The 144179-nt window shown below is 45.5% G+C and overlaps 1 protein-coding gene and 1 pseudogene across 1 annotated transcript; one reads left to right on the forward strand and one right to left on the reverse strand.

Annotated features, from left to right (window-relative positions):
- Window positions 1-19191: 19191 nt before the first annotated feature.
- On the reverse strand, window positions 19192-97157 carry Tjp2 (tight junction protein 2). The gene is given in 24 exon segments (XM_028894046.2): window positions 19192-20144; window positions 21084-21169; window positions 23677-23991; window positions 25475-25585; window positions 26735-26947; window positions 28096-28196; window positions 33416-33626; window positions 34823-34902; window positions 36157-36252; window positions 36714-36901; window positions 37716-37926; window positions 39166-39274; window positions 42239-42389; window positions 43302-43368; window positions 44641-44774; window positions 45642-45750; window positions 47694-47847; window positions 48553-48656; window positions 53262-53558; window positions 53561-53873; window positions 54879-54981; window positions 57241-57365; window positions 60454-60507; window positions 97008-97157. Coding segments are annotated over 24 exon segments (3552 nt in total). The 5' UTR covers window positions 97068-97157; the 3' UTR covers window positions 19192-19984.
- LOC114710021 lies at window positions 77881-78439 on the forward strand (annotated as a pseudogene).
- Window positions 97158-144179: the final 47022 nt, after the last annotated feature.

Consider the following 144179-nt stretch of genomic DNA (forward strand, 5'->3'; position numbering starts at 1 on the left):
AATACTGCATGTTTCTTCTCATATGTGGAATCTGGCTTAAACATTTGTGAATGAAGGCAGAAGAGGGAGGCTGTTAGGGGAGAGGAGGACCATGGGAGGAGAAGAAGGAGAGAAGATGACAATGGGGAGATGAGGATGTGATCAAAGTTCAGTGACACACGTTTAAAAATGAAACCCACCTTTCTATATGCTACCCAAAAAGATACCAATTGAAAATATTTAGAAGGTATGTTATTTGCTTCTTTGTCTGTCTGCCATGGTGGTATACACGATCCCCAAGAGAAATTACTCCATCACCCTGAGTTGCAGAAAGAAGATGAGGAAAACTCAGCAATGGCCTGCTGAAGGATGAGCGGTGTGAGAGAGAGAGAAGCAATTCCCAGTGTCAGCTAGAAATCTGGGGGCTGATCACTACTGTAGCAACCTGTAAGTCACGACCCCTTTGACAAACCTCTAGCTCCCAAAACACTTACATTACGATTCATAATAGTAGCATAATTATAGTTATGAAGTAGCAGTGAAAATAACTTTATGGTTGGGGGTCAGCACCACACGAGGAACTATGTTAAAGGGTCACAGCATCAGGAAGGTTGAGAACCACTGCTAGAACACATTCTAGTGTATTCTAATTCAGCCTCTTCCTTCTTACTCCTTAAAATTTGAAGTTGAGGGGCTGGAGAGATGGCTTAGTGGTTAAGAACATTGGCTTTTCTTCCAGAAGTCCTGGGTTTGATTCCTAGCATCCACATGGAGACTGACAACCATCTGTAACTCCAGTTCCAGGGGACCCAACACCCTCTTCTGGTCTCTGGGCACCAGGCACACACATGGTACACAGACAAACACAGAGGCAAAAAAATCCATACCCATAAAACAAAAACATAAATTTTCTTAAAAAATGGAGGATGGCAGGCATAGTGACACATGCCTTTAATCCCAGCACTTGGGAGGCAGAGCAGGAGGATCCTTGTGAGTTCCAGGACAGCCAAAGCAATGTAATGAGACCCTGTCTCAAAAAACCAAACAAATAAGTAAAAATAAAAAAAGCCAAAGCTATACTGAGTGAGACAACCTCCTTCAAGATGTATATGTAGCCACCAACTCCCAACTTCTTTTATGCAAGAAAGAAGAAAATTCTATTTAAACTTCTGCTATTTTGAATGTGAAATGGGCAACATAATTGTCTTAGAGTTTTATTGTTGTGAAGAGACACCATGACCATGCAACTCTTATAAAGGAAAATATTTAATTGGGGCTGGCTTACAGTTTCAGAGGGTTAGTCCATTGTCATGGCAGGACATGGTGGCGTGCAAGTAGCCATGGTGCTAGAGAAGGAGCTGAGAGTTCTACATCTTGATCCACAGGAAACAGGAAGTGAACTGTCACACTGGACATGACTTGAGCATATAAGACCTCCTCCTCCCATCACCACAGTGATACACTTCCACCAACAAGGCCACACCTCCTAATAGTGCCAGTCTCTATGGGCCAAGTATTCAAACACATGAGTCTATGGGGCCATTCCTATTCAAACCACCACAATAATCTTTACCGTTAAAATAACTGCTGCGTATTTTAGACAATCCAGTGGTATTTGCTAGGGAGATAGTAAAACCAGCTGAACCAAGCTCACATTGAAAGAATGTTGGCAGGGAAGGCAGAGAAAGAGTGGATATGAACAAGAAGGTTTGAGCCAAGGATGACATCTGCCTAAGGGGATACTTGGAAGAAGTGGGAAAAGTTCCCCAAACAGTGCCAAGAGTCTTGAGCAACCAGGGACTCCTCCCCAGCTGAACCATACTATGCCTCCCACTTTTGGGGCTTGTGGCAGCAGGAGGAAGACGTGCACGCTGAAGGAAGAGTAAGAAGGGTCTGTAAGGGTTGGGATTGAGGAGAGAAGCAGCTTCTCTCTAACCGGCCACTCTGTCTGCTTTGGGGCTCTGTATGTGTCTGAGTTCTTTGCAAAAAAGAAGACCAGCATTTCAGGATAACGCTAAGGCAAAACCTCCACTTATCCTTGGCTACTTTCTCTGTAGATGCCTGCCCCAGGCCTTGCTGCTTTCAGGCATTGTTTCCTTTCCTTAACATTTTCTCATACGATTTTGGTGGACTGCCTGAGCTATGGGGTCAGCCCACACAATCTTACACCTGTAGAACACCAGATGCTCACTCATCATTCAATAAGTACGTACAGATCCCACATTTGAGTTAACAGTTGGACCAATGAGTGTATGCAAGTCTCCAGGGTCCACAGAGGTGTGCAGTTTGTGTGTTACTCATGGGACGTCTGTATGTTGACAGCATAAGCTCTCACTTGGGACATTAGGAATGCGTGCCTACTAGTCAAGTGAGGGATACAATCTTCATTCTCAGATCTTTGTCAACACCCAGCCCTGTCTGCGAGGCTCTTGTCCCCACACGTTGCCGGGGCTGGATATGTGAGGCTTGTGAAACTTAACTTTGATGGAGGCAGCCTGGATCTGACCCCTTACAGGACTAGATTCTTCAAGTTTGTCAAATGATTCACAAATTAAAAGTAAGGACTCGAAGGTAGATGTGGCAGTGTGCCTATAGTTCCAGCTACTTGGGAGGCTGAGGCAGGAAGATTACTTGAGTCTAGGAGTTCAAGGCCAGCCTAGGCCACATAGTGAGATCCACTATCAAACAGACATAATAAAGGATTGTCATGAGCAGCATGTGCCACAAGTGACCTTTATTTGTTTGTTTGACTCACCTGTGGTTGCTTCTTTTTTTTTTTTTAACAAACATTTATTTATTTATTATATATACAGTATTCTGCAGGCCAGAAGAGGGCACCAGATCTCATTACAGATGTGTAGCACCATTGTTCTGAATTGCTCAGGACTCTGAAGACAGCCTGCTCTTCCTCTGAGCCATCTCTCCAGCCCCTGCTTTTTTTTTTTTTTTTTTTTCATCTAAGAGTCTCCGTTGACCTTTTACTTGCTCTCTCTCCATCCCCACCCCAAACATTTGTCTGTATTTATTGCTGCAGAGCCGGTCATTTTTCCTTCCCAACACCATCATCCACTGTCTATTTCAAAAGATAACAGAGGCGGCAATATCCCCTTGGTGACCTGTATTATAAATGCAACAGGCAGGATTTTCAAAAAATGATTATGGCCATATTTCTGGCCTGTTGTCTTCCCAGCAAGAATCAGATTTGAACAACTCTCTTCTTGAACCTGTTTGAGGATTTGTGGGTACTCCTGTGGAAATAATGAGGTGAGAGCAGGTGTTAGTCTGGTTTCCGTTGCTGTCATAATAAACAAAGGACTTTGGGGGATAGGGCTTATTTGGCTTAAAATCCCAGGTCAAGGGCAGTAACAGCAGGCACTCACACAGACTTGATGCTACTCCACATAGCATTACCTCTGACCAAACAGAACAGGAACCACGGAGGAGGAGGCTTGCTAACTGGCTTGAGTACTGGCTTATACTCAGCTCTACACGGTTCAGGTACACCTGCCCAGGAATGGCGCCACCTACAGTGAGCTGAGCCTTCCTACAGCAGTTAGTAATCAAGACACCCTCCACAGACATGCTTTAAGGGGCAACCTGCTGTAGACAATTTCTCAACTGAGGCTCCCTTCTCAGGTGATTCTAGGTTGTGAAAAGCAAACAGCTGAAGCTAACCAGCACATCAGGTCACAAAAGGAGAGAGCATTCTCCTGGCTCCTCTCTTGGATGCTCAAGAACCCAGTCTCCCAATCCAACCTTTGCAGAGAACCTGGCAGGGGATGCTACCAGGATGTTACCCAGTAACCATCTTCTGCCAGGCACTGTTTGAGATGCATGACTATCAATATACTATCAATGGGTTCAACATCCAGTACGGCAAAATAAAATAAACTGTGACATATACATAAACAGTATTATATACTGTTCCCCTGGAACAGACAATGATCTGGGATCATTAGTGCCCTTATAGGAAATTAACGATTTTTAAAGGAGGCAAATTTTAAACATTGTCATGAAAAAAAAAATCCCCAAATGGCGTATAAGTCATTTTCACACAGTAGTCTTCTATGCTACATTAAAAACAAGCCAGCAAGTGTGCACTTTTCAGTAAATGATACAGATCCACGCCTGCTTCTAACAAGCTGCAAAGTTAAGAATGAGCCAATGACAGGGACTTTAAACTGACAGCAGTGAGTAGGGTTGTTTTCTCCTTCCTGAGCACAGCTAATACGACCAGAAGGCAGTTAGTCACTATTTCTCTCTATCTTCCACGTATCCCACATTCCAGGCTACCCAGACCAACCCTTAGGCTACCTCGAGACTAGACTAAATACTACCCAGGTTCCCCCTTGCTTGATCTAAATATGCAGAGCAATGCTTCTGCACCTGATGCCTGGATCCTCCCAAGAGGAGGGCAATTTTGCACCCGTTTAATAAAGACCATAAGGAACAAAGGCCATGGCACCTGATTCTCTTCTCCTTTCCCAAATGCCCACCTCGTCCTCCAGAATTTTAGTAAACACACTGTGCATATTATATTGGCACCACTGCACAGGAGCGCGTGCCAGTTTTCCATGCCTTTCTTCCTCATGGATGGCTCTGCTGCTATAGTCATCCTGAGGACAGAAAGACAGGAAATGGGCAGGTGTGCAAAAGATGAATGTTGAGTGTACAATGGCAAAAATAGAAATTTTCCCAACACTCGTCATCTGTAGCCCTCAATGTATTTGCTAGAACCTTTAAAAAATATGTCTTTAATATTGTTTTATTTGCGTAAGCGTTTTACCTGCATGTGTGTATAGGCACTCTAGGTTTGCCTGGTTCCTGCAGAGTCTGTAAAAGACATCAGATCTTCTGGGACTTGGGTTTCAGGGGATTGTGAGCTGCCTTGTCGGTGCTGGGAACTGTACTCGGATCTTCTCCAAGAACAGCAAGAGTTCTTGAATGCTGAAGCTTCTCTCCAGCTCCGTTGTTAGCACTGCCGTCTTATAGCTCCCTCCCCGTTTCTTAAAAAAGAAGGTGCATGGGGAATAGTGATTTGAATCAGTCCATACCCTCTAAATTATCACCCCCAGCTTTCTGGCTTTCTTTGAGCTCTCTCTCCAGCTTGTAGACATCTAATCTTTATTGATTAGTTTGCTATAAACAAAGTCTGTAGCAACCAACCAACAGAATACCCATAGTCACAGCACCATCACCAATCCCTACCCCAAGAATCCCTAACCTTATGATCACTGCTGTGGTCACAATCTCACAGAGGCATCGGATGTCTAATACCATGAAAGCATGATTAGAGTCAGCTTGAGGCCACACTCCTGGTATTAGTCATTTGAAGTCATCATATCCTGGGTTCCCCAAGGCAGAGGCCAACACAATGATCTATATGCAAGGTGATCTCTGCATGAGGTGACTTGGGAAGGAGGTCCAGAAGGAGGAAAACTCCAATGTCAATGTATACTTTCTGTCACTGTTCAGGGTCTTGGAACTTGACTCCATGGGATTTTCTGAGAAAAATAAGGGCTGTGTCTGTCAAGTACTTATTGTGTTGTATACTTTCTAAATTCAGTTTACTATTACATTTATTTATTACTGTTGCATTTTATTTTATTTTATTTTGCCGTACTGGACGTTGAACCCAGGCTTTTATATGTGCTAGACTCTGCCACTGGCTTTCTCCTCAGTTTCCTCTGTGCTAGATAGACAAGAAATCGGAGGCCTGAAAAATTGAAAATGCTCAGGCCACAAAGCAAGCTACCAGGGTGTACCCACCCTCTACCTTCAACTCTTTTGTCCTTTTATGCATGAAAGGGGGTAGAGTTTCACTGATTTCTCTTACAGGCTCTTAGAAAATGCAAAAAGCATCCATTTGGCTTCAAAGCAGAAAGCCTCTGCTGAGGCAAGAGCTGCAAAGTGTATCACTGAGCAAAGCTCTGGCAACAGTTAGCCCCAGGACAAGCAGCTCAAGCTGCCAGGGACACTCCCAAGGACCCCTGAGGAGCTTCCAGCCTGGGACAGTATCTTCATGATTACAGAGCTGACAAAAAGCTCTCTCTCTCTCTCTCTCTCTCTCTCTCTCTCTCTCTCTCTCTCTCTCTCTCTCTCTCTCTCTCTCACACACACACACACACACACACACACGGAATAGAAAAAGCACAGAGCAGCAGCCAGTTCATCAGCGAAGAAGAAATCGGAGCCCCAGTTCTTTTACAGAAGCCCTGGCAGCGAGCAGTCTCTCCCAGCCTGAGCTTGTCACCTTCCGCCATCAGTCAGAGTCCTATTCTTAGTTTGAGGTATCTCGGTTGTCACCGAAGAGCATTGCTCACTGGCTGAATAATTACCAGGACCCAGAATAGCACATCTGAAACAGGGAAGGACAAGCCAGGCAAGCTCTGCTGAACCACGGTGGTCAGCAGGGAGTCTGTGATACTGAGAATCCCCCCCACCCCACCCCAGCAGCCTGCCTGCAACAGGGCCTTCCTTTTTACTCCAAGATGCCAGAATCACTCTACTGAAAATGCTTTAAGGGACCAGGAAGCTCGAAGCCAAAAAAAAACCATTCTTGATCTATGTACTGTATGTCCTATTTACTGAATTTAACAAGTGGAGGCGGCTATGTAGTGTTAGAGTTGTGAAGATATTTCTCAGTGCTAAACATTCAAGATCTGGCAAAGCACACAAAGAAAGGAGAAATCTCCACTAATTCCATCACTCAAAGCTCAGGGACACCAGCTGCCTTTGGTGTTTTTAACTTGGCACTGGTATTTATTATTTACTACTTTCCTCTAGGAGAAGCTCCCCAAAACTTCCTGAGCAACATGTTCCCTCCACCCCTCCAGTTCTCAGCCAGTGCTAGGGGGCCATTACGTCCTCAGCAGCGTGTGCTAATCATCACTGCTCACTGCCTGGGCAAAGACATTGGTCCAGGCAGTCATGTGACCCCACCAACTGAATCAGAGTGAAGTTTACCACACTTTTCTGGAACAGTGAAATGGAAAAATAGTCCCAGGAACAGTTTTCAACACAATAAAAACTGAGATCATGAGCAAAAAAGCAGCTCACAGGATGCAGATGAGAGATACGGGAGAAAACCATGGTCTCTAGGGCATTGAGGGAGCCAGATTAGTCTAAGTGCTGCGTGCCAGACAAAAAGAAAAGAAAAAAAAGAAAGGACTGAAGGAATGGCACCCAATGAATGACAGCCAAGATTGTCCTCTGGCCTCCCCATGTACACATGCACGGATGCACACCTCCCCACAGACACACATGCCCCTTCTCACAAACATGCAAACACACACACAAGAATAGACTGAGGGTCTTAGCCACACTTTTATAACACTATGCAGAAAACTAAATCTGATTCTTGCTGTAGGATATTTGTACACTGTGTGAAGGTGTATTGCTGTGATTGGTGTAATAAAAAGCTGAATGGCCAATAGCTAGGCAGAAGGTATAGGCGGGATTTCCAGAGAGAGAAAAGAGGAGGAGGAGTCTAGGCACACAGGACATCATGGAGACATGGAATGAATTAGACACACAGAATGGGAGAGAGTTAAAAGTCACATGGGAATGTAGATTAATAAAAATATGGTTAATTTAAGTTATAAGAGCTAGTGGCGCCGGGCGGTGGTAGTGCACGCCTTTAATCCCAGCACTTGGGAGGCAGAGCCAGGCAGATCTCTGTGAGTTCGAGGCCAGCCTGGTCTACAGAGTGAATTCCAGGAAAGGCACAAGGCTACACAGAGAAACCCTGTCTCGGAAAACCAAAAAAAAAAAAAAAAAAAAAAAAAGCTAGTGGGCAAGCCTAAGTGAAGGCCAAACTTTCATAATTAATAAGTCTGCGTGTCATTATTTGTAAGCTGGCAGCCCAAAGAAAAATTCAACTATCGACTCTTAGAAGTCCAACTGTGATTTGGGGTCCTTTTCTTGCTGGTGGGCTCCGCAGACAGGAGAACAGTGGGACTCTAGGGTAGCAGAGGCTGAGAGGTTACAGTTAATGGCCAGGAGCACAGCAAATGGGATCCAAGCTAGCAAAAGAATCTGCCTAGATTTCCCTGCGGGCTACTTGGTTATGCTGCCCCCAGGACCGATGCAAGTGGCAAGCCATCTAGTTCTTGCTTCATCCACATAATGTAGAATGATCTGGGTGTGTTGAGGGAAGCGTGGCTTTAACCTTCAGAATGGAAAGATGCTGTCCTCTTCAGACTTGAGCCAGTTCAGACTCCATGGAATTCCAGGCTGGGCCCCTGGAGCAGAGAACTGACTCTGTTATCTCCTAAGAGCTGTGCCTTCCATCTTCCCCCAAGGGGACTGAGGCCATTTTCAAAGTGTTTCAGGCCGTTTGCTGGCTTTGCCTTGTCAACACTTCCTGGAGACCTAAAATGCCCCTGTGGATGCCAGTGAACCTGATAGTCTCTGACCCACCTAAGGTAATTTTCTTCTCTTAGGGCAGCAGTTCTCAACCTGTGGGTCGCAACCCCTTTGGGAATTAAGCCTTTCACAAGGGTTGCATATCAGATATCCTGCATGTCAGATATTTACATTATGATTCATAGCAGTAGCAAAATTACAGTTATGAAGTAGCAACAAAATAATTTTATGGTTGGGGGTCACCACAGCATGAGGAACTGTATTAAAGGGTCTCAGAATTAGGAAGGTTGAGGACCACTGACTTAGGGAACGCATAATTGTTGTTGGTTGTTTTTTACTCTTTTTTGGGGGGCCCACCACCCAGCTCCCAAGTAAATCACACACAAAGGTTTACTCTTAATTATGAATTCCCAGCCTCAGCTTGGCTTAGTTTCTAGCCAGCTTTCCTTAACTTTAAATTATCCCATCTATCTTTTACCTCTGGGCTTTTCCCGTTCTCTAACTTCTGTAAATCTTACTCTGTGGCTGGCTGTGTAGCTGGATGGCTGGCCCCTGGAGTTCTCCTCCTTCTCTGGCTCCTCAATCTTAGATCTCTCCTCCCAGTTTTCTCCTATATATACTCTGTCTGCCAGACCCACCTGTCCTTTTTCTTGCCTTGTTATTGGCCAGTTCCTTATTAAAACCTCAGGCGTTTTAGACAGGCACAGTTACACAGCTTCACAGAGTTAAACGAATGCAACATAAACAAAAGCAGCACACCTTAAAATAATAGTCTACGATATGTTGCTGGAGGGCTTCTCTCCAGGTTCCACCAAACCCCGCAGTCCCACAATCCATGTATAAAATAATCACTCAGACGCTTATATCACTTATAAACTGTATGGCCGTGGCAGGCTTCTTGCTAACTGTTCTTATATCTTAAATTAACCCATTTCTATAAATCTATACCTTGCCACGTGGCTGGTGGCTTACTGGCGTCTTTACATGCTGTTTGTCCTGGCGGTGGCTGCAGTGTGTCTCTCCTCCTTCTTCCTGTTTCCCCAATTCTCCTCTCTCCTTGTCCCGCCTATACTTCCTGCCTGGTCACTGGCCATCAGTGTTTTATTTATATAGAGTGATATCCACAGCAATGATACATAATTGAACAAGCCTACCCAGCATCTGACATAATCCCTACATCCCATCCCAGTGTGGTTGATATATTGTGTACCCCAATAAACTTATCTGGGGGTCAGAGAACAGAACAGTCATAATATTAAACATAGAGGTTAGGCAGTGATAGCACACACCTTTAATCTTAGCATTCCAAAGGCAGAGATTCGTCTGGATCTCTGTGAGTTCAAGGCCCCACTGGAAACAGCCAGGCATGGTAACTCACGCCTTTAATCCCAAAAAGTGATGGCAGGAAGCAGAAAGGTATTGAAGGTGTGAGGACCAGGAACTAGAGCTGGTTAAGCTTTTAGGCTTTTGGGCAACAGTCCAGCTGAGATTCATTCTGGATGAGGACTTAGGGGCTTGCAGTCTGAGGAGACAGGATCAGCTGAGGAATTGCGAGGTGAAGAAGCTGTGGTTTGTTCTGCTTCTCTGATCTTCCAGCGTTGACCCCAGTACCTGACTCCAGGTTTGTTCTTATTTAATAAGACCTTTAGATTCGTGCTACATCCCAGGCCCTGTCTATTGGAACAACTACTGCCGTTACCTGACAATAGTCAGACAAGGCTCTACAGCAGCAGCAGTAATGACCACAGCTCACACCACCCCCTGTGTTCCCAGGGCCAGTCCTTACTCCTCACCCACGCCTCATGACAAAGGTCTCTTAGCAACCCCCTTTCCATCCATCTTTTCTGTGGTCCCAGAAGCCACACACCCAGTAAGTGTCTGTTGCAAGACAGGCCTAGGACTGGTTTGTCACACAGGTGACATGTGACGTTCATTTGAACGGCTCTTCCCGTGGGTCAGCTTTGAGCTGCCTTGCAGGGTTCCCCTTCCTTCTGGGCTGAGCTCCTGATGGCCTTCTTAGCTTCCTAGCCCAATGCTCAGCACCTGCCTGGGTCCTCATCATGGGGAGATGTGTGTGGGTGCAGATTCTCTCTCAGGCTCACCCACATTGTTGTTCTGAAGGGCTGGGGTTTCCCTGCCAGCCTCGTGTACAGAGACTCTGGCTAGAAGCCAGTTCTGGATCTTCCTTCTTGCTCACAAAGCCCTACAGTCAACTGTGCGCCCCCTGCGCCTCCATGCCTCCGTGGGGTGCCAACAAACTGGGAACTGTTTTGCTTCCCACTCACAAACACCCCGTCTCACAGAGGAAGAGACTCCACCTGCCGTAAAAATCATTTTAACCCTTTTCTTTTCTTTTCTTTTCTTTTCTTTTTTTAATCTTGTGGCTAGAGAGATCACTCGGGTCAAGAGTGTTTGCTGTTCTTCGGAGGACCAGCACCCACAATGCGTGGTTCACACCACCTGTAACTCCAACTCAAGGGGATCTGATGCCCTCTTCTGGCCTCTGAGGGCACCTGCACACATGTGTGCACACACATAAAAATAACAAAGAAATCTTCATCTTGTCCAAAGTTATCTATTAATCCTAGAGTAGTAGTCAAGGGAATTAATCAAATGATAGTAATACAAATAGTGGCTTTAGAACCTTAATATTATTAAACTAAGCCATAGAAACCAGACATTAAAAAGTACATGTTGCATTCTTCCATTTTGAGAAAATAGCCAGAACAGGCAATCTACAGAGACAGGAGTGAATCAGTGGTTGCCAGGGACTAGAGGAAGTCATACTTTGAGTTTCCTTTTGGGATCACTAAAAAGCCATGGACATAGGTAGTATGATCATTGTAAATATACTAAATTGTACTGAAAAATACAGAATTAGGCTGTTTTAAATGTTAATGGCTACTAGATGAAAGGATATGAATTGTGTATCTAGTTAAATAGAAACGGGCCTTTTGTTTTTTAACATCTGCTGAGTACCCAACGTTGCGTGAAGCCCTGCGATAAAGCCTGCGGCTCTCACAGGAAACTGTTTGAGACAGGTACCACAGGCGGCACACTGAGTTCACAGGTGAGGAATGAACTTGTGTGATGAGGACCGGGTCCCCGAGCAGCAGTTCTCCGAGAGGGACCTTCAAGCAGATGCGGCACATCTGGGACCCACACTCTCCATCACCGTGTGTGTTCATTTGCTCCCGACTACGGGGTTCTACTCCCTCGGCACTGACGGAGAGGAAAGGAAGCCAATGTATGTCAAGGGTAGGGCAATGGCTGCTCTTTCTGAAGTACCTCTTTGGGGCTGGGCAGCTGCAAATATCACTTTACTACTGAGAATGGACCACAAGCCTTCAGGAAGCCTGGCTAGTGACATCCTGGGTTCATATCCCAATGACCCACACAGTTTCAAAAAACAAAAACAAAAACAAAAACCCTCATTCAGTGTCTATTCATAATAGCTTTGAGAAACGACTTTCAAAACTACCGTAAGCCGGGCAGTGGTGGCACATGCCTTTAATCCCAGCACTCGGGAGACAGAGGCAGGTGGATCTCTGTGAGTTCGAGGCCAGCCTGTTCTATAGAGCGAGATCCTGGAAAGGCACAAAGCTACCCAGGGAAACCCTGTCAAAAAAAAAAAAAAAAAAAAAAAAAAATCAAAACTACCGTGGTGGTTTGAATGGGAAATGTCCCCCATAGACTCTGTCCTCAGTTGGTGGCACTGTTGGTGGGATGGTTTGGAAGCACAGTCTTGCTGAAGAAAGTCTATCATTGCCGGCAGCCTTTGAGCTTTCATAGCTGCTGTGGTGTAAATGAGAACGGCCCCAATAGGCTCATATGTCTCAATACTTGGGGCCCCCTTGGTAGAACTGTTTGGGAAGGGTTGGGGAGGAGGCATGGAAGTGGGCTTTGAGGTTTCAAAGACTCCTAAGATCCCCAGTGCGCTCTCCCCTTCCTGTTTGCCGACCTGGATGTGAGCTCTGACTTGCTACTCCACAGCCGCCATGTCTGTTTGCCTGCTGTCATGCTCTTCATCATGATGGCGGTGGACTCCTGTCCTTCGGGCACTGTAAGTCCCAGGTAAACGTTTCCCAGTTGCCTTGGTCACAGTGATCTGTCACAGCAACAGAGAAGTAATAAAATAGCCCTGACCTACCTCCAGTTTGCTTCCTCTGCTTTGAGCTTGCCTTTAAGGATGTGAACTTTCAGTTTCGGCTCCTGCTGCCATGTCTGCCAATTGCCGCCACACCTCTGCCATGCCTGCCTATAAGACAAAATGAACTCTGGCTTCTTAAGTTACATTTGGTCATGGTGGGTTTTGTTGTTGTTGTTGTTATTTTTTTTTATTTATTTTTTATTTTATTTTTTTAATTTTTTTGAGACAGGGTTTCTTTGTGTAGCTTTGGAGCCTATCCTAGAACTTGCTCTGTAGACCAGGCTGGCCTCGAACTCACAGAGATCTGCCTGCCTCTGTCTCCCAAGCTCTGGGATTAAAGGCGTGAGCCACCACCGCCCGGCTTTGGTCATGGTGTTTTATCACAGAAAAGAAAATAATACATCTTCAGCAGTTCACAACCATTCCTTGGTATTCCCAGATTCCTCTGGGAGAGTGGCTTCATGACTCCCCACAGACACCCAAAGCTGCAAATGCTAAAGTCGCATCTATGAAACGGACACAATATTTGCCATCACCTATGTACCTCCTTCTCATTCTCTAAGCTGTCTCGAGAGGACACACTAACACTATGTAAATATTTGCTGCACTGAGGTGTTGTTTTGTTTAAGTTTTTCAAAGTAGATCTCACTATGTAGCCCAGGTTGGCCCGAAACATTGCAATCCTGCTTCTGCCTCCCAAGTGTTTGTATTTCAGGCCAACACCACTAACCCTGCATTGTTTTAAAATTTGTATTATACTTTTCAGTTATTTACTTTTAAGTATGTATTTCACCTGCATGTTTGTATTGCACCATGTGTGCCTGATACCAGAGCAGTCCAGAACAGGATACTGGATCCCTTGGGACAGACAGTTGTGAGTCACCGTGTGGGTGCTGGGAACAGAATCTGGATCCCCTGCAAAAGCAGCAAGTACTCTTAACCACTGAGTCATCTCTCTAGTCCCTAAAATTTGAAGAAAAAAAAATCCCCAAGCTGTGGGTATGTTGAACTCCAAGGTGTGGAATCCATAGATACAGAGGACCAACTGCATCTTCTACCCTATCTCTACTTCTCATTCTAAGCCAGCTAAACGACAACACTCACAGGAATCAGGGCCTTCGAAGATATTGGCTTGGCTTGTGAGTAAGCTGGGAACTTTCCCAGGGAGGTGTACAGTTGTTTCTGTGTGTGTTCAGAATACTGGCTCCCTCGTGGCTGTATGGATGCTTGGCACCAGAAGACAATGCAAGGAAGCAGGAAGAGGTGAACAAGTATGGCCCATCCTGTCCTCATCCATCTACACAGCTTTGAAGGAGGAGGCCTAGCAGGCCCTGATTTATAACAGTACTCACTTAGCTCCAGCCTGCTGTTACTATGGAAAGACACATGTCCAGCACTACCTAATCTTCCATTTTTTAAAAGAAAAGAAGTCTGGGCTATTATCTAGCCAGTTCAGACACTGCACACACGTGGTGCACAGACTTGAACAGGCAAAACACTCATACGCTTACAGTCAAAATCAATTTCTAAAATGCTTTTTGTATTTATTTTGTGTATATATGTGAGCGTACATGTGAACTATAGCGCATATGTGGAGTTCAGAGGATAAGCTGGTTCTCTTCTTCCACCACGTGGGACCCAGGAATAGAACTTGGGTTATCAGATTTGGCACAAAGGATCGTTATCAGTTCAGACATCTCACCATCCTTTCATTATAAACTTCATTGTTCCAGGTAGGCCAAGAAATACATGTTCATGAACTAGATTTGTTCCATGGCTGTTAAAAATTACTTTTTTCCATTATGTAAACTAGGTTCTTTAAAGCACATTGATGTTTTAGAATTTTTTATTAAGAATTTTTTTTATTCATTTTACATACCAACTACAGATCCCCTGTTTTAGAATTTTTTAAGGGAAACTATACAATAGGTTCAACAAACCATCTCAAGAAACTCTCCAGAAAGATCTCTAGATGGGGAGAAAGGAAATTGGATTCAGAAGCCGGAAATTGTTTTGAATCCTACTATTCATGGCTGCTTGAAGAACAAGACAATTTTTCAGCTCAAGAAATCTCACACTCTAAAGAATCAGGCGAACAAAAGCATCTACAATGTGAATTTCTCAAAAGGTGAGAATAAGTCATAGTCAGTTCACAATGTCTGGATCTATCGACAGAGGGACATAGCAAATATTTTTACTCAACATTCCTCCTGCTCTAATCCAAATGTAAAGAGTTGATTTTTTTTTTTAAATGAGCCACAGAAGGGTGTGTGAGATTATTTGGTATAGTGACCCACATAATGATCAGCAGCTGATGCTGTAACTATTGATCCAAGTTCCTAGACCTACACACTGATATGCAGACTTTTGTCTGAAAGACACAAATAATTTCTTGTCGACAATATACTTGCAAAGGTTTTCATTCACTGCTCTATAGGACATTAAGCAATGTTGTATGTTCCTCAGAATTCATATGCCAATATTTCTCTTTCTTTTTCTTTTTTTTTCTTTTTAGATTTATCTTGTGTGTTAGGGTTTTGCCTACACGCATGTATGTGCACTAACTCAAGAAAGCCTGATGCCAACAGAGGTCAGAAGGGGTCAGAGAGATCCCCTGGAACTGGAGTTGGGGGTGTCTGTTAGCTGCCTCGGGGGTGCTGGGAATGGAACCTGGGTCCTCCAGAAGAACAAGTGTTCTTAACTGCTGAGCCATCTCTCCCACACCCATATGCCAATCATCCTAACTAAATGGCTTATATTATTTAGTTCCTCTGATGTGCTTTCTAATATCTTAATATTTCACAGTTCTCCTACTGAGTTTAATTAGGGTTGCTTGTTTGAGCATGGGTGCGGGGTTATTTACTTGAGTTGGGGCAATTTGAAGAAAGTGACACACATACCCAGTAACCGTTAGCTGCCAAGTGTTCCTCTATACCACTGACGTCACACACACACACACACACACACACACACACTAACCAATAGTTCCCCGTGGGGGAATAAGGCCTCGTGAGCCCCTCCCCCATCCACTGACCCACTTGATCATGAGCAGCTCACTCGGGCTGTTGTGGGTTCACGAGTGCAATGGCCTGGAATACAGCATTTACAGCACTCCTCTCCATCCTCCAGCTCTTATGTTCATCCGCCCCCCCTTCTTCTAGAATAGTCCCTGAACCCTGGTGGTGTTACGTCCCATTTAGAGATGAGCACTCAACAGTCTTATACTTGGACCAGCTCTGAGTCTCTTCAGGCGCGGCCTCTCTGAGAATAGCATTAACTTAAGAAATGAATTCCCGTTCCGCTGGGCTGAATTGAAAGATGCAGGTCTCAGTTTTCTCTGGTTCTGGCAGTCCCCACCTGGTGCTGTAGGGTAGGATGGGGTGTGGGGAATGGTTGCTGTTGGTCTCGGCAGCACGAGTTCTCTGTGGCTCCGGCACATGGAGGAAGGAAGGTTAAAAGTCCTTTTCTCGTAGTTTCCTCTCACCCCGCATCCACCTTGACCTCTTCTGGTCCTGCGGGTCTGGGTGTGAGTGACATTCAGCCTGCTTGATTCCGTGTGGGGCTGGCTGGAGAGGGCTTGCGGCATCAGATGCCTGCAGAGAGTTCCCTGGCTTCACCAAATCCTTTACAGACCACCAAATCCTTTACAGACCCACCTCTTGCAGGAAAAGGAGTGTATTGTTGACTGTTTTCATCACCAAGGTTCAGTGAGGAAGCTTTAAATCTGCCACCTTACACGGAATGAAACACCCATATGCGTATTAGTGTAAAATATACTTTTTTCCCTTCCGTTTCAAGACAGGGTCTCACTATATAACCCCAGGAATCCTGGACCCTCTCTGTAGCTCACACTGGTCTCAAACTCGGGTGATCCTCCTGCCTCTGTCTCCAAGTGCTCAGGATTACAAGCACATGCCAACATTTTAGTTTCTTTTCCTGCTGCTGGGATAAAATGTTCTGACAGAAGCACCTTAAGGGAGAAAGCGCTTATTCTGGCTCACAGGTCCCTCACAGAGGGGAAGTCAAGGCAACAGGAGTGTGAACCAACTGGTCACATGACACCCACAACCAGGAAACAGATAGAAATCACAGTGAGCACTCAGCTGGCCCCCAGAGGAACACCCAGCAGCCCATCTCCCCCATGACTCTAGAGTCTGTCAAGTTAACAACACTAATTACCACAACCACTATACCCAGCTCACTGCTATTTTTAAATACCCTTAGGTTGAATCACCTACAAGCTAGATTTGCCCAGAGATCATATGCTTCCTTTGGACTCAAAGATACTGGCTGTCCTCCGGAAAGTACCCTGAAGCCAGCATCTCCCATTTAAAAACCACCAAACCGACTTGCAGTAATTCCTACTTCCCGGGCTGCTAATGAGGGTGAGCAAGGTGTAAGTGTTTCCCACAGAGCCTTTAGCAGAGCCCCTCTACCCTTCTTGTGGTCCCTAATGGAACTGTTTAGAATGGCAGGGACACAGAGAGCAGGCAATTAAGGCAGGAAAGAACAGCTCGACATGAACTAAGGAAGGATGGAAGGAAGCGCCTGCCCAGGGCCAGCCCTCACCAACTTGCTTCCAGAACACAATCACTATTCTCCACTCTCTTCTCAGAGAGACATCCGTTCTCAGAGCTCAGCCCACATCTCCTAGGACCATTTACTTCAGCAGCCACCCCAGACAGATGCAAAGTCAGGATGGAGATCTCAGGATAGCGCCAGCCTATGAGAGTGCTGCTTCACACATTTCTGGACCCTTCTCCAGGAACTTCCGGGTGCTCTTTGGGAATTATGCTACTGCCCTCCATAAAAGAACATAGTGAGAAACAGACCTTCCCAAGCCAGCCATGGTAGTACATGCCTAGAACCCCAGCGCTCAGGAGGCTGAGGCAGGAGGATGGACTTTTCAGAACAGCTTGGACTACATGGTGAGATCAGTCTCAAAAGACAAAATGACAACAAAGAGCCCCACCCAACCACCCAATCATTCTTGTATATAGTGGCCATTGGGGAATTCACAGAATAAAAGCAATGGAGAAAATTCCTCACCTGCTCCCTCCGTCTCTGGAGACCTATAGAGAGCTACAAGAGAGAACGCCACCCTCACTCGAAGCTCACTTCCCTAGTCTCATGATCCTCCCCCCCTTCATCTGCCTAGCCCCACCGTTTTCACGACTCCAATGGACTGCAGGGAGCGTTGAGTCCTCCCTCCCCAGAACAAAGCAGGATATGACTTGGAAGAGGTGGAGGAAGACTGGCGGTTACTGGGCACCCATGGCCATTCCGGGGACCACACACAACTGCCTGTCTACACCACTTAATGCACCTGATGCTAGCCTGTGCCGGTGCCTACAGGGAGGCCTCCTCACCCTCTAAATGGGTTTCCTGAATGGCTTGTTCCTGTATTTAAAGGAGGAAGGAACAGTAAGTCATCCCGGATTTAAGCAGTATACATTTTTGTCTGTTCACAGACGGTGGCTTTTATTCACGGAATGAGCAGCTTTTAGTGGCTGCTGAGGACTTGAGGGCTGTTCAGAAATTCAAGCCTCACAATCAATGGCTTGGAGTCACAGCACCCGACTGACAGACATGAAAAAGGACAGGTTTAGAGCATAATTTGGTGTAACTCCAGCAAACTTAAGCGTTTCACTGACATGCCTATCACAACATAAAGGACACTCAACAGAGGCCGTCCTCTCCAGTCTTCCTCTCCCAAATTCAGGGTGCCTTTGAGTCGGATGAGCTTAGGCTCCTAAACGGTCACATTTACATTTTACACCAATTTTACTCTTCCAAGAGTGAATGTGAAAACAGGCGAGATTTCTAGGAAGCGATTTACTAGTAAACACAAGCCCTAAAAATGCCCCGCTGCTTCTTCTTGCCAATTCCATTTCTGAGAATCTACCCACAGGAAAGGGCTGATTCGATGATGGCTGGTGCACGAAGTACAGCTTAGATAAAAGAGGCACATCTAACGTAATAGAGGGGGAAATGGACATAATCAAAACAGCCACCAGGGGACTGTTCATTATGAAGGTTCGTCTGCAGTGATTAGTCACGATGGGCATGTGGAGTTCTTCACTGTGTGAGAGCACCATTCTCGATGAAAATGTGAAGCAGGAAGAATAGGGGGCAGAAGTTCAAAGTCAGTTCAACCTCAGGGATCTCTCACAGAACAGACATGTTATGAATAAGTAACTGGAGGAAACACCCAAGAACAATCAGGGCTGTGATGGGGTAACTTATTTACTCTTCATGTGTCTCCATTTCCCAAAGTTCAAGGATGAACAAGTTCTCACTTGTGTGACCAACTGAAATAAAGGTCTTAAAAACAGGACGGAGGGACTAGACAGTTGGCTCAGTGGTTTAGAGTACTTGTTCTTGCAAAGAACCCAGGTTTGATTCCCAGCACCCACACGGTGGCTCACAACCATCCTTAACTCCACTTCTAGGGGGATCTGATGCTCTCTTTGACCTCTGTAGGCACCAGGCACACATGTAGTGCATAGAGATGCATACAGGAAAAACAAATACACACAATTCTTTAATTTTTAAATTTTAATTAAAATAAATCAAGAAGGCCGAGGTATATATAAGCTCAGCGGTGGAGCAGCATTACGCATGCGCGAGGACCTTGAGTTCCGTTCCAACACTGCCCCAAATGGAAGCTGTGTAGAAATTCACCACAAAGCTCATTCTTGACTACAATGTACTCCTTTTTATTAAATTATAAAATCGCTTGATGTCAGTACATACACTGATATAAAGGAAACAAAATACCCTTTTCTCAGGTATCTGCTTCTGGAGCCCATGGTTTTGAACAAACAACAACAACAACAACAACAAAACCCAGACTAAATTCTTGGCCTCCGAGCCCTGCAGCATTGACAACCAAACTACCCAGCGTAGCCGTCCTATGTACAGTCGGGATTTGTGGGAAATACTATAAAGACAATGCCCTGAAAAGATGGACGTGAGGCAGGGGCCGTGACAGCTGCTAAACTGGTAGAAAAGTTTAGTCCAAATAAAGTTTTAGTTCATTATAGCTTTGCATAAGCCTCAGGAAAGAAAACTTAAGACACATCTTGTCAAAGGCACTTAGAGAACTGTAATAAAATACTTGTGAATTTAGTTTGAGACAGAGTATTCTTCTTACTCCTTTTTCATGATTGCTTCACACAGAAGCAGTGTTGGAAGGCAGCTATGAATGAGGAAAAATAGTTATTGCTCCTTAATATACATATTAAAAAAATACAGAGAGATTAATACAGATTTTGGTCCACACCAAAGCAATTAACAGTGTCAGACTGTACTGTTTCTCTTCATCCTGGGCAAAAAGTCATAATCAGCTTTACCCCAGTCCCACACACAGAGTCTTCGGTTGGTAATTGGTACTGTCTGCCGCCTGGGCCCCCATCATATCTCTGCAGGGCACTTTAACCGGAGAAGATCTCCAGGCCGGCCTAACAGGAGTCCATGCGCAGCCATCTATAATTCCGTGTCTCGGTACCGGGAGGGCTGGCTGTAGTAACCACGCTTCGAGTGCGCCGCCAACTGTTGGCGGTATTCCTCTTCCTCCTGATCACTGCCGTAGCTGGGGTCCTGGTAGAGTCTGGACGGAGCTTTCTGTGGCTCTGGAGGTCTAGAACTAACAAAGATACGGGTATCTATCACACAGCCTGCATCGTCCAGCTGCCCACGGGGTCACTGAAGCTATGAGTCCAGCAGGCTGATCAGTTCCTGACCCCTGGGTACAGTTTACCACTAGCCAGGGCACTGCTGGTCCTTCTTCAGGTTCACAGGGTGGAAAGGGAAGAGATGCGGTATGGGTCAAGGCCAAGGCCTATCTGGGCAGCTATATGTTGTCTGAACTAATGTAGGAAGGCTGTACCTGTTGCAATTCTATGCTCCCCATTACAGCCCCACTCAGTAGAGTCCTCTGTCTATGTCAAATCAATTATATTAAGTTGCCTCTGTCAGGGTCAACTTGGTCAACTGTGTGGGCATTCAAATAGTAACCATCATGCCTTTAGTTTCTCCGTGCTTTAAAACAAGGCTCCAGCTTCCGGAAGTGGGAGACCACTCAGGGTGAGCTCTCCACAGGAAGAGAAGGATAATGCTTGTCGAAGTCCTTCAGATCTAGTTTGGCACAAATGGCCCAACTGTGCGTGGTGATACAATGGAATTGAGGGGTTTGGCTAAAAGCCAGTACACAGGACAAAAAAGCCTACACCTTGAAAATTCTGCTCACGTGCCCTCCCAATACAATATAAGGCTCCAGGGTACCACAGGGTATTAGGCACACAAGTCAAGTGACCAAAAATGTCCGATTCTGTAATCTTTTCAAGACAGGGTCTCTCTACACAGCCCTGGCTGTCCTGGAACTCACAGAGATCCACCTGCCTCTGCCTGGCTTTTGGTTTTTTGATCTTAATAGTTAAGTTTGACTGACAGGATGGGGTGGGTGCACAGTCAGCCTGGGAAGGAAATTCTCTCACTGCTCTGCCGTCTGGGTAGAGCAAACTTTTCAAATCCAAATGCTGGAGAAGCCTCCTCCTGTGGCCTACACCCAATGAACAGCCCTTACCTCATGTGCGGGGGCAGGCCGGCGTCTGGCTTGGGGGCTTTGATTGGAACGGCATAGATGTCAGGGTGCTTCTGGGCGATTTCGATCTGTAGCAGTTAGGAAACAGGACAGAGTGGGTGACGGTATGGTTCTCTGGTCGCCTGCTGGCCCTGCCCTGTCCCCACATCCTACCACCTTTCCTCCCAGTTCATTTCCAGACAAAGAAACATAGATGGGAGCCTGTTTCCATGGTCGGGTGGGGTCTTGGGGAATGTGCCCAATGGTGAGGACCCAAGCATGGGGAGGAGCCCTGAGACAGTACACTAAGTAATTTGACAAAAGAAACCAATACTGTCTGACTCCAGTATGTGAGGCCCCTAAACCATCAAACGCCGAGGCCGAGAGGCAGACCCCAGAACGGTGCAGCCGTGGATGGAGGAGGGACCGGGCTTCACCGTCAGCTGGGTGTAGTTCCACTTAGGAACTGAGAAAGTTCCTGAGAGTCCAGAGTGGTGACGGCTGCACACTGATGCCAATGTACTTTATGCCACTGAGCTGCCTGCTAAAAGGGCCAAAATAATAATTCTTATGTTAAGTAGGACTTGTTGTCCCAACTACTCAGGAGGCTAAAGCTGGAGCACGTCCTATGTGGATATATTGTGTCCCCTAATATATTGTGCATACTAATAAACTTATCTGGGGTCAGAGGACAGAACAGCCACTAGACAGACATAGAGGCCAAAAAATGGTGGCATACACACTTTAATCCTGTTACTTGGGAGGCAGAGATCCATCCAGATCTCTGTGAGTTCAAAGCCACACTGGAAACAGCCAGGCATGGTGACTCACGCCTTTAATCCCAGAAGGTGATGGCAGAAAGCAGAAAGGTATGTAAGGCGTGAAAACCAGGAACTAGGGCTGGTTAAGCTTTTTGGCTTTTAGCAGCAGTTCAGCTGAGATCCATTTAGATGAGAACTCAGAGGCTTCCAGTCTGAGGAAACAGGATCAGCTGAGGAATGGGCATGGTGAGGAAGCTGTGGCTTGTTCTGCTTCTCTGATCTTCCAGCGTTGACCCCAGTACTTGGCTCCAGATTTGTTTTTACTAATAAGACCTTGTAACAATTCGTGCAACAATCTCCTGTACCTGGGTCACCCTGGGCAATGTAAGCAAGGTCTCAAAAAGTGTGTGTGTAAAGGGGGTGGGGGGGTGGCTGGGGGAAAGTCTGTCTTGCCTTTGTCCCTGCTGTGGGAGGTTGTTCTGTAGGCTGTGAATATATGTTGCTTTGATTGGTCAATAAATAAAACGCTGGTTGGCCAGTAGCCAGGCAGGAAGTATAGGCAGGGCAAGCAAAAGAGAAGAATTCTGGGAAGAGGAGGGCTGAGCCAGGAGTTGCCAGCCAGACACAGAGGAAGCAAGATGACAAGGCAGAACTGAGAAAAGGTACCAAGCCACGTGGCTAAACATAGATAAAAATTATGGGTTAATTTAAGTGTAAGAGCTAATTAGTAATAAGCTTGAGCTAATAATGGCTGAGCAGTTATAATTAATATTAAGTCTCTGTGTGATTATTTTATAAAAGGCTGCGGGACTGTGGGTGAGAGATTTGTCCCGATTGCGGGCCAGGCAGGACACAGGAAGTCTTCCAACTCCACGTCCCCCCCTTTGGAGAGAAGGTCTCACTGTGTCACCCAGGCTAATCTGCAACTCCCCAGGCTCCAGCACCTGTACCAGCCTCCGAGCTGCTGAGACTATAGTGAGGCTCCCACGTCTGGCATCACTCAAGTTCTTTGATACTGAAATGTTTCATATGCATTTCAAAAATTCAGATAGCTAAAAAACTACAGCCTGCAGGCCCAACGGCCAATAATATCCCATGGCAAATCTGGGAACATATAAGAGACTCTCGGACCCCACATAACCACCACCCATGTTCCAGCTAAAATAACTTCTGAGGGGTACTGAGGCTCACTCTCTATCCCAGAGCAGGACACACAGATCTGAAGATTGGAGACTGAAACTTCCTCATTTGGACTGTAAGGGTTTCTTTCTTTCTTTCTTTCTTTCTTTCTTTCTTTCTTTCTTTCTTTCTTTCTTTCTTTCTTTCTTTCTTTCTTTTCTTTCTTTCTCTCTTCTCTCTCTCTCTCTCTCTCTCTCTCTCCCTCCCTCCCTCCCTCCCTCCCTTCCTTTCTTTCTTTCTTTCCTTTCTCTCTCTCTCTCTTCCTTTCTTCTTCCTTCCTTTTTTTCTCTTTGCTTATTTGTTTTTATTTTCTAAGACAGGGTTTCTCTGTCTAATCCTGACTGTCCTAGAACTCACTCTGTAGATTACACTCGGGTTGGCCTCGAACTCACAGAGATCCACCCAGCCTTTGCCCCCCAGGTGCTGGATCCAGGCATGCGCCGCCGCCACACCCGGCTCTGTTCCAATCTTCTTGATTGGAAGCAAAAAGGGTGTGCTGACAGCAGGCCGTCTGGAGGTGACACACAGAACCGGGCATACAACTGTGCCTGGCACGACGGCAGTGGGAAAAGCGGTGTGTGCTGCCGCGCTGTGAGCAAACATCTTGAAGACTCACTGGGGGAGGCTAAGGGGCTCTGGGGGTTCCAAACAATTACCCTCGCGCTCTGTGCCTCCTGGAGCTCCTGCATCCTCTGTAATTTTGCCTGGTGGTCCATCTTCTCGAATATTTTCACTCTGCCCAGGACTGACCTGGGAGCATCTTCCTGCTCCTCAGTGCTCTCCCCCACCTCCTCGCTCTCAGGCACAGGGACGGGAGTGGAAGGCTTCAGGATGGATCGCCCGAAAGCAGGTTTCACTGCAACAGGGGGGGGACACCCTTTGGTAGACCCCCCCTGGGTTTCACTGCCAGTCATGGCGTAAGGGTTTGACTTGGAGTAGTCGTAGGAGTCTTCTCTGTTCTGGTTTCTGGCCTGTAAAGAGCAATGGCATGCATGCCTTAGGAGCTTGGGCTTTTAGTTTATTTCCAGAACTACATTAGTGATTTAATACATTGTGTTTCCTGATCAGTTTCCAAAGGTGGACACCGTAACCATCTTTACAAAGAACCAAATATGCCAGGGGCATCTTGAGCCCGCCCTGAGGACGACAGACGTGCTGGCAGAGGTGGGCTAGCCAGCGACTGCCAGAGGGAGAACAGACCCACACGATTTCATGGTGGAGAAGATGGGAATCCCACAGAAGACCTCAGGAGAAATCAATTTTGGAAATGAAAAAAGTAGGTTTTTCTGAGGTCAAGCCGCATGGAGGGTACGAGATTGGGACAAAAAGCGAGCCCTGTGCTTGGCTGTGGGGGAAATGAAGCTGAGCTGGAGTGGCGGTGAGGTAGGCAGAACATGCCAGCAGCCAGGGCTCCCTCACGTTCAGTTCTAGCCCCGCTGCAGGCCTTCAGTGTCCTGTTACGTAAAGTCACTAATTACTGCTGACAGCTTACATGGTCACGTTTTCTTCTCATCTAAACTACCGAGTTACCAAAAATTCTACTGAGCTATAAGGAAAAGCCTATCGTTACAGGCTGACTGTGTGATCTGGGGCAACAAGCCACATGCCACACACCCTGGAGCCCTTCTGTTGATTCTCTTCTAGATAATACTTTATTAATTCAATAAATTAAGAGGCTTTTATAGTGAGAGGTTTAGACAACAGCAATGCCTCTTTTCCTCAGCAGATCGCTAGGGAGGACCTCTGGTGCCCCCAAATTAGATTGTGGGCAGAAAACTTTAACTGGAGAGAAAAAGAAAAGTGCCCTGGGATTGGCGGTTGTAGCATGCAGCCTGTGACCACATTTCACTCTTTCTACCAAAAAAACTAATTATTAATTAATTAAATCAAATAAATAAAAAGTAAATAAATGAAATAACTCTTATTCTCTGTGAATCCTAAAATCACACACTTTCCTAACTTTTTTTGTGCCTATTTCGCACACTTCTATAGTGGGTAGCTGTTCCAGCTTTGACCTGGAAGTACTACCCCCAGGCTGCTGGTAACTGTCACGCCTATAAGGTGGGGCTGAAACAGGAGCCCTTAAGACCTGAGACCCGGATGTGCCTGCCAGCTCTCTTGGTTCCTGGATCCTGGATGCTGGAGGTAGACCGAACAGAGTTCTCCAGAGAACACCAGTGGACTGCGCTACACCTTTCCCAGACCCTGTTACCTATCCCTTCACTTGTAAGTTACCCCATAAAATAAACCTCCCTTTTAACTACATAGAGTTACCTTAATACTTCCACCAATACACATCCCTGGTTTTCAGGCTCAAATGGCCTGAAGGACAGGCTCTCACAGAGTACATGGTAAGTTCAACATTGCCTCATTGTGTGTGCTCCCAAGGCTGCCCGGGGGCTCCAAGGCACCTGTGTCCTCCTCCTTCCCATCCTGGACTTCCCAGCCACATACCTTGGGCGGCTCTGGCTTGAATGCTGGGGGCGGGCTACCATCCCTAAGTAGATCTCTGCTAGTAGCCCTCCTCATCTGAGCTCGTGGCTCTGGGCTGGGTTTCCTTATGCTCTACAAAACATAAAGGTTCATTCATACCAAGAGCATCCAAGCAGAGAGAAGACAGCACTCTGCTCTGCTGGATTTCTGAAACCTTAAGGAAATGGAGAAGCTGACAAGCCAAGGCAGCGCTCTCCTACCGCAAAGAGGGATACCAACCATCCTTCGCTAGAGAAAGCTCAGGACACACTTCACTAAACTGGCTGAGTACAAGGCAGCAGGCTCTACCCTTAAAGGAAGAAAGAAACAAAACTGAATACTCCTAAAATCTAAAAATCCGTCTCACTACCAGCAGTATTCCTAAGCATCAGCTCGTTCTATATCTGTAGATATTAACTTACTCTTTACTACTTGTTTACTGTATATTAGTAGTCTCTCTCTCTCTCTCTCTCTCTCTCTCTCTCTCGTCTCTCTCTGTGTGTGTGTGTGTGTGTGTGTGTGTGTGTGTGACTGTGTGACTATTTTGGAGGGGGGAGTATTTCTATCTCGTTTATCATTTACTGGAATGAGTAAACCTGCTAAAGGGTAGCCCATAACAATTATGATCCAGATGTGCTTAGATAGTCTTGTCCACAAAGATCATCATTCCAATGTTCTCTGAGGTGCAACTGATAATCGCTCCACCCTACATTAGTGCCCACTGATACAGTTTGTAGGACTGTGTAAACTAGTGGATACACAGTGCACCTGATCACATGTATAAAACCCATTGAAAAAGTGAAACACAGAGAGAAGGAAACTGATAGGGAAACACTCAGGAACTCTGCTAACATTAGGAGGAGGTTAAAGGCTGAGGGGAGAAGAAAAGCAGGGCTCCTAAGAGTACGGAGAGAGGCCTAATCAAAGGTTACAAGCAAATGCAGCAATAACGTATTCATAAAGTTCCACTTGCAATTTGGACAGCTGGCACATAAAGCCGGTATTTATGCATTACTCCCGAGGACGAGAGAGTGGTGAATGGCACCACACGACCTTTTCCAATGCCACGAGCTGGCTCCACTTTCCACGGAGCACAGCCGCAACCCTGTAGGCGCTGACTCACAGTGGGCCTCCCTAGCAACCCTCTGCTCCGATCCTCGAGGATACTTTCTACAGCACCCTCAGTTAACACTGCGCCTGCTCACGGCCTCACAGCCGACAGCCAGCTGTGCCTCGCCTCACCTCCTCCTGCTGCACCGGCTCCGAGGAGCGGGTGATGGAAGACACCAGCGGCTCCTCAGCTGGCTCATCCAGCTCATTGTCAGTGTAGGCGCCTCCCTCGCCGTCGGTGTCTTCAAAGTCACTGATGAGACGGCTGTCACAACTCAGATAGTCCGCGCCCATGGCGGTTAAGTACGACATGCGGTCTTCAGGGTCATCATCCACCCCTTCCATCTGGAGGAATTTGTTTTGAAGGGTGAGTGGGATCTGGCATGGCTCCTGGGAGTAGGGACTCGAGAAAACTCCCAAGGGCTTGGAAACCTTGACAGGTGCTAGCAGGGGAAGGGACCTTTAGTTTCCTGCTATCGCTTGGCTTTGCGAGGCTGATGCTGGGTTGATTTCTGCACAGGGACACAAACTGGAGACCCTCCAGTCTATTCTTGCTACCGTCCATCCTCTAGGCCAGCTGAGCCAAGCTCCCCTGTTCTGCTGGTCTCCCAGGATCAGCTTCTCTCCAGCTTTTCTGCTGGTCCCTGTCATTTCCAAGACTCTCAGACCCAGGCTCGGATTTTTCTCAGAGGTAGCTGGGTTCAGTTCCAGGACCAGAAAAAAATAATATTCTCAGAACCTTGAGGACAAAAGCTACATCCTGCTCAACTTGTCCTCTCCAGGGAGCTGTGGAGACTATAAGCATTTGGCAGATGCTAGATTCGTCAACTAAACATTTAGGTCCCAAGGAGCAAGACAGTCCATGCCACCAAAAACTCACCACAAAGATCACCAGCTACCTCAATTTAGCTGGAGTAAAGGTTCCTAGAATGAAGGGGGTCCCAGGTTGTCAACTCTCTCCTTCCCACAGCATACCTGTATGTTTATCTCTACAGATTTAGATGCTATCCAACTTGAGAGGGCTAGCAAAGATCACTATTGTCTTCAGACTCAAGAGTTAGAATGCATTCTCCATTGACTGACCTCTTTACTAATCACATCATTCCAGCTGTGAACACTTTCTCTTGGTATCCTTTTAAACTGTCTTCCCCATGGTTCTCAACCTTGCCTCTCATCTCCACTCCGAGTTTCCCAGGTCCTTAGTGCAGTGTGGCATTAGGAATGAGAACTTGTAAGCTCTGATTAGAGGACTTGGAATGCAATTCTAGTTGCTACATTAAAAGTAGAGGGGAAGTGAATGTAGGTCGGCACTCATCACGCTCTGCCTTGCAAAGTCCCTTCATTTTATGGCTTTGTTGGAGAATTAGAGAGCTGCCGACTTGAAGAACACATTGAATCCCTTTCGTTTCACGATTTACTACATTCACTGCCCTCTGGAGGAAGCACCAAGAACACAGACTCTCACCTCACAGCAGCAAATCTAGGCCACATACCTTTCCTTCAGAGACCCAGACTGCTTCGCCTTGCTGCTGCTGAATGCTGTCCTTCAAGCTGCCAAACCAGCCGTCATTGGCTGAATTCACATTGATTATTGCTACAGGAATGCAAACAAAAAGGTCAGCATCAATTTCCAGAGCAAACCTTTATTCTAGAAGCTATTCACATTATTTCTTTTTATACCATATTTGAAGAAAGACTTGCCAAATTCGGAAGTCTGTATGTTATTTTAAACATAAAAATCTTTTTAGTTGAATGCAACTAAAGCTGTTTTAGTTTACATTACAGACAGATGTTGTAAAGCTTGTCCAGGTTGATTATATAATAAACATAACATATAACATAACATAATATAATATAATATACTTCAGAAGAACTAGTCAGTATTTGTCTATCCTTTCTTTCTTTCTTTTTTTTTTTTTTTTTTTTTTTTTTGCAGTATTAGGAACAGAATTTAGGCCATCCCAAATGCTACATAGGTATTCTACCACACAGTCACAGTCCCCAGCCCTAAAAAAAATATTTTCAGGAGCACAGGTAAATTGAACTGTACTCTGAACTGCAAGCTAAAATAAACCTATTCTTTCCTGGGGCTGCTTTTGTCAGGGTATTTTTATGAGAGAAAAGGAAAAAACAAAAAATGAGCGAGCCTTACACTTCATCCCAAGCAAATAAAGAAACCTGAGTGAAAACTAGGAAAATTATTTTCTGAGTCTGCAGCCTGGGCCATTGCCCTACACAGCCCATGTAAAGACACCGATTTGCAGCACAGATATAAGATACTAACAGACACACAACATGCATCTGTTCCTCACAATTGGTATTTACAGATGTAGCGATGATAAACTAGGCAGACAAAACACCCCAAACATAGCTGGATGGTAGTGGTGCACGCCTTTAATCCCAGCACTCGGGAGACAGAGCCAGGCAGATCTCTGTGAGTTGGAGGCCAGCCTGGGCTACAGAGTGAGATCCAGGACAGGCACCAAAACTACACAGAGAAACCCTATCTTGAAAACAACCCCCCGCCCAAAAAAAAAGCTTCCCCAAACAGTAAGTTGGATCTAAATAGTCTAAACAGGCTAGAGAGATAGCTCATTGGGAAAGAGCACTTGCTGTGAGAGCTGGGGGGCATGGACTCAACTCCACTGTGTAAAAAGCTGGGCATGGCTGTGTGTGCCTGTAACCCCAGCACTGGAAACAGAGACATGTGGATCCTGGGCACTCAATGGCCAACAAGATTGATTGATGGACATAACATATACAGACACACACACGCCCAAAAAAACACCCCCAAAACAAAAACAAGTTAATATAAAAATTATCTAAAATGCAAATGATCAGGTTGCAGATAAACTACAATTTTTTTTTTTTTTTTGGAGGGGGGTGGTTTTGAGACAGGGTTTCTCTGTGTAGTCTTGGCTGCCCTGGAACTTGCTCTATAAACCAGGCTAGCCTCGAACTCAGAGATCTACCTGCCTCTGCTTCCTGAGCGCTGGGATTAAAGGCATATGCCACCACCACCCCACTACAATTGCTTTTCAAATTATGCTTTCGCCGGGCGGTGGTGGCGCATGCCTGTAATCCCAGCACTCAGGAGGCAGAGGCAGGTGGATCTCTGTGAGTTCGAGGCCAGCCTGGTCTACAGAGTGAGATCCAGGACAGGCTCCAAAACTACACAGAGAAACCCTGTCTCGAAAAACCAAAAAAAAAAAGGGGGGGGGCTTTCATGGCTCTTTATTAGAGGGCATGGTGGTATATGTAATTTCTAAAGCCAAACAAACCATTAATGGTTATGTGAAATTCCTGAGTAACTATGCTTCAAGTTTTCTTTTAATTAAATTTGACTTTCTTTCATTTAAGCAATTCTAATCTTGAAACCAGGTATGGTGATGTGCATTTGTAATCAGATGTACATCCATACCTGCTCTGGAGGTAGAGGCAGGGGAATCTCAAGTTCAAGCTCATCACTAGCTACAAAGTAAGTTTGAGGAAAGCCTGGAGATACATGAGACGCTGGCTTGAAAATTTGAAAAAGTTCCATCTCTGACCTTGGGAAATCATGAATGAGCTTACAGTTTCCTTAGTTATTAATTATTTACAGCATTAGACTAAACTGATACATTGACAGCCCAAGGAAATTAACCTTGATGCCATGGATTTTTTTGTGTCCTTATCATCACGGTATTGTAACCATGGCTAAAATACGATCCAAGATGTAAATATAGAAGTGAGATTGCACACCCTAGGGACAAAACAAGTGACTTGTAATAGATGTATAAAGAATGTTAAGTGGCTCTTTACAGGTTTCTATTGGGAGCTGTCTGATATAGTATGAATTTATCACAAGGGAAACCTCAAGTTAAGGGTACTCTCTAAGAAATGTAGGAATTACCATTGTGCCCCCTGACAATATGAATGTCACAGAACCTCTGAGTTTCAATCAGGATCAAGTGCTGAAACACTAACATAAAAGAGGCATAGAAGCTGATTTCCTAGGCCCCACTCAGAGGTAGTATCTAACTCATGAGCTTTGCCTCTTTTTAAAGAGGCTTTCTATGACTTTCAAACTCAAGAACTGAAATTCTGAGAGGATCCTTCTGCTACCAATGTCCCTGCTGGCACATGGGGGCAGTACCTCCCCACCTCTAGTGACAGAGACACCAAAAGGCACCATGTAAGCTGGAAGGGTTGGGGGAAATTGGCAGTGATTGCTAATGGATGGGGTTTCTGTCTAAAAGTTACTGTGACAATGGTTACTGCTGTGGAATAATCCTTCTGTACACTGTGAATGTATTACTCTCATTGGTTAATAAAGAGGCTGACTGGCCAACAGCTGAACAGGATAAGGTTAAGCAGGAGAGCCAAACCTAAAATGCTGGGAGGAAGAAGGGCAGAGTCAGAGGAGTCACCAGTAGATGCAAAGAGAGACAAGATGGGCATGCCGTACTGAGAGAAAGTATGAGCCATGTGGCAGAGCATAGATAAGAAACATAGGTTAATGTAAATGTAAGAGTAGCTAGTAACAAGCCTGAGCTATTGGCTGAGCATTTACAATTAATATTAAGTTTCTGAGTGATTATTTGGGAGCAGTTGCCAGCACAGGAAAACTCCATCTACAGGTTACACAATTCTGAAGGAACTAAAACCCACAAGTTACATCTCAAGAAGGCCATCCTGTGCCTACCTTAACACTCAAGTGCCAGACATCAGCTAAATAGGCAAGCCACCCCTCAGCCCATTTCCTTCCTATGATCAACATTTCCTACACTCCCCTAACCTAAGTATTACCTACTGCCATTTGGATTTTTCTTGGCTGTTACAAGATTGATTTTGCTCTTGTGCTTTTTCAAAGACTAAATAATGACCAGAACAAACAAAAAACACCACACAGAGCAAAACACTTTTCTGTAATGTGACATTGAAAGATGATAATTACAGTAACAGCACTTGTAAACACCTCCAAAATTCCCGGGTTCAACACCGAAAACTTCATTTTCATGAAGCCTGGAAAGCAGATGAAATAGCCATTCTATCCTGTGGTGCTTTGACATGCTGCGATTTATCACAAAGGTGGCTTAGTTTGGGCTACTAAATCTATAAGGCCACCACAGCAGAATTTAAACCATGAACCGAGCACTTTGAAGGTCCTAAGAGCACATGCAATTCAAATTTCATTTTTATGATATACATGCATAAATGCATCTTTTTTTTTTTTGTGGTTTTTCGAGACAGGGTTTCTCTGTGTAGCTTTGCGCCTTTTCCTGGAACTCACTTGGTAGCCCAGGCTGGCCTCGAACTCACAGAGATCCGCCTGCCTCTGCCTCCCGAGTGCTGGGATTAAAGGCGTGCGCCACCACTGCCCAGCGCATAAATGCATCTTATACTAAATATTTTTACTGAGAAAGGAGCATGCAGGCATAACATTTTAAATTATTTTGACAACCCAACTTGCTTTTTAGCAGTCTCTGAATAAAGTGTCTTAATTAATGAGTATATCAAGCTCATAATGGAAAAGATTTTAATATTATCAGAATTAAAATCTCCTCTGTGGGAAAGTTTTCTTATTACTATACAAAAAAAAAAAAAAAAAGAAAGAAAGAAAAAAAAGGAATAGGATACTGAGCCAACGAGACACAAAATATAACTTTAATTGTGCTCACCAAAGCAAGGCTAATATTCCCATTTACTAATTCATAAAGATTCTAAAACATAGAAAGTAAAATGTTAACTGCTCATGGTCCTGCTGATCATGCTTAAAAACCGGTGTTTCAGGGATGGAGAGATGGCTCAGCTGCTCTTCCAGAGGTCCCAAGTTCAATTCTCAGGAACCACATGGTGACTCACAACCATCTATAGTGGGATCTGATGCCCTCTTCTGGCATAAAGGCATACATGCAGATAGAGAGCACTCATACACATTAAATAAATAAATAAATAATAAATCCTTAAAAATAACATACAGCAAAACATTCTTTTCAAAAAAAACCAAAACAGGGCTGGGCAGTAGTAGTGTACGCCTTTAATCCCAGCACTCAGGAGGCAGAGCCAGGCTGATCTCTGTGAGTTGGAGGCCCGCCTGGTCTACAGGACAGGCACCACAACTACACAAAGAAACCCTGTCTCAAAAAAACAACAAACAAACAAACAAACAAAATCTAATTATAGATAAAGTAGAAGCCAGTCTATAAATTTCACTTCTGTGTCACGGTGCCTGGCCAATCTGGCCAACCTATCTATACTCTATCTATTCTCCTCTCACTGCAGATTACCTATGCAAATTCTAGTGTGCCTACGAGATACTTTATATAGATTTTATTCAGTATATTTTGCTAAAACATAAAGATAATCTTAAGAAGAGAAAATACATTCATGGTATTATTACAGCTAAAAGGCAGAGGTAACAAATGTTTAAATCTCCCATATCCAGAGTGTTGGATTTCTATTTGGGAGACACTGCCGGTCACCACAACAACTTCCCATTGCACAGTCAGTTAATGCATCACTGACAGTAGAGAATAGCAACACACAGTTGCCACAGACAGGGAAGCTTGGCAATAAGCTAGGGTCAATCATTAGCCTTGTCTACCACAAAAATCCAATGTCATTAAGATGAGCAGGATATTACCATGTCTCTTTACCATCATTTCTGGCTGTCAAAATCACAGCGTTTAACGTACAAATGCCATAGGTCTACATATCCACCCCATCATATTAACTATTCTTGAGTGAGTCACGAGCATGATTCCATATCCCACAGATTATTTCCTTATTTCTCATTTTGAGTGTGAACCACCTTTTTTAAATTTCACTCACCTGTAAAAAGATGAGAACAGGCTTTTTTGAGCTTGTTGGCTTGATCAAATAACTTCCTAGAACTTTTATTGGATGTTGGACTCAACCTTTGTCTTATGGTTTTAACACCTTGTCTGGAATCCAGGTTGAAGAAAATCACAATTGGGAACCACTGAGTATAATTGAGCAGATCCACAGCTTTGGGAGTCACGTCAAGGAGGGCATGCTTGTCCTGTTTCAAGTGGAGAAAGGATGGGACATGGTGGCATAAAACAACATCATCAAGGTGTTTGCTTTCTCAGGTAAAGGCTGTGTCAGATACAATGTATATATTTAAATCTTTTGGGGGAGGGGGCAGAGTCTCACGGTGTAGCTCTGGCTGGAAGTCACTATGTAGACCAGGCTGGTCTTGAACTCAGAAATCTGCTCCTTCTGCCTCCTACTGCTGGGATTAAAGGCATGCACCACCATGCCCTGGCCTATATATTTAAATTAAAAAGCCAAAAATATTTCTTTCCATGTTACGTCCACTTCCATACTATCAAATAAAACTTCTTTTCCCCCCTGGTTTTTCAAGACAGGGTTTCTCTGTATGGCCTTGGCTCTCTTGCAACTGGCTCTGTAGACCAGACTGGCCCCAAACTCACAGAGATCTACCTGCTTCTGCCTCCTGAATGCTGGGATTAAAGGCGTGTGCCACCACCACTTCCTGGCTGAGACAAAATTTGTTACAGAATGACTGGAGAACCGTCCTAGTCCATGGCTTCATCCTCCAGTTTCTCCTGAGTCAACAGCGAGTAAAAAAAGTTGAGAACAGTATGAGGTTCTAAGTGGGAATGAGGGGACAGGCCATATTTGTACGAGTTTTATTGGAGTGTATTTTTATGTTTGACCTATTTTGGTTTGGGTTATTGCTCTTTACCTCCTTATAAATTAAATTATCACAGATATAAATGTGAAGAAAAATTACCTGTGTGTATACATACATACATACATACATATGTGTACACACACAGACACACACACACACACACACACACACACACACACACACGGTATCTCCATGGTTTCAGAGAACTCTGCCACAAAACAGCTCTGGCTTACATAGTGAAAAGGTTTGAATTTACATTAGCTTTTATCACTAGCATTTTTTTAAATGATTCCTTTTTATTTTTATGTGCATTGGTGTTTTGATTGCATGTATCTCTGTGTGAGGGTGTTGGATCCCCTGAAACTGGAGTTATAGACAGTTGTGAGCTGCCATGTGGGTGCTGGGAATTGAACCCAGGTCCTCTGGAAGAGCAGCCAGTGCTCTTAATCTCTGAGCCATCTCTCCAGCCCCTCGTTAGTATTTTATTAAAATGCATATTCTATTCCAAACCACGATCCAGTTCTCTGACAACATGGGCTTCTGATGAGTTTTCTCACCTGCTCAATAATCTGCCGCACAGTGTTCAAGCGAACCACGCCACTGGATTTCTCAGATCCTGCGTCTTTGGGTTCAGTTTCTGCAGAAGAAGGCGGCAGCTAAGTAATACTGGTGGGAAACAGTGACAACCAAATACCCAGCTTAACACCAGCACGGTGGGACACCGGACACAAGCCATCCCCTCAGGGCATGCAGTGCAATGGGATCACACCGCACGTTGAACTGAAACTGTGTGTGTGTTCTTGTATATGTGTGCACACACCCAAGTGTACACGTGTGTGGAAGTGCTTGTGTGCATGTGTTTTACACATCAAACACCAGGGTTTCACTCATACGAGGCAAGTGCATCCACTGAGCTACAACCCCAGCACTATTAAATGGAAATCTAACCATGAGGAAATTGCTAGGTCAACTAACAGTGAGCATATATGCTCCGATTGACTCGTATTCTCCAAGTATCAATATCCCAAGAAACTCTTTTTAAAAGGACGGATCTAGACATATAAAAATCCTAAATATCAACTGTAATGGATGAGCCTGAATTTAAAAAAAAAAAAAAAGATAATGTTTGGGACCAGAAATGCTACCAATTTTGTTAATATGCATAATTAAAATATCTGAAAAAAAGAGACCCAAATATTAGACTCATTCATGGTTTAGCCAAGCATGGTAGTATATTCCTATTATACCAGAACTTGGGAGATGGAGGCAGGGAGATCAGAAATGCAAGGTCGTCCTTAGCTACACAGTAAATTTAGGGACAACCTGGGCTATCTGAGGGACGCTCCTCACAAAAAAAAAAAAAAAATTCATTTCTATCATCTCTATCTCACACACATAGCCTGAAGATAGTATTATGGAGCATTTTTAGTGCATCTGTATTTAGATGCTGATCATTCACATAAGAGTAAGTGTGCAATTTTCCACTGATGCTATCATGCTGATGCTCAGAAAGTTACAATTTTTGGAATACTTCTGATTAGCAATGTTCAAACTGTAACATCAATATTAAATCTCTTTGTTACTGAGGGGGACAATGGTATTGTCATTGTGTAAAATACTCCTGTTGTGAGGAGACTCACGTGTACACTCAAGGATAAAGCCTCGTAACTCTACAATTAAGACACTGAACCGGCTGAGCAGACAATTTCAAACGGGGGAATGTGTGTCTACCTTTGGGCAGGTGGTGGAGAGAAAGTGTATCTGACAACATGACACGGTGACTCCAGGCACAGTGGGTGATAGTCACCATTCTTCCAACTTTTGTGTACTAGAAACCTTTCAAAATAAACACTCTGGGAGCAAGACACCACGAACTGACTGACTTACGTACTTGCGGTTTGAAACAAGTTAGGTAGCTCAGTCGCCAACCTTTCCATTGCTATATCTGCTATGGGGCCGAATAAGACCACAGGTCTCTTGAAGCCAGCTGAAAGGAAAGCAGAAAGACTAGCGGACATGTCCCCATGATTACAACGTCCCGATGAGAGGCGAATGTACCGTCTACACTTCTGTAAACTCAGCAAAGGGAACGGAATTCTCCCACCCCGACCTGGACTCCAGTTTCTTCCCGAAATAGCAGCCTTCACTACCCTCCCCACAGAGCAGAGTTTAATAGAAACATCACTTGTCATTCTCTTGCGCTTCACATCCCCACCCAGTGGACAATATACAAATACTCGAGTGTCAGGATTAAAACTGTTTTCTACATTTGGAGAATCTGCCTCCATTGAGGAACCTGAACCTCCCAGGCTCCTTGATGAATGACTCCCTCCCCACACCCTTGGTGTGAGAGACATAGGTGAAGCTGGAACGTGATGGTCACAGCTGCCCTGGAGGAAGCAGCTCAGAGCTCAGCAGATCTCTTCCAGGCCCATGTGGCTGCCTCACCTTCCCTCAGCAGAACCTTCTCGTAGGCCGGGAACTTGGTGCTGACCGACACAGCAGCCGTCAGGTCTTCCCGGCTCTTCCGGATGTTCTTCTTGACCCCGGATCTCTGGCCACGTGTCCTCCAGAAGTCTGCTCTGTCCCCAGCGGTCTCTCTCTGGGCATTCTGGACACTAGCCATTTGCTCAGCTCTGAAAGAAGAAGCCAGAAGTCATTCTCCACAGCACGTGGACAGGTTACTATCAAGACCTAGCCAGGATCACATAAGAGCCCAGGGCTGACCGAGACTGACAACAGAGACAATGGAAGGGACTGAGGAGACAGAACAGGCAGTGTGTAAGCTTCACTGTCAACCAGATTTAGAATCACTATGGAAACACACCTGTGGGTCAGTCTATGAGGGTGTTTCTACAAAGGGAAAATCACGCTGAATAGATAACACCTTCCCTTGGGCTGGGATCCAAACTGAATATGAGGAAGAAAGCAAGCTAGAGACCAGTATGCATCTCTCTCTCTCTCTCTCTCTCTCTCTCTCTCTCTCTCTCTCTCTCTCTCTCTCACTTTGTCATACCAATGAGAGAAGTCCAATGAAGTCTCTGAACTCCACAAGCAGTAGCTCAGTACAGAACATGCCATGTTTGGCTCATATGGTATGTAGCATGAATGCATGTAGTAAACAGATCACCTTTCTTAAGTTTACACTGCCACACACCAGCAAGTGTTTCCCAGGGTGTGCCAGCCTCCTAAGGATGGAGACCAGGCATGCCAGGGGCACTATGGCCATATGGTGTTTCCCATAAGCAAGGCTGCAGGCAATCCTCAAATAAACCAAGTGCAAAAACCAAGCCTGAGATGCTCGAGACTCCAGAGATGCCAGCTTTGTCCCATAACAACTGATGATGGCAGATGATGACGTCACGTGGGATTTCCTTCAGGGCAGTTCTGTTGCCTTTTTAATGGGAAAGGGACCGAAAGATACGTTTAGGAAAGCACGGTCTTAGTCACCTGCTCTTGTTAGGGATTAAGCCTTTCTCCAGCTCATTTCCGATCCTCACAGCCAGCCAGTGGCCCAGCTTGCCATCATACAGTGTGTCTACCACTCGGAAGACCTCGCCCCTGGTGAAGGCCAGGCTCTGTGGGGTTTCCTTCTCACATTCAAAGTGGCTTCTTATGAAAAACGAGTCTCCTCTGCCACAAGCCAGGATGTCTCTGTACACTGGAAAACAAAAGCACTGTTGGCTGTGCTGGGCTGAACTGAAGATAGTTCCTGAGTCACCCTCATCCCAGACCCTCCATCCCTAGCCCACAGACCTGTGGGAATCAGACTCCAACAAGAGGAAGCAAGAATCATTAACCTCCTGAAGTGCTGTGATGGGAGGTTTTATATGTCAGCCTGACAGTGTATGTAGGTGCCCAGACAACTGATTGAACATTACACTAGGTCTTTCTGAGAGGACATGGTGGTTGATGGGGGAATGAAATTAACACTCAAATGCAGTGGTTCTCAACATGTGGGTCGTGACCCCTTTGAAGGTCGCCTATCAGATATCCTGCATATCAGAGATTTACATTATGACTTATAACAGCAGTAAAATTACAGTTATGATGTCGCAAAATGAAATCATTTTATGGTTGGGGTCAGTCACCACAGCATGAGGAACTGTATGAAAGGGTCACAGCCATAGGAAAGTTGAGAACCACTGCTCAAATACGTAGATTGAGTAAAGCAAATTGTTCTTCCTAGTACGGATGCCCCACCCCAGTTGAGAACCTGAGTAGAATATTCTGTCAAATCAGAGGGAGTTACTCTTCCCACCCCGGGCCTTCCAGCTGGTACATCCTCTTTGCTCCTACCTTTCGACTGTATCTACACCATCAGATAACTTCTCTTAGAAGTTAGTTAGGCTTTCAGCCTAAAACCAAAACCAATCTTTGATTCCGCTAGGTCTGCCACTTGCTAGCTCACCCTGCCCAACATGAGACTCACCACCTGCACATTCACACCCACCAAGTCGGTAACAATGTGTCTTTATCTCTTACTGATTCTGTTTCTCTGAGGACCCCTTACTAATACAGTTGCTCATCAATCTCTTGACACAAACAGAAAGGGACTATTCTTGTCTTCCCACTTTATAAGAGAGGACCTAGAAAGGTGAGCAACTTGTGAGACTGGGGAGAGTTAAGGGGAGCCTCTGCCACCCATTGTAGGGAGACGCTGTAACAATTCCATCATAACTGAGGACGCGCCATTGTTCAGAAAAGCCGTTTAACCCCAAACGACACACAACTGGCAAAATTATTTCAGGAGATGGGGGGAAAACATTTGTCATTCAAAATTAACAGCACCCAAATTTTCTCCATACACCTGTGAGCCAATGTTGCTTATTCTGGTCCAAGACACCTCGTTCTTCCTTCACACTTCCCTCAAAGAAAACAGATGGTCAAACTTGCTCACCGTCTGCTCGGCTCTGAGCCAAAATGGTCACAGTTTCACCTTTGGGGATTTCTAACAGGTAGAGAACCGCATCTTCCCGAACTAGCCCTCTGAAGTCCTGTGTGTTCACCTGGACAGAAGCAGAAATAACAAATGAGTAAGGGGCATGCTGGGGGGGGGGGATATGATTATAGAAAGGTTTTGGTGGGGCTGGGGAAATATCTCAGTGTTCAAGTACTTGCTTAGCATGTACAAAGCTCTAGGATTAATCCCTAGCAGTACCAGAAATTTGAAATGGTAACTCCTAAGTTTCTGTTTGTTTCCACTGGGGTCTGCCCAGGGCAAAAGCAGGATGTACACAAATCTATACTGTTGTAGAGTTGCCACTCAGTGCCCCTGCCCAGCACCTTTCTGTTGGCCTGGGCTATCTGAGTACTGTTCCACCTTCCTTCTTTGGTGCTCTGCATACCATCACATCTGCCAAGTCTACAAACCAAGAATCTGTCACTGAGTTGGACGGTGGGGGCACATGCCTTTAATCCTAGCACTTGAGAGATAGAGGCAGGCAGATCTCTGTGAGTTCGAGGTTCACAGAGTGAGTTTCAGGACAGCCAGGGCTACAAAGAGAAACCCTGTCTCAAAAAAAAAAAAAAAAAAAAAGTCACTGAACTGATTAGAATTTGTCATTCTGTCTGTCTCCCTTTCTTCGAAGTATCCCAAAAAGGTGACCAGAAAGGTACAATATGGAAGTAATAAACAGATAACTATAATCAGTATTGAATGGTGGGGTCTGTGATAAACAGATCTGGCACCACACTTTTTAAAAATTAACTCAAGTAAAATCTTGAATGCACATTCACAGATCAATCCAACCTTTCTCCTGTAACTCCAATCACTTAAAAACCATCTAACACAAGAAATGCTGATGCACAACTCTAATCCTCGTGTTTCTGGCTGAGGCAGGAAGGTTATGAGTTCAAGGTCAGTGAAATTCTGTCTCAAAAGCAAAGCAAAAGAAACATGTTCAACATGTGTTCGTGAAACAGAATGCATTAGTCTTACATGGAAGACCACTGGCCCCTGTATCATTAAGCTGCTGGCCTATATGCCCTTATGGCAAGCAGTCCACAACATTTATCCCACTACGGCTGAAGGGGAACACCATAGAAAGATGCTGTAAGATAACTTTGAAAGCCAGTAAGTAGTTTTGATTTGTATTTCTCTGATGGCTATGGATGCTGAACATTTGAAAAAAAAAAAATTCTTGTCCATCTGTATTTCTTCATTTGAAGATTCTATCTACTTCCACGCCCCAATGTATAAAGATTACTTATGTTTTAAGAGTGCTTTGCCTGTATCTGTCTCTCTGTACTATGTGTGTGCCTGGTGCCCAAGGAAGGAGAGAAGTAACTCCCAAAAGGTGTCCTCTGACCTCCACATGTATGACAGGCACAAGCATGTCATGTTCCGACCCCCCACCACACACACAATAAGAGGTAGTTTTCAAAAATCCATGTGATTTGACAACAATAACCACAACCCACCCCCACCTCCTGCAAATGTGTTCGGTTTTCTCTTTGTCTTTTCCAACCCGTAACAGTTTTTGAAAGAGAAATACCAGCCACACCACATAAATAACAAAGAGGCAGTTAAACCAAGCAGGAAAAGAAATAAGTAAAGGCAGTCATATTTCTGTTGTCTGTAAGACCTGTGTTCAGCTGCAGTACAGCACACTGCACATGTCAGGCCTCACCTACCATTCTTAAAACCCTACCAGCACTCCCAACAACAACAATGGCCAGGCTATGCACACAGTTCCCTTCAGACCTTCAGGCTGACCAAGGAGTGTGGAACACAGTCAAGTGCTTCTGAACTTCAAGGTCAGACTGTGCAGTCCTTTCCAACAGACAAATATCGTCTTTCATTATCTGAGAGCAGTGTGCAGGGCGGGGCTGGGTGTGCTGAGAGCCTGGGGAGGATTCGGTATCAGTTCCAGCTCACTGTGCTTGTAGCTGCCTCTGCTTAGCTCGGGGAACTCACTCTTCCTCAGCCTTTTACAGAAAAGAAAGAGATCTTGTAGTCAGCTAGAGTGACGATCAAGGCCACTTGCTGTCTGGCCTCTACGGAGGACTACCGCAAAGGAAGTCAGGACGATGCCAGGAAACAAATCTTTCTAGAAAAGCTCTGAGTATAGAAGCAATTCTCCTTGTCTTTAACAGTGTTTTATACAGAAACTAGGAGTATGAAGCCCTAGGTGAATTCTCTACTTCTCTTTCTAGAAATTCACACGATTGTCCACAGGACAAATCTATTTTACTCTTCAACTGTAATAAGCAAAGCTCTAAACCTCTAGCTTCCCAGTAGCAGGAAACTTGTTTTCTCTTCATTAGCATATGTACCTAATACAAATTAGCATGTGCTGGCATTTGAAAAGATTTCATCAGTAGCATGGGAGGTTGGGGGTGAAGCGATGTCCTATGTTGCCTTAGGTTCACTCAGGTCATCTTCGAGGACCCTTCCTGGAGCCAAAGAAAGTCCTAGACCTTTTGCAAGGTCTGGCAAGCCCACTCTGGAGGTGCAATCTGAATCACTTCAGCTGAGTGCAGAGGCAGGGTATGCCCTTGCGTCCTGAAGCCTGACTCTCTGAGTGATCCTGCAACTTCTCCCCTCTCCCTTGGGCCTAGAAGTGCTCACCAGAGCCCCAGTTAATGACATGTGGGTTTTCTATCAAGGTCTGTGTGTGCGTGCACATAGAAATAGAAAGAAATGTGAGTTTGGGGCCAGTGTGGTCTACAGAGCCAGTTCCAGGATAGTCAGGGCTACACAGAGAAACCCTGTCTCAAAAAAAGAACAAAACAAAACAAAACAAAAAAACAAAACAAAACAAAACAAGGAAGGAAGGAAGGAAGGAAGGAAGGAAGGAAGGAAGGAAGGAAGGAAGGAAGGAAGGAGAAGGAAGAATCCCAAAGATGGCTCCCAGCATGCCAAACTATTGCAACAACCAGGAAAGCATTCTTCTCAGAACTCTGTCATCGCTGAAAAACGTCAAGCAAAGCAACTTCCCAAGGGACCGGTAGAAGGCAGGCTTCCCTACCTTCAGAATCTGGTCTCCTTCTTGCAGGCCCTCCTGCTCCGCGGAGGTGCCCTCCTGAATGCCAGCGACAAATATCCCGACGTCATTTCCGCCAGCCAGCCGGAGGCCCACGCTCTCTCCCTTCTTGAACCTCACCATTTTGGTGTTCGGGCTGCCGTAGGTTTGATTTCAGAAAGGAAAGATAATATTTAAAATGGAGGACTCACATCAAGGTATTACAGATGTAACTATTTTCCAGCTCAGAAGGGATATCACAGTTTACAAAAGTTCCCTCTCAATTTTCTCATTTGTCCTATCATTTTATATCCCTGGCACCATATGCAAGTTTATATATTGTAAGTTTTTCAATTGAAAAGCTAAGTAACTGAGAGGTGTTCTTTTTGGGGTGGCTTTCAAATCGGCGACAAAGGTAATAGCCCTTGGTAACTAAAATGTACTAAGCTAAATAACTGCATTTATTTCACCTGAGGTTCTGGAAAAAAATAGATGAAATTTAGGAATGTCTATCAGCCCACAAAGGAGCAAAAATACAGAATTTACTACATGAGCTCGTCTAAGATAAGAGGATGGAACTGGTGGATAACTCCAGCTTCCTAATTATAGGAGGATGTCCTCCTCCCAAGTCTATTCCATCAAACATTTAGTCAGATGTAGACAGATTCAAGGAAGCTGGTCCTAACCCGACAGCCGCTGTCTAGACAACATCACCCCTTCTCCCTCCCCAGCACACCCCTGCAGCCTCTATGGGAACACTGCACTCGGAGCTGCTTCTCCTGTTCGGGAGTTAAGCATCTGGCCAAACAAGTACTCAGAAAAACATTCAGGAGAGGTAGGCGGTAAGTAAACAGATACCAAAGCCACAGGGTTCACCCAATCCCAAATTCTGCTCCTCTCATAAATGATTCCTCTTTCTTACGAACGTCGGGAATGAGAGTTGACAAAAGGCGGCTGAGGAGACGCAAACTCAGCATCGGAGTAGGACAGGAAAAGCACCACTGCTGTGGATTTCAGCTACGGAAGGAAGGAGAGTGGATGGGGAGAGACGAGGAATGGAAGTGCATACCCATAGATTGCTTCGTCTTCAGGACTAGGACGAAGGAAAGTTCTTGGGGCGGCTCTGGGTTGAGGAACTGTGAATTTAAAGATTTTTATTTGGTTTTATTTTATGCATACGAGAGATTTTTTTTCTTCACATACATATATATGCACCATGTGAATGCCTAGTGTGGAGGCCAGAAGTGGGCATCAGATCCCCCGAAACTAGAGTTTCAGAGGGTTGTGAGCTACCATAAGGCTGACGGAAAACTCTTAACCTTCGAGCCATCTCTCCCGTCTCCGGGCACTGTGGATTTTAAAACTTTAGTGTGGACTGAAAGGGTGGAGCTTAAGTGTGTAACTTTGCCGCACATGCAGGAGGCTGTAGATTCAAGCCCCATACCATGAAAACAAATCACAACAAAACCAGACAAAACCCTTCTTCCTTATCAGACCTGCAGGAGCTTCTTTCTTAACATAAAGAGAGCAAAATCCACAGGCTTCAAGTGTGTCTTATGCTTCAAGTGTGTCTTATGCCACGCTTGCACTATCCCATCAAACAACAGCACACACCTTTCCCTGCTCACTAGCCCACTCCATTCCCAAGGGCTTCCCCTTTCTTAAGCTGTCTTCATTTTTATTTCTCTATAAAAAAAAAAAGAGAGAGAGAGAGAGAGACTTAAAGATGAAACTTAACTTTAAGACATTAGCAGTCATCATGGTTTCTCCAATTCAGAGAAAAAAAAAACAAAAACACCCAAAACACAAGGTACACAGGTACATGGCAGCACCTTTTATGGCCTGAGAACAAGACCATGTTTGCCCACATAGGAATGCTTATGTACCCAGAGCTCTGATGATAATTTCAGAGTGGTAAGGAGTAGGGTGATGATGCTGGGTTTGTGGACAGGGCAAAAGGACTATAACTCAAATATGTCAAAATGTGACCAGTTCCAATGATAGTAAAAAGGGTACCTCCCACATGAAAAGAGAAAAATAAAGAGGCCCCCCTCTACTTTACAAATTTTAAAAATAATTTTGCTTTCTTTCATGCACATTCTGGAAATACCAAGCACATATTCCTGAACTCAATTCTTTTTTTTTTTTTTTTGGTTTTTTGAAACAGGGTTTCTCTCTGTAGTTTTGCGCCTTTCCTGGATCTCACTTTGTAGACCAGGCTGGCCTCGAACTCACAGAGATCCGCCTGCCTCTGCCTCCTGAGTGCTGGGATTAAAGGCAAGTGCCACCACCGCCCGGCTGAACTCAATTCTTTGCTTAACATGAACTAGCTTGTGTATAACACACACACACACACACACACACACACACACACACACACACACACACACACGACCTTAAAACCTTACCTGGGGTTTCTTCCTGGTACCTGGGCTCCTTGTTGGCCTCGGCAACACCTGCAGCTGTGATGTCCCCCGTCGACTTAAATGGAGTGGGTGTGGCACCCATCCTGGACAGTCTGCCTGAGGTTTCCTCTCTTGAACTGAAGCACATACCATGATCATTGTTGTTGGGGTTTTTTCTACTCTTTTTTTTTGGGGGGGGGGGGCTGCCACACAGCTCCCAAATAAATCACACAGGGAGGATTATTCTTTTTTTCTTTTTCTTAAAGAATGAGTGCTCTATCTGCATGTACAACTTTATTCCAGAAGAGGGCATCAGATCCCACTAGAGATGGTTGTGAGCTACCATGTAGTTGCTGGGAATTGAACTCAGGACCTCTGGAAGAGCAGCCAGTGCTCTTAACCGCTGAGTCATCTCTCCAGCCCTGGAAGCTTTATAAATGCCCAGCCTTAGCTTGTTTGTTTCTTGACAGCTTTTCTTAAATTATTTCTGGGCTTTTCCTGTTCTTTTTTTTTTTTTCAGAGCTGAGGACCGAACCCAGGGCCTTGCACTTGCTAGGCAAGCGCTCTACCACTGAGCTACATCCCTAACCCCTCCTGTTCTCTCACTTCTGTAAATCTTACTCTTACTCCATGGCTGGGTGGCTGGCCCTGGAGTCCTCCTCCTTCTCTGGCTACTTCTTCTTCTTTTCACTCCCCCACCTCTTATTTTCTTCTTCTTCCAGACTTCTCCCTCTATATATTCTCTGCCTGCCAGCCCCACAGATCCTTTCTTCTGCCTTGCTGCTGGCCAGTTCTTTATGAGACCATCAGGTGTTTTACACAGGCACAGTAACACAGCTTCACATATGAAACATATTAAACAAATGTAACATAAACCAAAGTAACACAACATAAAATAATATTCTACTGCAGATCATGTCTCAGTAGATAACACATGTACAATACACACTCAAGTGAATTCGCCAGCGACTAAGAGAAACGAAAGACCACACTGCCTTATTTACCTCGGCCTCTCCTTCAGCTTCTCGCTGGAGGAATGAAAATCCTGATCAGAATACTGCTGGCGCTTCTCCTCTGGAGAGAAAGATCGGTTGGACTCTATTTCTGAGATATCTGGTTTCAAAATAAGAAAAGTCCTTTTCAGTAAAATACCTACATGCCCAAAATTACACTAGTCTCTGAGCAGGAAGCATGAGGGAAGGCCATCAGTTTAGCAGGTTTTTGTTTTTACTAAGGGAGAAAAAGAAATTCTCACAGAGAGACATTATTTAATGAAGAGGTTTAATTCAGACGGTACACTTCTCTCATCCCACTTGCTTTCAGAGCTGTTTTAAGGGGTCCACAATCCAGCTACAGTGGAGACTCCCTCTGCATCTACTGTAGAAATTGGTTCCAGAACCATTTCCCCAACAAAACTCGGCAGATGATTAAAAGTCCCTTGTGTAAGATGCCAGACGTCAGCATGCAGCCTATCCATATTCCCTGCCTATTTCATCTACAATCCTTAACATCCTGTCAACGCCATATCAACAGTGGTCACTCTGTACTGTTGATAGAATAACAAGAAAAAGAAACCTTAACTTTTTAGACTCCTTTCCTCACATATTTTCAACCCATGATCTCCTGAATCCGAGGTTAGAGAAACCACAATTGCCAAGCAAAGCAGTGCACCTCACATTTTTTTTAATGTATATTCAAAGCATTTAGGGATCTTGTTGGAATCAAGCTCCCTGACACCAATGCTGTACAGAGGATCCCATGATGAACAGTAAGGAAATAAACTGTAAACTACTACAGTTGGCTGCCATGATCTCTTTGCTTTCCTGTACTATGCTCAGTCCAGATGAATTGATTAGACTTCTGATATACCGGAAATGAAAGTAACTTTCAAAACCAAGCATGTTGTTCACATTAGCAATCTCAGGGAAACACCTTTACCTGCTGAATCATCTCGCCAGCCCACAATGCTATTTTCACCCTGTAGTTTGAACAAGGGACCGGTGGAAAAGCCAACTGGGTCTGGGAAGCATGCACATGGAGGCCTTCTCCTGAGCCACATCCCCAGTCTGGAAGTCTTACAAGATACCATCTTCTAGTTGACATTGTTTTTAGGCTACGCCTGTGAGGGAGTATTAGCAACCCTTTTCCTGCACTCTTAATCATGTGACTTTTCTAAAACATCCCTGGAAGGGAAGGCAGCAATCTTCACTCTGCAGTTCTCAGACTCCACACCTGCTCTGAGAAGGAAGGAACTCGCAGAGCTGGTCCCTGCAGTTGCAGGGTTTATTAGTATTAAAGGGGCAGTTACTGTACTTGATTCCTTCTTTTGCAAGTAACGTGTGAAACTGGAATAAATGCATTTATCCAAGTTTAAAACAGTGACAACAAGCAGGACCAGGGGCATATGTTAGCAAGCAACATGTACCGTAACACTGAGCCGTTCTGACTGATGGTTCAGTAATGTACATGTTTCACACCACCTTCTAAAGGTGGAGATACTAACAGCCTTGTTTTCCTTAAGCAGAGTTGGAATTTATGAATAGATTTTAACACACACAGGTTTTAAGCACTAGAGTTAAGAGAAAGAATAAGCTCAGGAAGAAAGGAAGACACACCCAGGAGCATGGGTTTTTCTTGCTGTTTGGTTTCTTTTTCTTTCTTTCTTTGAGGCTGGTCTGGAACTTGCTAGGTAAACCAGTCTGGCCATGGCTCTGCCTCCTGAGAAAGGAATTAAAGCTAACTACCATGCCTGGCTTCTGTCATTTTTAAAGCACAAGAGTCTACACTTGAATAGTGTCTGCATGAGCACTTGGCATATTATGATAATGTTACTATAAGTTCTGTTCTCAGCGGCCTAATGAAGAGGCCTTCACCAGAATTCTCTACTAGAAATCTACTTTCGAAAGACACTTTAATAAACAAACAAACAAACAAGCCAGGAATATCTCTCTTTTTTAATCAAAGTTTAAATGCAGTCTTCTTTACCCCTCCGGCCCAGGACTGCCTTCAGGCGTGGCCCTCCTGACACCCAGAGAGCACACAGGCCCCCTTCTTACCTTCTACTTCTGAGTCGCTGTCATTGAGGGAGGGGACGTTGATGAGGGTCTGCCTGCTGTCTCTCAGTACCACAAGCTGCAGTTTCCCCCTAGATTTTTCTATTAGCTTCCGAGCGTCCGTTAAAGACATGTTCTCAGTAACAGTCCCATTGATCTGTGTATAGGGAGAAAGGCCATGTTATTCAGGACAACTATTCACAGCTACGTGAAAAACAAAACAAAAAAATACCTATTCTCCTTTACAAAACTGGAAAGAATTTGCTGAGATACTCGGATAAAGACTTCAGGATGACTGAATGAAAACGAATTATCCTTTAAATGAAATGTGACCGCACACGCCCCGAGCCGGCACAGGAGAGTCAGAGTACAGTTAGTTTACTCTGCTCGTCTACTTAACTTCCAGTTCAAGACGACAGCTCGGTTTACAGCTGTAACATGCTTCCTGATTGGAGAGGTTTTTAAAAAACTCACAAGCATTCAGCAAGCACAGATCAGTGGTTCCCAGGCTCACCTTCCCTTGGTACAGGATCCTAAACAGTAAATCAACAGGGAGAAGGAGAACACGCTCCTTAAGGCTTTCTCTTGGTTATTAAATTAGTATAGCCTCTAAGGCTGGTTTTCCCTTTTAAACTACTTTTTGGGGGGTGGGTTAGAGAGGGAGCAGGGCTCCCGAGCTACATCACTAGTATCTCTGTTTATTTTTGTTCTTTGGACAAAGACCACCTCATCACACTGCTCCCCCTGTTTCTCCCCTACTCCTGGCCACTGGGACTCAGATAGTCCGTCCCGTGGTGTGGATGTGGGAGCGCAGACTAGGATGCGTGCAGGCACACGCAGCTCCCCAACCTTGTCTTCTCACCTTGAGAATTATATCCCCCTCGTGAAGGTTGCCATCTTTGGTTGCCAGTCCTGTTCTGGTCATTTCCTTGATGAAGATCTGACTCCCCAGCCGGAGACCATACTCTAGAAGACAGACAGGGAACACACACACTCTCAAATTGTTCCGAAAACTTAAGGCTGACTTGGAAGACTATTTCAAGCAGTTATGACAATTTAGTTTTTATATGGGATACTCTGTTAAACTGGCCTGGAATCTTTAAGAGGGAGAGAGAGTGGGGAGGGAAGGCGGGGGGTGGGGTGGGGGGGGGGGGGGGGTGGGATTGTAGGCAGAGAAGAAGTGGATAAAAAGAAGTAGAAAATAAAAAAATAATAAAAAAGCAGGAGAAATGAATACAATGTTGCAAAATGTTAGCAACTGGTCAGACTCATAACCGGTGAAGGCTGTGTGGATGCCTGATGTGGGGGAACACTTTTCAAGTAAAACCCTGGGGACAACAACCTGCTCCATCCATCTTAGTAGGAAACTGCTGCTGGCCCAGGAAGCTGTGGACACAGTGTATGTCATCGGTAATAATTTACACTGCCCAGGTCTCTAAGCTGGGGCAGAACCATCCTGGAAGCATTGTCCTAACAGTCCACAGCACTCTGAACTGTACTCAAAAGAAAACCACCACCACATCTAGGAGGGATGCACACTTTTCAGTATTTTAAGTGTTCTACAGACTATTCTGACGCTATTTGCTAAGCCTCTAAAAAGACACATTCTAATGCTGAACTATAGTGACTTTGAAAGGCATCCCAAGCAAGCTCGAGAGCAAATACATTCAATTTGCTAAGTTATTACTAGTGTTCTGACTGAAACCTGCATGCTTACAAACAGTAGCTTTTTCCAAAAAATTTTTACTATATAGGGAAAGTACCTTCTTGTGATTCCAAAAGAAGTCATTTTAAAATCAGTTTTAATAAACTACAGGAAGCTTATTAGCATTTGATCTTATTACAAAGACACAAAATGCTTTGTTGTATAATCCTCAGTGGTACAGTGAACATCTGATGTTTGTAAGCCACTAGGTGCATCTTTAGCATCACCACACACAACAACTAAAAAGAAGTACTGAGGTACACTCCACACCCTCCTAGGGATACCACATCTCTCCTATGGATGACAAAGCCCCACTGGTTAGATCGACAGCCCCAGGACAGTGCGCTGAGAAAGTCTAACTTTTCTTACCTATAAACACTTCACCTAGCTGCCTAGAAGCTTAACAATGCTCTTAATGTAACACAGGAGTATCTGCAAATAGTTTCGTGGGCATCTGTATGAACAGTTGACCAGCTTCTGATAGCCAGCAAGGTGTCTGGTGACAAGAGCTGGTGGCATTCCTTCTTAATCGATAGTAACTCCTGCCTACTGGTTTCCTAGAAGATTCCTTTTCATGTAACCTTAGCCAGAAACAGCTGAGTTACAGGGTAATCTTAGCAATTTTTTTTTTCTTTTAAAAAATGGAATCATGGGCTGGAGAGAAGGCTTAGTGGTTAAGAGCACTTGCTACTCTTGCAGAGGACCCACGTTCAGTTTCTAGCACCAACATGCGGGCTCACAATCATCTGTAATTCCAGTTCCAGGGGATCTGATGCCCTCTTCTGACCTCCTTAGGCACCAAGCATGCATGTGGTACATACACCCACATGCAGGCAAAACAGTCATACATAAAATAAAAATAAATCTTTAAAAAATGTAGAACTGGGGCCAGTGGAATGGCTCAGTGAATAAAGGTGACTGCTAAAGTGAGTTCAGTCCCTGAAATCCACACAGTAAAAGGAGAGGAAAAGACTCCCATGGGCTTGTCCTTGGAGCTCCATGCAATCATTGTTGTACACATGCTCCTCTCATCAATAAAATTATACAAAGTATTTTTTAAGTGGAGGGGCTGAAGAGATGGCTAAGAGGGTAAGAACACTGGCTGCTCTTCCAGAGGATCCAGGTTTGATTCCCAGCACCCACATGGTGGCTCACAGCTATCCATCACTCTAGTTTTATTTTTATACATTCAAACAAAACAAACACTCGGCCGGGCGGTGGTGGCGCACGCCTTTAATCCCAGCACTCGGGAGGCAGAGCCAGGCGGATCTCTGTGAGTTCGAGGCCAGCCTGGGCTACCAAGTGAGCTCCAGGAAAGGCGCAAAGCTACACAGAGAAACCCTGTCTCGAAAAAAAAAAAAAAAAAAAAAAAAAAACAAACACTCATACACATAAAATACAAATAAATAAAATAATTTTAAAGAGTGGGTTTTGTTGTTGTTTAAAGTGGAATCAGGTGAGAACACTCGTCTGGCATACACTAGGCCCTGGGTTTGATCTCCATCAAAAGTTGTTTAAACAATTTCCAAGTTTGGGGTATAAAATGGTTAAAAGGAAAACACCCTATCAGGAGAGGAACACAATCCCTTTATTTCTGCACTTAATTAAGACCACGATGGCCTGAGCAGTCTCATTGCACAATGCCTTCATTTTATTTAAAGATTTGCTTTTTAAGATTTATTTTTATTTGTGTGTGTGTGCATGTGCATGAGTGTGTGCAGATGCACATGTATATCACATGTGTGGGCGCCTCTGGAGGCCAGAAGAGGGCATCAGAATCCTTGGAGCTGGAGTTACAGGCAGCTGTAAGCTCCCTGGCATGGGTGCTGGGAACCAAACTCTGGCCCTCTGGAAGTATTAAGCACTGAGTCATCTCAATGTTAGCCCAACAGTACAGTCTTACACTATGGATCACAATTCATTAATGGTCTTGACTTGAATTAATGAAGTCCTAACAGTATTTTAAAATGTCAATGCAATGGAAACTCTCAGTACATCACACAGAATAAGTAATATTCCATGAGATTTCTGTTTAAGGATTTTATATGTAGGTATATGGTAGCTAATCTTGCATGTCAACCTGACTGTATCTGGAATCATCTAAATCAGAAGCTGCTGGGCACACCAGCGAGGGATTTTTCTTACTAGGCTTGTTTGAGGTGGAAAGACCCACCCTAAAGCTGGGCGTCATCTTCTAGTAGCAGCCCACATAAGAGGACAGGAAAGAAGGAAGCCTTTACATTGTGCCTGCTTGCCCTCACTCTCCCTGGCCAGTTCACTTTCGCCTGGTGCTACAGCCAGATTCCAATGTAGACTGAACACCTCCCAGACTCCAGCACAGACTGTGACTGCTGACAGACATCCCATCTCATGGACTGAACAACTACCGGATTCTTGGCCTTTCTGTCAGAGACAGCATCGTCAGACCACCAGACCACAGCTATAAACCACTGTAAGAAATCCCCTTTATATACGTGTGTGAGTATACACCCAGACAGAGTGACGCACACAGTGACAGACAGACAGACACACACACACACACAAACACGCACACCCACGCTCACTCATTCTATCGGCTCTGTCCCTTTACAGAGCCCTGACTAATTCAAGGTACCCCCACACTTGCATGACATACGTGGTTGTTCCTATGGCAGGAGGGCATAAAAGAAGAGACAAGGGGGAAAACAGGGAAAGAGGAGGAAAGGACTGAATACCAACGTCCCTCAGAATGGATCAGAGCTCTTGGAAGGAGGTCCCTGCCTGGTGCTCACTCTCAAAACTTCTCTGGCCGTCCCCTCACACATAGCTCTAAAGATTCTGTGAAATTTTCATGCTTCCAAAGTTGCTGACAGGGATGCCCCTCTCCTCAGCAATGGTGCCACCTCAGCTTACACAGGCCCCGTGTTCCAGGTACCCTACTCCTGACCTTTCATTACTCCAGTTATTTTCAGTAGGAAAACCTCAGGAACAGACTCATCTAAAATCCCCTCAGAAACGCAAACCTCAAGCTACAGACCGAATCTTCCGCCTTGCATTCACCGTTCTCTTCCTAGAACAGGGAGAGAACCCACGAGACAAAAGTTATATTGTAAGAAAATGCATAAGTAGGAAGACAAGACCCAAGATTGGAAATGGCTCAACTCCTGTTCATCTCCTCGCTTCAGATCCGCTAAGTGGGAGGTCCGGCTTCCCTACTTCCTGTGTTTCAGAGTCCTCCTCTATGAACAGTACTAACAGCTTCACTGCACAGAATTAAATGAATCCTGGATGGGGTTAAGTGTGCCCGCGTCTCCAGGAATGCAGTGTGGGGCCAGCAGACTAAGCCAGAGCCAGCCTCCACATACATACCGAAGCCCCTGACCTGTAACACAGGAACGAGGCCTCCTACCACCAAGGTCTTTGGGGGGATTAACTAAGACTATTTAGTCAACACCGCCCCTGGCCTAGAATAGAACTCCCATCTAGATGAGCTGGGGTACATCCTTCTGCTTTGTGTTTTTCACCCAGAGAAGCGCCAAGCTTGCCAGCTGAGCCTGTTCACACTCAGACTCTGTAATTTCTGGTTCCCTGGGCAGGTGAGAGGCTGGGAATCTTCAATGTAACAAGAGTACGGGTGAGCTACTTCTCTGAAGCAAAGCCATTGAGACACCCGCGTCCAGATCAGTGGACTTTTCTGCGACTCTTCTCCTTACTACAGAACAAGGACCCAAGAGTAACAAGGACCCAAGAGCAACGCCCCCATAATGTGGCTCTGAGAAATAAATGAGCCCCCAGATATCTGTGGGTTCAGAACACCAGCAGGTGCCGAGCGAGCGCCAAGGTGATGTTGGCGGCACTGCTTGTATTCCCACATCATGTGTGCCTACCTTCATTTGCTTTGCTTTTGGTGAGAAGGACCCCGATGGGCCTGTCTGGATCATGCTTGTGCTCCTGCCGGGACCTAGGCTCAGGACTGGGGCTCCGGGAACGTAGGTGTTCGCGGCTGTGACTGCGCTCATAGCGGCGCTCCGGCTGGGCTCTGCGGTCATATGATGAGCTGTAGCCGCCCTCATAGTCAGGCTCATAGGATTGGTGATAGGTGCGCTCATAGTCGCGGTCGTAGTCCCTGTCGATGCTGCGGCCACGGCTGTGGTCCCGGGGCACAAAATCGCGGTCCAGGCCCGTTCCAGACTCCGGCCACGGCTGCGCTCCCGGCTGCGCCCATAGTCTTCGTGGTCCAGGCCACGTTCCAGGCTCCGGCCACGGCTGCGCTCCCGCTCCCGGCTCTGCGTGCGCTGCTGGGGGCGCCCCCTCTCCCTGCTGTCTTCCCAGCTGTGGCTGAGCACATCGTGGCTGCTGTGCCGGCTCCTCTCGCTGTAGCCGCTGCGGAAACTTCTGCCATCAAATTCATCTATCACCTCAAAACCTCGGTCATCATGACTGAGAGGGGGGCTGCCCTGCAGCGGGGCCACCTGAACCTTCCGGGGCCTCTTGACCACCTGTCCAGACAAACAGAGCAGATGCAGGACAGTGCAAACGGAGAGAACTGGGAGGGTGATGGCCCTGGTTCCAGCTTCAATGAAACTGTCCCTCTCTAGACTTCCACAAGTGGGAGGGAGTGGGCGGGTCATATATATATATATATAAACAAAAAACCTACATCCCTTAAACGTCTGTATCCCTGCCAACCCTCCCAGCCCCAAGGTTCCAATCAGGAACCAAGGACAATTAAAAAACCCTCAGGAAGTTAGAATAAGATAGGAAAGTGACTACAGCTATGAGTGCAGTGCTTGGGAATACTCCTGACCAAGTGTGAAAAGCCCCAAAGGCTTGGGTCAGTTCATCGGAGTCAAATGAAAACCCAGGAAGTGAGACGTTTTGTATATAATCGCTGACACTCCTGCACTTGGTACAGGAAGAGGAGGGGAAGAGGTACCCCTTCTAGACAAAACAGGACTGCAGAGACAATCAATTACAAGTGCACTTATCCCAGTCCAGCTCTGCAGTTACTGCTTTCCTTAGATTGGTTAACGGGATGGCCCTATTCCTGGGAGGTGCGTGTGGCAGTCATTAAGTAGGATGCTTGCCACCTTCCTCAGGAGGGGAACTCGGACACAGCTTCACTACACCTGAAACATCAACCTAGAAAAATATCAAAGCTCCAAGAAGTAAGCTGGCTCTAGGTCAGGTGACTGTCCAATGGTCATTTTCTTTGGGAACAGAAAACAAACGTTCTTGAATTAAAATCAGGTTCTCTGCAGTAACAATATGGGCTCTTAACCACCCAGAACCATTTCTCCAGCCCTTCTTTATGTTCCAATAAACAAAATATTCTTACACTTTTTTAAAGATTTTTAAATTTACAGTTTATGTGTAAGGACATTTGGTTTGCATGTACAGATGTGCACCACGTGACATCATGGAACGTACAATGGCTGCGATCTTCCCTAAGGATGCTTGTCTTGGATGTACAGATGTGCACCACGTGACATCACGGGACTTACAATGGCAGCGATCTTCCCACTTTTCCTAAGCTGCTGAACTGCAAAGGAATGGAGCACGTCCTCCATGGGGGTGCCGTTGACCATGACCACCCTGTCATTTTCTCTGTAAACAAGAAATAAACATCAGTCATAAAAACTCGTGGTGAGACATCTTGAACCGCTGACAGAGAACAGAAGCAGTAAATGAGCCCCCAAAGCTTATTAAGGGCCTCAGTGTGTGGCGGCTCCCAAGTCAGGCCAACCTGGTCTGAGCTCTTCAGAGGTAAGGAACCAGAAGCCTTACATTTAGCATCTGGGGGTTTACTAAGAACCACCATGCATGTGTAAAAAACCTGTCCAGAGCCGGGCGGTGGTGGCGCACGCCTTTAATCCCAGCACTTGGGAGGCAGAGGCAGGCAGATCCAGAAAAGGCACAAAGCTACACAGAGAAACCCTGTCTCCAAAAACAAAAAAAAACAAAAAAAAAAAAAACTGTCCGGACCACAGGGTCGCACCAGAAGGCACCCAGTCATGAGGCAGTCTGGAAGGCAAGAAGAATTCAACGACAGTCCTATGTGCTGAAGTACACAGCGAGCTAAAAAAAGACCACATGTACGTCCCTGAAATAGGCACACATTCATCTGTGTTAGAGGGAAAGAGGTTGAAACTTGCCTCAGATTCTTTTTTTTTTTTTTTTCTGAGAAGGGTCTTATGTAGCCCAAGTTGGCCTTGAATTCACTATTTAGCAAGCCAAGGCCTTAAACTACTGATCCTTCTGTGTATGGTTCCATCTCCCGAATGCTTAGATTATAAATGAGCACAATCAGGCCTGACTTCTTCTTCCTCAGCTTCTTGTTTGTTTGTTTGTTTGTTTGTTGTTTGTTTGTTTGTTTGTATGCCTGTCTGTCTGTTTGTGAAAACGGTGTTTCTCTGTGTAGCCCTGGCTGCCCTCAGACTCACAGAGACCCACCTGCCTCTTCCTGGTGCAGCAATTAAAGGTATGTGCTGCCACCCAGCTTCCCTCAGATTCTTGAAGAAACTTTAAGAACACAGAATCCTATTACTTAGGCTCATCCAAAGTTATTTTAAAATTTTATATTACTCTAAATAAAAGACTAACTTTTAATATGATAAGACTACCAACTAATAGGATAGGAGCACAGATATTTTTAAATCTCACACAAATTCAACTTTTGAATGATCTGGCCAATGTAGCCACATCGTTATCTCCCTGACAGGACACAGGGTCCATCTTTGAAAGTGCAGTTACCTCTTCAGAACAGAAGGCTGGCAGGTAGAGAACTTGAGTTAACCCGTCATGAATTTTTTGCTATTAAATTCTGTTGGGGGGTTGTTAGTTGGGTTTTTACTTGGGGGGAGGGACTGCTAAAGATTAACCCAAGGCCTTATCTATGCTAAGTACTCTATTACTGAGACACATTCCTAACATCTTAATTAAATTTCAAAACATGTATTTAAAAAAAACTCTTAGAAAAACTTGAGAAACATGGAAACTGAGGTGGTCAATTCTGTCAACTTGGTGGTACTGACAAGCACTGAGAAGATTAGCAAAGCTCACTCTCAGGTGTGTTCGTCGGGATGTTTTCAAGAGAATTAAGGGGGTAGACCCACCCTGAGGGTGGGTGACCCCATTCTTGTGCTTGAGGAAATGAAGGAGAAAGCCAGGAAGGGCAGGTACTGTCTCCATCTTCCCCTCTCTGCTTCCCGGCAGCCACGCTGTTAGCTCTCCTGCTCTACCACATTCTCCCAAGCACGACAGATGAAACCAACCTCTGAAAGTGTGAGCCAAGATAAATAAGTGCTTCCCTTAGGTTATTTTCCCAACTCTTTTGTGACAATGACATACGCTGCACGTTCAGAAAGGGTTCCCAAGGACTGAGGACGCAGCTCAGTTGGAATACTTCTCTAGCATGGATGATGCACCTGGTCCAGCCCCCAGCACTGCATAAGCTGGGTGTGCAAACCCAGCACGCAGGCAGTGGAGAATTGGGATTCAGAGTCATCCATATCCGTGTGGGGAATTGGAGGCCAGCCTAGGCTTCGGACACTGTCTTCAAAATAAAGGAGTGGGGTAGAGAGAGGGGCACAGAAAAGCTAAAAAGGTCCCTACACCTAGAAGTGAGCATTCTAACTACCCTCCTATGGGGGTGGGAGGGTCGACACACGGGATTTCCCTCTTGCCTCCAAGTCTGGATGGTCCCCAAAGTCTGGTGACTGTTAAAACATAATGTATTAGCTGTGATCCTAACTCTCTCTTAAAGTCTTCAGATGTAATATAAAAGTACACAGCCATCATTAACACCCTGTCTAGTGCCAACCTGCAGGGCTGGCAGGGGCTGGGGAGAGGGGGAAGGGGACTTACTGAAGCAAGCCATCCGCGGGTCCACCTGGGAGCACATCAGAAATGACAATGGACGTTTCCCCGTTTTCAAAGTGTGGGTTGTCTCTACCTCCCGACACTGCGATTCCAAATCCTCTTTTGGAATCCTGTTGATTAGAATTAGGAGAGAAGAAGAAAAAAAATGAAAAAATCCTTCCATAAGTGGCTTTCAGGATTTATTACAAGCACTCAGTAAAATAAAGGTCAAATCAATAACCAGCGACAGCTCGGGGACAGATGGGCTGACAGAAACAAATGACAAAGAAAATAGAGCCCCACTGTGGTCAGCTGACAGGTTCCTAAAGGGAAACCGCTTATCTACAGGGAGCAGCCTGGCAGGAGACGGAAAAGATTGACAGCCCAGGCTGACATTATCACCAGAGGCAGGAGAAGGAAGGCTGTCTTCTGTCTAAACAGGAACGTGCTGTCCTAACGCCAGGTAGACCTGTTCACAGGATCGTTTGACCCGAGCTGGAACAATGTCAATACAAACTGACTCTGTGAAAATGTGTTTTAAATGTATCTTCAGCTGAAAGTGGCACATGCCTATAATTCCAGCACTTGGGAGGTGGGAGGCAACAGCGTCAGGAATCTAAGGCTAGCCATGACGACATGGCAAATTGGGAGGCTAGCCTGGACTACATGAGACCCTTACTCAAAAAAACAAATAGCACGATGGTATAATCTTTAAATTCAAGTTGGAAAAGGTAGCAAATGCATTTTCATCCAGGGTAAAAAGAACTGCATGGCCTTTAAAAATAAAACCTAAACAGAAAGCTGCTATTATGGGCCTGGGGAGATAGTCCAATGGGAAAAGGAGCCTGGGGGGATGGACTCAGTGGAAAAAGGAACTTGCAGTCATGGTGAAAATAAATCACTCCTCCACGTCCTCTGACCTCAGTGCTGTGGCATGAAGGTACGAGAGTGTGCACATGTGTACATGGATGCACACACGTGAATGAAAAAACGTAAAAAGATAAATAAACAAAAAGCTACTATTGTGATTTAAAAAGAGCAAAGCATTAAACCCTTCTCAGTGGCATACAAGATGGGAAATAAAGGTTTATTATCCATCACTGATTTAACGATGCACACCAATGAACCGAGGAAACAATACTCTTATTTCGGTGTTTAAAAGGCTAAACCACACAATAGGAACACTGACATTATAATCCCAAATCAGGGTTGATGATACAAAACTACACTCAGAATAAGAGAACATCTATATTTAAGGGCAAGTTGGTGGGGCCCAGTATTCAGACTGCTTACAAACACAAACAGCCCAGGTGGTCTCCACATGGCTTGGGATATGCCAGCCCCATCACCAGCACCTGGTTTTAGACAGAGGCGGCTCCATCTTCTAAACCAAGCCTCGGGACCATAACTCAAGGGATGTATGATATGCTGGTAAAGGGGGCACAGTAAGAGTCAGAAGGGTGTCTGAAGCTAACGGGCAAGCCTCAACTGAAGAATCCATGAAAACTGATACAGAAATCAGGACACCTGGACTCTGACCCAGGGACGAAGTTCTGAGGGTCAAGGGAGACGTTTCCCTTTGTCTAGAAAATGGCAGAACCTAGAGAGATTTGGAGCAAGATGATCTCTGATGCACACGGATGTTGACAGGAGGGCAGGTTGCTGGGATGAGACTGCAGACCATGAGCTGACTGCAGATGGGGCGGGGGCTAGCCGCTTGCCTGGAGCATGAGGCTGTGTGTGGCGGAGGAAGGGGGGGCATGACTGGAGATTAGGTGCAGTTCTAGAGCAGTCAGCCCAACCAAAAAACGACATATAGGGTATGCTAGCACATCACCCTTTTATTGTCAGGACAGAAAGAACCGGCAATAACATGTATTTATTACGCATCAATTATGCATCATGTAATGTATAGAAGCTGCATGTATTTCCTCACTTAATCAAGAAGGGTAACATCTGTGAAGCGAGTTTAAAAAACAAATAAAATATATGTAGTGTTCAATTTTCAACCCCAAGGGAGGAGTAAAGAGAAACGTTTTTGTGTGGTGGGGTAGCGGTGGGTGTACACTGTGGGGGAAGGGTGTGTGTGTGTGTGTGTGTGTGTGTGTGTGTGTGTGTGTGCACGCGCGCACATTCATGTGCACATGGAAGCCAGAGGACAATCTTAGGTGTCATTCTTCAGGCACCACCCATCTTGGTTTTTGGTTTTTTTGTTTCTTTGTTTTTGTTTTCTGAGACAGGGTTTCCCTGTGTAGCTTTGTGCCTTTTCTGGAACTCACTCAGTAGCCCAGGCTAGCCTCGAACTCACAGAGATCCGCCTGCCTCTGCCTCCTGAGTGTTGGGATTAAAGGCGTGCACCATCACCGCCTGGCCCATCTTGGTTTTTGAGACAATGTCTCTCACAGGCCTGGAGCTTACTAAGTGGACTTGGCTGGTCGGCCAGCAAACTCCAGGGATCTGCCTGTCTCTGCCTTCTCAGGCCTGGAACTGTGAGCATGTACCACCAAGGCTCGGTGTTTAAAAGGTGCCAGGGATCCATCTCAGGCCCCCATGATTTTGAGATCCCGTCTCAAAAAGTAAAATAAAAGACACCTTAAGAAAAAATACCTAGGGTTTACTTTTGATCTCCATAAGCAGACAGACAGGCACACACACACACATACACACTATATTTGGAACTGAGCCAATTTCTAAGTCAGTCTTTTCAAATCTCCTTTGGGTCTACAACTGTTGTAAGGTAGAATTACAGAAGGGGTGAGGAGAGGGTACCGCTCGGGGGCCTGAACCAAGGGCTCCTTGCATTCTTAACATGTGAGACCAGACTGTAGAAATTCAATTCCCAACTCAAACATCAGAAGGGAAAGTGGAATAGAAAGGCTAAGGAGGGTGGTGGGGTTGTGCATGTTGGGAAATGTTCAACATTCTCAAACAAATACAGGCTGCTTGCATTCCCTCTTCCCTTTTACAGTCTGTTCTGTCTGGAGAGAAGAGAACAGATTAAATATCCCCTAAAATGCTCTACAGTAAACAGAAGATAATCAAGAACACAAGCATGCAACTTTTACCAACCAGTTAATCAGTGCCAGCTAGTTCCAACGAGGCACTGCCCATCTCAGCGAGATTAAAAACAAAACTGTGCAGGCCAAAGGGAGCGAGATCCATGAACTGAAAAGCAGCAAGCCAAGAGGAGAGAGAAAGCACGGATCGTGCAGAACTCACCTTCTGCAGGGTCACGGTGTACTGCTCCCATATCACCTCCTCCATGCCTGGGCCCTGGGTGGCAACAAATAATGTCAACTTGAGTACACACCAAATACCCCATGCCAGAAATAAAACTCTAACTCCGCACGTTCTGACGTGAATCCAGCTCACACTTCCCATACACTTAAAAAAAAGCAGGCCTCTGCTCAAAATGCTATGCTGCTATATCCATATAAAACCTTCTAGGAAATGGCCGTCTTGATGCTCAGGCATTAAATGAAAGACATAGGAGGGGTCCTAAGAACAGAACAAATGTTCAGTGCTGGAGTCTTTTGACAACCATTGTTAGGAAACTTCTTTAATTATGTCTTATTTGGGGGATGGCTCAGCAGTAGGGTGCTTGTCGCCCAGTCTAATCCCGAGGACCCACAGAGTGGAAAAAGAGAACCAAGCCCTAACAGTGTCCTCTGACTTTCATTTAAAAAATATTTCATCTCTCTCTCTCTCTCTCTCTCTCTCTCTCTCTCTCTCTCTCTCTCTCTCTCTCTCTCTCTCTCCACATCTTAAACCTAAAGAACCTCTTGGCCTTGTAATCAATAGGATGTGTCACACGGAGTGAACTGTAGGATCTCTGGCTTCTTCTCAGCACCGCCTGGTGTAAAACAGACCACTGGAACTTCATCTGCTAACACAGGTCTAAGAGATATCCAGGGAGACCTTTAACACAGTGGCGTCACTTTAAGACTAATGAGCCGTTCAGCTTTAAAAAGGCTAGAGACGCCAAGAGAGCACAGAGCTACAGACAGGCCAGCCTAGCAAGCACTGAAACGAGAAGATACACAGAGAAAAGTACAAGATGTAAAAGAATGGAAGAGCAGAGTGGGCACCGTAGAGGGAAAAAATACTTCCACAGAGGACTCCAGAGACTCTTGCCCGGCTCATGAATATTGTGGAAATAGCTAGAAATTGCCACTCTGGAGAATTCCTATCAATGGGCCTGCATTCAGGTTTAGAAATGAGTCCTATTATGGAAAGTGACTGTACATCCTCCCAAAACATGTCAAAGTGTCGCTGGTAATGCCATCACATAGGAAATGCAAGGTTCCTCTCTCCAAGGGACATGTTTAAATGAAGGCTTCACAGAATTCCCAGATATGTAAGAAACCTGAGTTCATAGTTCACATGCACTCACGCATGTGTACACACACACACACACACACACAACACACACACACACACAAAGTGAGAGTTATAAGAAACAACCTGAGGCTCAATGGCTGTATTAGAAACATCCACAACAAACCAAAGGAGTATACAAACCATAGTTCGTGTTTTAAGAAATTAGAACACCTCACTGAAAGTATAGTTATTGGGCCGGGCGGTGGTGGCGCACGCCTTTAATCCCAGCACTCGGGAGGCAAAGGCAGGCGGATCTCTGTGAGTTCGAGGCCAGCCTGGGCTACCAAGTGAGTTCCAGGACAAGCTCCAAAGTACAGTTATCAATGAACAATAGCCCATCAAAAGAACCAAGCAAACAAATCTAAAATACGACTTTTGGAAGTGAAAAGAACCAAAGTGACACAAACGACGGGTTAGCATCTCACACTATACGCAGCTGAAGAAGACAATTACAGAAGAAGCAGCCAGAAGACACAACTCAGAAACAGCACAAGGCCTGACGGGTAGGAGGTGTCCCACAGAGGGCCAGGAGGGAGAAGCTACAGGGGGCTAATTCGAACTTATAATAGAAAGAGGTCCTGAAAACTATTCAGATAATGTGGGGTTTTCTCCCTGTTCACAAACTCTTAAGACTGGGAGAGAGACACTCAGCGCTAGAGACGACGATGCCAACTGATACGCTGGACCAGATGACCCACTCCCTCTGCAAGCAGAGTTAGGAAACCTCAATTCTGTGGGCACAGAAGCAACATGAAGCAGCCAACTGCTGTGACTTAACTGATTACACAGACTGAGAGGCAATTGCGACTCTCCCTCCCCGTGTGCTCGATTCTGGGACATTCCCACGGCAAATACCATCTGGCTCCAAGAGATCAGAATTCTCAAAGATTAAAAAAACGACAATTCACATTATATCTAGGATCAAAAAAGATACAAGGGTGTAGGAGAAGCAGGAAGAGTCTTGACTATTGGTGTGCGTGGGCCTGGGTGGTGTGTGTGGGGGCGGGTGGCGGGGTGCTGAAGTGAAGAAGGTGCATGCATCCATTCAAAGCAATACACAAACATTCCGAACGGATTCAGATGGAGAAATTATGGAACCCAGCCTCCCCCCCACACCCCCACCCCGTAAACTGTCTGTTTCCCATGACCAACCACTGTTTTTATTTTGTTTCTGTTTGGAGTTTCTTTAGGAAGGGCTCTTCTTTTCTTTTGCCATGCTGGGGTCAAACCCAGAGTCTTGCATGTATGAGGTACATGTTCTATCACTGAGTTACACCCCCAGCCCAGTTTTTCTATTTTAATAAATGACTGCTGGCCAGTCATGATGGCGCACGCCTTTAGTCACAGCACTCGTGAGGCAGAGGCAGGCAGATCTCTGTGAGTTCCAGACCAGCCAGGTCTACAGAGTGAGACTCTGTCACGAAAAGAAAAGAAGGAAGGGAAGAAGGAAGAAAGGAAGGTAATGTCTCTATAAGTATATTAATTGATACATATCTTTTTAAATGGTTCAGTAAAAAAATCCATGCATGTAGAGCACGCCTGAAATCCCAGCACCTGGGTGACAGAGGCAGGTGGAGTTCAAGACCAGCCTACTGTAGATAGTGAGCCCCAGGCCAGGTAGGGCTGCACAGTGAGACTCGTCTGTCTCAATAACGATGATGGTGATGATGATGATAGTAATAATGATGATGGTGATGATGATGATGGTGAAAGATTTTCAAGTGAGCTTTTGATGTCTGACTCACCTTTGTCACACAGTTTCCTAGAACACAATGTCACGCATACAAAACAGGTGGTCGCTTTTTTCTTTCCAATAAACCAAGAGATAGATGCACTATCTATTCTCCATTCTATGACTATGACTAAGACAACAATTTCTATTACTTGTAAATGTTTTTAAAGGCAACTCCTATTAAATTCAACAGTTCTCTGGCTGTCCCGGTGGTTTGAATGAGAACTATTTCCATAGGCTCTGATATTTGGAGACTTGGTCCCCAGTTGGTCTAGGATGTCACTGGAGGCAGGCATCATACAAATCATACAAATTAGTGCCATTTCTGGCTATTCTCTGCTTTGTGAGAGTCAAGATGTGAACTCGCAGCCAGCTCCTCCAGCGGCCATGCCTGCCGCTTGGCTGACATGGACTCTCACCCCTCTGGAACCATCAGCCTAAATAAACTCTTTCTTCTGCAAACTGCCCTCCTCACGGGGTTGTATCACAGCAACAGAAAAGTAACAGATACAGGTGCTGTTTGCAGGTTCTAGGGAATATGAGCAGCAAACGCCCTCTCACTGAGCCACACTCCCACCTCCACCTCCACCCCTGAGGTGGGTAGGCAATCTGGCACCTGAGATGTCTGTGGTCCAGCTTTCTAGATGTGCTTCACTGTCCTACTCTGGAAGTTCACTACGTCTAAGACCATCTTTCAGCAGCTGCCGGTGAATTTCCCTATTTTAACACAATCTCAATCGTAAGTCTTCTCGAGAGAAACGAAAGTAGAAACTCCCTCTCCACAGACACAGACGTCGTTGCCACCTTCAGTTTTCGCTGGGCCGGAGTAGAACTAACCCGCTGCCACCTGCAAATGGCCTCCAGGACAGAATGGACACACACAAGGTACACAGCGGAAAGGAGCAGGCCCCAAACACACCGCGCAACACAGACACTTCCAACACAGTTCAAGGGGGAGCACTCCAGGACGATCTCACACGAAGTTTGAAAAACAAACCATGCCTCCTTACAATGTGAACATCTGTAACACTACTGAACTTAGAAATGGTTAAAATGATGAATGTTAGGAGTTTAACGTAACATTAAACATGTGTTTAAAACTTACTTAGAACTTCATACATGCATCCAATGCATGCATTTTGATCAAATCCTCCTCTTTTTGCCCCCTATTTCCCACCCGACTTTCCCCTTCCAACTTCATGCACTTTTTTTTTTTTAACTTAACCCACTGAGCCCATTCAGTGACCAGTGTGTGCATGGATACAGGACGAGTGCACGCACAGCCTCTCAGAGGCCACAGCTCTGAAGAAAACCGACTCTCCCTCCCCCAGGAAGCCATGAGGGCTACTGAAATAGCTTAATCTGGTACCTGAGTTCACTCCCTGGACGCCCATAACGGCTGAAGGAGAAAACAGACGCCACAAGTCATGCCCTGGCCTTCAGGCCCACACACATACACAGACAAATAGTAACTTATTTAAAAATGCTAACAACCCTCGTGGTTTGTTCACTGATAAACGTGCGTGTGTAGGTATGCCATATACGGTAAAAGTGCAAAGGAAAAGCAAAGGACGGAAGCATATAAACCGAAGATGGAGCAGCCTGGGAGGGAGGCAGAGATGGGACACGGGGGAGCTGAGGTTTGCCCCGTGGTGGGGATGGGAGAGTGCAATGAACTCGTGGTACTGTTGTGCATCATGCTTTCAATGTTCAAGCAGTTTGGAGGTACCAATCATCTCCTAAGTTCAAGGGGTCGGTCATCAAGGGGCACTTGACTTCCGGCTGAGGACCTAACATCCAAGGCAGTGTCTAGTTCCAGAAGCTTTAATATGATTTCAGTTTTGCAAGGGGAAAAGGATAGAGCATAATAACTCCTGCTGGGGGGAAGGCAGGTGGGGACAGTGCCATCAGTGTGAGGGGTACAAGGACAAAAAGCAGGACAGGTGCAATGGGTACAGCCGGAGACAGGCATCGTGTGGGAGAGCCCAGATGCGCCAGACCCCCCAGCGCCTTTCGTTCCTTTTTTAAAGGTTAAAAAGCAACTTTATTAGGAACAGGAAGGTGGCACAGAATCTTGAACAGGAAATGTCACAGAAGGACCGACGACTCCAATCTCCTCAGAGATCGGGACTCCACCTATGGGCCCTGGACACGTTTTCAACCTTGGGGATGAGATTTCAGCCGCCTGAAGTGGCTTCCTCATGCTTTCTATGATCTTCTCGGATCACTGTACTTCCCATAAAAGGCACACTAATGGTAACGTCCTCCATATGAGAACAAGTCATTCCTAGAAGCCATTCCATGGATAGGTAGGAGCTATGTGGACTATTGCAAATAGGAAGCTCTGTGTACAGGTTATTTAGACACTAAAGGAAAACAGTTCTTCATGCTGTTATTTTTAGGCCTTTTATGGAGCTCATTTTCTCGGGAAAACCTTGATCAAACAGATAACTATCCTTTAGGGCTGGGAAGGTACTTCCGTGGGTAGAAGTACTTGCCATTAACATGAGGACCTGAGTTCAGTCCCTAGTGCCTAGGTAAAAACACCCAGTCATCCCAGCCCTGGGGAGGGGAAGACAGGAGGGGACCCGTTGGCTAGCCAGTCTAGCAGACTTGGCAAGCACTAGGCTCTATGAGACCCTGTCTCAAAACCAGCTCCTGAAGAATGACACCCAAAACTGACCCCTGGGCTCTCTATATAAGGCCCTTTAATACACATGTGTGCTCTGTCTCCCAATACACACAAAAGGAAACATTTAAAACCAGCCACAGGCAGATAACTAAGTTGTGACTGCCTGTAGTGACCCTGAAGAGCCAACTTTTAAGCTCCGAGTCTATATACTGCTGATTCCCAGGGAGAGAGACCACTAAAAACAAAAATTCACCCCAAGCTGCTTTAAGGATACACTTCATCACAGTCCGAGCCACAGCAAATATCTATGTTACAGTGCCCTGTGTACTAAAGCTAATGTCAGAAATCTCTCCTGTAATGTGGAAGCCCCATCATCGGAATATCGGCTTCTACAGGGTAAGAAGGTCAAATGTTTGATCCCAAACACAATATTCTTTAATCTGTACCCAAGAAGCCAAGCTCGCCGAAATTGCCAACACCTAGGAATCAACAGTCTGACTCACAAACCCAGTGAGCGGCTATCAATTTCACCCAGGTCTGCTCAAAATAAGACAAGTATTTAAAATTCTACCATTGACTGCAAGCCACATTCTGCATGCAATCTCACAATTTGTCCCTGAAAGCTGCCAAGACACAAATAAATCCGAGGATAAAGGAGTCACTGTGCCACTGTGTGAAGGGCTTGTCCCCCTCCCCTCCGGCAGAGAAAGCATGGGAAAGGGAGGCGAAAGCTGAAGAACTCACATGGCCTTTCCATCTCTCCAACTTTTTAAATGTCTGGATCCACACCCTCTGGAATAGCTGAGCGGCCTTCATGGCTCCGCAGAGTCAGGGCTGGCCACTGCCTACCTCCCAGGCTGCTCACCCATTTCCAGCACTCCACGTGGTTACGTAAGGCGGATACAATAGTGGCCCACATTCCCAGCAAATCCTGTTGTCATCTCACAGTGACACAGCCATACAGCAGGGACGCCAAGCGCTCTGAAAAGCACTACTTGTGAGGCACAAAGAGAGTCTGGACTCACAGCACTTCAACAGCTTTTCTTTCCTCCCTCTCTCCCACACAAGGAGGACGGCACCGGGGTACGTACGTACTCCTTCCGGCGGCCACGTAAAATTATTTGGTAATTAGTTGTAACTTACTAAGTCCTGCTAGCCTTCCTTATCCACAGATCCTATGGTCTAAAAATAGTTTTAGGAGCTAGAAAGATGGTTCAGTGGTTCAGAGCCCTGAGTCTGATCTCCAGAACTCACATACAGTGGCTCACAACTGCCTATAAACTCCAGTTCAGGGAACCCAGGGCCTCCGTAAGCTCCTGCACACATATGACATACATGCATACACTCACGGACAGCCATACACATGAATAAAAATATAAATAACCTTTAAACACTTAAGACACACCAAACAATACCAAACAATAACAAAACCCCTGCCTCCTGGCTCTGGGACAGTGAGAACGGGTGGATCAACATTTCAAGGGTAGTTTGTACTCTACAGTGAGATACTATCTCAGCACAAAAAAGCAAGACAAGACAAAACAAACTTGTCTGTACAAAACATGTACAGCCTTTTTGAGTAATTATTCGCTAAATAATGTAACTACTTACGTACCATTTCTATTATATTAGGTGTTATAAGGAACCTAGAGATAACTGGAAGTACGTGAAGATCTACCCAAGTTCCATGAACATTATACCACTTTATAGAAAGGGACTTGAGATTCTGCATGTTTTAGTGTGTAAGGGACTCCTGCAATCAGGGGAACCGGGAATGACCAAGAGCAGGGCTATGGAAAGGAACAGAGAAGTAACTTGTTCACATACGCAGTCCATGTAGGAAATTAACGCTAAATTGACCTGCCAGTGGTGGCCAATCAAAAGGCACCCATTGAAACAGCATACATTCTTGACAATAAGGGGAGCTGGTACAGGTCGGCACCACCTCAGGGACAGAGAACTTGCTCAGCAGAGTTCTTTTTTCTCTCTCTCTTTCTTCCAAACTTATCATAGACTTAGATAAAGAAGCGACAGAGAGCTCTGTCCTTGCTTCTTTGTGTAGTTTTGGATTCCTGGCCTTGCAACCCAGGGCAGGTTTTCAGAAGTGTGCTGTCACCAGGGAGTCTTGTCAACAGGCTGAGCTGTTTGCAAAAGAAGAATGTGCTACCTGGTTTGTGGGACCCTGGGACAAAGATCTAAATTTGGAGCCCATCGTGGGTACAGCACAGGAGACAAGTTGAATGCCAAAAAGCTAGTTTGAGGTTTTGGGTTTTCTTTCCTTTTTTTTTTCTCCTTAAACTTTTAAAAAAGATTTATTTATATTATTTTTATGCATAGTAAAGTGTTTTGTCTACATGCATATCTGTGCATCAAATGTATGCCTGTGCATGCCCATGGAGGCTAGAAGAGGGTATAAGATTCCCTGGAACTGGAGTTACAGACCTTTGCCAGCCACTGTGTGGGTGCTAGGAACTGAAGGCAGGGCCTATGGAAGAGCAGGACCTGCCTTCAGTTATAACTGAGCCCTCTCTCCAGGGTGCAAGAGGTCAGCTTTAAAGCCCTAAACCTGAGTACAGCTCTTGAGCGTGGCATATGCTATGCCTTTCCCCACATCCATCTCAGAGGGCCAACAGCAGTCACAAATGAAGCAAGTCCCCCATGGCAGTGCAGGACTTCAGAGACCAGCCTTGGAAACGTCAGACCAACCACAGCCTGTTCCCACTGGCACGTCTACTGGTGACGTCAGAAGGACACCTGCAGGCAGGCTGCCTCCATGCAAAGATCGAGAGTTTCAGATGCACCTTCCACAGCCAAACGTCCATCTTTATAGTCAAGAATCATCGCTCCACAACAGCCATACACTGCAAGATAAACACCTCTTGAGTCGTTCCCCTGAGGCAGTTCCAGTCAGTGGGGTGGTGGGAAGTGTAAGCAAATTATTCTAACCCAGCCTAAGTGCAGTAACAGAGGAAAACACAAAGCTCATTCATTCGACATACACTCTCCCGGTACCAACCAGATGGCAGACCCTGCTGAAACACTGAGGGACATGCAGCAAATGTTGTTCCCTCAGAGCGAAGGAAGGCTTTAACATAGAAAGCAGTGCGGCTCTCTCTTGCTCTCTCCTGGCATCTGTATTTTATTTTGAGGCAGGATTTGAATCTGTATCCCAGGCTGGCCTTGAACTATGTTCCTGCTTCTGCCTCCTTCCCAAGAGCTGCGATGATATGCATGGCCACCAAGTACCAAGAATGCTACGGATATGAAAGTGGAAAGAATTAATCATAAGGAAGTCTGAAGAGCTGTCCAGGGAAAGGGACCAGCAGGTAGGTCCAAAGACTGAGCAGGAATCGGCTCAGTGATTGGCTGTAGCAGGCAGACTGACGGCGGAAGAGCAGGTACATAAAATGAGCGGAGAGAACAGACTCTAGTGTTAACAGGAAGAAGATGGAGTGGAGGGAGGCAAGGACCAACCACAGGAGGCACCTCCTCCCACAAGCCCTCAGAAACTCCTGGCTCAAGGAGGACAAACTAGTCCAGCAGAAAGGCATTCTATGTGGAGGGAACAGCATGTTCTGGTCCAAGAGCATGAACTCGTAAGGTGTGTTCAGGATGCTAGGGAGTACACTGTTTAATAACACGTTCTCTACATGAGCATGTTGAAATTAGTCTACTGCTTGGGAGCCTTGAAAATACACATCTGCCCAAAGGAATGGGCCACAAGGCCGCAAAGACTGGGAGGGAGGCATTGAGCAGAACACCACACTGAGGGCTTTTACAGGGACTCTGAATGAATGCCATGCTCCCTGGGTTAGCTGTGCCTGTCCCTCTTTCATAGTTAGGAAACCTGAGGCCAAAGACTTTCCATGGCTCACCTTTTTTAATTTTATTTATTTATTTATTTGGTTTTTCAAGACAGGGTTTCTTAGTGCAGTCCTGGCTATCCTAGAACTAGCTCTGTAGACCAGGCTAGGCTGGCCTCGAACTCAGAACCACGGCTCACCTTTATCACAGCTGTATCTGAATCTGACTACAGGATGTGATGTGAGCGTTCCACACACTGAGTCTTCCATGCGTGTTAGGGTGACTACAAAGGAGATGAGGAGGAGAGGGGAGAGAGAAGATGCTGGTGAGAAGGAAGAAGAGAGCGGAGGAGGGCGGATCGGGGATGGTGACCTCCCAATCCCAGTCCTTGGGAGGGAGGCAAAAATCAGAACCAACAATTCAAGGACAGCCGGGGCCACATACTCAGATCCTCAAAATAAAATAAAAGGGGAAGAGGAGGATCACAAATTGAGTCATCAAGGTCCTTAACAGGTCTGACACTGGCGTGGAAACCCCATGACACCATCCATTCAGTGGGGACCATAGCTCTGGGCATGAAGCATCCCTATGGCATTTTCATGTTCATCATTAGGAAATCAACTGCAATCCTCAGGAGAAGGGCTTGTAGCAGCCTGCGGCCACAGCCCACCTTCCTCTGGCTGGGACGCTTGTGATTCCCTTCCTACAACCCATGGAAACCAGTCTTAGTCACAAAGTATTGTTAAAGCTCTGCTCACATGCAGGGCACAGCACCTCACAAACTCCCAGGACTCAGGAGGCTGAGGCAGCAAGACATCTGAGGGTTCTAGGTGGGCTATAAAATGAGACTGTCTCAAAAATAAAACCTCTGCTGGCAAGATACAATTCTGAAACTCTTGTCAAATAAATCAACATACACTGCCCCCATACAGACAAGGTAAAAACCGACTCCAACTATCTTTCATTCTATGATGATTTGGGGGGGCGGGGACAAACCAGCTCCGTTTAATAAGAAAAACACAGGCACAGTCTGGAGCTCCTTCTCCTGTGTCTCTCAGTCACTGGTTCACAGGGAACACGGCTTCCACCGTCACGGGTCTTCTCCTGGCCTGGGCGGAGGGAGCTGCTGCAGCTAAACCAGGCACCTCTCCTCCCTTCCTTCTTCCTCCCGCCATGCTCTGGAAGCACTCCAACTCTGACTCCTTCATGTGCTCAATTTGCATATTAATTCTCTGGGCCACAATCTTGCCCTTAACTTGGTTTGTTGACAGCAATGTCAACTGCATACCAGGTGACCGTGTAGACTCTTCCAATTTTGCCATGGTGACCTTTGTGGGGTGTTCCTTTCTGAAGAGTCCACAGTAACACCCTTCCTGCAAAACTGCACGTGTGGCCAAAGGACCAACGCCATGTTTTCTTAAAGGAGCAGAGAATGTATAAAGGGACACATGGGAGTCGGCAGCTGGCCACGTGAGGCGCAGTCTTCAAAGGCAGCCTGAACAAGCCAGCAAGACCTATTTCTTATAATAATGTTAGAGAGGAATTCCTGACAGATCTCTAGCATAAATAATGGGCATTTCTGATCACCTACTGAGGCACACCACTTATGAAGTTTCTGTTTTTTTATTTTTGGGTTGTTTTTTTGTTTGGTTTGTTTTTGTTTTTTTTTTTTTTTTTTTCTGAGACAGGATTTCCCTATGTAGCCCTGGCTGTCCTGAACTCACTCTGCAGACCAGGCTGACCTTGAACTCAGAGATCTGCCTGCCTCTGCCTCCCAAGTGCTGGGATTAAAGCATGGGCCATCATCACCTGGCTCAAGTTTTTGTTTCTTAACCCAACCTATATTTACCTCAGGGACAAGATGACAAGGAGGTGTGAGGACACACTAGGGGCACAATCACTAAGCTTTAACAGAACCACACTTTTTAAAAATGGTTAGAGGCTCAGCAGTTAAGAGTACTTCTGTTTCTTCAAAGGAGACAATTCAGTTCCCAGAATCCTCATGGAGGATTCACAACCTCCTACAACTTCAGCTACAGGAGACCCGATGCCCTCTTCTGGTCACCGAGAGCATGTGCACAGACACATACGTTAAAAATAAATAAAATTACATATATTGGGGGGAAAAACGCTATTAACTTAGATTCCAAAACCAGATTTCTAGAGCTGGCCATGAGGGTTCAGGCTTGTAATCCCAGTACTTGGCAGGCTAAGGCAAGAAGATCAGACATCTAAGACTAGGCTGGGATGTGTGTTAACTCTGAGGTCAGCTGGGACCCGTGAGACTGTCCCCAAAAAGTTAAACGACATCAAAAGAAAGCAAACAAGCCCCGCCCCCAGATCTCCAGCTAAGACCTCTCAGAACTCCTGTAAACTTAGTGCACCTGCTCACCACGGTGCTGCGCACTGTGCAGGCATCACACATGCCTGGCTCCGAAACAGCTCCCCGCCCGCTCGCTCGTCTTTAAGCTGTGATCTAGAACAATCACACAGTGGGGCGGCTGCCTCCGCTCTCAGATGGGGCTCAAGATCCTGACCCTTGCAGACTGTGAGGACTGGATGAGATAATGCTCGTACAAAGGTTGCTCAATGCCCACTGCAAAGGAAGTGGCCTCCATAATGACCCTGTCAAAACACTCACTGCACAGCTGTGCGGCAGCTACAACCAGACCAGAACGGTCTGCCTGATTCTCCTCATAAGAGCACTAAGATTAGCCTGGAACCCAAAAGAACTGAAACACACATACACACACATATACACAACACAGCATACACAGACATACACACACACACAACACAACATACACAGACAGACAGACACACACACACCACATGCACATACTCTCTCTCTCTCTCTCTCTCTCTCTCTCTCTCTCTCTCTCACACACACACACACACACACACACACACACACGTGTATAGAAATGATGTTCCTAAAAGCATTATATACATTATATCTAGGAACAAACTAGTGGAAATTCCCCAAGTGTGCACAACTAATGGCCGGACACACAAGTACTCCTACTCTTCTCACACACTACTACGTAAGAAGGAATGACGTGACTACATGCTACAACACAGATGGACTTTCAATGGTAAGTAAAAGCTCACGCACAAGGAAGAACCGCATGATTCTATTTGCATAAGAAGCCGAGGACAGTAGCTGCCTGGAGAGCGACTCTCAATGGGCCTTTTGGTGTGTGAGAGACGGCTGCACGCCATGAATGTCATAGAAGTCACTGGCTGCACAATTTCTCCAAAAAATGGGTTTTATTAAACAACACATCACAAGGCATGGTTGTGCACACCTATAATTCTAGCACTTGGGAAGTAGAGGCAAGAGATCAGGAGTTCAAGGCCAGCCTCTGCTATACAGCAAATTTGAGACCAGTCTTAACTACATGAGACTCTGTCTCAAGGCAAAACAACGATGTCTCCTAGATTGTACAGTCTGAACACAGGGCCTCACACCTATGCCCTGCCACGTGCCGTGAGCTGGCCATTCACCCTCCCTTTGCTTGTTTTAGCAACACACAACCCGCCTCTCTAAGGCTGCTGGGAGCTACTCGTCAGACCGTGCATGAACTGATTCAGGGTATCAAATGGGCTGTGCAGAAAGGAGACTGCAGCCAGGAAGGAGCCTGAGCGCAGTCAGTCAAGTGCTTGCCACGGAAGCCTGAGGACCTGAGTTCCATCCTCAGCACCCAGATTTAAAAAAAAAAAAAAAAAAAAAAAGCCAGCTGTGGTGGCGTGGTCTGTAATCCCAGGGGGAGACAGGAAGGGGGTCTCTGGCTAGTCAGCCAATCTAGCATACTCAGTGAGCTCCCAGTGAGACCCTGTCTCAAGAAACAGGAGAGAGACCTCCTCACGAACCATACACAGTTATCCTCTGGCATCAATACACACACTCCCTGCCAAACGCACGCACGCACACACGCACAGAAGTAAAGGAACTTGGAGGCAGTCATGTAAATAAAAGGTGGAAGAACTGAATCCAGGTCAGTGGGGCCACACAGCCTGTCTCTTTTCCACTGAAGAAGCCACCTACCGCCTCTACCAAATACCCACCCTGGCCATTCCCTGGCCTTCAGACCCAGGAGTCTTCATGACTGTTCTTGGTGAGGCCTATAATAGGGCACTGGAGACAGTTTGAATCCAAATCAGCAAATATCCCATTTTAATAACACACACACATACCAACAGATAATTACATTTAAGACCTCTGTGTTCACAGCTCTCCTACACTAAGCTGCAAGGCATAATTTAAACAGACCACCCTTATTTGTAATTACAAAGAAGCCATTAATAAACCCAAAAGGGAGATGCTAATTTAGCAACAAAGACACAGCCCCGTCTAACCTGTGATTTTCAATCTGACTCAGCCCATTTATCATTAAAACACAGCTTCACTTTAAAAACAGCAAACACACATACAGACCGTCACCCCATAATAGATACTAAGATAAAGAAAATTATAAACGTCTTTGTCAAAAGGCAGGTTCAAACACCACCCGTGAGAACTGCTTGCAGGGCTGGCCGGGCATGACACACACAAGGTAAACTGATCCTCCCAGACCTGTGGCACCATCCGAGGACAGCTCACACAGAAAAGAGACACCTTGTGCTTCTACTCTTTATCAGTGAGCCTGGCTAAGGCTGCAAAGCTGGTGCCTGCAACAGGCATACCTTTCCTGCTGGAGAAGATACCTAGGAACCTTGAGAAACCATCCTTAGACCGCAATGCCAATAGCTGGAAGCTGCCAGAAGTGCAGAATCCCCAACCTGCCCTGGGCCGATGGAGGTCCTCTACAGCCCCAGTCCAGCATGTTAACACTGGAGAACTCAGTGCTTAACAAACAGCCTTTGCACCCAAGAATTTCCTGCCTTATCAATATTTCATAGTTGTATTGTCCATCATGGAGACCACTAACCTCATGGGACCACTGTGACCAGGAAACTGAATGTCTAACTTGTTTCATTTTAGTTAGTTAAAACTTTAGATAGCTATACTTACTACAAAGTGTTAACCATACCCCTAAGAGTGGCTCAAGTGGCTTCTCATGCTCTACTATTAAAATATGTACTCCAGGGGCCAGAAAGATGGCTGGGCATTTACTGCCCTTCCAGAAGACTCCGTTTCAGTTGCCAGCAGCTCACAACTATCTATAACTCCAGTTCCAGGGCATCCAACACCCTCTTCGGACCTCCAGAGGCACCAGGCAGACACAAAGGACACACACATACATGCAAGTCAAATACTCATGTGCAAAAATGTAACACATACTAGAGCAAACAGCTTCTCATTCCACCTCCACGTTCTGTGACGTGTGGATTAAAGAGCACAGACATTTCTAACCTCTCGTGAAAAGTTGTTCTGCATTCAAAAGAGGCTCTAAGGGCCGTGATGTTGATTCATCAACACAGCTGCTTGCCAAGTATGCCAAGACACAGGGTTCAATCCCCAACTCCACCAAAAAAAAAATCAGCCAGTCAAAAAGCAGCATTCACCAATTATTAGCTAGTCTTGGTGGCACACATATCTGTCATTTCAGCTCTAGGGTGCAGAGGGAGGGACGTAATCAAAAGTTTTGAAGCCAACCTGATGTACATAGCAAGATCCGGGCTAGACAGGGCTACATAAATGAGACCCTATCTCAAAATTCAATCAATCAATCAAGGAGAAAGTCAGACTCCAGAAATGATGGTCATCTTGAACTAAATGTGATGTTTCTTGCGTTTTTTGCACAAGGGGGGGATAAAGACTATTTTTGAAAACCGTTTAACATTTTAAGATTGCTTTTACTTATATTAAGGTGCTTGGGTTTTTTTCCCCCACCTTCAAGGGAAAAATGTTTTGAGCTTTATTTGTAGACATGTTGACAAAATTTAGCAAATGACACTTTGAAAGTTATAATGAGGGGGCTGGAGAGATGGCTCAGAGGTTAAGAGCACCGATTGCTCTTCCAGAGGTCCTGAGTTCAATTCCCAGCACCCACATGGTGGCTCACAACCATCTGTAATGAGATCTGGCGCCCTCTACTGTGTACATAATAAATAAATAAATCTTTAAAAAAAAGAAAGTTGCCGGGCGGTTGTGGCGCATGCCTTTAATCCCAGCACTCAGGAGGCAGAGCCAGGCGGATCTCTGTGAGTCTGAGGCCAGCCTGGGCTACCAAGTGAGTTCCAGGAAAGGCGCAAAGCTACACAGAGAAACCCTGTCTCGAAAAAAAAAAAGAAAGAAAGAAAGAAAGAAAGTTATAATGAGTTCAGGGGATGTAGGTCACTGGCAGAGCATTTTTCTCTCATGTATAAGGCCCTGGGTTCAAGTACCAAATGAAAAAAATTACTAATTAACTTTATTTTAAACCATTACCCTATGATACTTTTTAAAGCTTGTGATTTCAACCATGTAAGTATTTGAGATGTACTTAAAATGTCTTAATTTAGTTGAGCAAGACAGCACCTATCTGCAATCCTAGCACTAGAGGTGAGGCAGGAGGATCATTGTGAGTTCAAAGGCTAGTCTGAGATGCCAGGAAAATTTAAGGCTAGCCTAAGCTACCAGGAATAAATGAGGTTAGCCCAGGATTCCTAGCAAATTTGTCTTAAAAAACGAAAAACAAAACAGGGGGAGAGGAGGGTGAATATGATCAAAATACGTTGTGTAAATTTCTCAAGGAATAAGATCACTACTTAAAAAAAGAAAAAGCCAGGACTTGGTTCATAAGTGAACTGTTCTTGTGGGGGGCATACTGCACAAGAATGAGTGTCTACCGCCCCTATTAGGAAATCTAAACAACGAAGAGCTGCAGGTTAAGGGCTGGACAAGGGGAGGAGGCTGCAGAGAGCGGGAAGGACAGTGAGGCTTCAAAGCCACTGAAGAGACTGGGCTTGTACCTCGGCCGGTCTTGCTGATGGCCATGGCTTCAGAAAACAGATGACAAAGCTTTCACGACAAAATTTAAACAAAAACTCCAGGGGCTTGAACTAGCCTGTTTCTAGACTCCATGTCCCCACATCTTGTATGAGGCTGTCCCAACGGCTCAGTGGTTTCGAGCCTTGTTACTGCAAGGTGGCTCCAGTTCCAGGGGATCTGATGCCCTCTTTTTTGACTTCCCGCACCGGGCACACACATGGTACACATATAAAATTCAGGCAAAACAATGATACACGTGGAATAAAATAAGTCTAGCATCTTGTACAGCTTTATCACATGAGCTGAATCACGCAGGCAGTCTCTGCATAAGAGATTTTGCAGACAGGTGCCAACGTTTTTTTTTAGTTCTGAGTTACATTTTATTACTGAGCACATACAGGGCTGGCAACAAAAATCAGAAAGAGCACATGACCTTAGAGCCTAAGAATAAACCTCTTTTTTGGTGGAATTTGTATTTATCAGAAACCTGGCAAAGGCCATTGCCTGGTAACTGATGTAAAAAACCACTAGGGGGCAGCGTAATGCAGTACCAAATACAAAGTTCCAAACTAATTTAGAAGAAATTAGAAATGGGCTTTTAATGAGTACACTCAAAGATCTCACAAGATCCAACGTCAGATTCACAAATAGTAAGGGAAAAAGGAAAATGACATTACACTGGACAGTTGTCCATGCACAGCAACACATAATGTATACCAATATAGCAAGGGTTATTACAGGGTTAGTCCAAGACAGCCAGCCAAGAGTGCTCACAATCTTCAACCCCATCCTTCTCTTCCTCTACAGGGCAAGACTGAGACCCAACTCCCACCCTACCCTGCAGCTGCCTGGTCTCAGCTCTAGCCAAGACCCTTGACCAGGAGAACCCAGGCTCCACATCCAGGGAGGGTGCTCCTAATTGGGGACATATACCTCAGCCATAAAACTCATCACTACAAAGAATGACTCAGTCAGGGAATAGCCAACAAGATGGGATCCTCATAGCATCTCCTGAGTGGCACTGAGTGGAGGCATCAGGGCGCTGGAACCTTGTAAAAGGGAACCTGGCCCCATCACTTAGAAGGACCTGGGTCTCAGAGATGAGGCATGAGGTATGATGTAACCCGTTTCCAGAGGAGGGTGTTGATGAAAACCTCATTCGTCCTATTTGCAATGGAGTCTTGGAGGAGCCAGGACAGCCTTGAGATGCCCAAAGATGAGCTACGAAACCACAACTGCATTAAGCACCTGCGCTCCCTAGTGCAGCAGCAGACATGCATTGCAGACAGAGCTGAAGAGCATGCACTGCATCAGCTGGCAGAGCAAACGTGAGATATCCAGCGGCTGAAGGAATACACATGTGCAATCTGCAGTGTCAACCTCAACCTTCCAAAACTGGAGGAAATGAGTGAAGAACACAAGACTGACCCACTGGGGAGGGTGATCAGACCTGACACTGTGCTGCAGGCTGTAATCAAGCACTTCCTCGTGGAGAGTGGCTGGCCGGCCTCTATTGTCAATGCTATAATGGAAAATGCCCACAAATGCAGCTGGCCCCCAGGGTCTGGCCACACTAGAGATGAGATGGATGAACCACAGTTATTGTGAAAAAAAAAAAAAATGTGAGCAAGAAGAGCATCCCTGGTGAGCAAACTATGGCGCTGATGGCTGTGAGAACCAGCATGGGGTGCAGAAACAGGGGCTTGTCATGATATTCAGACACAGTATGGAGGAGATATGAGAGTGTAACCAGTTACCAGAAGTGGTAGATATCTATAAAACCCCTCACTCCAGTAGCTGAGCCCTGAGCTCTCCCTTCTATCCTGACGCCATGGCTTGTAACTGAGCCACATCCGTCCTGCTTTTCTGGCAGGAAAGACCTTGGGACAGCTGACGCTCCTCATCCTTAGGATACATATTCCAAGACTCCAGGTGGATGCCTGTAACCCCAGACAGCACAAAACCTAAATAGAATGTTTCTTCCTGTCCATCCACAATGAATGCCCATGATAAAATATCATTTCTAAATTAAGGAACAGTAAGAGATTAAAACTACTAATAATCAAATGGAACTACTTTAAAAATATACGATAACAATCAAAACAGTATACTGAAATAAAGATTATTCGAAACTTATTTCTTTCCTGAATTTTCCATTAAATACTTTCAGACACCGGACTTCAGGTAACCGAAACCACAGAAAGCCAAACACACAGAGTGTGCGCTACTCCAGGTACAAGCATGACCATTCCAAATTTAACCATTTAGGGAAAGACAAGTGGTTCAATGGGGAAAGCATATGCCGCAGAATTGTGGACCCATGTTTGGATCCCCAGAACTCGCATAAAGCCAGATGTAGTCGCATGTGTTTACAATCCCAGAGCTCCTAGGTGGGAGGCAGAGACATGAGAATTCCCAGAAGCTCGTGAGCCAGCTAACGTGGCGTGTGCAATGGCCTGGTGTGTGCAGCATCGAATAAGAGAGACCCCATATCAAAAGCAAGATGGAGGGTGAAGACTGATGGCCACAGCTGCCCTCTGACCTCCTGGAACACATGCACACCAGCACACACATGCAAGCACACACATTTTTAAAAATTAAAATACATAGAATTTAACCACTCAAAAACATGAGAATGTTTCTTACTAAGTGGACAGGAAAAGAAAACAGATGAGTGCATGCCTTTGATCCCAGCACTCAGGAGGCAGAGGCAGGTGAATCTCTGAGTTCGAGGTTAGCCTGGTCTACAAAGTGAGTTCCAGGTCAGAAAGGAGAAAGCCTGTCTTGAAAAACAAACAAAGCCAAATTCATTCTTAAGCCAGGGCTGCAGAGAGAAACCCTGTCTAAATCAATCAATCAATCAATCAATCAATCGTTGGACTTGATTAATTTGGCCAGGTAGTGGTGGTGCATACCTTGGATCTCTGAGATCAAGGCCAGCCTGGTCTACAAAACAAGTTCCAGGACAGTCAGAGAGCTGTTACACAGAGAAACCCTCTCTCGAAAAAGTAAATTAAAAAAGGAAAAAGGAAAAGAAAACAGAAGAAAGACAAGTGTCAGGCTATAGTTTGGCAGTTCCCGGCAGACATCTATGCACGATTCAGTAAGAAGGCAGTTGACGGACCTACAGGTTTTCACTCAGCAAGACAATGCTCACCTACAAGAGGACCACACAGACCCTCTCCCCATCTCCAAATCTCCAGCTGTCTTCTTTCTCACTCCCACCCTCAAGCTTGTCTGTCCTTAGGGTGTAGCCCTTAAGTGATAATCCTGTTTTCAATGGTTTTATGTGTTTATATATTTGTTTAATTATCTAGAGACAAAGTCTCAGTGGGAAGATAATCCACCGATATTAGGTAAACTCACTTTGTTTGGGTAGCAATGAGTTTTGGGTTATTTTGCCCATAAACTAAAATCTAAACTGTTTATAGCTTCTAAACACATACTGCAAGGGGAGGGCTGGCTGGGATCAAAATCTTGCTTTAGATAATCCTCCAAGTAGATCATTAACTGCCATCAGGAGCAGTAACTACACAAGGGTTGGGCAAGACACACTGTGCTGTGGAAGAATAAAAAACAAAAAATGGTCCTTTCAAAAAACAAAAACTTTTTAAACTAGTGTGTGTGTGTATGTACGTGTGTGTGTGTGTGTGTGTGTGTGTGTGTGTGTGTGTGTGTGTGTGTGTGAACGGGTAAGGTCAGAAGACAACTCTCTAGGGCCCATTCTCTCCTTCACCTTTACACGGGCCCTGGAGACTGGTCAGTCATTGGGCTTACAAAGCAAGCCTTTACCCTGTGACCATCTCACCAAATCTTTGCTTCTTGATCCTAAGCCGGAGCGTGGCTGCTAGTCCCTCAAAGACACTAAAGAAGTGATGTTCACAATCCAAAGCCAACAGCCTAAAGAGAGAACAGTTTAAACTCTAGCCCATTGCCTCTGGTCTCAACTAAGTCCAGCCAAGAATTCAGTCCCAATTTTATATCCACTACCGGTCACACAGAGCTTAGAACTGAGAAGTAACATTTTAAATGGTGTAACAACCTTGGACTACCCATGAAAACACAATCAACCCATCCGTTCTGGAAGGGGACTGTATGGTGAGACAACCAGGAAGAAATAAAGACACCCTCCACTGAGCACTAAGGAACGGCTTCCTACTTTTCTAGCCCTGGGATTGGCTGGTCCAGTTTTCAATGGCCTCCTTCCTAGACCCCAGGCTAGATCCATCACCAAAATGGTCTGGCTCCAAAATTCACTAATCCTTACTCCCAATCAAAACTCCCACTATAGCCAGGCACAGTGGCACACATCTTTAATTCCAGCACTCAAGAAGTAGAGGCAGGTGGATCTCTGAGTTAGAGGCCAGCCTGGTCTACAGAGTGAGTTCCAGGCCAGCCAGGGCTACATAGTGAGACTCTGTCTCAAAGAAATAAACAAAAACCTCCCACTAGATCAACACATATGCTTTCAGCTAGATGAGAAAAAGATGGACTATACTCTGCTATAAAGCATTAGTGTCTGGTGCACCTAAAGCTCCTGGAGGTCTCTGATGCTTTAAGAGCTGCACTCCGATCCCAGCAAAAACTTACAGAATTGTGACCCTCAACAGGCAAGTGTCCCCGCACATGTAAGTTATTTTCTCTATTTCTCAGCCCACATTTTGTAGCCACAAGCTATCTTGACATCAACAATAGTTTTCAAATGGGATCGAGGGATAACCATTATTCCTACCAGAAGCCGGGAAGCCGGGAAAAAGCACAAGGGCTAACCTAACACTATTTCGCTAACAAAGGTGTGGTTTTTAACTAGGTGCCCGTGTACTTTACCTCCTCTCAGGCTGAGCCCTATTCATTGGCATCTCTGGGGCCTCAGAATAATGGACACATAAAGTCTCTGAAAGAAAACAGCTCTTAGAAATACTGATGTGGGGCTGGAGAGATGGCTCAGAGGTTAAGAGCACTGGCTGCTCTTCCAGAGGTCCTGAGTTCAATTCCCAGCAACCACATGGTGGCTCACAACCATCTGTGAGATCTGGCGCCCTCTTCAGGCATGCAGGCAGCATGCAGACAGAACATCACAGACATAATAAATAAATCTAAAAAAAAAAATCTTTTTTTTTTTTTAAAAAGAATGAAAGAAAAGAAATATTGATGTGGTCGCACAGTGGTGGTGCATGCCTTTCGACCCAGCACGGGAGGCAGAGGCAGATGAATCTCTAAGTTCAAAGCCAGCCTGGTCTACAGGTCAAGGTCCAGGATGACCAGGGCTATACAGAGAAACCCTGCTTCAGTGGGGGAGAGATTATTGATATATCATTTTTTTATATATATGATTTCCTGGTGGCAAAAATTAGTCCTATATATGTTCAGGCATAACACTTACTGCTGTGGGATGGTCTGTATGTCAAATCTGTTGCTCTGATTGGTCAATAAATAAAACACTGATTGGCCAGTGGCCAGGCAGGAAGTAGGTGGGACAAGGAGAGAGGAGAATTCTGGGAAGCAGAAGGCTGAGGCAGAGAGACCCTGCAGCCACCGCCAAGACAAGCAACATGTAAAGACGCCGGTAAGCCACCAGCCACGTGGCAAGGTATAGATTTATAGAAATGGATTAATTTAAGCTATAAGAACAGTTAGCAAAGCCGGGCGTTGGTGGCGCACGCCTCTAATCCCAGCACTCGGGAGGCAGAGCCAGGCGGATCTCTGTGAGTTCGAGGCCAGCCTGGGCTACCAAGTGAGTCCCAGGAAAGGCGCAAAGCTACACAGAGAAACCCTGTCTCGAAAAACCAAAAAAAAAAAAAAGAACAGTTAGCAAGAAGCCTGCCACGGCCATACAGTTTGTAAGCAATATAAGTCTCTGTGTTTACTTGGTTGGGTCTGAGCAGCTGTGGGACTGGCGGGTGACAAAGATTTGTCCTGACTGTGGGCAAGGCAGGAAAACTCTAGCTACAACTTACACTCCTAGAAATCAACAGGGAATATGTGACCTTTTGACACTGGGACACAGCACCATCATTTACAACATGTGTATCTGAATACTGTATAACTGAGTTACCAAAAAATAACACTAGTAAATCAAAACAGAGTTCATCCTGTGGGCTGGAGACATGCTCAGTCGGTAGGTTACTTGCTGAGCATGCGCAAAGCCCTAGGTTCTACTCCCAGTACCGTTTAAAGCTGGCATGGGCCTGCACCTGTCATCCCGGCACACAGAAGTTCTAGGCCATCCTCAGCCACAAAGTGAGAGGGCCTCCTGAGACACCGAGATGTGGGGAGGGTTTCCTGTACCGTATTAAATTTGTCTACAGTTTATGAGGAGCTGCATCCGTGGGTATCCTGGGCCGAAGGCTGAATGTGCCCAGCAGAGCTTCTCCCCATACCTCCTTCCAGCCTGAGCAGGGTGAGAAGCAGAAGCTAGTGGAACGGAGATGACCTGCCGGTTTCAAATGGACCCCGGCTCAGATTCCTTCCTTCTGTAACACGCATCAACCAAGTGTTCGCTGTTTCTGGGCCTCAGTTTCCGAGCCGATAAAACACACACTTTACCCCTCCTTGCCAAGTGGCTGGGGAAATTCAGTGAGGTCTAAACCAAGGACCCACCATGACTAAGCCCCGAGAGCTCCTGCCCCAGCTTCACCAGCAAAAACATGCAACCAAATGTAGTGTGACGGCACCAAGCAAGGACAGCGCCTCACCCTGTCCAGCAGGTATCTGATGAGACATCTCAGGCAGAGTTCGGGCCAGGCTTGGAAACTGAGCTAAAATGCACCTGTCCCCAAAGAACACCGCAGCGTCTGTGAAAACCGGGACACGGACTCGGGTCTGTCTGCAAGCTTCACTCTTGAGCATTTTAGATCTGGCACCCCAGAGATGCAAGTTCAGACAATCACTGAGCCTCCTTCCTGCAAGGCGCTTCTTAGGAACTGGGGAGAGCAGGGTCGTGGGGTGGGAGTGGGGGTGGACCCGTAACCAAGCACCACCACCTTGTATGCCAGACACAGATGCATTTTTATTTGCCAATTTAAAAGAGGGAAGGGAAGAGAAGTTGGGGAAGGAGAGCAGGGAGGGTGCAGTGAGGAAGGGTGAGAGGCTCCAGTCCTTAGGGTTAGGATCTAGATTCTTCTTTCTCTTCCTTTCACATTCCTTCATTTCCTGAGCAGTAACTACGCGACATCTGCCCTAGGAATGCAAAGGTGCAGATCTGCCCTCCTCCCCAAACACTCCCTCCTGGTGGAAAAGCAAGCCTCTGGTATTATTAGGAAGATCTAGTGTGGGTTCAGACCCTCACTTACAACACGCAGCTCTGGAACTGCAAAAATGAGCTGGAGAGACGGCTCATCAGTTAAAAGTACTGCCTACTCTTACAGAGGAGAACCAGCGCTTACAGGTTCCCAACATCCACATGGCAGCTTACAACCGCCTGTATCTTCAGTTTCAGGGGATTCAACACCCTCTTCTGACTTCCACAGGCTCCTGGACACATGTGAGATCCACACATACACACACTCAAGCACACACATATACACCTAAAATATATTTTTTAAAAAACTTCTCTGATCTTCTGATACATACACACATTTCAAAGAACACTTAACGTTTATACTTTTGAGGGCATTTTTGTAATTGCCATTTCAAAGAGCTAGTTATAATCAACTTCTCCTCAATCAAAGGGCTTCTGTTGTTTACACCGTGAATGCAGTAGCCAGGTGGGAACAATCGAGACCAAGGGACAGACAGGGACAACAGCTTCTCACTCTATAATGTGTCAATCCATGAATCACTGTCCTAAGCATAAAGCCAACAACAGTGTAAGCCTGGGAACTGTCGGCAAGGACGGGCTACTGCTGTTTTCTTAGGACAGTTCATTGCTGGGACATGATCCAATTGGACCAGCGGCGACATTTATTCTTCAAATCACACTCCAGATGATGTAAGTGGCAGTGCATTGGTGACTTGGGAGTTGGGACAGCCAGTCCTCTTAACTAATGCACCATCTCTCCGGCCCCACAGCTCCAGTGCCAGCGCTGAGGGTTTTTTAGTGAGGGTCCGAACCCACAATGAATGATGTGCTTTTGTTCCTTCCTATTCAGAGGCCAGTGAGTCTTGCCGGTGCTACGCAGATGACAGTGTCCTCTATGCCACAAGTGTGGCGCACAAGGATGGCCTCCGTATGTTTTGTGAACAAGTGAATCATAAACACAACACTCAGGAACTTGGCAGTAGCCAAGCTAAATTTATTTTTAACCCAGTGCTGTTTGCCCACATTTTTTTTCAGCAGAAAGGCCCAGTGAGAAATTTATCTTTGAATAGCAGATGCCTAGTTCCCGACAGAGAGCAAGTTGCAGGAACTAAGGACAATGGAGTCTCAGCTGCCTCTCTTAAGTTCCTGACTTTTGTCTACTGAATACCAGTCAACCCGGAGCTTGATTTAAAACAATCAAACAAACAAATAAATGCATGAATGAATGATAAATAAATAAATATTACTGTCCTACACAAAAATATATAAAGCAACAGGACAAGTCCCTCTTCAAGTTATAAAACTAAACCTAAATAAATATTTATAGCTATCTAGGTCAACACAGAGAAAAAAGAGAAACAGAGAGCGCATACAAGCAAGCTAGAGATGTAGCACAGCAGTAGAACATTTCCCTAGCACGTATGAGGCCTTGAGTCTCATGCCCAGCAAAAAAATAAAATACAAATATATATTTAAGCTCCAGCATGGGGTGCCGAGGGGAGTGAATTAGGTCACTACCCAGAAGTTTCCCTCCAGCTCCGTTTTCTGCACTCCACACACTGAGACCCTTTGTTCATTGTTTCGGGCACTGTAAACTGTTTGGACATCCATTGTGAGCTCTGGCTGACTCAAAGTCTGAAGGAAGAAAAAAAGAGAGAGAGAGGAGAGAGATAAAATGGGATTCTGTCAATATAGTTCTGGCACTTTCAAATCCACACAAGCTCTGCAAACAGCCAGCTCACGCTGCTAAGGCCGGGCTGGAGCAAAGTTACGGCTCCTGGCTTATCACTGAACTCAGATGTCTGTTGGCACGTATCACTTCCAGTTTCTCTGAAGAAGTAGTACTGTGGACAGAAGCCTCAGATGGTACTTGATGGATCACGTGACCACTGTCGTGTTTGTGTGTGTGTGTGTCCCCGCCAACCTTAAATGTGTAATAGACAGTAAGGGTAAAGTAGGCAAGAGTGGGAAAGAAGGCAATTTGAATGAAGGAGAAAAAAATCAACAATATTCTAACGCTAGGGGGAAAAAAGAAATGAGTCGCGTTCTCTCCAGCGGCGAAAGGGGACATTGCCAAAGGGACGAAAGACTTTTAAAGCAAGCCAGTACAGTTACCTTTTTATAAGCAAGCTCAAATGACTGAGGTTACTCTGCCCATGTTTTTGATAGACTATTCTATCAGCCTGAGAGTTGAAGCACAAACAGGGATAAATATGTAATCTCTTTCCATTTCATCTGACAAAATCCAAAAGAAGTGTTAAGATGGGTGGAGCCCATTACAATAAATCAGATTTATGTACTACCTTGTACTTTATACTATCAAATTAGAAGGACTTCAAAGACAATGTACTCACTGGGATGCTTAAGTTACTCATCCAAGAAGTAAGTTAATAGAATTAAGCCATCTTCTATTTCTTCTTTAACTTGTTAACTTGAAAAGCATTATTTCTTTGGTCTCACTTGATAGCTTGAAATTGCTAGGTAGCCCAGGCTAACCTCAAGCTCTTGATTTTCCTGCCTTACTTCCCAAGTACTGAGCTCGTAGGCTCAATACCACAAACTATCTGATTTTCTTTTCTTTTCTAGTTCTGGGGATGAACCCAGGGCTTTGTACATGCCAGACAGGTGCTTCACCACTGAATTACACTCTCAAGCCTTAAAGTTAAAACTTCTCAAGCTTACTCCTAAAGAAGTAAGGGGTGGCACATGTCTGTAGTCCCAAACACAAAATTTGAGACCAGCCTAGGCAAGCAACATAGTGTGTTAGGAGGCAGGAGACAGAGCTAGAATCACAGAATGTAAGCCCTCCCAAAGGCAGGACATCTTATGAAGGAGGCAGCCATTACAGGTCACCCAGACTGTATCAGGTGACTGACTATAAAGTCAAGGGACAGGCTTGGAAGCATGCACTCCAGAAACAGTGGTCCTCCAAAATGATGACGCAAATAAGAAACGACAGCCACTTCCACTGACTGACTACCTCACAGCAAGCCCAGGAGCTGTTCTACCAGAGGCCAGACACCTCCAAATCCCTGGCTGAGGAGCACATGGGCACGATGTGAAAGCATGAAGAATAGCAGAAGCCTCCAGCGTTCCTGCACCAGCAGCAGCAAGCCAAACTGCCAGCTCCCTGCCCCTCACCAGCCTCAGAGCTGCCAAAGCTTTGGTTTACAATGGCACCTTCCCGGGGTCTGTGGGGCAATTCTGAATGCTGGTGATGGGATTTTTGTTTTAACTCCAACAGCCTTCCATTGTTTGGAGGGACATCCAATATTCTGCATTCTCTTCCCTGCCCCGCCCCCAAACTCCCTAGAAACCACCGGAAGGACAAGTTTGCCTGATTAAACCCTGACTCACAGGATGTGCACTCAATGCCTGGTTTACAGATGCAAAGACTGGATGTGATAAAAGAGTAAACGCCTTGAGATCAAGGAAAGAAGTTGTAAGACAAAATAATTCAGTCAGGTAGATGACGTCAGAGTTACAGACTGACACTTAACTGTCCCTAATTCACAACACAAGACTTCTACTTGGAATTCGCACCAGAGAAGTATCTTTATGTGCCCAATACAATGTGTATGGAATTTTCAAAACATCTTTATTCATAAGAGCAAAATTTAAAAAAATCCATCATAATAAAACATTGAATGTGCATACCTATGGAATGATGTTTAATGTACATACACATGGAGTGGTGTTGAGTGTTGACTATACACATACATTGAATGATGTTGAGTGTGCAGACACATGGAATGATGTTGAGTGTGCATACACATGGAATGATGCTGAATGTGCATACACATAGAATGATGTTGAGTGTGCATACACATGGAATGATGCTGAATACACATACACACGGAATCATGCTGAATGTGCATATACATGAAATACTACTAAGCAACAAAAGAACCAGTAAGTTCATACAACACAGAAACACAGATGGATGACACAGAGATTCCCTGGAAAGAAGTTAGACATAAATACTGACTTCACTGATAAAAGCCTTCTTCAGGTCAAGCAAAACTAGTGTATGGAGAGGAGAATCAAATAAGATTCCCTGGTGGAGCCAGTTCTAGGGTGATACAAAACGTCCATCTATCCAAAAGGTAATCACAGCAGTGACTTCATGGGATCTTGTGATTAGATGGCACAACCAGAAATAACTGAACTGTATATTTAAAAGTAGCTTAAATGGATGATTTAATGCTATATTTTACCTCAGTTTTAAAAACCCTCAATATTAGCGCCAAAAGAAAACAAATAAAAAAAAAAAAAACATTAAACCCTTCATTTGAAATGTAAACATAAATCTGTATATAAATTATACTTCACAATGAAATACCATAAACATGACCACACAGAAAATGTTCAATTATGACTATGATGACTCATAGAGGGCAGACCTTTCCTGGGTTCTACTGTTACCTTTTTGGAAATCTTTAAAATTTAAACACTCCAGTTCTTAAGAAAGCTGAGAGTTGGCAGGCAGTGGTGGTGCACACCTTCAATCCCAGAACTCAAGAGGCAGAGGCAGGCGGATCTCTGTGAGATTGAGGCTAGCCTGGGCTACAGAGTGAGTTCCAGGACAGTCAGGGCTGCACAGAGAAACCCTGTCTTTGGGGGGGGGGCAGGTTCTGAGAGCATCTTTTCTTCCCCCTTTCCAACCCTTCCCTCCCAGAATCATCTGCCAAACTGGGCATTGGAACAGTGTATCCAACTAGGATTTCTCCCAGACCTTAGATTAAAATCTTCCCTTAGGGCTGGGGGTGTAGCTCTGAGGTCGGCACTTGCCTTACAGGACCAGAGCCCTGGGGCTTTTCCCAGCAGCCCAGAAAGGAAAGAAAACAATTCCTGATAGAGGCTATAAGCAACTCTCCAAGAGTCTCCAGATGCCTGTTCTGCCCTGGTAACAGTAACATGAGGCGGAGAGTAACAAAAGGTTTCAGTTCCATACCTGGGAAATTTCAGGGAGTGTCTAGGAGGCCACAAATCTCTCTCCCCTCCTAAAACTCATCCAGACACTAACCAGAGCAGCCAGAGGAGGGTGAAGTGCTTCCCCTGAAGGCATGCTCAAGCACTCGGATGTGCTTGACTCTAGGCTGAAGCTACAGAGAGCACACCCTTCCACAGTAGTCCGTGAACGAGGAAGTCCCCCCTCTCAAAGCCCAGTTAGTAGTCTGGTCTTCGGCCCGGCTGGAAGCAGACCAGAAAAAGCTCCCAACTGCAGTCTGGAGACCCTTCCGTGCTCATGCCGGCAAAAGTTCACTCTGGGGAAAGGTCTATGGCAAAGGACGAGGGTGTGGGAGGCTCCCTGTGCGCAGCTTTGCCTGGGAAGAATGGAGAAATGAATGAAGATGGATTCTTGAGAAGCCCTGCGGAAAGGCTGAGTGGGGCTGGAGAGGAACTCAGACTGCTCTTGCAGAGGACCCAAGTTCAATTCCCAGAACCCACACCAGGCAGCTCATAACTGCCTATAACTCCAGCTCCAGGGGGATCTAATGCCCCTGGCCTCCACATGGGTACCTAACTCACATGCACACACCACCACACAGACACACATAATTAAAATTAAGATAAAATGTCGAAGCTGGAGAGAAGGCTCGGTGATTAGGAGTGCTGCCTGCTCTTCCAGAAGACTGAGTTCAATGCTCAGCACCCCTATCAGGTGGAACACAATTGCCTGTAACTCCAGCTCCAGGGGATCCAGCACCTCTCCTCGCCTCTAGAGGCATCCATATACATGTGGTATGTGTGTACCCACACACATACACAGTAAAAATAAAATAAATCAAACTTACTTTATACATGAAGGGCTAGAAAGACTGTTCAGTGGTTAAGCGCACTTGGTTCATTTCCGAAGCACCCACCCGGCAGCTCACAACTGTCTTTGTGAGCTGGGCATAAGTGGTACACACCTTTAATCCCAGCACTCCAGAAATGGAGTCAGGAGGATCTCTGTGAGTTCAAAGCCAGACTGGTCTACATAGTCAGCTCTAGGACAGCCAGAGCTACATACAGAGAACCTGTCTCAAAAACAAAGAAAAGAAGAATAAAGAAGTCTAACTCCAGTTCCAAGGGATGTGACACTCTCTTCTGGCCTCTGAGAGTATCAGGCACAAAGAGTACACAGACGTACAAGAAAGCAGACATTCATACATATAAAACAAAAAGCAATTTCAGAAAAAGAAAATTAAAATCTGGAAAAAGGAGGAGTCGGCGGCCACTACTGGCTTAAAGAGAGGAAAGAACCTTCAGGCTCCACACTAGTACATTATTCAGGTTGCAACTTAATAACAGTTCTTTCCACTGCTCTGTGAGCTAGGCAACTACCAGGCGCGCTGGGAAGTTCGCCTTTAACAGTATTTCTTTCAAATGTCTCTCAGGAAGAAAAGAAAGAGAGGTCCAAAGGATCTCTCTTTAAAAGAAAATAAACTCACACAGAAAAAAAAATAGCTGAAAGAGCAAGTAACTTGGAACAAGGAACTCCCAATGACTTGAAATGTTCTCTAGGCTTTACACTCGAGCACCGAGAGCCCTCCGGAAGTTAAGGACCACAGACAACTATGAGCCATCAAAACTAAGTGGAGGTCAAGTCTGCAACTTACATAAAGGGACTTACATAAAGCAGATGCTGCTGCCATGCCTAAGCCAAAGGTTCTGCAGCTAGGTCCAGTGCCCCACACCTCTCATCCCAGGACTCTGAAGGCTGAAGCGATGCAACACGTTTCAGGCCAGCCTGAGCTACACCCAGCCCCATTTCAAGAGCACACAGAGAAGTCCGGGCTCAATTCTACAATGTTTTGGCAAGACTTTTTGCTCACCACTACATATAATATAAGGAATTCTCTCTCTTAAGTCCTCCACTAGTCTGAGCCATGCTAGCTCATGCCTTCCCGAATCAAGTCGATTTGATGAGTAGACAGGGAATATGACTGATCTACCACTATGACTCACACAAGGGCAGGGCTCCCAGCTGATGGGAAGTGACTGGTGGCATGCATTGGAGGTGATAAGCGCTGGAGTAATCAGGGACAGGTGCACACGAGCCAATCCCCAACAGCGAAGCAGCTAACGCCAGACTGAAGAGGGCTAAGGAGGAAGCATGCTCCCGAAACTGAGCTCATCAGGAAGTCCTTTAGTTTTGCTAAGAAACTCCCTCAGATAATCTCATTCTACTCTGCTGGATCCTCCAAAGACTCAAGAGCGGCAGATGACTTCTCAGGGAAACATTTATGACTCCTCCACAGTGAAACTCCACCCACCCAGGTTCTCAGGTGCGGCTGCTGTCCTTGTAAGGCAAAAAGAAACCGACCGAGAGCTGAACTGAACTAGTCTGCTCAGTACTCGGCTAGGAACTGCTCTCAGCTCATGGAAACAAACTGCTACAGTCTGACATTAAAAAGCAAGCTGGGACAGTCTGACAAATTTCTTCTTCCTTCCTCCATAGAACAAAGGCCCTACGAGTACCAATTGCTACTAGAAAGCATTATCTCTCTGTATTGTGTAAGTCTCCTCGGAGATTAAAAACATTCCATCCTGCAGGGGAGGTACACAACAACAAAAAAGCTTCAAGAACTCCCTAAAACTGAACAGATTCACTAGCCCCTTCCCCGCCCAGTTGCAAAGAAGACTCTCAGAGAAGAAGAGGTGCCTGGAAGCCATTTAGACCAACTGGGGCACCGGCAAAGGGCACTTCAACCTGCTGGGCTGTCCACAGGCTGTCCAGGTTCCCAGCTTTTGGGAGCTGTCACCCATGCTGGGGTGGGCCTGGGTGATGCAGCTGCCTCTGAGTCATTTCTGCTCCTGTAATAACCCCTCACCCATATTCCTGTAAGTAACTCCAACAAAGCTCACTGGTTCACCAAATTGGACTTGAGTGTTATCTGTACCACTAAGAGTCGGTCTGTCATGGGTTCCCAATCTGGGGTGAGTACAAGTATGTTTCATCTCCCCAGGAAAATTTGGTCACATAACACCCTGATCACCTTCAACTCAAAGGCTAAAGTATCTGTAACACTATCAAAGCTTTCTTTACTGTAATGGCAAGAATGTAACTGGACTTTAATCATCAGTAACAACTGAAGCCTAAAAACTGTTACAACCAACACAAACCACAACCCTGGGGTGGACAGGTGTCTCAGCAGTTAAGAGCACTGGTTGCTCTTGCAGAGGACCAGGGTTTGGTTCCCAGCACTTACTTCTTGGCTCACAACGACCTCCAAGTCCTGACCCAGAGGATCTGACACCCTCTTCTAGCCTCTGAAGGCAGCAGGTACCCACGTGTTGCACAAGATACATGTAGGTATAAACAATAAAGTAATTTTAATTTTAATAAGTACCTGGCACAGCAGGTACTTGGCGTGTTCCAGGCCCTGGGTTCCACCTCCAGCTCCCCGAGACAACAAAAGGGATGAGAGATATTCATGCATAGATGTGTCAAGATTGCATTTTCACATTAACTATATTTACTACTCCCTGGTACAGGCCAGGAGGAGGAGAAACATAAATAGAAGCCACACCCATGAAAGTCTAGTTAGACTAAACATTAAAATTTAAATAAGCATTATTACAAAATATAGTCTACTATGGAATGATGCCAGCCTGTATCGTGTTAAAGACCTGACTTTACCCATCTGGCAGGTGCACTCAACAAATCCGTGTGCTGATATGAAATGACTAAATTTTACAAGTCACTAGCCAAGAAATGACTAAAATACAAGTCACCAGCCAAGGGCTTAGGACTTCTCACAAATAGCACCGCAGGCACACTACAAGAGAACTTTGTGATGCAAAGTGTCTCCTCTTCAGGTCTATTCACTAACCACCAATACGCATCTGAGCTGTTAAGCAAAGCAGGGGGCTGGTGTTCTCCCTCAAACTTCCTCTACCATCCTTGTCAGAGCCCTTTCCACAGCTCCACACGTGCCCCCAAAGCATAAACGCTTGCTCCATCCCCAGCACCATAAAGTGAGTTCATGAACTAAAAATCAGAATTCCTCCATTCAACACACTTTGGAAAGACGCTGAGACGTTCAAACCACCCACGTGTCAAGCCGGTTGGGCATCTGCATTCTTCAAGCCTCACTTACAAACAGTGATATTCCCCAGGAGAGCCAAAGCACTTCCTCACTGCCACTCCACTTTATCTCAAAAGAATGAACAACATTTGGTCATCCAACATTTGGTGCTGAGACACCTACTTGTAGAAAGCAGAGAAAGGAACAAGAATTGGGCCGGATGTTAAGAGTCTCACAGGCACGCCATGGAAAAACACAAAGTAAAGAACTGAGCAGAAATTGGGGGAGACAGAGTCCATGGTGTTCAGCACTGCTGGCCTCCCAGGACGATTCTGCTAGTTTGCTCCTGAAGGGGTGGTGGGGCTACACTCAGAGTTCCCCAGAACCAAGTCACACATGTTTTCCACAATTCTGCCCAAGTCCTCAGATATCAAAAGTAACTGTCACGTTCACAGTTCTTACATTCTAATGCTATTTATCATGATAAGCTTACACATCTTCTTAACACAGACTCAGTTCTGCTTGACAATTACTCTTGCTTCGTCCTAAGGAAGCTATCTAATTTTGAAATAAGTGGGACTGGTGGCTGGCTTTGTTTTTTATCCCTCACATGACATTAATGTAGAAGAACTGAAAAACAGACTATGTCCCTTCCAACAAACTGATGAAAAAGACAATTTACTCCCTGTGGAAGAGAATTATTGGGTTGGCTTTGTTGGTGGTGATGGTTTGTGTTTATTATGAGACAGGTCTGACTTGGTTGCCGGGACTGGTCTCGAACTCACAGATATCTGCCTGCTTCTGCCTTCAGAGTGCTAGGGCTAAAGGCATGTGCTACCACAGCTGGCTGGGTTAGTCTGTTGGGAGGCAGGAGCAGGTAGATCTCTAAGTTCAAGGCTGACCTGGGCTACAAATCAAATTTCAGGACAACCAATGCTACATAGAGAAACCCTGTCTCAAAACAAAAGAAAGCATATATGCTGGAGAGGTGGCTCAGAAGTTAAAAGCACTTGCTGCTCTTGAAGAGGACCCAGATTTGATTCCCAGCTCCCACACGGCCACTCACAACCATCTGTAACTAAAGTCCCAGGGAATCCAATGCCCCCTTCTGGCACCAGGCACATAAGCAACACATCCATGCAAACACAGCACTGTACACATAAAATTATTAATTAATTTTTAAAAACAATTTTCTAAGCCAGGCATGGTGGCCTGGACCAGCTAACATCCCAATTCTACTTCCCTCCTCCGAAGACTGGGGTACCCATGCACAGGACAGCACCATGCCGAGATCACCTCTACCTCTCAATATCAAAATTGCAGGCCCAAGGTCACTGTAGCCAGAAGATTTTGTACCCTTGATTGTTGCTTAGGGTATAATCAATGGGGCGTTTTATTGGGAGTCAGTTCTCAATTCAGAGAAATCTTTAATATGACCAGGCTGCTTAATGGGATTTGTTTTAGGGATTAGGCCAGGAATTCCCTAATGGCTAATAATCTTGGGAGATGTTGAAAGGCTGAGTGGTTACTGGTCCTTCCCAATTCCACAGCTGCCCTATGGCACCCACACTTCCAGCCACTGCCCAACCAAATCAAATGTCTTTTTTAAACAATTTCTGTTGTACACAGAGCTACAGTGACCTAAGGTGACCCCCACCTAGTTTCAAGAACCTGTCTCCTTCAAAGGCAACCTTCTAAGGAGAGAGAATCTTGTGAAAAGAAAATTAATGGTGGGAATCTTGTCATCTCCCAAGCAGTCAGATATATTCAAAAAGTGCTCACTCCGCACACAGGAGACAGCTGGTTAGCTGTGATCTGCTGTCAACGTGCAAGGAACTAGATCAAGGGTTAAGTAAATTTAGGCAGAAGTCACTACAAATGAATTCCCCAGAGGGCGATAAGATGAATCTGGTCTTATTCCTAAGCAAGCCTGAGAAACAGAACCATTTACTCTGTAGGGAGTGGAGTGGAGTGTTTGCTATGAAAGCAGCTCCCAGGCCCGTTAAGAGAGAGGGACCTCTAATTAGTACATTAGGAGTTTCTGTGATTTCCCCTCCCAAAGCTCTATTATACACATTCAAGGCCTTCCAAAGAGCCACTTTCCGTGTCTTGGATTTTTCATTGGCAATCATCTGGCACCTCCTACCTACACTATTATACCTCATATCCCTTAACAACCAAAAATCCTTCATTTAAAACCCCACACTTAAATTTTGGGACCAATGACCACTGTGTACCTAGCAGCCAGTCTATGCCAGCGCACTGGGAGGTGGACACATTCCCAGCCATTCTCTATAGTGGCTGACATCAGGAAGTGTCTGTTCACGAGTTCTTTCTTCCCTGAAAGAATCCCCGAAGGGATGCAGAGAGGACAGTCTCACTCTTTGTTGCATTTCTGAACAGCAGAGTGTACATCTGTATTAACTATTCCCTCCCTCGGTGCCAGGAATCATGTAAAGCCAGATCCATCTAAAGCAGTCTACCATGCTGGTATCGCTGGACTGCTGTGAGCAGAAATCCAGTCTTAGTCAATTCTGTATTTCCCCAAAGTGACTGGCACTAACTAGGTGCTCATTAAATGTTAGCTCAGTGGTACTGAAAAGCTGCCACTGGGGACACTGGGGATGCCACTCAAAAATATGCTTGAGGTCCTGGATTCAATCCTCAGCACCACACATCCACAAAGACAATCAACACACACACACACACACACACACACACACACACACAGTTGTAGTAGAATTTCAAAAGGAAAACCCTCCCTTTTATCACTCTTTCCAAGCTCTGTGGGGAGGGGAGGGGGACAAAACTCAAAAGCCAGTTACCTTGGCTAAAGCTCCCGCCCCTTCTCTCATCTACCCAATGACAGCACCCTGTCCATACTTCCAAATGGCACTATTGGTCTCTTTATTCCTTGCGCGTTTCCCCAACAAAACTGTGGATGAAACATACGACTTCTACTTATCTTTGCATTCCGCACGTTGAAGCGGCGTTATTCAAGAAAATGTACTGAATTAGCTAATACACCCTTAACCTAAGCAGGATATTAAATGGCACTTTTGCACAAATGCAATAGCTACTTACTAGTTTCTCAGCTAAAACTACCTTCTTCCCAGGTGAGCCTGGGAGAGCGGCTCTCCTGGGCAGACAGATGGACCTGTTTTTTTGTAAGGGGTTGTGGGTACAGCCAGCAGACCACCTAGGAAGCTGTAGGGGCGACTCTCCCTCTCTGCTGGGACTCGGCAGTGGAAGCAGGGAGTGTGCAACGCAGGGCAGTTTCTGGGAGGGGATGACTCTTCACTGGGAACCTCAGGAAAGCCACAACCATTATTACTCAGGTCAGACAGTCGCCAGAGAAGCAACTCAGCCTGCAAACTGGAGCTAAAATAAAAGGGAAGGCTGGATTCCATTACTGAGTCCTGGCAGGTCCCCTCCCAAGTTCTTCACATTTCAAGAATGTGAAAAAGTCTGAGGTCGAAATCCCTGATTATTTACACCTTAAAATAAACTACTGTGTAAAAGCGGAAACCTGACAAATGGAGACATAAAATTAAAGGGACTGATGACAGGTAGAAGACTACCAGAATACAAGCCATTCATCACTCCTTTCTGGGACTTCTTCCGAAACCCCATCTCCATGCCCTACAGCAAAATAAATTGTTCCGCAGAGGCAGCTGACTTGGAAAGAAAATGAGGATTTGGGTATCCAAAGAGTCCTCAGTGTCTCTCAGTACATGGCTAGAGCCTCTGCATTAAGTTGCAAAGAGAACACGCACAGGCGTCCAGTCGGCGACCACAGGCACAGAAAGTCTTGGGAGCCGACGCTGGGCTCCACACTCTCCCCTACTTGCGATTTCATCTCCAAGCCAGATGACTTCAGAGAGGCCACAAGCCATCAAGCGCCTTCCTAGCAGTCCTCGCCTTTCTTGCGCCCGGGTCCCCCCAGGAGAACCCTAGCTATCTACAGCCCAAGCTCGGACATATAGGGGAGCCACGCGGAGCCCACCCGCTCCCACGCAGCAGCTCGCCACCGGGCCGGGGAGGAAACTTACGCGCAGCCAGCCCGACAGCTCCCGCCGCGGTGGGAACCCGCGGTCTCCCCGCACCGGCATCTCGCGCGCTCTTCCCGCACGTCCTCCTCGCCGCCGCTCAGAACTACAAGCTGCAGTGGCGGCCGGTCCGCCACCACGGGGAGCCTCCCCTTTGTCCCTCCTCCCGCGGCGCAGCCGGCCCGCCCCGCGCCTAGCTGCGCCCACGCCGGCCGCCCGGCCGGGGAAACTCCAACGGCCGCTACCACCTTCGCCGCCGGGGGATGGCTCGCCGGCGCCGCGCCAGAGACCCCGCGGCGGGCGGCGTCATGCGCCCCGGCTCCGGCCGGCGACGGAGGACCTGGGGCAGTAGGAGGCCCCCGAGTTCGTGCGTCCCGCCTGCACCCCCGCCTCGCTGGCCGGATGGTTCGCTCCGCCGCGCGCTTAGGAGCCAGCAGGTCCGGCCGAGCGCGCGCCCGGGGAAAGCGCTGCGCGTCGGCCAGGCTGGCCCGCGTCCGCCGATGTCCCCGGAGGTCGCACTGGCGTCCTGAGGGACACCTTTTAGAGAGCATCGCGGGGCTTCCCACAAGCAGCGCTTGCGTTCTCTGCCAGGGAACAACTGGGGGAACCCCGAAGCTTTGCGTCGGAAGTGGCCCGCGGCGTCTGCCGGCACAGACAAGTGTTGCACCCCAAATTTCGCAGCTCCACTGCTGACCCAGATTCCAAGGGTACAAAGGTGTTAGGATTAAATAGTAAAGCGGGGTTTTTTTAAGGCAATGCCGGCCAGGTTACCTGCTTGGCATATCGCCAGCAGCTCCAATAAAGAGATTGAAATCCCTCTCCGTCGCCAGCGTATAAAAGACATAGGTCACAAGGTTGATCCGACAGGATTTATTCAGAGTCCCCTTGTGCAAGAATCGTGTGAGTTAAATAAACTGTCCTGGTATAGGAGCACATTAAAAAAAAAAAAAACTGATACATTGATTAAACACGTGATCTGGAGTTAGAAGTAAAAGCGTTGCCCACTGCTGTTCCTCCAAATTGGAGAGCAAACCCCAGCCTAGGCCCATAAACTGATAGGTAAGAGGTAGAAAGGTCTGGGGAGCCCTATGACGAGATCCAGATGCTGGCGGGCTCTCTGCAAAGTGGCTTCACTTCCTGTCTAATCAGAACAAGTTTGGCAGTATATGTGGAAAAACAAGTCTTGCAGATGCTGCCCTCAAAGAGTTAGGCTGCTGGCCTCCTTTGGAGTAGGAAGTCCACGCCTCTGAGTAAGCGCTGTGAGTAACTTTTCCCACTTTATCTCCAGTCTCCACTGGGACGCGGGCTGGTCTTCCTGACCGGCGCGTTCTATTACCCTCCTGATCTAAGCACCTATTTAAATATGGTTCCCCAAATTAGGTGGTGCTGGTAAAGACGGCACTTGTGAGCCGGTCACACCTTACTTTCATGAGCTTATTATGTCAACAAAGCATCAACAAAGGAAGGGTCCAGAGCGTAGCAATTACACCTGTTAAATAGCTACCTTTTCCTCCCTAGACCGGGGCTGTCCAATTTGAGCAGCCCTGGCCACCTACCTGCCTTTATTTACATTTCACTTTCAGTTACCTAAAATGAGAGACAATGAACATTTCAGTTTCTCAGTCATACTACCTACATTTCCAGGGCTGACAGCCACAAATGCCTAATGAGCACAGGGACAGAGTATTTCCATCGTGACTAATGATGAGAGATTTATATGCCATAAAACCAATTCTTTTAACACAACACCTGAAAGTAAGCGTCTATAAACTGTTGAAAACTTCATTCAATTGCTACACTTTGTTTTTCTTTTCTTTTTTTGAGGGGTGGGGTGGGGTGGGGAGATGGGGGTGGATCTGGAGACAGGGTTTCTCTGTGTAACCCTGGATATCTTGGAACTCACTTTGTAGACCAGGTTGGCCTCGAACTCACAGAGATCTGCCTGCCTCTGGAGTGCTGGGGTTAAAGGCATACCACCACCTGCCAGCGGCTACACAGGCTTTGTGATGGCAATATAAGCCATACAACTCTGGCATGTGCAACAAGCTCTTGCTATGTAGCCCAGGCTACCCTCAACCTAGAGATTTGCCTGCCTGAAGCTTTGAAATGCTGGGATTACAAGGCATACAACCACCATATTGGGCCTTAATTAATTCCACTCTTCTGAGAAGTAATGTACTTCATAGTGAAACAATATTTCAAACCCACTCCGGGAATTTGTTTAACCTCTTTTTTTTTTTTTTTTTCTTTTGTGGCAGGGTCTCACTATGCAGATCAGACTAGCCTTCCTCCTGACTCAGGGAGTCCACAACAGACGTCAGCAAGCAGGGGAAAATGGAAGTTCTTCCCTATTAATATGGTAGGATGGGGTTCAGGGAAAGCTTCCCAGATATAACTTGCTTAATACAAGCTAAGAAGTAAGATGCACTTGTCAGACAAAATGAAAGGAAAAGGTCTTCTTGGTAAAAATAATAGTATGTAGAAACAAAGAACACATGCAAACAGAACACTATGATGTATAATAAATAAATGAATCTAAAAAAAAAAAGAAAGAAAGAAACAAAGAATCTGCCTCTAGCAGCCTTTCCCTGAGGGTACCCTGATGTGAAGTGGTCCAGGCCGGCAGGTGCTTACAAAAGTCGGAGGGATTCAGTTAGCATTTTATGTAGATCTCTGTTGTCTTCTGGGAAGATGGGGTTGGCAGTTAGGATCTAGGGAATCGTGGTCAGAGTTTAATCTGTACCTACTACCATTGTGGGAAAGCCGACGAAATATGACTGGTTCTAAAGTCAGCCGGCATTAGATGAAAGGAAGCCAGATTCAAAAGAAACTGAGGAAGTGGTTCAGTTGGCTGGACGACTGAGCGGTTGTGAGAGACAAGAGGGAAGTGCGTCCAGCATGACTCTGAGGTTTGTGGCATACTTACTTACGTAGACATTCCTTTGACCACAGTGGAGAATTCAGGAGAGGGCGTTTACCTTGGGAGGGGCCTGAGGAAGGATAATGAGTGAGTTTAGTGAGACACAACAGTCAAGAGCGATGTCTCACCCAGGGGGAGATGCTCAGTAATTCAGCACGGACCAAGTGTCAACTACAGGAGGGATTCCTGAGCACCAGGACAGAGAGGTCTGGGAGTCAGCACTGAATTGTGACAGTTGACATCATGAGAAGGGATGAGTCTCTTCAGACAAAGATGTAGTTAGAGGCAAGGCTGGACCAAAGACAGGACCTGCCGATGGGAATGCCAGTGTGCAGGGACTCTTAGGACTCTGCGGGACAGAGCAGAGCAAGCCTGGAAGGGCAGAAGAAACTTTCTGGGGGAGAATGGACAAAAAGTCACGGGGAGAGTGAGTTTTAGGAAAGGGAACATAACCAATGAAACAGAGCTGTGAGGAAGCCATCAAGAACTGCCTGGGGCCAGGCGGTGGTGGTGCACGCCTTTAATTCCAGCACTCAGGAGGCAGAGCCAGGCGGATCTCTGTGAGTTCCTGTCTCGAAAAACCAAAAAAAAAAAAAAAAAAAAAAACAAAAAAAAAAAGAACTGCATGGGATTGGAGATGTAGCTCCATTGGTAGAGTGCTTAGCCAGTATGCACCAAGTCCTGAGTTTGAGCCCCAGCACAACATAAACAGTGTGGTGGCACACTCAGGAGGTGAAGGGGGAGGAATCAGAAGTACCCTCGGCAATATAGTGAGTTGAAGGCCAGCCTGGGCTATACGACATCATCTGCCTTTCAAACAAAAAACTGACTCTGAACCTAATTGCTTCACAGAGACCCACTGCTAATATTGGCCAAAGCTGTTCCAGTCTGAAGTTCCATTACTTCGCCAGGTGTCTGTTCCCATCTATGTTCAGTGATAAAGCACTAGTAAGTCCTACTTAACGGAAAGCAAGTCTAGCATTAGTTGAAGGGGTTAAAGGCTCCCACTTTCACAACTGAATTTAGGTTCCAGTTCCCTGAGAAGGACAAACAGGTGTCTTTTCCAGCAAAGGGCCATTTATCTACAAGGCCCTTACATTCATGGTCGAGGGAGAGAACGGACACAGAGGGTCTAAATCAGCCTAACAGTGTCTCAAGGACAAACCCAGCAGCCCCTTCTGAGTCACGGCCACGCTTGTGCAGATGTGTCCAAAAGTAATGAGACTAAACCTCAGCCGATTAGAAATATACTAATGTAACTGCTGCTTGCTTAGCCAATTATGTAGCTGACCCTGAAACTCCCCTTAGCTGTGCTTAAAAGGAGCCCGCACGTCCCTCTCAGGTTGTCACCATTTTGCACAGGTGAACGACCCCACGTGCATGTGGTCTAATAAACGCTCTTTGTTCTTGCACACTATTTGAGTCTGGGGTGTTCATTTAGTCAGATTTCCCGCAGAATACTAAGATTTGCTCACCAGGCAGAGAGAGGAATCTATCTAAACAGGAAATCAAAGTACTGCTGAAGTAGGAGCGTCTCCAAGTCACGCTCTGCCTGAACACAGCCAGTTCCAGGGCAGCCTCGACAAAAAAAAAAAAAAAAAAAAAAAAAAAAAAAAAAAAAAAAAAAAAAGTGGGTGGGGGCAGGACTGAGTGCTTGTCTTGTGGGTTTGAGCAGCTATCCCAGCCATTAAAAAAAGTTAAGATCTGAGATCCTCACAGAGATCCGCCTGCTCTGCCTCCCAAGTGCTGGGATTAAAGGCGTGCGCCACCACTGCCCAGCTCAAGATCTGAGATCTTTATAAAGAAATATTCTCTCCCACCCCATCCCTTCTCCCCCACCCCACATATAGATACATATGTATCTGTGTGTATATATATGTATGCAACATGGTTTCATAGTTTCTTCAGTTGAGAGCAATGTAAACTCACACTGAAAAGTCTCCAGGCTACTTTCTACACCTGAGACAGGCTGGAATCGCACAGACCCACGCCTTCGACAAACATTTCTTAAATGCCTACCTTACTCCTTAGGGTAGGTAGAGAGAGATCAAGACAGCACATAACAGGGCACAGCCCACAGCACGACGAAGAGAAAGATAGACACAAAAAAAGATGACAAGTCAAAAGAAACCCCGTGTGACCCCCGATACTTCTCAAACGGAAGAGGAGCTTCCTTCACCTTCCTGGTGACCACAGCTTCTCCCCTGCACCTCCCTGCACCTCCTCACTCCTAACATTACCACCCTCTTGCCTTGCAGGGCAGCTCCTACACCACTCCACTGCCCTCCCCCAAGGCTACTTCAGGAGTGGGGGAGGGGCGCCTCAACTCCTGCTCCACCCTTGACTTCACCTTTAGCTGTCACATACTGGTCCTTTCACCCTCAAAGGCGGTTAAACTACTTTTCTTTGGTTCATTTTTTCTTTTTGGGGGGTGGGGGTGGGCGGGTGGGCTGGTGACTGGCTATCTAGCTTTCCAAATCTCACATTACTAAAGCACCGTTTACTTGAATGTGGAACTTCAAGTGCCACACATTCCTGCCCCACCTGTCCACCCTGGTAGAATAATGATTTATGTCTCTTCTCCTCCGATCTTCCCTGTGCTGGAGACAGCCTGGAGCCTCAGGAGCACACGCATACTAAACATGCAACGGACCACAGAGCTCCATCCTCAGGCCCTAAAAACAGACTTTAGAATTGTGTGGGCCTCAGTCAAACTGACAGCAGAGACGAACAGAGATGAGCACAGCCCCAGCACAAGGAATCATGAAGTAGTTTATATTTCTGCAAATTTGAGCAAGATACAATTATGTACTATGCGCATCAGGGATGGCCATTGTTTCACAAACTACCAAAATTTTAATAAAAATTTAAAAATAGAGGTAGATAATCAAGAAAGTAAATAAGTTTAGAAATTATAACCCGTGGTAAATACCAGGCAAAAACCAGAGGAGGAAGGGTGATGGTCTAATTCCCAGAATCATGCCATTATATCATTTATAATGGTCTACCTTCAACAACAACCAAAAAAAAAAAAAAAAAAAAACCCTCAAAATTTTTACGATTTTATTTTTATTTACATGTGTGTGATGTAAATACAGTGCCCTCAGAGGCCAGAAAAGGGGACTGGGTCCCCTGGAGCTGGAATTAAAGGTGGCTGTGAGCCCTCTATAAGAACAGTATGTACTCTTAAATGCTGGGCCCCAAGCCCTGCAATTGTAAATAATTACTCCTAGAATCGAAAAGTATGGTATCTATAAAGTGATAAAAATGCTCTCTATGGGCTGGAGAGATGGCTCAGTGGTTAAGAGCGTTTGTTGCTCTTGGAGAGGACCGGAGTTCAACTCCCAGCACCCACATGGTGACTTATAACCATCCATAACTACCGTTCCAGGGCACCTGATGCTGTCTTCTGATCTCCAAAGGCAGGCACATAGTACACATACATACATACAGGCAAAACTCACATACACATAAAATAAAATTTAAAAATCTTTAAAAAAAATGTAGCCAGGCATGATGGCACACGCCTTTAATCCCAGCATTCTGGGAGGCAGAGGCAGGTAGATCTCTGTGAAATTGAGGCCAGCCTGGTCTACAGAGTGAGTTCCAGGACAGCCAAAGCTACACAGAGAAACCCTGTCTCGAAAAAAAACAAAACAACAAAAAAAGAAGGAAGAAAGAAAATTGCTGTTCATATGTCTATCTCCACAACTCACTGAAGGTTCCAAAGTTAGTTAGATTTTCTTACGCTCATATACTCTTTCATTATACAAAATCAATTTTATGGTCATTAAGTCATCTAACATGATTATAAATATGCCAATTAAAAAAATGGCTCTGGAAATATGACAGTGTGGCAAAGCTTACTTTAATTCTGAGTCATAGGGTCATAAAGCCTGCAGAGAGCCGTTTATTTGCAGCCTCTCAACACAGCACTTACAAGCATAAACGTGAGCACATTATAAACTACTAGAAAGTTCTCAGACTTCCATCTTTGAATGAAAGACCATTGGTTTACCCTTGCAAACAGTGTTTCTGGTTGACTGGAAAGTAATTTGCAGCTGCCTGCCTTCGAGATTGTTCTCATGCCATTATACAGGGAAAGAGCAGAAAGCTGTCTAGATATTTCAGAGTCTAAAAAAAAAGTGCAATTTTCACCCAGGAACATTTTTCTGATCAATAAATGAAGAGCATTACACTGTGTAGTAGTTGCTATGGACAGCTTGCATTTCTGTTAAATTTTTACACCAGTGAGTTCTGTAAAAATGATTGAGTAAATACTAAAAAGCACTTCGCAGCTCAGAAAAGCAAGGACATTTTTTTTCTTTTTCTTTTTTTTAATATTTATTGATTTGTATGTGTGTGCATGTGCACACATGTTTATGCATGCCACGGCATAGGTGTGGAGGTCAGAGGACAACTTGCAGGAGTCAGTTCTTCCCATCTACCATGTGGGTCCTATAAGTCCAACCAGGTCGTCAGGCTTGGTCGCCAGATCCTCTACCAGAAGAACCATCTCACTAGCCCAAGAAACATTTAAAGATTATCTAAGACCTACCTAACAACCACCTCTGAAATTAGATAAATATTCTAGACATATACCCAAACAGAAGGTTACATGGATGACTACCCAGAAAGAATAAGTTGAACAAAAATAGGAATATACTATTTTATTTAAAACTAGTAAATAAAACTTTATTTGATGCTGATAGAAAAAAAGAAAGATAACCGGGCGGTGGTGGCGCACGCCTTTAATCCCAGCACTCGAAGGCAGAGCCAGGCGGATCTCTGTGAGTTCGAGGCCAGGCTGGTCTCCAAAGCGAGTTCCAGGAAAGGCACAAAGCTACACAGAGAACCCTGTCTCGAAAAACCAAGAAAAAAAAAAAGAAAGAAAGAAAGAAAAGAAAAGAAAAAAGAAAAAAAGAAAGCTAACTGAGGGTCACGGTTATAGCTCAGCAGAAGTACTGTATGAGGCCTGGGTTCAGTCCCTACAGGTGAAGGCACTGTCATTAGACCCACACAACACGGTTTGGAAGAGACATAACAACCATGACCCACCATCACCATCACCACCACCACCATCACCACCACCACCACCACCACCACTAAATTTGAACAAAACACCAACAATAAATGCTTCTTCAACATGATGAAGAATCCCCAAAAATCTCATCAAAAGAGTAAAGAAAGGAATCCCCCACACACAGTTTTGTAGTGGTAAATTTTCAAAGATACTTTGGAAATTAATAAAAATCAAAATGGAAAACACTGTGATACTATCTTTTTTTTTTTTTAAGATACTATTAGACGCTGTACATGCTTTTTATTGTACAAAGTCTTTCTTCTCAAAACCTGCCTCTTCACTGTCTCCCTGAATCCAGCCTCCCATCCAAATCTCCCAGCAGCCAAGATGATCTTTTTTAATCAGGAAAATGAGATCCTGTTGCTTTTTGTGTTTAAACTCTTGAGAGGCCACCAAGCACTCAAAAGGTCACCAATACAAACTTACATTTTTTTTTTTAAGATTTATTATGGATAGTGTTCTGTCTACACGTATCCCTGCAGGCCAGAAGAGGGCATCTTAATACAGATGGTTGTGAGCCACCATGTGGTTGCTGGGACTTGAACTCAGGACCTTTAGGAAGAGCAAGCAGTGCTCTTAACCTCTGAGCCATCTCTCCAGCCCCCACACTTAGATTTAAAAGTGTCACCCTTAGGGGATGGGAAGATGGCTTGATGGAGAAAGTGCTTGCCACACATCATGGAGACAAGATTTCAGATCCCTGGTACCCACGTAGATGTCAGGCGGGTATGGTGGCCCACCTGTAACCCCAACACAGGTTGAGAGGGGATCCCCTGGGCAAGCTGACTAACCACACTGAATCAGCAAGCTCTGAGCCTAACATGAAACATCACAGTAAGTAAAGTAGAAAATAGTCAAGAATGAGACCTGACATTAACCTCTGTCCTACTTACACGCCTGCATACATACACATACAAATAAACACACATGCATACATACACATACACACACATATATACACACACACCTGCATACATACACATATAAATACACATACACACATGCATACATACAGATAAACACCTTCATGCATACACATACAAATATATATACACACCTGCACACATACATACACACACACCTACATACATACACACCTGTATTTATACACATACCTGCATGCATACACAAATACATACACACACAATACATACACATACACATACACACCTGCAAAATACACATACAGACCTGTACACACACACACCTGCATACATACACATACAAATACACATACACACCTGCATACATACACATACAATTACACATACACACCTGCAAACATACACATACAAATATACATACACACCTGTGTACATACACATACATACACACACACCTGCGTACATACACATACAAATACACACACACCTGCATACATACACATACAAATATACATACACACCTGCATACATACATACACACACACGTGCATACATACCCATACAAACACATACCTGCATAAATACACATACAAATACACATACACACCTGCATACATACATACACACACCTGCATACATACCCATACAAATACATACACCTGCATAAATACACATACACACCTGCATACATACATACATACATATATACATACATACACACACCTGCATACATACATACATACATACATACATACACACACACCTGCATACATACCCATACAAATACACACACCTGCATAAATACACATACAAATACACATACACACCTGCATACATACATACCTACATACACACACACCTGCATACATACATATACAAATACACATACACACATGCATACACATAGACATAAGGGGAAAAAAGAGTAATATTCTCATATTTGGATGGATGGATTCGTCCCCACACCTTTAGGAAATACTATACTAAGAAATGAAGTCTCTTCCCGCCAGCAAAAGGTGAAAGTCTTCCTCAAGACCTGAATCTGGGGGACTGAAGAGATGGCTCAGGGGTTATGAACACTGGCTGCTCTTCCAGAGGACCCGGGTTCAATCCCCAGCACCCACATGGCAGCTCATCAACCACCTATAACTCCTGTGGTAGGGGATCTAACACCCTCCTCAAGCCTCCAAGGGCACCACACACACATGATGGACAGACAGACATGCAGGCAAAACATGCAAACACACAAACTAATAAAATTAAACTAAAACTATTCTAAAAAGAACTGAATCATCTGGCGTATAGCATTTTGCTGCAGCGGCTAGACCTCAGACAACCTCCAAGATCTGCTGAGGTGACCCCACCTTCTCCAACTTTTCAGGCTATGCAATCTCACAAGCTCCCTGCCAGCAGACACACCCGAGTTCTTTGTGGCTGTGGCTTCGGAGACGCTGCCTCTGTCATTCCTGCCCCAGAATCTTCACTGGCGCTCTTCTCCTGCTTAGGTTTTTTTTTTTTTTTTTTTTTTTTTTTTTTTCTTCTTTCAGTTTGTGTTTGGGGAACAAGGTCTTTGTAACCCAGACTGGTTCACAACTTGGGATCTTCCTTCCTCAGGCCCATGTTTACAGACAGGCATGGGCTTCCTGCTTAGATTCCTTTCTCTGCCTGAAGTAGGAAGCACCCACTTGAGTGGATACGAGGAAGCGATGCCCAGAGAAACTATCTAAGTTACAGATACGGCAAGGAAATGGACTCCAAGAAACAAGCCTTTCAGGAACATAGGGCTGCTCTGAAAAGGCCCTGGGTGGTCTGGCTAGGGAAAGCTCAGTCTAAGGAGTATAATAGGAAGGCTGGGGCCAAAGAAAGCAAAGCAGCCCATTATCTATGTCCCCGCCTTTTGAACTTCATTGTTATCGCTGGCAATACAGCGCCATGAATGTTATTGCCGCGATGAAAGATGTTACTGTAAGTACAAAGTAGTTAGGCTCACAGGGATCACTTCTTGGCAGATGGCACTTCTCACTTACTGCCTTCTCTGCCTGCCCAGAGCAAACACCCCAGCCACAGCATCCTCTGCTTGGTGTTAAGGACCGGTAATATTTCTGAGGATGATGAGTTTAGTTGACCTCCCAAGTGACCAAAAAATTGGCTCTGCACTTCAGATTCAGCTTTGGCCTGGGTGGTTTAAGAGTCTGGGAAGGGGGCCAGCAAGATTGCAGTGGGCAAGGCTTACCCTGCTGCCAAGCCTGACAACCTGAGTTCCATCCCCAAGACCTACATGATAGGAGAGAACGGACTCCTGAAAGTTGTCCTCTGACCACACACATATGTGGCACACATGTGTTCTCTCTCACACATACATACAAACATACATACATAATTTTAAACCCTCTTTGGAGGCCTGCGGTGCTATTTGGGAGGAAATCTTAAGTTGGAAAGAGGCAGATAGTCCTATGTGGGCCCTGGCTTTTAGGAGATTTTCAGGGCACAAGTGTCAGGTTTGTCCAGGCCATAGACAGAGGCCAAGATAGTACTCAGCCTTGTCAATAAGTCTTGGGCCAGAGCTTGACCCAACTCCAGTTAAGCAATTGTTCTTTCTTTCTTATATATTTCCCCATCCATCCATCCATCCATCTATCCATCCATCCATCATCATCATCATCTATCCATCTATCTATCTATCTATCCATCTATCTATCATCTATCTGAGACAGTTTCTCTGTGCAACCTTAGCTGTTGTAGAACTCACTCTGTAGACCAGTTTGAACTCACAGAGAGCCACCTGCCTCTGCCTCCCAAGCGCTGTTTTCTTTTTATAAGCTGCCTTGGTCACAGTGTCTCTTCACAGCAATAGAAAAGTAACTAAAACAAGTATGTTTACTTGTGTACACATACACTTGGCTATCAATTAATTACTACTTTTATGTACATGGTCAATGTTTAGTTGCTCAAACCCTACAACGGATCACCAAAGGCAGTAAAATGAAGTGGGGGTGGGGGTGCAAGCCTACAATCCCAGCACTTTGGAGACTGAGGCAGGAGGGTAAGGTGTTTGAAGTCTGCCTGCAAGTTCCAGGTCACCCAGGGCTACATAAAGAGATTGTGTCCAAAGTCCCCGAGTATCAGTGAAACATTTCGTAAAAGATCCAGTTAAAAAGGAAACACAATAAAAATAAACAAGCTAACAAACAAAAAATAGGCCTGGGGCTGGGAACAGAGCTCAGTGGTACAGACCAGTAGTAATAGGGGAAAGAAGTAACTAAATGTCACTTCTGAGCAAGTGCTCTAGGTCACTGGAAGATCACTCTCTACCCAGGTATCTCTGAATAGAGAAGCATGACACTGAGTCCAACTCTACACACCCAGGTGTACAGAAGCTCTTTCTGTGACCTCCTGTGCTGCATAGAAGAATCTTAGAAGGCTGGATATAGCTAGTACCTTTACTCCCAGCACTCTGGAGGCAGAGGCAGGTGGGACTCTGAGTTCAAGGCCATCCTAGTCTACAAAGTGAGTTCCAGGACAGCCAAGGCTACATAATGAAATCCTGTCTTAAAGGAGGAAAAAAAAAAAAAAAAACAGGAATGTTGCTTGACTGTTTTTTCATAGAGCATAAGTCATTTGTAAGAAGACACCCCAATACATCATTCTTTAAAGTTGTTTTTTGAACTAGTTTAGGGACCAGCAAGATGGTCAGCAGGTAGAATATGAGAAGCTGTAGCTGGAGTTTTCCTGTGTCCACCTGGCTCCTGCAGCCACTCAGACCCAAGGAAACACAGAGACTTATATTACTTATAAACTGTATGGCCATGGCAGGCTTCTTGCTATCTAGTTCTTATATTTTAAATTAATCCCATTTTTATTAATCTATAAATTGCCACGTGGCTGGTGGCTTACTGGTACTTTACATCTTGCTTCTCATGGTGGTGGGGGCTGGCAGCATCTCCTGACTCAGCTTTCCTGTTCCCAGAATTCTCCTCTCTGCTTATCCCACCTATACTATACTTCCTGCCTGGCTACTGGCCAATCAGCATTTTATTTATCAATCAATCAGAGCAACACATTCACAGCATACAGAAAGACATCCCTAGCAAGAAGCCTGCACAAGCTTGATGACCTGAGTTTGATCCCTGCTGTAAAGGTGGAAGGGAAAAGCCAAATGATTCCACTGGGTTGGTGTGACCCCCACATGTGAACACACATTAGTAATAGTAAATAAAAATTTTAAATATAGAAAAATAAAACTAGCATGAGAACCTAGAAAAAAGATGAATGAAACTCCTCAGATTTATTTTAGCACAGATGGTATAGAAGCCAACAGTTTTAAGAATCAGGCTTCAGCCAGGCATGGTGGTACACACCTTGAGTTCCAGCAGTAGGGAGGCAGGTGGATTCCTGTGAGTTCCAGCCCGGTCTACAAAGTGAGTTCCAGGACAGCCAGGACTTTCAAAAAACCAAAACCAAAAACAGAAAGGAAGGAAAAAGAAATTTCAAATCTAATAATATTTATTTAATAAGCTTAAACAATTTACTAGATATTTTACTTATAATTATATTTTAAAAATTTTATGTGTATGGATGCTTTATCAGCATGTATACCTGTGTACTATGTGTTTGCCTGCTGCCAGTGGCGTCCAGAAGAAAGCATCATATGCCCTGGAACTGGGGTTACAAATGGCAATGAGCCACCACATGGGTGCCAGGAATAAAACCTGGGTCCTCTGAAAGAGCAGCCAATGTTCTTAACTGCTGAGCCATCTCTCCAGCCCATAACTGTATTTTTATATAATTATAGTATCTCATAATTTGCTACTTAAGTTGTTAATATATTTCATAAACATTAGTATTTATAATAAAGCCAAACTCGTATTACCTCCAGATTGACAGCTGGCATCTACCGTGGTCACTAGTGAGGGCACACATCATATCCTGGCCCCATGCAGACTTCCTGAGCTGCAGGCAAGCACTGATTCTTGGTCAGTCACCGCTACTGACAAGGCTGCCCTGTATCCTCACTGCAGAGTACACAAAGCTGGCCTCAGACACCTGCCCTCTGCTGGGTCCTCTTGTCCTTCACCTGCTTTTTGTGACCACATGCCAGCTGGGAAAGCTAACCCTTTTGTAAAAAGAAGTGTGTCCCATTTGCATCCTAATTTTATCATAGGTCCCATCTCTCTCCCTGCTTCTCCCCGTGTATATTTAAGTGGAATAAATGGTGACTGGGATGCCTGGTCTGGGTGCCTCTGCCCCGGGGACATCTGGGAGAGCTTGCTTGGCCATGTTCTCATGTTCTCAGAGGCTGACTGCACCAAGCTACTCCCACACTCCTGGAATAAGCAAGGGTGAGAGATCTAAGTTGAAAAGCGTGCAAGAAGGCAAATCCCCTCACCCAGGATGTGCAGCCCAGGTTAAAACACACAAATGAAACTTTTTTTTTCCCAGACAGGGTCTCGTTATGTACCCCAGGCTGGCCTCAGACTCACAGCGGTCCTCCCCCTGCTTGATGAGTTTGCAGGCATGTATCATCACTGACTTCAGTCATGAAAAGTTTACTCAAGTTCCAGAACACATGTAACCCTTCCTGCCTCTCAAGCTATGATCTAGTTCTTTGTCTGTAAAGCAGTAGGGGGCCTCAGTCTTGCACAAGCTTCATCATAAGAGTTGAGAAAGCCACTCGGGAGTCAGATATGACACACCCCAGAGTATCTCTAAGAGAGTTGAGAAAAATAACACAAACTCAAGTGTGGGTCCCAGCACTCAAGGGGGCATCCTTGATCTGTGTTTTTGTGGTTTGCTTTTTTTTTTTCAAGACGGTGTTTATGTAATAGCCTTGGCTGTCCTGGAACTCTGTAGACCAGGCTGGCCTCGAACTCAGAGATACGCCTGCCCCTGCCTTTCAAGTGCTGGGATCAAAGGCGTGCGCCACCATGCTTGGCTGATCTGTGATTTAAATAAACTAGCCAAGGGTGATCTCCAAGACATCTCCAAGTTCCTTGAGATTTACATTCAAAACACCAAATCCCCAGACCAGTATCTTGCCATTTTTGTCAGGAAAAGTCTAGCTGTTTTCCTGGCGGTCTATTTCTTACATATCCTTTCTCTTCCCTGTGTGGTTTGGCACTAACACATCAAAGAGCAGACTTGACTTCAGAGGCCTGGCTGCTGTGGGGAAGGCTTGCCAGTCACAGATACCAAACTCAGAAGAAAAAGACTTCCCAGGATGGCCCTGCTAGAGTCCGGAAGAGCATCATCTCCACAGCATGCACTGCTAGCTCTGATCCCTCCACCACAGTATGCTTGCTTGTGTACACACACACACACACACACACACACACACACACACACACACACTGCACGCACGCACGCACACATTTTAACCACTGGGTGTGATGGTACTAGGAGGTGGCATTTCAGGGGTGATTAGGTTATGGGGACTCTGCCCTCAGAACTAATTTTCTTGTGAAAGAGGCTCCACGCTGACTGTGGCAGCACACACCTCTCAATCACCTGCTCAGGAGGCAGAAACAGGAGGACCACTAGCAGTTCGAGGCCAGCCTATTCTACAACACGAGAGTTCCAGATCAGCCCAGAGGATATTGGGAGGCCAAAAAACATAAAGGGTGGTGACACACTCCTTCAGTCCCGGTATTCAGGAAGCAGAAACGGGCAGATCAAGGTGAGTCTGAGGTAATATAGTGAGAGCCCTGTTTCAAAAAACAAAGCAACAGAACAAAAAAGGCTCTCAGCAGATCAGTGAGAAGAAAGCATGTATGAAGAAGTGGTCCTTCACCGGATGCGAAATATACGGGTGACTTGATATTAATTCTGTGGGCTGGAGTGTTTGCCTAACAGTCACAAGACCCTGGGTTCAATCCTAACACACACACACACACAACACAGAGAAGAGAAGAGAGAGAGAGAGAGAGAGAGAGAGAGAGAGAGAGAGAGAGAGAGAGAGTGTTTTGATGTTTTTAAAGTTACACAGCTCCAGTTCTTTTGTTACAGCATCTCAGAGGACTGAGACACTCTGCCATAGTCTACACTGTCCTCCCAATCATTTGACTAAATTAGCAGACCTCTAGTTTCAGAAAAAGCACTTCTGCCATCTGGATAAGCAAATTTCTAACACTTGAGACCTTTCAGAACTCTATATAGAACATCCCAACAAACCAACAAACCTACTCATAACCCCATGGATTCAGTGGATGAGACCTCCCCCCATTCAAGCATGCTAATTGGGTCTAAATATAAAATGTCCACCACAGTTTCACGTATTAAAGACTAGGTCTCTAGATGTGAGAGGTGCTAGAAGCTTTAGGAGGTAGGGCCTGACTGTAGGAAGCTGGTGATGGGGCATGACCTTATGACCCCATCTTGTCTTGTGTCCTTCCTATCTCTCTCTCTCTCTGCTTCCTGGCTGCTGTGAAGTGAACAGCCTCTGTGCATGATGCAGTACTTCCCCACCGACCCAGAAACATGGAGCAGGCTGACCATGGACTCAAAACTCTGAAAATGTAAGCTAGAATCAGTTTCTTTCTCTTCTTTAGTTGTTTATATCAGACTTTTTCTCAATAGAGAATCCAACTAAAACAATCTCAGGCCACCAGACTCCAAGCAAGGCCTGGGTGTGTGCCCGGTCCTCGGTGATGGTTAAGTCGTTCGCTTTCAAGCTGACTTTGCCTCAACTCTGAGGTTCACAGGCATTAAGACCTGTATCTAAGACCATACAGTAAGAAAGTCACAGCCTGAACAGCTACCTGCCATTCTGGAGCATGCAGTTCACACACTACTCAACTCAAATTCTCCAAACAGGCAGGAGATGCCAGCTAAAACAGGTGGAATTATGAACCAAGTACATGAAGAAAAGTCCAACCCCATCTGGGTCAGCCACACATGGGCTACATCAGAGGCTAAACCCTAACTAAGGACAAATACACCCAAGCATCTGTTGAAATAAAACCTAATACCTTGTAAATCTTGTATAATTCATCCTTAAAAGTGAGTAGTAAACTGTAATACTCGCTCTGAGCTCCTCACTAAAACTGAGTACAAAATCTCTCTTTAGAAGCCAGTGTGCTCTTTTTTTAAATAGTCTCCCAAGCGCCTCCCACTATTACATAATTTTGCCATATCAATGATGATGAACTACATTTGTGACCTGCCAAAATGTTCTCCAACCTCAGACACCAGGCACACCAAATGCTCCTCCCACCTGCTATGAGTTTATTTTGAACCATAAGAGAGCTCCACACATGCCTTGGCCAAGAAAATAGAGCACCCAACCTTAGCGAGATGGGACCAGTGCTTCTCACGGCTAAATCATCATTCCTCGTCGTGTGCTTCTTACGCAAGAACGGAGATTGAACCTAAGGCCTGGGCTATGTCTACAGCCTAGATGCCATACTTCAGCTCTTCACTCAGTAAAGAAGATAGTACCATCAAATTTCTCTAGAAAACAGACATACACATACGCGGCAACCTTGAAAATAATGACCCTATCTTTATCGAATTTTTGGTGCGAGCCAGCGACTAGGTTAATAAGAGACAAGTAAGCAAGTACCTGGGAGAACAGGCTGTAGGAGGACACCGGTCTGTGATCCACTGAGTACCTGGGTCTGGCGCTGTAGCCTGGGTACCAGTCCCACTCACAGGGAGAGGACAGTAAGGCAGTATTCCGCACCCTGGAGGAGACAGTATGATTAGATCTAAGTGTTCACCCTCAGCTTGATGAGATTCCGGGGAATACCGTGACATTGGAATATCACAGCTCACCCCACAGTATGGCTTTTCAATAGACACAGACTTATACAGCAGGCTGTATAAGTAATCCATTTCACAACACCTATTATCCCCCCAAAAGAAACCCAACATCTATTAGCAATCACCCCCTAGCCCCACAATTCTCTCCCTGCCCTCTGACCCGAGGCGATTGCCAATCTCATTTGTTTCTGAAGGTTTGCCTATTTTTTTGTAAGTCATTTCTTTAAAAACAATATTTTTCTTTTATGTGTATGAGTTCCTTGCTTGCATGTATGCCTGGGTGCTGTGCGTATGCAGCACCTTCAGGAGACAGAAAAGTGTGTTGGAGCCCCTGGAACTAGAATTACGGGCAGTTGTTAGCCACCATGCAAGTGCTGGGAATTAAACCCAGGTCCTCTGCAAGGGCAACAAGGGCTTTTCATTGCTGAGCTGTCTCTCCAGCCTCCTAGGATTACCTATTTTGTGTATGTCATGTAAGTGTCCATTACAATAGTGACAGCCGCCGGGCGGTGGTGGCGCACGCTTATCCAGCACTCGGAGCAGAGCCAGGCGGATCTCTGTGAGTTCAAGCCAGCTGGCTACAAGTGAGCTCCAGGAAAGGCGCAAAGCTACACAGAGAAACTGTCTCGAAAAATCAAAAAAAAAAAAAAAAAAAAAAAAAAACAATAGTGACAGGCATATGACATATTTGAGGTTCATCCTTAGCATATATCAGAAACCCATTATATATATATATATATATATCTGGAGAATTGCCTCTGTGGTTAAAAATGCTCTTGTAGAGGACCCAGGTTTGGTTTCCAATAACCATATAGCAGTTTACAACCCACGATAACTCCATTTCCAGGGGATGCAGCACCTTTTAAAATTATTTACATAAAAGCCCTCAGGGGCCAGAAGGGGTATTGGATCCCCTGGATCTAGAGCTACAGGAAGTTGCAAGGAGGTTACATGGGTGCTGGGAACTGAGCTCCAATCCTCTGCAAGAGAAGTATGCTCTCTCGCTCTCTCTCTCTCTCTCTCTCTCTCTCTCTCTCTCTCTCTCTCTCTCTCTTGCTCTCTCTCTCTCCTCCCTTCCTCTCATCTATCTATCTATCTATCTATCTATCTATCTATCTATCTATCTATCTATATCTATTTACCTACTGGGCTTTTCAAGACAGGGTTTGGTTTTGGTTTTTCTCTGTGTATTACTGTCCTGAAACTCGCTCTGTAAATCAGGCAGGCCTCGAACTCAGAGATCCACCTGCCTCTGCCTCCCGAGTACTGGGATTCAAGGCGTGCCCCACCACTGCCTGGCGCAGTATGCATTCTTAATCACTGAGTAATCTCTCCAGCCTTCAATACGTCATTACTTCTTACAGCCATGAATAAAATAGCATTCCACTGTATGGACATTCCACAATCTATTAATCTACTTATCAACTGGTAGGCATTGGGTCAACCCACCTGAGGATAATCCCGAGGCACAAGAATTTCAGAGAATTTACCTTCTGTATGTAGGGGGGGAAAACTTAGCAGGTGAAAAAACAATTGAGAAATAGAGAAAACTTCTCCCCTTTTAACACAGGGTCTCCATACGTAGTAGCCTAGCCTGGCCTCAAACTCAGAACCCAATTTCTTCTCATCAAATGCAGGGAGTACAGATGTGTCTCCCGGGCCTAGTAAAAAATTTTAATACGGTAAAACGTGTAAAATTTAGTATACTGAAGCATACAAAGAGAAAACACTTCAAACAGCAAAGGGATTTCCTTTGTACCGTTTCAGGAAAACTGGCTTACAGCTCTGTGTGACTGACCACCATCATTCATCACACACACACACACACACACACACACACACACACACACACACACAAATACACACAAGGTTTTCTTTCTATTGCTCAGTTCAAGAACATTTAACCCTACACATTCCAGCCCACCACCACAAGGGGGCAAGCTCGAACCTGGGCTGTGTGATTCCGCTGGGGCCGTCCCAGGGAATCCCGCAGTGGGAGGAAGAATGTGCCCTCCTGCCACTTCTGGGCCAACTCTTCTTGTGTTTGTGGCACAAAAAGATACCAGCTCTCTGAGTTAAACCCCCTCCTTCACACACCACCAAACCTGAAGTGAGGGACCGGGTCCATTTTATTTGTTCAGGCAAGAGGCCCATTTCCCCTCTCCAGGGATCAGCAGGAAATGTAGGCCGAGGCTAACTCAAGGTCATCTGGACTTCCTACAAAGCAAGCAGCAGATCGAGCCCAGCCCGTTCGTAGTTTCTATTATTACTTCCAAAGATAAATAAGCCGCAAGCAAATCAAGATGTGCTTGGTTACGCCTTTGGCCTGAATGTGGGATTTTTCTGCAGGTATCAGCTCTGAACAGTTTCTTTTATTGAAAACATAGTTTTTGTGTATTTATAACATCCTGGATTTAACTTTCTTACATATTGGGGGGGGGCAATCTCACGTAGTGCAGGCTGGCCTCAAATTTACTCGGTAGCTTTTAGAATAAATGATCTTCCTGCCTCCACTTCCCCAGTGCTGAGATTACAGGCATGAACCAGCATGTCCAGTTCATGGGGAATGCTCAAAGGAAAATTCCCCTCACAGGAGGACAGCCAGCAATCTACCTTCCCACCACTGAGATCTTGAACAGCTTCGGGGAGAGGAGGAATTGGGATAAAAAGCCATCAAGATAATTTGAATGTGCCAGGTCTCAAGATAGACAGCAAGTGGAAAGGAAAGTGTGGCTCTGGATGCTGCTTCCTGTGTGGTCCATGCGCCAAACCCACAGCATCATCCGCCCCCTCAGTATCATCTGTGAGTATGTTGGAAATGCAGAAAAACAGGTTGAAGAAGGACTGCCCCGAGACTTCAAGGGGAAGGGGGTAGTGATGTAATTATATTTTAATTCTGTAAAATAAGAAAAATAATAATAATAACTTCCGGGCTGGAGAGATGGCTCAGTGGTTAAGAGCACTGGCTACTCTTCCAGATGATCCAGGTTTGATTCCCAACACCCACAGGCTGCTCACAACCCTCTTTAACTCCAGTTCCAGGGAATACAACAACATCCTCTTCTGGCCTCTGTGAGCACCAGGAATGCATGTGATATACAGATATACGCACAGGCAAAACACCCATACATATAAAAATAACTTAAAAATTAAAGAAAGTAAGCTGGGCAGTGATGGCACCTGTCTGTAATCCCAGCACTCGGGAGGCACAGGCAGGCAAATAAATCTCTGTGAGTTCAAGGCCAGCCTGATCTACAGAGTGAGTTCCAGGACAGCTAGAGCCACACAGAAAAACCTGTCTTAAAAAAAAGGAGAAGAAAGGAAGGAAGGAAGGAAGGAAGGAGGAGGAGGAGGGAGGAGGAGGGAGGAGGAGGAGGAAGAAGGAAGGAAGGAAGGAAGGAAGGAAGGAAGGAAGGAAGGAAGGAAGAAAATAAGTTTGGTAGGACTCCAGTAAGCTATATTTGATTAGCAAGAAAACAACAATAATAAAAATAAATCTTAAGAAAGATGCCCAATGTGATAGTACATGCCTTTTATCCCAGCACTCAATAGGCTGAGGCAGACAGATATCTATGAGTGTGAGGCTAGCCTCAACTACATAATTAGTTCTTGGACAGTCAGGCTACATAGAGGGACCCTGTCTCAAAAACAAAATGCAAACAACAACAACAAAAATCAGTTCATTCATTACAGCATGACCTCTCCACACTTGACTTTCAGGAGAAAAACAGTAAATGATATAATAATACTTAATAATGTCTCCAAATTCCATCACAGACCTAAGACTTAACAAAGAAAAAAAACTTTGTCTAATAAAAAATAAAAATAAAAAACTCCTTTTAGAGACAGGAAAAAAAAAAAAAACAAAACAATACCTCAACCAAACGTCTTGAGAACAGTTGAGACCGAAGTTTGTAGCTAAGTTCCTGTGTTGTGGAGGGGCTGTCCCTGCATGGTAGGATGTGGTAATACCCTGGCCTTTTCCACTCAATGTCAGCACCAACCTTGAATTCTAACAACAAAAATGTCCCCAAGACATTTCAAAATGTCCCTTGGGAGTGGTGGGCAAAATGCTCTTCCTCTTGCGAAGCTGAAAAGCACTGACTCTCAGGATGCCAGTGATGCTGCTGATTCTCTTAGGGAAATGGAACTATAAATAATCCACTCATTTTTCTATATTTCCTACATCTTCCATTATGAATATATAATGAAGCCAGTATTTTTAATTTTTAAAAAGAAATCCCACTTACTAACAGTGCCTCACGTTGGCCGGGGACTGCTGCTGCAGAACTCAGGCAGCTTAAGATGAAATTCAGGCCCCAAAAATACGGTCTATCCTGCAGCCACCTTACCAACAGCTGCTCACCATGCCAAGAAACAAAGAAAGGCCTTAGAAATCTCTACCCTGAGACCCACGACCCTGCAAAAGAGAACTAAACGTTCTCCAGTGCGGCAAATCAGTGGGCTTCACAGAGAATGGTAACAGGAAAACTGTTTCAGGCCAAACATCCCTGAAATATAGTACACACACACACACACACACACACACACACACGCACGCACGCACGCACGCACACACCCACACACACATGCACGCACACACACCACACACACCACACACACACACACACACACAACCAGTGCAGTGCTAGGAATGGCCCTCACCATCCAGCTAGCCAAGCGCTGTAATACAGAGCTGCAGCCCACAGCTGCTGACATGCACCATGCTGAAAAACATCTGCACTGTACAAAAAAAAAAAAAAAAAAGACGGGTATACATGAAGTTTTGTCCATAAGCATTGCTACATCTGTAGACCATGTTCCTTTTTTTTTTTTTTTTTTTTCCAAAAACAGGACTGGGGAGATGACTCAGCAGGAAAAAGTGCTTGTCATGCAAGCCTGGTGCTCTGAGTTCAAATCCCCTGAACTCATGTAAAGGTGGAAGGGGAGAACATATTCTTGAGGGTTGTCTTCTGACCTCCACACGTGTGCTATGGTATGGATGCCATCAGCACACACACACACACACACACAGAGAGAGAGAGAGAGAGAGAGAGAGAGAAGAGAGAGAGAAAGAGAGAGACAGAGAGAGAGAGAGAGAACATTGAAAATCTAAATATAAAGTGTGTTTTTTCTATTTAGACTGAAAATCTAAACAGTAAAAGTGTGTTCTTAACAGGCCATTACTTCATCTTCTCAGCTGTTCAGTGTCCTGCCTTCAATATTTTTAAATGTTTGAGAGCACTATATACACCAAGAAAGAAAGAAACAAACGTTCTCAATGAAGAACTCCACACTGGCATCCCCATGAGAGAGAGGCTTTCCTCTCTCTGGTCCCCCAAACAGCCAAAACTCATTTCCATCACTAGGAGAGACAGCTCGGGCCTCCTCTGCTTACCCAGGATGCTGCCACAGGTTTACGTGTCTCCGGCTCTCAGGGAGAAGCTCTCTTTTGTTAAGCGGGGTGATACCCACTGCTGCCTCCAGAATAGCCATGTATTTCTTGTACCTCATCTTGTCTCTCTCAGTACACGGTCCCGTAAATTCTGCTCACTGTCCAGCTAGGACGACTCAATTAACATCTGCTCTACTAGACGCTGCTACTCGTCCTTTCTTTCCAGTGCTCCGAGTCTCCTTAGCTGGACCTGTCCAATCAGTGGGTGTAGGGGTGGGGGGAGCCAAGCCAGGAGGATGAAAAGAGGTCTTTCGATCCCACAATGTCGGTATTAGATAAAGCTAGAGAACTCTACATAAAGCACTAACAGAAATGATCTGCAGGGATGAGGTGGCTTTAAACACAGCATCTGATGTCCACTCCCTGATTAATCCACACATAAATCTTTGAGGCCACTAATCCTTCACGCACTAATGGCGCAGGAGGTGATTGATCTCAGGACCCGGTAGTAATTGGTCAAAAGCCTACTTGTCTTTGGATGTATTAAAATCAGAAACAGATTTGCTCTTTCTGCAAATCCCTCCTGGAAAGCTGTACTTTGGCAAATGAGGAAGGAATTCCAGCTGCCATTTTATAGCAATGCATCTCTGTGGTGGACTACTTGCTTGGGCCAACAGCGAAGTCTAATTAATTACAAACAATTCTGGTTGAATGGTTGGTTTTATTCTTAATTGAAAGACTGTTTTTGTTTTTGTTTTTGTTTTTGTTTTTTTTATCTTTTTCTTAAAAAAAAAGACCAATGTATATTAATTGTATAAAATAATGTATTTCATCTTGGTATTTCCATACTGTTTCTTTTATGATTATTGTTTTGTTTTGAGACAAGGTCTCACTAGGTAGCCCAGGCTGACCTCAGACTCATGGTGATTTTCCCACCTCAGTTTCCTAAGTGATGGGATTACAGGCCCATGTACCACATTTTGCTCTATTCCTTTTTAATATCATTTGAAGTATCATAAAGCCAAGATAGGTGATCTCTGTCAGTATGAAAATATCTGGGGCTGGAGAGATGGCTCAGAGGTTAAGAGCACTGGCTGGTCTTCCAGAGGTCCTGAGTTCAATTCCCAGCAACCACATGGTGGCACACAACTATCTATAATGAGATCTGGTTCCCTCTTCTGGCGTGCAGGCATACATGGAGGCAGTATGTTGTATACATAATAAATAAATAAATCTTAAAGAGAGAGAAGAGAGAGAGAGAGAGAGAGAGAGAAGAGAGAGAGAGAGAGAGAGAGAAGAAGAAAAGAGAAAGAAAAGAAAAGAAAAGAAAAGAAAAGAAAAGAAAAGAAAAGAAAAAGAGAAGAAAAGAAAATATCTGGACCAGAGAGACTTAGAATCCACCTCCCTCCTCCTCCCTCTTTTTAGTACCTTCCTCACTGTCTGCTCACATGATAAAGTGGACCCCATCCAACCTGGTGGTCCATGGATGTGCCCTTGTGGAGTGTGGTATATATGATCCAGACGGAGTATCAGTTTTTCTCTGAGATGAAGATGACTTTAAAGAGGAATGCCGGAACTGGGGAAGTGGCTCAGTGGTGAAGAGAACTTGTTGCTCTTGCAGAGGACCTGGCATTGGTCTCAGCGCCCACATGGTGACTCACAACCATCTATAACTCCAGTTCCAGGGGACCTGATACCTTCCTGTCATCTCCAGGAGCACCAAGCATGCTTGTGATCCACATAGAGAGCAAAAGACCCATACACATCAAAGAAAATAAGTATTTCTTAAAGAAAGTTAAAATAAAATTAAAAAGAAGAAGAAGAGGAATGCCTTCTTGCATCAGAGTCAGTAAGCAAGGCTGACAGGCAGACAAGACTGTTCGAAGTCCACATGTCCCTCCTCATAACGACAGCTCTTCACAAGATGTTGAGAAAAACAGCACCAGAAAAAAAAAAAAAAAAAATGTCATCCTTTGGGCTTCTAGATTCAGCTGTGTCCAAGGCAATTACCACCTAGGAGAGCCCTGTTGGACTTTTGTTAAAGCTAGCAAGCTGACATTCATTAACTTTAATTTTAGTTGTGTCTTGTCCCTCTGAAAGTGCTGACTCACACACTCCTCCCTCACCGACTTCTTCAAGTTGTGGGTTGTTCTTGTCCCCACCCAACCCCCGGCCCCCGTTTAATGTGCTACAGAAACATATAGGAACTATGCTGTTCTGTCTAAGCAAATTATGAAAAGGAACATAAAACCAGAGGAGGAACCACTGTATAGCAATCCTGAGCATCACAGATGTCCACAATGAGTCCCAGGCCTCCCAATCCCCATTCTTTTTTTTTTTTGTTTTTTTTTTTTTGTTTTGTTTTTCGAGACATGGTTTCTCTGTGTAGCTTTGCGCCTTTCCTGGAACTCACTTTGGAGACCAGGCTGGCCTCGAACTCACAGAGATCCGCCTGCCTCTGCCTCCCGAGTGCTGGGATTAAAGGCGTGCGCCACCACCGCCTGGCTCAATCCCCATTCTTGACCTCTACTTCTATAAATGTTCTCTGTTCAACAGCCAGTACACACACACACACACACACACACACACACACACACACACACACACACACACCCTTTCTCTCTTAGTGGACTGACTTTTCCTGACCTAACCGCCCAGTCCCAAATAACCAACTCAGAGGTTGAATATGAATTATAAAGTCTCAGCCAATAGCTCAGGCTTGTCACTCAGAGGCTGAATGTGAAGTATAAATGATCAGCCGATAGCTCAGGCTTGTTACTGGTTAACTCTTACACTTAAATTAACCCACAATTCTTACCTATGTTTAGCCACCCGGCTTCGTACCCTTTCTCGGTACGGCATTCTCATCTTGCCCCTCTCTGTTTGCCGGCATCTCTCTGACTCTGCCCTTCCTCCTCTCAGAATTCTCGTACTCTGGCTCTTGTGTTCAATCTCTTTCTGGCTAGGCCAATCAGCTTTTTATTAGCCAATGAGAGTAATACATATTCACAGTGTACTGAAGGACCATCCCACAGCACTGTCTTTCCTGAATGACTTAAATTAGTAGTCTCTCAAATTCTTTGGGATTCAGTAAGGTAACCTTAAACTGTGTATTTCTTATTATTTTTCCTGATAGTGTGACCAAACATCTGACAAGAAGCAACCTGAAAGAGGAAAGGTTAATTCTGGCTCGTGGTTCAAGGCGGGAGTCCATCATGGCAAAGGAGACACAGTAGCCGCTTACAGGAAACAGACAGAGGGAAAGCCAGCAGTCAGCTGTCCTTCTTCTTTTCTGCTTTTTGCTTCAATCCAGGACCCTAGTCCCTGGGATGATGTTGCCTGCATTCAGGGTGAGTCTTGCCTCTTTAGTTAAACCTCTCTGAAAACGACATCACCAACACGCCCAACGGTGTGCCTCCTTAACACAGTCAGGTTGACAACTGAAATTTACCATTTTCTCATTTTGAATCTTTATGGATTATTAAATGAAAAGCTCAGTGTCAGATGTGGGATACCTCCTTACGAATTATTGATCAGAGAGGCTCCCCGAAGTCCCTCGAAACAACATATCCTACTTCCCTTTCTGTTGGTTGCCTACTATAACTTAGATGGAAAGGCCCTATTGCTGAAGACAAAACACATTCTGTTGCAGGACACCGAGAAATCCAGCTAGCACTGACTTCGGATGCTGGGTTTCATCATGCTAGAAGGTGCTGTGCAGGCTTCTGGGGAGGCAGGATATCAACAGAACTACCCAGCAGTGAGCCCTCGACACTACAAAACTGACCTGGTCAAGCAAGGTGTGCCCACTGATGCGAGAGTGGCATGAAGGTTTTGGGAGTGACAAACTGCTTTCTGGTTGATTTGAGGCCTGCTCTGCAGGAGAAAACTTATGCCCGACACCGTAAACCTGGTCAAAAGCTCCTGGCTCAAGAGGTTATAGGCTCTAGGGTTCAAATATGTTTATACCTATAAACTAGTGCTGGTCCCAACTCTGGTCAGAGAAGCTTCTTTTTACATTGGGTAGTAGTCTGGCTGGAGAGATGGCTCAGAGGTTAAGAGCCCTGGCTGCTCTTCCAGAGGTTCTGAGTTCAATTCCCAGCAACCACATGGTGGCTCACAACCATCTGTATTAAGATGCCCTCTTCCGGCCTGCAGGGACACATGCAGACAGAACACTGTATACAGAATAAATAAATAAATCTTTAAAAAAAGAAGTCAATACAAACACTCTGTGGTCAAAGAGTTGAACATAAGTGACCGCTGAGTCCTCAGCCTTACATGGGTCAACTCTATCAAGCCTCTTGCCCCACTAAGACTCAGGGAACGGTAAGAATAGGGAATGGAAAGAGTGTAAGAGCCAGAGGATGGGGAAGAAAGCTGTGAAATGCTGTCCTCTGGATGTGACATCACTGTTGTACTCATGACTCATGACAGCTATGATTACCACACAAGATAAGCCAACAATATTGCTCAACATTCCGGGAGGTAGCACTAATTTGACCCCGTAGGTTACAGAGAAAAAGTAGTAAAGGTTGGAGGAGGTTTGCTGGGGGATGTGGAAGCTGGACAGTTAGGGGTGGATAGGATCAAGATACAACATACATGTACATAAAACTGTCAAGGAATAAATAAAAGATAGTCAAAACCGGAGTGTTTATCATTTTATATATTCACAATATTTACCCTAAAAAATACATAGTTTTGTTTTTTTCAAGGCAGGGTTTCTCTGTGTAGCTCTGGCTATCCTGGGACTCACTTGGTAGTCCAGGCTGGCCTCGAACTCACAGAGATCCACCTGGCTCTGCCTCCCGAGTGCTGGGATTAAAGGCGTGCACCAGCCTGGACTACCAAGTGAGTCCCAGGAAAGGCGCAAAGCTACACAGAGAAACCCTGTCTCGAAAAAAAAAAAAAAAAAAAAAAAGCGTGAGCCACCAAGCTTGGCCCATTCTCCCATTTCTAAGCTAAGAAGATTGAGGAGATACAAGATATGATTTCTACTAACAACTGAAATAGACCAAGGGCTCATTTCACTCTATCTGATTAAGCAATTAACATCATCTAACCACAAAACAGTGCAGAAAAACAAGGGACAAATCATTCAGCACTGAAATAGTTCATTTCCATAAGTGTCCCCGAATGCTGCTCCCACTGGTCGTTTTGCAAACAATTAGCGCCAGTTAGTCACAAGAATTCTATTGTAGGGTGGACTTGAATTTGGCCGGCTACAGCTGCCGCCCCTGAGAAAAAGTTCCATACAGCCCTCATTTAATCACACAGGAAGACGTAATTACACTTGTGCATCAGACTTTGTTTGAACAAATTGTGTTTCTAATGAGTGTGATAAAAATTACTATGTAGCCCTCCCAAATAAGAGGCCTGAGCTAACCACAGTAAAAAAAATCAAGTTGAACTTGTTACCCATGGAAGCTGTTTCACTACAGGGAAAGCGGCAGGGAGGTTTATAAGTGGGGTGTTGCCGAGTGTCATTTGCTACTGAATTTTTTTAAAATTCTGACATTTAACACAGAGCTCTTACAAAATGACTGTCATCTATGATGACCTCACCCAAGATCAAAACTGGGTCTTTCTTTAGGAAAATAATTATGTGTTAGAAAGTATGATAATGAATTAACGTCCCTCTTACAAATGAGATTATTCAGCTTTCGAATGTATTGATTCACTTCTTTTACTATCATCTTTGTGTGAATGCTTTTGTAATATGGATAATATCACAGAAAAACTTAATCTGGACAAAAATGCCCCGTCCGTATATGTGACGTGTTCTTTAACATTCTGAAGGTTTTTTAGAAATATGTAGTTATGCGGCTAATTCCCTTAGAGTTCTAGAAGTTCTTTTCTTTTTCTTTTTTCTTTCCCTTTGAGGTGGGTTTCTCTGTGTAGCCCTGGATACCCTGGGCTCTGTAGACCAGGCTGGTATCAAACTCAGAGATCCATCTGCTTCGGCCTCCCCAGTGCTGGGATTAAAGGCGTGCGCCACCAGACAGGCTTTGAGTTCTAGACATTCTTTACACCTACAACCACTGTTTTAAAGTAACCTAAAGCGGACAAATAAAAACCCTCCATGGTGCTCCATGGCTTCAGAATGGCCATCCTAACTGTATAGAAGCTCACTGAATTATAGTTTGGGGCTGGGCAAGTTTGTGAGTGGCCACCTTTATCTAGCTGTGTGATGTCTGTATTTGTAAATTCATTACCCTAGAGTGGTTTTTGTTTTGTTTGCTTGTTTTGTTCAGTTTTAGTTTGTATGTTCCTTCGTTTGTTCAGATAGGATCATGTTATTTATGTAGCCCAGGCTGACCTAGAATTCACTATGTAGCCCAGGCTAGCTTACAACTCCAGATGATCCTCCTGTCTTAGTTTCACAAGTGCTGGGATTACAGGTGTTCTGTCAGTAGCAATTTAAAATTTAAAATGTATCTATCTGGGATTACAGGTATTAGTCAGTAGCTATTTAAAATTTAAAATGTATCTGATCCCAAATAAGCTTTAGGGTCAAGATGTTCAAGTTCTCCTTCCAGAAGATTGAAACTGCATGTGGAGGCTGGAGAAGACAGCTGAGCAGTGGCTAGCCCTTGCTGTTCTTCTAAAGGACGTGGGTTAGGTTCTCAGCACTTCACATCTGCCTGCAACACCAGCAGAGCCCATGCCCTCCTCTGGCCTCGCCTCCAAGGGCACCTGCATACGTGTGGCCAGCACTCAAACAGAGACACAAATACACACATAAACAAAAATAAACCTTTAAAAACACTGAATGTAAGCTGGGTGGTGGTGGTGCACGCCTTTGATCCTAGCACTCAGGAGACAGAGGCAGATGGATGACCAAGCTGGCCTGGTCTACATACAGAGCAAGTTCCAGGACAGTCAGGGTTACACAAAGAAATGCTGTCTCAAAAACAAAACAAAACAAAACAAAACAACAGCAACAACAACAACAAAAAAAAAACCCTGAATATAAAAAATTCACACATCAGCCAGCCAGACACAGTGGTGCATGCCTGTATCTCCAACAGCTGGGAGGCAGAGACCACAAAATTCACTGCAAGTTCTAGACCTGCCCAGTCCATGCAGTGAGGGTCAGGCCAGGCCGGGGCTACATGTCATGACCTCGTCTCAAAGGGGGAAAAGAATCCCAGATCAGCCTGGCATTCCTTTGAACTAGTTTTTTGTTTTTTTTTTTTTTTCTGGAGGAAAAGCGTAGACATCCTTCCCTGGTGGGTGCTTTAACTATGTCTATGCTTTTAAAGCATAAACGTAGAAATTCCCCAACACAGCCTATTTCTATGGCTGTGGACTGCTTTCAGGGAGCTGGAAAAAAACCTCAACTCAAAGTAAAAGAGTCAGAATTTTATTTGTTTGATTTTTGTTTTTTGCTTTAAAAAAAAAAAAAAAGGTAAGCTATGGTTTGCTTTCTAAACTCCCAGGCTCCAGTTCGCCTTCCCCCTCCGGAGGCGCCTCAGAACACATTCACCCCAGAGGCTCTCCCAGGGCCCTTCCCCCACTTCCTCCCACTTCTGTCCATCTTTTCTCAGGCAAAGTTCTGATTTAAGAGACTTCCCCTAAGCTTGGTGTGGAGACACCCACTGTAGACCTAGCTGCTCCCTATGGCCCCAACTTCTCAGGAGGCTGAGGCAGGAAGATCACTTGAGCCCAGGAGGTGGAGAACAGCCTGAGCAAAATGAACTCTGGACCTAAGTGTGCTGAAGCCCCTGCAGATGGACTGGCTGACTAGCATATGGAGACTGGTGAGATAGAATGTATCAACGTAAGAGCCAGAATTATAATAGATATCTACTCCGCGCCTCTATGTCTGACCTATTCTCTTTGTAATTGCTAGAAATCATTTTGGGAATGGACTGTCTATTGGGGGACTAAGGCTGACCCCAGAGTCAGAACACCACAGGAGCTAGTTTAAGGCAAGAGGTGTTTAGCCATCTCCACTGGGAATGTGGATTAGGAGCCTGTGCTCTCTGAATTCAAGGACAAAGACAGTCTACCCCAAGTCACAATGGAGAAGGCACCAAAGTGTGGAGACACAGCCACCTGGGGTCAGAGCCTAAAGACTGAGCACGGACCGGGCTCTCTGCCCTCTCCACCTGACCACCTGGGTTCGGCCTCCAGAGTACACCCAGAAAAGAGAGAACACACACACACACACACACACACACACACACACACACACACACACTCAATCAATCAACATGAAGAAAGAAAGGGGGTGTTTTTTTCTGACTGCCCCAAAGCTTAGTTGGCACAGTGCTTGGCCACCATGCATGAATCGCCAAATTCAAGCCCCCACACTGCAGAAACCAAAGCATTTGGGAGGTAGGAGCAGGGGTCAGAAGTTGAAAGTCATAGACTGCTACATCACAAGTTCGAGACCAGCCTACGATACTGAGACTGGTCCTTAAAAAAAGAAAGCTAAACCGGGCAGCGGTGGTGCATATCTTTAATCCCAGCACTCGGAAGGCAGAGCCAGGAGGATCTCTGTGAGTTTGAAGCCAGCCTGGTCTACAGAGCGAGATCCAGGACAGGCACCAAAACTACACAGAGAAACCCTGTCTCAAAAAACAAAAAACAAAAAAAAAAAAAGCTGTTCTTACAAGTTTGTCTCCCTGAGCATTCTGAAATGACCTGTAAAGGGGTATGATACAATATGCATCCTTGACTCTCCAACACCTCTCCTTGCTTAGGAGCCAGCACGTGATATGACAGAGACCAGTATCAGAGCTTTCTGATTAAGGCAACAGAGAGGCTAAGACCCTGTAATCTACAATGAGATGCCTGGGTGTGAATCCGGCTTCCCAGGTAATCAACCATGGAAACTTGGACAGTGTTGGTACACACCTTTAATCCTAGAACTTGGAAGGCAGAGGTAGGTAGATTCTCTTTTAATTCAAGGCCAGCCTCGTCTACGCAGCAAGCTTCAGGGTAGCTAGGACTACATGATGGAGAGACCCTGAATCAAAAAAGAATTTTAAAATAAGTTCTAATTCAGAACACAGATATACTGTGAGCCCGTGAACCCAGGGCTGGGGGTTGGGGGCGGAGGCCTCCTGACTGGACTATGCAGAGCAAGGGCTCAGCAGATGGCAACCTGTGTGACAGACAGAGCTTCCCATTGGCTAGCTGTCACTAAACCATCATTAACGTTTCCATTGTGCCAGTCACCAAGATAAACGTTCTAGTTACACTGTCCTGTTTACTTCTCAAAATAGCCTCCAGAGGTGGCTATAAACACCCCATGTCTTTAAAGGGGGAAAGGCGCCGTGTGAATAAGTGACTTGAAAGAGGACCCACAGGTAATGGTGGAGATGTGATTCCTTCCCTGGTTAGTCTGATTAAAGCCTTCCAGTCCTCCTGACAGAAGCCCAGGGGCCCTGGAGACCTTGGATTAGATCTCTCAGGGTGATTTAATTGGCAGTGTACTTACCCATTTCCCCCTAGAACATGGGTCTCATGAGGTCAGAGACTGCCGTGTTCACCACTGCATTCCCATTACTGGGCCCTGTGTCTAGCAAGTATATGGGCAGCAATAAGAATAAGCACCGTAGGAATGAATGAATAAGTGCTGGAAAGATGGCTCAGCAGTTAGGAGCACTGTCTGTTCTTCCAGAGGACCCGGGTTCAATTCCCAGCACTCTCATGGCGGCTCACAACCATGTGTTAACTCCGGTTCCAGGAGATCCTGACACACTCTTTCGGCCTCCTCAGGCACACAGGGAGTACACAAGTACACAGGCCAAACACCCATACAATTTTTTTTTTTTTCCTAATTTAAAAAGAATGTGCTGGTTATGATGGCACAGGCCTTTAGTCTTAGCACTTAAGATGCAGACCTGTGAGTTTGAAGCCAACCAGGACTACACGGGGAGATTCTGTCTGAAAAAAAAAAAATGAATGAATGAATGAATGAATGAGTGAGTGAATGAATTGCTAGGCATGGCAGCTCACACTTATCATCTCAGCATGTGGGAAGCAGCAGCAGAGCTGTCATGCTTTCAAGGCCAGCTTGAGCAATGGAATGAGTTACTGTTTCCAAACAAAAAAGAATGAATGAACAGGTCTTTCAACTCTACTGCAGAGAACATTACCATGGTTAATGTCTCTGCAGTGAGAATCCAGGTTACTACACCAGTACAGACAAAGGGACAAGGACAAGTCTGTTTCTGTCCTCTCCGAAGCACAGACCCTGTCTAGATCCCCTTTTCAAGTTCAAGGGCTCCACCAACAACTTCAATCTCTAGTCCCTTTCCTCTCTGGAAACACAAAAGGCAGCATTGCAGATCTACCTGCCTGCTCTCCTTTGGAGAGCGCCCTCACAGGAGTGGCCCTCAAAAAGCTGGGTGCAATCAAGAACACCTGGGATCTCCGCACCCAGGAAGCCGAGCCGGGAAGATCACAAGTACGAAGCTAGCTTGGCTTACAAAGTAACTTCCGAGACAGCCTGGGCTACATAGAAAGACACCATCTCCAAGAAAGGGAGGAGGAAGAGGAGGACCTAGGGTTGCTTTCAGGTCTTACCTGAGAATTTGGATGGGTGGGAGGGCTCCCTAGGCCCAGACCTAGAGTGGCTTACTGTTAAGTGCTTAAACAAATAATTTGGGGTTTGCTCAATATCTGCCTTCCTTTGTGGAGCTTGAATCTGGGGGCTTGGCACAGGTAGGCAGAGAATGCCAGGGTAACAATTCGGCATCAAAACCCCTGGGTGCTTAGTCTCCAAGGAGAGTCCCAGGTTGGTGACATCACCCATGTGGTGTGTGGTGTATGGAAATTAAACACATCCACCATGACTGCCCTGGGTGCTCCAATGGCGCCGCATCCGGTTCCTGGTTTCTCTGAACTATGCTCCACCCAATTTCCCTCTGATGGTTTTGCTATGTGTCCTCAATACTGTAATAAGTTAATCCAAAGTACAGCCACCTGCTGAGTTTGGGGAATCCTCCTGTACCTACCAAACCTGAGTATGGTCTTGGGGACCACTCCACAGAAGCAGGCTTGTGAAATCTTCCTTGTCCAGCCCTAAGCAGGAGCCTCACACACCCTACAGAGAACATGGGAATACTAATGTGTGCAAAGGCCTGGGTATGAAGGAGAGCAAACTGTCTACGGTAGGCCTCAACCACTCAGGCCCTGCTCAGCCAGTACAGGCAGAGCCAGGTAGTTGCAAAGAAGAGCTATTAAATGTCCCTTCTCTGCCAGCTCTGAGAGGAGAGTGCTTAGGACAGACCAGGGCCTCTTTCCCAAACCCAAGAGACTCTCCTACATCTTCAGACATACTAAGCATTCCTTCACATTGGAATATACAAGCTAACGAGAGGATGTTGGCCTGGACATTGTGAACCAGGCAGGAAGGGTAGGGGTGTGCTGTGAGCAATGGGCCACCACCCTGCTGGGACTTCTTTCCTGCAGCAAACCTTCTGACCTTCATGACATGGGCTGTCACAAACACTCACGTATGTCAGCACCCGCTCTCACAATCGGCTTATATCCAGTTATGCCGGGGCTGCACAAATCTCTAAAGCTACTAATCTGCACAGGCAGGGAGGGGAGTGAGTTTTAGTGATGCGGACACCTTGTGTACAAAGGAATCCCAGAGTTCACCTTGGTTCCAGGCTACTCAGCAATGATAGGCAAGAAACAGGGTATCAGTCATAAATCCTGGGGTTATGGCCAGAAGGACAAGAGGGTCCTTTACATGATAAAGAAAAGTCCACACTTGATCTGTGACTGTAAACTGTGGAACTGGACCCTTGGTAACGTGTGCCTTCCAGAAGAAGTGCTGGGAAGACAGGCCCTACATACTCCAAACCTGCCACCTGATGGCAGCTCAGACCCTCCCCTGAAACCAGTACCACCCGGTTCTCACTCTCCTTGGATTCAGAGGACTTGGTATTCCCCAGCTGCTCTGGTCATGTCACCATCCGCTGTCAGTTACCTCTATTTATTTTTTTTTTTTTTTTTTTTTTTTTTTTTTTTTTTTTTTTTTCCAGACAGGGTTTTTCTGTGTAGCTTTGAAATCTGTCCTGGAACTCCCTCTGTAGACCTGGGGGGCCTTGAACTCACAGAGATCCACCTGCCTTTGCCTCTCAAGTGCTGGGATTAAAGGCATGCGCTACCAATGCCTGGCCTTTGTGTTGTGTGTGTGTGTCTTTCTGTGTGTGTGTGTGTGTGTGTGTGTGTTTTGTTTTTTCAAGACAGGGTTTGTCAGTTACCTCTAATAACCTGGAGGCTCCTGTTCTTCCTTCCAGGCCCCCCCACACACACCATGGCATCCCTGCATCCAGTTGTTGGCACCTGTTGGTGCTCTACCCCCATCACATCGACAACGCTACCAAACACCTGCATGCCAGGAGCCCAACCATCCCCTAGCCCTACCACCTCACACACTCCAGTCCTATGGCCAAACGCCCACAAACCATTGGCTCTCAGCCTAGAAGCAGCTCCTGCTTGTCAGGGTCAGGGCTTGTTAGAGACATCAGTTCTCAGACTCCTCGATCAGAATTCTAGCAGTAGGCTGGAAGGCCCAGTTTTACCCAACTCCTCCATGGTGCGGATGCACAACCCTCCAAAGCCAGTACACCACCACTGTCTCAGGCAGATCTCAATAGCAAATAATATTCTCCTACCAAATCCAGCTCACTTCTCTCGAGGCTACCAACATTTTCTGCTAGTAGGAAATCAAAACCTGAGGTCAATAAACTGAGCCCCCATAAAACACAACAGACAACTAGGAAATTGAATACTGATTTTTGATGATAAATCTTGAAGGTAATTAACTTTCCACACAGCAGAGGGGAAAAAAATCCTGCCAGGAAGCTTGAAAAATAACAAATATACTAACTCCTTTCCTGGGGAACTTGATTCTAAACATTCTTCAATAAATTGTATTAACAGGATTTTAAAGTCTGACTGTGTACGGGTTGTTTATTTATTTTTGGTGTTGGGTTTTGTTTTGTTTTGCTTGAGATAGGATCTCACCCTGAAATCCAGCCTTCACCCTCCCAAGTGCTGGGATGGAGCTGTGCACCACCAAGCCCGGCTTTGTGCTGAGAAAAGATGCAAGGCCTTGAGTCTGCTAAGCACACATCCTCCCGCTGTGCCACATCCCAGCCTCACTGTATATTTTAATAAGTAGAATTGGCAGATGCTAATCAATAAGCGCTTTTATTAAATTGTTTTAATTTTATTTTTTATTTTTTAATTTTCAATTGCCCACCCCATCCCCATTAAAATAACATCATTAACATTTTAATGGGTTTTATGCTGGATAGTTTTATGTCAACTCTACACAAACTAAAGTCATTTGAGAAGAAGGAACCTCAATAGAGAAAATGCCTCAGTAAGACTGGGCTGCAGGCAAGCCTGTAGGGCATTTCCTTAAATGGTGATTGATGGAGGAGGGCCCAGACCATTGTGGGTAGTGCTATCCCTGGGCTGGTGGTCCTGAGTTTCCATAAGGAAGTAGTCTGAGCAAGTCATGGGAAGCAAACCAGTAAGCAACCCTCCTCCATGGCCTCTCTGTCAGCTGCTGCCTCCAGGTTCCTGCCCTGTTTGAGTTCCTGACCTGACTTCCTTTGATGGTGAACTATGATATGGAAGGTAAGCTGAATAAACCCATTCCTCCCCGACTTGCTTATGTTTCATCACAGCAATAGTAACCCTAAGACAGGTGTACACTCTTTCTATAGACATGAAGAGTAACCCTAAGACAGGTGTACACTGTTTCTATAGACATGAAGAGTAACCCTAAGACAGGTGTACACTGTTTCTATAGACATGAAGAGTAACCCTAAGACAGGTGTACACTGTTTCTATAGACATGAAGAGTAACCCTAAGACAGGTGTACACTGTTTCTATAGACATGAAGAGTAACCCTAAGACAGGTGTACACTCTTTCTATAGACATGAAGAGTAACCCTAAGACAGGTGTACACTGTTTCTATAGACATGAAGAGTAACCCTAAGACAGGTGTACACTCTTTCTATAGACATGAAGAGTAACCCTAAGACAGGTGTACACTGTTTCTATAGACATGAAGTCAGCCCATAGAGCAAGTCCTTGCTTACCTATGCAAATACACACTACAAAAATGCTCTGTGTATTTATTAATCTTTCAGTCAAATCTTGTGGAAGATCAGGCACTTCATCAAGTCTTGGAGCAAATGAAGAGTAAAACAAAAGAAAATAAATTCCAAAGGAACAAATGGCTCAACTTACGCTTCAACAGAGAATCTATTCAAAACGGGTTTCTTTATCTAATTTTAAAGGGGGAAAAGTGCCAAGAAAAATCAGTCTAAGAAACACATCAAACGTCTGGGGATAGATCACACACAAAGCCTGGGTTCATTCTCCAGCACATGAGACAGGCATGCATCCCATAAAACAGGCCTGTAATCCCAGTACTTAGGGAGGTGAATGCTGAAGGGTCAGAAGATCAAGGTCATTCTCAGCTACATATGAATTGGAGGCCAATCTTAGCTACACGGAGTTTTTGGGTTGTTGTTGTTGTTGTTTTCGTTTTTTTTCGAGACAGGGTTTCTCTGTGTAGTTTTGGATCCTGTCCTGGATCTCGCTCTGTAGACCAGGCTGGCCTCGAACTCACAGAGATCCGCCTGGCTCTGCCTCCTGAGTGCTGGGATTAAAGGCGTGCACCACCGCCACCCAGCGGAGTTTTTGTTTTAAAAACAAATTAATACGTTGGGCACTTGAGCGGGGGAGGGGACAGAGCTCTGTGAGTTCAAGACTAGACCGGTCTACATAGCAATGTTCCAGGACAGCCAGGGCTACATATAGTTACCTAACCCCACCCCACCCCCCAAAAAAGCAAATATAAAAAAAGATAATATGCATCATCAGCTATCAGAGAAGTATAAATCAAAACCACTCCACGCCAAGTTAGAGAGCTCAAATTACAAACACAGAAAACAGTGGCAGGAGAGACGGCTCAGTGAGTTAGCCAACCATGCAGAAACGAGGCCCCAAGTGTGGATCCCCAGCACCCATATACAATGCAGGCAGTGATGTACCTGTCTGTAACCTCAGGGCTGGGTGATGCAGAGTCAGGCAGATCCCTGGAGCTCATTGCCCAGCAAGTTTAACCAAATCTGAGTTCCAGGTACAGAGAAGGACTCTAACGTCTCAAAAAAAAAAAAAAAAAAAAAAAAAAAAAAAATGGAGGAGCTGGAGAGATGGCTGAGGTTAAGAGCACTTACAGTTCTTTCAGAGGACCCAAGTTCCGTTTCTAGTACACACACAGTAGCTCACAACCATGTATAACTCCAGTTCCAAAGGATCCAATGCACTTTTCTGGCCTCCAATGGCACTGGACACAGTAGTGTACTTACATACAAGCAAAACACTCACATACATAAAATTAAATTAAATTAATCCTTTAAAAAAATAAGATGGATCCGTGTGGTAGTGATGCACCCCTTTGATCACAGCACTCAGGAGGCAGAGGCAGGCGGATCTCTGTGAGTTCGAGGCCAGCCTGGGCTACAGAGTAAATTCCAGGAAAGGCACAAAGCTACACAGAGAAACCCTGTCTCGGAAAAAAAATCCCAAAATAATAATGAGGAGGAGGAGGAGGAGGAGGAGGAGGAGGAGGAGAAGGAGGAGGAAGAAGAAGAAGAAGAAGAAGAAGAAGAAGAAGAAGAAGAAGAAGAAGAAGAAGAAGAAGAAGAAGAAGAAGAAAAGTAATAGAGGGAAAAACCTAAAACCAACCTTCGGCCCTACATGCATATGCACACACCTACAGGAACGAACACACACACACACACACACACACACACACACACACACACACACACACACACTACAGAAGATTATAACAGTTCAAGTGGATGATGAGGCAAAGAACAGAGCCAGCTTACAGGGCCAGTGCCTATAGAATGATGCAGCTGCTGTGGAAATTAGCTCCACACATCCTGATAGTCAATAGACTTGCCACAGAATCCCACTTCTAGGAATACACCCAAGAAAAATGAAAATGTATGTTCATATGAAAACTTCCACATGAATGTTCACAGTAGCATTATTCATTCTAGCCAGAATGTAGATGAATGGATATCAAAATGTGTACCCCCTTGATTATCATCATCATTAATCATCAAGAAAAAGAGATCAAGTGGGGGCCAGTATGTAACTCGGTGGTAGAACAGTGACTAGCATGGGCGAAGCCCTCAACTCAGTCTCCAGCTCTACCAAAAGGCAGGGACGCGATAAACCTTGAAAACTGTGGGCTAAATTAAAGAAGCCAAGATGAAGGACGGCATGTTGTATAATTTCATTCATAAAAAATGTCAGTAGCCAAGTGTAGTGGCTTCTGACTGTAATCCCAGCACTTCGGAGGCAGAGGCAGGAGGATTGCTAGGAGTTCAAGGCCAGACTGGTCTACATAGTGAGACCCTGTCTCTAAAAAACAAACAGGGCCAGGCAGTGATGGCCCTTGCCTTTAATCCCAGCACTCAGGAGGCAGAGGCTGGCAGATCTCTCCCTCTGCTGAGTTCAAGGCCAGCCTGGTCTACAAAGTGAGTTCCAGGATAGCCAGGGGTATTACACAGAGAAATTCTGTCTCAAAAACAAAACAAAAACAAATTTAAAAGTTAGGAAATGCTTGAAAAAGATCAATCTATGAACAGAAAGACTGTCCTGGCTAGTTTTATGTCAACTTGACACAGGATAGGAGTCACTGGAGAGGAGGGAGCCTCCATTGAGAAAATGCCCTAATAAGATCAGTCGATAGGCAGGCCCATAGAGTATTAATTAATGATTGATGGGGGAGGACCCCGCCCATTGTGGGTGGTGCCATCCTGGGCTGGTGATCCTGGGTTCTATAAGAGAGCGGGATGAGCAAGTCATGATGAGCAAGCCAGTAAGCAGCACTTCTCCATAGACTCTTCATCAGCTCCCGCCTCCAGGTTCCTGCCCTTCTTGAGTTCCCTCACTCACTGCTTTTTATGACGAATAGTGACACAGTGTGTAAGCCAAATAAACCCTCCCCCACTTGCTTTTGGTAATGGCATTTCCTCTCAGCAATAGAAAACTTAACTAAGACAGACCAATGGTTACCCCTGGGACATTTGGGGAGGGAGACTGAGTCATGCCAGCCAACAAACACAAGGTGTTCTTTTTAGGCAAACAAAATGTCCTAAAATTGAACATAATAATAATTATACAATAAGTACACACTGAATTGTGCACTGCACTAGGTGAATTGGATGGTACATGAATAATCTCTATAAAGTTGTTTTTTATCTTTCTTTCTTTTTCTTTTTTTGAGACAGGGTCTCACTATGCAGGCCTGAAGGTCCCATGTAAACCAGGTTAGACTCAAACTCAGAGATCTGCCTGCCTTTTGCTGGAACTAAAGGCATGTGCCACCATGCCCAGCCCTAAAAAATTGCTTTTTAATTGGCGTTAAATCTACCGAGAGAATTACAAACAGACTTGTTAACTGAAAAGTGCGAGATAAATGAAAGAGTGTGAGGCAGTTTATAAACGGAGATAAGAGGCAGCTTTTGTTAGCACTTTACAGTTTACAAGCACTTTTACACCACATGAAGAGTTTTCTGAGGCCTCACTACAATCCTGGAAGGAGGATAATTATTCCTCTAATTTTACACACAGGCATGCAGCAGCCCTAAGTCTGGGATATATGCCCCCTGTTGATTCCTCAGGGAAGTAAAGGTCTGCTCTGCTAGACAGCCCTGATCAGCACAGAACTCTCCATCCTCCTGTCTGTGTGCCACCACATCCAGCTATGTGCAGCCAGATTGCATTTTGGAGTACAGACAGTACCTTCAAGTTGGCATGGAAGATTAACATTATTGATCCATGTCAGTAATAAAAGTGTCTCAGAGTCAGTTTGCCAGGCATTAGTCTGGCTACCTTAATGCCACCATCAAGCCAAGCATAATCTAAGCTATCAGAGGTCTCAAGTGCCAGCAAAAGAACCCTTTGCTCCTTTGGAGTTTACTTCTGTTTTCGTTCTTTTTTTTTTTTTTTTCATTGACTTCAGTGCCGAGTGCAGAACCTGATATTCCGGAAGATCAAGATTCATTGATATTCCAAATGAAGAATGAATGAATGGGTGTCTAGCTCCCTGGCAGTGAGTGAGACCAAGCAGCCAAGCACTTCTGATTCTATATGGGTGGATGATGAAAAGAACCATGGTTACAAGACCAGGGTGACCTCAATTTCCGTTCTGTCACATGAGAGGAAGGGAGGGAGAGAGGGATGGAGGGAGGGAAGGAGGGAGGGAAGGCTGGAGAGCCCTCTGGGGTGGTTGTCAAGACTGAATCACAATATATTCAGAAATCTCTGGCTTACAATGGGTCATACACCAAATGTTTACTGACACTAAATCAAAGTTAGTACCTTAATCTTTCCTATGGAAAACCAGTATTCCAAATCTCCATGGAGATCAAGAGCCACTCATTTAGAAAAAGAGTGGCTCTTTTATCCAGCACTTGGGAGGCAGAGGCAGGAGAATATCTGCGAGTTTGACACCAACCTGGTTCAGGACAGCCAGGTCTACCAAGAGAGAACGAGTCTCACAAAAAGAAGGAAAGAAGGCCGGGTGGTAGTGGCGCACGCCTTTAATCCCAGCACTGGGGAGGCAGAACCGGGTGGATCTCTGTAAGTTCAAGGCCAGCCTGGGCTACAGAGTAAGTTCCAGGAAAGGCTCCAGTGCTACACAGAGAAACCCTGTCTCGAAAAAAACCAAAAGAAAAAAAGATAGAAGAAGAGGAAAAGGAGAAAGGTGCAGATTACAACTGGCAAGCTCATATTGATTTTTGAATATTATTATTGTTGTTGTGTGCTTTTGGTATGGGTGTTTTGTCTGAATGTACGTCTGTGTACCATATGCCCTCTTCTGACCTCTGAGGGCACTACACTCATGTGGTACACAGATATATATGTGGGCAAAAGACCCATACACAAAAATAAATAATAAAAATGTTTTAATATTTTTAAAGAGTATCTTAGTTTGCATGTCCATTCAAGCATGTGTGTGCATGTGCATTTATCCAAATGACTCTCAAACCTGTTTATATAAAAGAACCACTACAAGTTCCTAAACATTCAATAACTGAATAGTTGGCAAGTTTTCATTCTTAATAATCTTATTGCTTGGGTGTTTCCTGAGGATTTTTTCCCCTTTCCTTGGACTGCAAAATAGTGTTTGTCACTACATAAAACATGAAAATACAGTTTATTTCAAAAGACATTCTCGGAAAGGAGGGAAAATCCGTTCCACTTTGCCTTGCTAGAAATAAAAAGAATTAGCAGTTTGGAACCCTGTGAATGCAGGAATCTTCTGCAGAAGGAGCTTTCTTGCTAGATCTTGGCTGAGTAATAGTCAACAATTTCAAAGGGGTTTTTCAATCAAAGGAAGCTGTAAATTCCTTCCTCCGTGTGATCACCTCCTTCAGATGACAATCTCAGCACAATCAGTCATGAGTCTTAAGAAAGAAAAGAAAGAGCCTGGATGAAGGACCTGCCACTATGCAGTTATTTATTAAACTGCCCAATACCCCTGTCCCCTGTCTGCTGTGTTCTGAGTCACGTTCTTTACCTATCACAATGACTTCTGAGACCTGTTCATGTTTACATTCTCACTGAAAACTGTGCCTTCGAACCACAAACCGGACATCTTAACAACTACACAACTCACCACTGCCAAGTTTTTCTAAACCACAGAAACATTCTTACAACTATGGATGGCGCTATTGGAACATCACACTGCACATTAAAATAAAAGTAAGGGATCGGAGTTCACAGGGAAAGTGCTTGTATCACTCCTGTAGGGGACCTAAGTTGGTTCCCAGCACCCAGTCAGCCAGCTCACCAAGACCTGAAAGTCCAGCTCCAGGGGATCTGATGCCCTCTTCTGGTCTCCTCAGGCACCCCCACACACCCCCACATAATCAAACATAAATAAATCTTTTAAACATATATAAAATAACATATTTTAGTCAGGTGGTAGTGGCCTTTAATCCCAGCACTTGGGAGACAGAGGCAGGCAGATCTCTTAGTTCAAGTCCAACCTAGTCTACAGAGTGAGCTCCAGGATGACCAGAGAAACCCTGTCTCAAAAAACTCGTGTGTGTGTGTGTGTGTGTGTGTGTGTGTGTGTGTGTGTGTGTGTATCTTTTAATAAAACAGGTTGAAGTATTTTGAAAATATATACCAAATCTTTTTCATCCCCCTCAAGTCTTGCTGTGGCTCCCATATTTTCGGAGACAACCTTTTTCTTAAAGTTCATTTGAACTACTTTCAAAACTTCATTGGAGTCAGTGATTAAAGAAGGAGGGGGTATTGGTGTGATGTCCCAGTGCTTAAAAGCATTGGGGCTGTTCTTCCAGAAGATTCGGGTATGAGTCCCCAAACCCGATTCCAATGGATACAATGCCCTCTTCAGGCCTCCAAGAGCACTACACAGATCATGGTGCACAGACTTCCATAGAGCCAAAACACCTAGTCACATAAAAGGGGGGCGGGGGGGGGGGGGGAGGAAGTAGAGGAGGGGCTGGGGAGCCGGTTTGTGGGTTAAGCACTTTCCACTCAAACTTCACTTGTGGGTGACAGTGAATGATGGGGTGCTGTGGGGGCCAGCCTATAATCTCAGCTGGGAAGCTAAAACAGGGATCCTCAGAGCAAGCTGGCTACCCAGACTAGCAAATCATCAAGCTCTGGGTTCAAGTGAGAGACATTGTCTCAGCATGTAAAATGGAAAGCTACTGAGGAAGCCATCTGATGACAATCTCTAGCTTCCACATGCAGGTCCACACAGCATACACATGTGCCAACACACACACACACACCCACACACACACACACACACACTGCCAGGCTCATGGGGTAAAGGTACTTGCAGCCAAGTGTGACAACAGTTCCACCCCCAGGACCCACAAGGTAGAAGGAGGAAACAGATTCACAAAGCTGTCCCCTGACTTCCACAGGAGCACCCTGGCATGAAAGCCCCACATGTATACCCTCAAACTCGCTCACACACTCAATAAATAAACAAAAGGGGTTTTCTTTTTGTTTTGAGACAGGTTCTCACTGTGTAGCCTCGGCTGGCCTGGAGTTATAGACCAGGCTAGCCTTGCCCTCATAGAGATTGTCCTCCTCTGCCTTCCAAGTGCTGGGATTAAAGGCGGGCACCACCAAGCTCTGCTGTAAGTATTTTTCTTTTAAGTTCAAATTCATTTCCCAGTAGCAAGGGGGTGAGGAATTAGAGATCATGCATTTATACTTAGTTAACTGGTGCAGGTTGAAACCCCTGGGCGACTCCATTCTGTGGCAGCCTAAACAAAAGAAAACCCTTCTGACTCTTTATCTTCATTAATAGAATGCACACACCAGAAGCCTGCTACTATCCTGCCTTGTCCACTCAGGAACACTGGGACGTTTGTTTCTATTCTACCCACGTGACTCTACTTTTACCTTACATTCCTAGTCAGTATTCTCAGTCCCCTGAAGAAAATAGCGTATTTGATGCCGCTTAATTGTGCATTTTAGGTTAAAATGCTCAATGTCACATTCTGTATATTTGCTAAAAAAAAAAAAAAAATTAAGTCCAGAAACAAACAAACAAAAAAAAAACCCTGCAAGCTTGCAGGCTAGTCAAATATTTTCCAATCTCAACAAAGAGCCAATCGCTCTAGGGTGGAGTGGGTAGGTCCAATGTGGCTGTACTGTCTGTCCCCACTTTTAAAATAGCATTCAAATTTAAGACCGGGTGGGAATGTGGTGTGAATCATTCCTTCGCTTGGCACCCGCAACTTTTCTTGGAGACAGGGCGAGCCAAAGGTCAAAGTGCAAATAGATCCCGGGGTAACAGGTCTAGGGTGCGGCCTGAGACCTGGGTTTTCAAGAGGCCCCCAGGCAATGTCCCAGGATCCCTCTCTCCTTACCAGGAAACTGGTCTTTCAAATGAATTGGACAAGTTGGAAAACTTTGTGGACGGCGGGAGGAGCCTCTCAGCAGCACGCGCACACCTGTGGGCCTGGGATGGCGCCCCGGACAACCAAGAGACAGCAGTTCAGAAACCCTCTCGCAAACGGCAGCAGGCTGGAAAACACCCTTCTCAAGCTCGGGGAATGCTCGGCATTCGGTGGCCTTTTTCCAACACAAAGATCTCCAACTCGGCTTTGACTGAGTCCCATAGAAGAGCCGTGGAAAGCAGCCCTGGGGAGCTGACAACGCCCTGCGTGTTCACAACTCTGCCCGTCCCTTACAAGTGGGTCGCACGACCCTAAGTATACACACACACACACACACACACACACGTACGTATTAAATGTTTCACAAGTTTTCCAGTGCGCGGCGTGGGGAGACCCATGGCCGCTCGGATCGCCCCCACCTGCACCCAGTCTTCTTCCGCCAAGTCCATCCAGGCCACCCACCTCTAGAGGAGACGAATGAAACAATGTCCCCGCCTGGAAGGACAAGGAGGAGCCAGGCACCTGTAGCAGCGGTGTATACTCAGGTCCCGGGTGAACCTAAATCAAACCCGGTGATGCGAGTCTGCCCAGGGGTGGGAGACGGAAGCAGGCAGAGAGCAACGCTCGATAAACCACCCCCAAACCCCACCAGGAAGAGCCAGCGTCCATGCACGCTGCCCCACAGCCGATCGGGGCTCCAGGGCAATCTTGCACCCCGGGAAGGACAGGGCGGCAGGTACTCGCCTGGTTAAGGGAGGCGGCGGCAGCCAGCAGAGTTAGCGCACAGCGAGGCGACGGTCCCCGGCGTTGGGTGGCACGGCGCGGGCAGCGCCTGTCCGGAGGCGGAGTGCCACGGGCTGCCCCAGCAGGCGGGAGCCAGTGACCTCGGCCACCGGCCGCTCCTGGGTATTGTTGTGACTCAACCTATTTCCTGTTTGGAGGTTTAGGAGAAGGAAAAAAAAAAAGTGCCTATCGAAAGTGTGTGTGGTTGGGGGGAGGGTAGGTGGGCGGCGGCCGTCACCTGCTTCCTCTGGACCCGGAAAAAAAAAAGACGCTACTTCAGCTCGCGCCACTTCGGGACGTCGGGATGGGCGGAGGGGAAGGCCTCACCGGCGCCACCCAGCGGTGGGGCAGGGACTGAGTGGCGCTTGAGCCTCTCCCCCTTCTCAGCAAAACCCCCTGAGCTTCCGGCCCGAGAGCCCTTCTCGGGGTTTATTCGTTCGCGTCCAGATCTTCCTTCAGTCCTTTCCCGGGTGTGGGCGAGGAAAGCCCAGCCACCCTTCTGTAACTACGGGATGGACGTTTGCGGGCCATGGTGTGTATTGGGTGGGGGAGGGAGGAGGGCTGGTTTTTGTTTGGGGAAGAAGAGAAACAGTGAAAGATAAGTTTTAAGATCAGTTTCCACTCCCCTCCCCCTTCAACCTCGCCCTCACCCTGGATCACTGGGTCTGAGGCTCCAATCCGGAAATACCGGTTCCCCTCCTGGGACAATAGGTGAGGGCGGAGCGCTAAACCCAGAGCCTGCTAAGTCACGTGGCGAATCCGCTGGGAAGGAGGAATGCACCGGCTGCCCGAGGCTGCACCTGGGGCGCAAGTGCGCCTTCCATTTAACCTAGTCCCGTTAAAAATCTTGGGAAGATTACGGGATACAGAGTTTCAGTGCGGAATTGTAAAAATCTGGAGATGGGGAGATGGATAGTGATGACGGTGGCCCGGTGTGAAACGTACGCAATGATACCGACCTGTCCCCTGGGTTGCGACTTTAAGTATTTTAGTATGCTTTTTCAAAAATCCTGTGCAGGATGCTGCGGTTCATTCCAGGCAACTTAGCGTGAGAATGCTCTCTCTCCTCCCGAAAACCTTCACCAGAAGTAATGGAATCAATTAACAGTACTTTTTCTAAAACTCGAGTTTATTTAGGTTAGATTTCGGGGGATACCTAACACATGAATTCAAGAAGGAAGATTGAAACCTGGGGCTTAATCCCCCAAATGCACGAAAAAAGTCGGGAGTCCAGGTGGCAGAGATAAAATCTACGAGTTTGAATCCAGCCTGGTCAACATCACGAAGTCCAGGGCAGCCAGGGCTACATCTGCTTTTTAATAATCCTATGAAGGATACTGTAGTTCACTTCAGGCAACTTCGTGTGAGAATGCA

The sequence above is a fragment of the Peromyscus leucopus genome, chromosome 1, assembly GCF_004664715.2.
Source record: "Peromyscus leucopus breed LL Stock chromosome 1, UCI_PerLeu_2.1, whole genome shotgun sequence".
NCBI lineage: Eukaryota > Metazoa > Chordata > Mammalia > Rodentia > Cricetidae > Peromyscus > Peromyscus leucopus.